Source organism: Ruditapes philippinarum, unplaced genomic scaffold, assembly GCF_026571515.1.
Source record: "Ruditapes philippinarum isolate M1 unplaced genomic scaffold, ASM2657151v2 ctg904_1_1_1_1, whole genome shotgun sequence".
Taxonomy (NCBI): Eukaryota; Metazoa; Mollusca; class Bivalvia; order Venerida; family Veneridae; genus Ruditapes; species Ruditapes philippinarum.
Window position 1 is genome coordinate 80318 of NW_026852177.1, and position 118384 is coordinate 198701.

General features: G+C 32.4%; 6 protein-coding genes across 7 annotated transcripts; 4 read left to right on the forward strand and 2 right to left on the reverse strand.

Annotated features, from left to right (window-relative positions):
* Positions 1 to 6604: 6604 nt before the first annotated feature.
* On the forward strand, positions 6605 to 7273 carry LOC132751567 (uncharacterized). The gene has a single exon (XM_060741743.1). It carries the CDS (start codon positions 6605 to 6607, stop codon positions 7271 to 7273), a length of 669 nt encoding a protein of 222 aa, XP_060597726.1.
* Positions 7274 to 9807: 2534 nt separating this feature from the next.
* On the forward strand, positions 9808 to 10317 carry LOC132751575 (ryncolin-1-like). Its single transcript, XM_060741757.1, has one exon. The coding sequence runs from the start codon at positions 9808 to 9810 to the stop codon at positions 10315 to 10317; it is 510 nt and encodes a 169-aa protein (XP_060597740.1).
* Positions 10318 to 18139: 7822 nt separating this feature from the next.
* Positions 18140 to 79317, reverse strand: LOC132751613 (uncharacterized). Of its 2 annotated transcripts, none has more exons than XM_060741801.1 (5): positions 79178 to 79317; positions 78129 to 78324; positions 77509 to 77642; positions 18803 to 18935; positions 18140 to 18424 (listed from the first exon to the last, which is right to left on the reverse strand). In XM_060741801.1, the coding sequence occupies exons 1-5, from the start codon at positions 79212 to 79214 to the stop codon at positions 18247 to 18249; spliced, it is 678 nt and encodes a 225-aa protein (XP_060597784.1). In that variant the 5' UTR covers positions 79215 to 79317; the 3' UTR covers positions 18140 to 18246. The 2 variants fall into 2 exon arrangements, with proteins under 2 accessions (XP_060597784.1, XP_060597794.1); XM_060741811.1 differs by lacking the exons at positions 18140 to 18424; positions 18803 to 18935 and adding exons at positions 75370 to 76195; positions 76576 to 76708.
* On the forward strand, positions 23813 to 70425 carry LOC132751602 (NACHT domain- and WD repeat-containing protein 1-like). The gene is made up of 34 exons (XM_060741792.1): positions 23813 to 24113; positions 26503 to 26620; positions 27270 to 27292; positions 27556 to 27681; positions 28348 to 28550; positions 28901 to 29016; positions 29664 to 29875; positions 30359 to 30484; positions 31707 to 31835; positions 35232 to 35437; positions 37098 to 37249; positions 38663 to 38768; positions 42844 to 43056; positions 43938 to 44108; positions 44655 to 44814; positions 47270 to 47422; positions 47979 to 48128; positions 48451 to 48667; positions 49022 to 49178; positions 49942 to 50110; positions 51017 to 51181; positions 52880 to 53068; positions 53525 to 53776; positions 54157 to 54263; positions 60827 to 61002; positions 61432 to 61564; positions 62006 to 62168; positions 65080 to 65192; positions 66121 to 66220; positions 66561 to 66704; positions 67164 to 67328; positions 67718 to 67893; positions 69025 to 69178; positions 69614 to 70425. The coding sequence occupies exons 1-34, from the start codon at positions 24032 to 24034 to the stop codon at positions 69730 to 69732; spliced, it is 5145 nt and encodes a 1714-aa protein (XP_060597775.1). The 5' UTR covers positions 23813 to 24031; the 3' UTR covers positions 69733 to 70425.
* A 4480-nt stretch (positions 79318 to 83797) lies between the features above and the next one.
* LOC132751546 (meiotic nuclear division protein 1 homolog) lies at positions 83798 to 94319 on the forward strand. The gene is made up of 6 exons (XM_060741728.1): positions 83798 to 83882; positions 88109 to 88174; positions 88885 to 89058; positions 89650 to 89757; positions 93027 to 93186; positions 94049 to 94319. Exons 1-6 carry the CDS (start codon positions 83880 to 83882, stop codon positions 94153 to 94155), a joined length of 618 nt encoding a protein of 205 aa, XP_060597711.1. The 5' UTR covers positions 83798 to 83879; the 3' UTR covers positions 94156 to 94319.
* A 3979-nt stretch (positions 94320 to 98298) lies between these two features.
* Positions 98299 to 101542, reverse strand: LOC132751624 (heat shock 70 kDa protein 12A-like). Its single transcript, XM_060741819.1, has 2 exons — positions 100977 to 101542; positions 98299 to 100521 (listed from the first exon to the last, which is right to left on the reverse strand). The coding sequence occupies exon 2, from the start codon at positions 100316 to 100318 to the stop codon at positions 98534 to 98536; it is 1785 nt and encodes a 594-aa protein (XP_060597802.1). The 5' UTR covers positions 100319 to 100521; positions 100977 to 101542; the 3' UTR covers positions 98299 to 98533.
* Positions 101543 to 118384: the final 16842 nt, after the last annotated feature.

Below are 118384 nucleotides of genomic sequence, written 5' to 3' on the forward strand. Positions count from 1 at the left end.
TTGTTGTACGATATAGTAGTTTTGAGGAGCGTGAATCTGTGAGAAAATCGTGCAAAAAAACTTACAAAGTACAATTCTGTTGGTATAAGTCAACATTTCCCCAAAGATATAGCAGATAAACGGAAAGCACTCGGACCGATACTAAGGAAAGCAAAAAATGACAAGAAGAAAGTTGAACTGCGGTATGATAAACTATTCATTGATGGCAATTTGTACATACCGCCACAAACGGACTAGGAAAGCGCCGAAAGTGATATACATATTTTAACGTGGAATGTCGAGGGATTAACCAAAAACAAGCGTTCAAACGACGAGTTGTCAAATATTCTCACACAATACGATATAATATGTTTATCAGAGACATGGACTTCTAAATCATCAAAGATATACTTAAAAGGATATAGTAACTTTCACTCATACAGACGTTTCCAGAATAGACGTGCAAAAAGAGCAAGCGGTGGGATTATAGTGTATATTAAAGATTTTATAAAGAAAGGTGTCAAATTAGTGAAAAACGATATAGACGGTGTAATATGGTTAAAACTTGATAAAATATTCGTTCAAACAGATACAGACTGGTATATTTTTTTGCACATATGTTGCCCCGGAAAATTCCTACCCGTACATGAACTTTAATGAAAGTGACATATTTTAGTATTTTAGAACAAGATATTACAACTTTTCAAACAGTACGGACGTACGTTACTATTAGGCGACATGAATAGTCGCGTGGGGGTAAAGTGTGATTTTATAAGGATGAGCGCTTAACGGATTTAGACATGAACAATGCTTAAACGATGTACCGCCAATTTACGACGATCAATAGATTTAAATAGTAATCGATTTGGTGATTTTTTATTGATTGAAACTTTGCAAAGCAGTGAATATGTGTATTGTTAACGGACGATCAGGTATGCCGGGCGATAAGGGCAGTTATACGTGTATGATGCACAATGGAGAAAGTGTGATTGACTTAGTGTTAACTAAATACTCAAATTTCAAGTTCTTAAAGCAATTTATGATTCATGATTACACAGAATTTTCCAACCACACATCCGTGTCATTTCGATTAAAATTAGGTACTGTCGAAGAAAGGGAAACAACTCACCGAAGAATATATTATAGGTGGAATGATGAACACAAACATGCATTTCGAAACGATATATTCAGTGAAATTGGCAATTTAAAGACTCTGCTAGATGACAATCATACGATTACTTTGTGGTTCTATTGAAATCAATTGCACTTCCAAAGAATAAATATTGAAGCCCTGAGTTTACTCGCTTTAAATTTGGATTTATTGATGTATTGTATATTCTATACAGTACTGTTTACGCAAAGTGTTCTGGGTAATAAATTACAGGTGCTTGCCATCTTCTAGGTCAAACAATGCTTGAGTGAAATAACGCTTGTAAATCTCTAGGTATTACTTTACAAGCAATAAATTGCGTGAGACACGCAATAATCTAATTTACAAATTTAGTCAATTTGTAAGAGAAAGAAAATGACAATGAGGATTCACAACACGGACTGTTTTTATGATTAATATCATAACGCCGGAATGTTATAAATCTTTTATTGATTACTGTTATTTAAAAAGATAATCACTTCCATAATGTGAAAAACCCTTGTTTCTTCAGATAAGATATTTTTACATTAATATCAGTAAAAATAGCAAAAATGTACGTGTACTAACCAATATTTGTAAAGTGGCCCTAACTTTGTAATGTCGCGAGAAAAAGAAGCTATTACATTTTTAATTATTATTTTTTTTTTTGCAAACACTTGTCCTAATAGCACATTACACGCGAATTATATATATATATATATATATATATATATATATATATATATATATATATTAAACATATTGTTAAATTAAAATACGTATAGCAAATGAAGGAGTAATTCTGAAAAAAAAGTATTATAGCTTAAAACACAAATAAACTTGAGATGTCTTGCGGTGTAGTGTTTTCTCAATTGAATGTGAAAAAATATTTAGCTGCTAACAATATGGAACGAAAATTTTAAATGGAAAGCCCATTACATAATAGCCAAAATTAAAAACTTCGACGATCGCCAATCATAGATCTAAAATAATGCAGGCTCATTTCCTTTGAGCCTGTTTGAGTCTGCTTATGTATTTTCATCTGTTCGTCTATAAAAGAAGGTTTAAAGATATACTATGCTCATCTTTGGGTAAAATATTTTTATCTTAGAAATGTATTAAAATCCATGAAATTCTGAATATGGTTACTTTGAATAAAATAATGAATAAACTATGTATGGGAAGCTGCATTCCTTATTACGGATCAAGTAAAGTTGGTCTCTTCTTAAAAAAACACTATATATTCATATTTTATAACATTTTTGATTAATCGCATTGTTAAATTGCCCTGTTGTTCGCATTGTTGTATTTTTACTTAATTGTATTGTTTCATTGTTGTATCTTCACAATACGAATAAAGATGTGCATGTTTATTACCCATATACTTTTTGAAAGATGTGCGCATGCTCTTGTACAACTATAATAAAACAATGTGAAACAAAGCGAAAATGTATCAAAGCAAGAATGGAAAAAAAGCGAGAGAAAAAGAAATTTTTGTCAATTTCTGCAATGTTCACACATTTTGTACTCTTCCCACAAAAAGTACAACATAACATAACAACAGATGTTTTGCAAAAACTTAACTCTAATATTGTATAGTTTACATTTTTGTTGGTCGTTTCCGACACAAGAATGCGAAAAGACTGCAAAAAACAAGATACAAATAAGTTGGACTTTACACATCCTGCGGATGTTTCTAAATTCAAAATTTCACAATGTTTTTGTTTAAATGTTGAATTTTGCTTAAGCCCGGTGCTGGGGGGGCGTGGGCGGTAACTTGCATTTTCCAGTACCGTCCATAAACAGGCTTAATCAAACCGAGCCTGCAACATTTTCAATTTTTGCCGTGTTGCGCTTTCTTTAGGGAATTCTGTTTTTTTCTCTATTTTCATTTTGTCGTATTTTTATCGTAAATTATAATGTTTCACCGCGGCCGGTTCTTTCCAATATCTTTATTTCTCTGATAGATCAATCTTTTATTATTTTTTTTCAATTGATACATACATGTTTAGTATCGGATCTTTTTTACAAACTTGAATATTTATTTTTCAAAACGCCCGGCAGTATCTATTTAGCTTTATTCAGAAATAAAGCAAAATGGGCGTAAGGTTAATGAACAGAATTGAAAGTAAAACAAAAACACTTGAAATACACATAAAACATATGAAGCTAAATATTTTGCATATAATGTCACTGAGTATCTGCGGAAGACAAAAAAATACTGGTATATTATTTAAATCAACGTAGAACGAATGTCTGAAATTGTTGTAACAATTCTTTTAACCGTTCATTTTAATGGTCTTACCGACTCAATATGTCTTTATTTAGCCTTTAAAATACATAACCCTTTCCTTTCCGTTTCTTTAAAATTGGAATTAATCGCGACAGGATTAATTAACAGTAACAAAATATCTGAAAAAAATCAAGTTACAGGGATTTATAATCGGATATTTTCTCCAGCTAAAATAAATGGAAAAAAAATCCAGTCGGATCTTTCAAAACAGGGCTTAAAACGGTATTTCAACGCGAAAATACATTAAAAATACATATTAAGCATATGATGAAGCATTTACATGATTTCAAACAATAAGAATATCCAATCAGAAAACATATATTATGCCGGAAAATAAATCGATGTGAACTTTAATATATCAAGGCATACGGTATTTACCCGGGCGGATTCAGCACAAATCCGCTGGGTCAAAATTTTTAAAATCAAACTTTCGGTGAGAAAACAAACTAATAGTAAAAATTGAAGTCAAATATGGTTAATAAACACTAAAGCTATCACGTGAACAAAATTATAATTGTTTAGGACACTTTAAAAGGGTAGTGAAGTTTGCCACTATCCTGGTGGTGCAAAGATTTTCCGGTGGCTGTTTTATCTGTGATACGCAGGCTTCATAACCTCTGATCCCCTTTCAAAATTCCATTTCATTTAGTTCCGCCCATTGTTTTCTCGTTTAGGGCACACGCTTTTTATTACTTGGGGACCATACGCCGCTTTTCATGGAATGGCACGGAAGTGTCACATTGAAGGTTCCATGATAACCGCCGTATGAACACATCTGCGGATGTTTCTAAATTCAAATTTTACTATTTCACGTATAAATGTTGAATTCTGCTTAAGCCGGTGCTAGGGGGCGTGGACGGTAACTTGCACTTTCCAGTACCGTCCATGAACAGGCTCAATCAAACCGAGCCTGCAACATTTTCAATTTTGCCGTGTTGGGCTTTCTTTAGGGATTCTGTATTTATCTATTTTATGATCACATCTGTGTTATTTGTGCCGTGTGGCGGCTGTAAAAAGTCTCCCCGTACATTTAATCAATAATGTTATATTTTCGATCCTTGAAGATCGTTCAGCACGACATTATTGTTATGTTGTGGTATTTTTAGTTTCAACTTTTCGGCATTTTCTATTTGGGTGGTTCCAATATTCCTACTTGAATAATGTTGAATCACCCTTAGGATATGTTGCCTGCTTTTTAAATTTGGCTTTTGACGTCTTATCTCTGATACGCAGGCTTCATAACCTCTGATCCCCTTTCAAAATTCCATTTCATTTAGTTCCGCCCATTGTTTTCTCGTTTAGGGCACACGCTTTTTATTACTTGGGGACCATACGCCGCTTTTCATGGAATGGCACGGAAGTGTCACATTGAAGGTTCAATGATAACCGCCGTATGAACACATCTGCGGATGTTTCTAAATTCAAATTTTACTATTTCACGTATAAATGTTGAATTCTGCTTAAGCCGGTGCTAGGGGGCGTGGACGGTAACTTGCACTTTCCAGTACCGTCCATGAACAGGCTCAATCAAACCGAGCCTGCAACATTTTCAATTTTGCCGTGTAGGGATTCTGTATTTATCTATTTTATAAGGCTGTACTTTTGACGTGATCGAGGCAGAAAACTCTCTTTCAATTTAATTTAATAGAACAATATAACATTTAACTGATTTTCGTAGAGTAAATGGAAACATGTGTCAGATATTATTTTCCATCGTTGGTCTTTAGGAAAATAACAACAATGTACAATAAGTCAACAAAATGTATTTATAATACATTGAACTTAAAAATAATCGAAAAAAGTACCCCCTAAAAAAACAAAAAAAAACAAAACCATAATCATTGTGCATAGCTATTCCCATAATTATTGATGTTTTTAATTGCGTTTAGTTTAATTCTATGAAGGTATTCATAACCTTACTTATCTATACTGATCTTTTGGCAGCAAATCATCAATAAGGCATAATTAGCTTCAAACGTAACAATTTATCATATTGACATCTGGAACGGTACTTTAACAACAAAGAAACTCATTCAATAACTTATTACATAGCTGTTGAATTTCAAAAGATTGGTAGAAAGATTATATGCAAATGCATAGTTTCCATTTGGTGTTAGAAAGATGCGAGCATTTGTTAGAAAGCTGCGAGCATTGAAAGGTATTTTTCTACCTTGGAAACACGGATAATTATTTGTTTTACATCAAATATGATTCTGATTTTTCTTTTAGTCATTCACTGTTTTGTAGAAATGCTTACTTTGGAAAATGCGACATCTACATTCGAGACAGAAAAAGTATCTAATATCCCTCAAGGTGTGACAACAGTACTCAAAAATGAACACACATTGATATCGTGCATTTTTCATTGTCAGGAACTTGCTCTGCCGTCGTCTAATTCATCACGTTTTTGTAGCTCTGCTGCTGCTGATGGTAATAACAACACAGACAAAAAAGGGAAGGCCGGAATAATCCATGGAAAAAGAACAACAAAGGTGTCAACGTCATATATTCAAGTAAGAATTAAAAACAATTTAATCTGAAAGATTTAATCTATCATTCAATTTTTTTCAAATTCTACAATCATAACAGAATAAAAAATAAAAAGAAACATATAACTAAATTTCACTATCAAGCTCCGTCCAAGTAAAATGATAAAATGTTTTGTGTGTGTGTGTGTTTTTTTAATTTGTATTGTATCCTGGATAATTATACATTTTGATATTTTAATGACATAATTGGTCATATTTATGATATATATATATATATGGTATTTGGTAAAATGAATCAAGTCGCAAATAAAATTCTCATACTTTACATATTTTACTGTTCAGAAATATATTATTCCTGTTTGATAATTGGGTAAGACATTGATCCTCACCGATGATGCTGATTTTGCATTCTATTTTGATTATTATTGATTACTAAAATCGAATAAAACTATTTATTTGGTATATTTGCCAAATGCAATTTAAATTCGGAAATATCCATTCGTAAAGTGATTTTGCCACACAGAATTCTTTCCTCAGAAGTTACGTTTCGTGCTAGAATTGTAATTTCAAACATTGAGCAATGGTCATGGTATTGTACCTACAACGCCAGTAGCAACGTATAATATACCGCAATATAATACCAGCACACCTTTGAATTCGAATTCACCCAATATCATTGATCCATTTACATTGATCTTGAACAGATTGGATAATATGGATATGAAACTAGGACAACTTGAAAAAATTCAGACTACCGTTAATGGATTAACGGTATCTATGTATGATATAGGTCAAAAGGTCGACGCCATGGAAAAACGGATCAGCGACCTCGAGAGTAGCCAACAGTTTGAAAGCAATACCGTAGATGAAATCAAAAGAAAGCAGGACGAGATCGTTTCCTTAAAAACCAAAGCGTCCCAAATAGAAACTCAGCGTATTGAATGTGAGGATCTCGTTAATGAGATGAAATGTGCTGACCTCAAAAATAATCTTCTATTTTTTCGGGTAAATGATGAAGAATCAGAAACAAATGAACAGTGTAAAGAAAGGATTTTGACAATAATGAAAGAAGACATGAAAATAAAAAACGCAGAAATTATCATGATGACCAAAACAGAAAGAATGGGAAGATATAAATCGGACAAGATACGCCCTATTGTTGTACGATATAGTAGTTTTGAGGAGCGTGAATCTGTGAGAAAATCGTGCAAAAATCTCACAAAGTACAATTCTGTTGGTGTAAGTCAACATTTCCCCAAAGATATAGCAGATAAACGGAAAGCACTCGGACCGATACTAAGGAAAGCAAAAAATGACAAGAAGAAAGTTGAACTGCGGTATGATAAACTATTCATTGATGGCAATTTGTACATACTGCCATAAACGGACTAGGAAAGCGCCGAAAGTGATATACATATTTTAACGTGGAATGTCGAGGGATTAACCAAAAACAAGCGTTCAAACGACGAGTTTACAAATATTCTCACACAATACGATATAATATGTTTATCAGAGACATGGACTTCTAAATCATCAAAGATAGACTTAAAAGGATATAGTAACTTTCACTCATACAGACGTTTCCAGAATAGACGTGCAAAAAGAGCAAGCGGTGGGATTACAGTGTATATTAAAGATTTTATAAAGAAAGGTGTCAAATTAGTGAAAAACGATATAGACGGTGTACTATGGTAAAAACTTGATAAAATATTCTTTCAAACAGATACAGACTGGTACATTTGTTGCACATATGTTGCCTTGGAAAATTCCCCCGTACATGACTTTTATGAAAGTGACATATTTAGTATTTTAGAACAAGATATTACAACTTTTCAACAGTACGGACGTACGTTACTATTAGGCGACATGAAAAGTCGGGTGGGGGTAAAGTGTGACTTTATCAAGGATGAGCGCTTAACGGATTTAGACATGAACAATGCCTTAAACGATGTACCGCCAATACGACGATCAATGGATTTAAATAGTAATCGATTTGGTGATTTATTGATTGAACTTTGCAAAGCAGTGAATATGTGTATTGTTAACGGACGATCAGGTATGCCGGGCGATAAGGGCAGTTATACGTGTATGATGCACAATGGAGAAAGTGTGATTGACTTAGTGTTAACTAAATACTCAAATTTCAAGTTCTTAAAGCAATTTATGATTCATGATTACACAGAATTTTCCAACCACACATCCGTGTCATTTCGATTAAAATTAGGTACTGTCGAAGAAAGGGAAACAACTCACCGAAGAATATATTATAGGTGGAATGATGAACACAAACATGCATTTCGAAACGATATATTCAGTGAAATTGGCAATTTAAAGACTCTGCTAGATGACAATGATATCAGCATAAATGATAAAGTGCAAACTTTTAGCAAAGTAATTACCGATAACGCCGATAAGTACTTTAAGAAAAATGTTAAATGTACAAATAACACATTCCTTGATAGAAGCAATGACAGGAAATATGGTTTAACGAAGAATGTATTGAAAAGCAACGTATATACAAGACAGCATTGGGACAATATCTGACACATAGAAATACGGAATCATTAAATAGACTGCATCAGCTTAAACGTGAATATAAAACATGTGTAAATCGTGCAAAAAAACATTCAATCGTGATCGGTGTCGTGAAATGAACACATTGAGAAGGAAAAGCCCCCGCGAATTCTGGAGAATGTTTAAAACTAATGAAAATAATTCTGTCAATGAGATTTCAAACGAACAATTGTGTGAGCATTTTAAAACATTAGCGCAGGACCATAATACCCCGGATGATGATATCGAAGACTTCTTACGTGATTTTGATGATCATGATGGAAACAGTACATATGAGGAACTCGATCTCCCTATTACGTCAGATGAAGTGTTAAAAGCATGTAAAACATTAAACAGAAATAAATCACCTGGAGATGATTCAATTATAAATGAATATTTGATTGAAACCTGTGATCTATTAATACAGCCATTAACTACGTTATTTAACATTATATTTGAATCGGGACAATTTCCTAAAACTTGGTCATATGGTGTTATTATACCTCTTTTAAAGAAACAACCTGGTGATGACCCAAATAATTATCGCGGGATCACACTCATTAGTTGTTTGGCAAAATTATTCACATCAGTGTTAAATGCGCGTCTTAAAAATTGGACAGATATTCACGAAACAATAACTGACGCACAATTCGGATTTAAACCTAATTATGGAACTACAGATGCGATATTTGTATTACAGTCATTAATTGACAGCTACTTAAGTCAAGGGAAACGTCTATACGCTGCTTTCATCGACTCTGTTTCTAGAAGTGCATTATGGTATAAGCTAATAAAACATGGAATCGACGGCAAACTTTTAAAGGTTTTACGATCAATGTACGCAAATGTAAAATCTTGTGTGAAACAAATAGACAAAGAATCTGACTTCTTCAGTTGTGATATAGGCGTATTTCAAGGAGAAATAACGTCAAGCATATTATTCTAGCTCTTCCTAAATGATATTGAAATGACCATACAAGAAAATACACAGTCTGGATTAACTCTTGGCCAGTTAAACATTTACCTTCTGCTCTATGCGGATGACTGCATACTATTGAGCGAAACCCCTGAAGGAATGCAATCACATCTCGATTTGCTATATAACTATTGTGTAAAATGGAGATTAACCGTCAATGTAACGAAAACAAAAATTATAGTATTCAAGAAAGGTAACGGGCATGTGAGAGATAACGAAACATGGACATATAACGGCAACGGGATAGATATCGTCGAATCTTTCAACTATCTGGGCTACGTACTTAGCAGTAACCAGCCTTGCTCTTTATCAACAAGGATATACCGAAGACGGGGTGTATGTGATCAAGCCAGCTGCAAGTTCTGCTACCACTGATGTGTGATGTGATATGACCAATGGTGGCTGGACGGTTATACCACACCAACAAGATGGATCCGTAGATTTCTATAGGAATTGGGAAGAATACAAATATGGATTCGGTAAAAGAAGCGGCGAATATTGGCTTGGGTTAGACAATATTTACTTTTTGACTAGTGACAGTGGTTCACTTCACATATATCTTGAGGCATTTGAGAATGACAATGTTGATCTAGTGTCTGCTTTTGCTGAATATTCGACGTTCAGCACTAGTGACGAAAATGATAAATACAGATTAAGGGTTGCAGGGTACAACGGCTCTTGTGGTGACTCAATGTCCTTTCATAACGATTGCAAGTTTTCAACCAAAGACAGTGATAATGACAACCATGTCACACTAAATTGTGCAGTGGAATTTAGTGGAGCTTGGTGGCACAAAGCATGCCACCGCGCAAATCTAAATGGATTATACCTGGAGGGGGGAAATACCGATTATGCTCGAGGAATTAATTGGTACGCTGGGGTTATAATTACTCTCTGAAGAAAACTGTTATGAAGATCAGAAGAAACAATTGAACAAATAATTCCTTTCATTTGAAAAAAACTGTTCTTTTACATCTGTTCATAAATATTGTTTAAAGAGACTGACATGTTATCCTTACATTTTGTTGAGTCCTTAAAGTTCATTCTATTGTCTCTGATGATATATAATGCTCTTATTGTTTAGAACAAAACGACAAACATGAAGGGATCCTTAATTGATCTGTAATGATTTGATTTAAGTTCTAAATATTGACATTAATGAAGTATTTAATGCAAACATAAGAATAAGATACACACATTTTAAATAGCAACTTTATTACATTCAGTATCTTAGCTAAATTGAAAACATGAAGAATTTCGTAACTGTTGTTACAGTTATATTATCTAAGTAATACGTTTAACGATAAAACTATATGAAAATAAACATTTCAGAAATGCTTATAATATATTAGAAATATATGGGACATTTCAAATTTATCATATTGTGAAGCGTTAGAAAATTTTGATTTTGAAAGTTATCTATATTTGTAACTTTGAAAAAGAGAGACGCTAAGGTTATCAACATTGAGTGATGTTATATTGAATAATTTGGATAACAGTAAATGTATTTCTAACCTGATGATACGACATTCAGGGTCACAATATGTATTTATTATACAAATGAGGTATCGTAGAAAGTCCGAGTATATTGTCCCTTCCCGAGAAATAATGAAGACAAGTCAATGCAGGGGCCATGGATTCATTTTTTCTCCTAGGAAGGTACAATGCGAGTATTTCTCTAGCGTAACAAAAACACCAAAACATAAATTACTTTTTTATGTCATTCTTTTATTCATTTGATCGTTATTATATGTGATTGATCAACTAGAAGTCATTATTTAAAGTAGCATGTATTGAGCTAAACAATATATATATTTGAATTATTCATTCTCTTAAACATTGTAGGCTTTCATTTATATTGTTGCTTTTCTTTCGCATATGCTTAATTTTGTGTATTGTTTATTGAATAAATACATCATATAGTATCAACTTTGTCCAATAGAATGTGGAGAGATTAGAATGAGCTTTTATAAAAGAAAATCACTCTTACGCTTATGAATAATTCAGTACAGGACAGTATAATGTTTCAAATCTTCAAGAAAACATAGAAAATGTTAATTATAAAAATGTGTGGTGGAAAATGTTAAAACAGGCAGCGTATATTGAACACTGTTTAAATAATGTAAAGGGAAAAGTGGCGTTTTATGAACGCATCTCCCACACCAACAAAAGCCAACAGCAAAAAACTTATTATTATATAAATTGTATATTTCATATAGATATTGAAATTATTCAAACCCGCAATAGTTTTAGTCCCCCCAAAAGCAGATAACAAATAGTCTAAAATTGCAGTCTCGCTTTTATTAAGTAAGTAAGTAAAGTTTATTTATGTAACATAGGCCTCCGGCCCAAAATACAACATAATACAACAAACATGAAATAGCAATGGTAAAATACAATGAGATGATCATAGATATACATGTACATAGTAAATTGTAATATAAACATTGGTAGACATCATATCAATTTTTCTTTGAAGATATATAGAGATATTAAGAGAATTTCGTAGATCAGTTGTAGAATACACTATATAATTACCTTTATAAAGTTTTATGTATGTATTTTTTAAGTACTGAATTGGCGTCTATATTTAAGTGCATGATCGAGAAAACGTGCGATAGTCTTATATAATGTCACATCTGCGTTTCTTAGAACAGATATAAATTTTTCACGTGAAGGATTTTTCACCAATATATCTGGTAGAATATTTTTACGTATAGTATTAAAGTGAATACAAATCAAGAAAATGAGATATTCATCGTCTAAGCCCGTAAAACAGAGAGGACATATCCTTTGATTAATTGGTATATTATTGAAGAATCCAGTGTTATAACCCAAGGGCAGTACACCGCCTCTTAATTTTACAATGATGTTCTATTAAGACAAGTATGTTCTATTAAGAACTAATAGGAAGGACAACATCTCTAACCTATAACGTCCCCTAGCTTCGCTTTATAGTTTTAAAGTTTTGGAACAATGATCAGAAATAAAAAAATATAAACACTCAACGAAACCTGAGATGTAAGGGGGATCTTTTCACAGATGCCAAACAGTACTTGAAATAGAGAATAACAGCTGCTTCTGTGAGTATAAAACTTCTGTAAATGTTGGTTGGATCACTGGAAAGCAATGGTTTCAAAAAAAGAAGTTTTTAAAGCTTCCTCGTCAATCATTGGTCATTAATCATGCACGTGTACATGAAACGTTTATTTAAAAATGTATCTAACAGAAAACTTCTGGAAAATTGATTTCCCTCATTATTAATGAAAACAAAACGCAAATAGTCCAAAACATCAGACTCGATTCAAGTGTCTGTTCAACACATAATTCTTCGTCATCAATTAATTTTGTAAACATGTGATGAAGGTGTTATAAGTAGAAATATGACGTCATTTATACCAGCAATAGATAGAAAAAAAACTAACCTCCTAATGAATAAAATTCATCATATTTCAAATATTTAAAAGTTAAAACACAGTATTTGTGCAATGAGATATTGAGACTCATGAAGTGAAGGAATGAATAGCATTTGTCATTGTTAAATATGATTGTTCTCTTTCGGGAAACTCCTCTGGGAAACGCTTCTTTGGCAAACATTCCTTTATCTTGTATCTTTTGAACAAAATATTAACTTTTAAAATTTTAACAAGCCAATTTACATGTCTAGTTTTCGGGAACAGGAATGCATCATAACAACTATTTTGAATGATAACATGCAATCTTGCGATATATTTGCGTGGTTGAATGCATAAGAATTTGCTCTAAATAAAAACGGGCGTATAAAATTTCAATAATCAAGAAAATAATTCCGCTTCTTTTCTTGGTGATCAAGCATTTTAGAAGTTCACTTTGGTCGCATGTTTTGCATTTAGTAGGTGTTGTGATGTTTTCTTTATGTGCTCACACTATGCTTCAAACAAATGATCAGAAAGGTTTAATTGCATGAAGTGCTTGAACAATTGTTATTTGAGCAAATTATTTCTCCAGCTATTGCTTTGACTTCAATGAATTGCATGATACACGCAATAATTTAATTTGAATGCAAATGAAATGTTTACTGATGTCATGTGCACTAGGAAGTTACGCATTGACAAATACATGCGCGCGTACGCACGCAAACACACACACACACAAAGTAAAATTTGAGTTTATTTGCCGACACACAAATTGATTAGTGACTGTTGTCATTTGATATTTGAATGCATAACCAGTTGAAAGGATAGCTGAGAATCAACTCAAATCTATGCAGATTATTTCAGTGATGAATATTAATTTAACTTGTTTATATTTTGCAATTTGTATGTCTTTCATTATATATTTTCAAATATTTTATAAATGAAAATATTGATATTATATTTCAAATAATTGATAAAAATTATTCTTTAAAATATAACTTTGTTAGTAGAACTAGTAGAACAATTAAATACAGTCAGCCAATTAGAATATATATTCATTTATACGTAGATTTTACAGCAAATTTTCTTCTTAAACAACACTTATTTCACGTTATTAATGTCAATAAGAACATTTGAACGACTAGTCGCCACGAGAATCCAATTAATTGTTTATAAAGTATTCTTAAATAAACACTGAACAGAAATCTTAACTACAAATATTCCCTTTGATAAAACGCATCAGGGTAATGTAACATCTTTTCTCGGTGCGCGGCAATATTTGATAATGTCAAAGTTATTTCAAACAAATGATGTGCCACGCTGTCTATTTTCAGAGACAAAAAGCAACTTGAAATTCTTCTAAGGAACTAAGACATGTTATCTTGCGATATTTTCGCGTGATTCCAGGCAAAACAAAATTGAGACTTTTGACGTGTATTTAAAAAGGAGCAAACCATGTGTAAAATGGAATATTAAAAAAGTCGTTTCTTATTGAATATATTTGAAATCAATTAAATTTAAATTGTTGCAACAAATTTGTAATACAATGTATTTATGTTGCGGTCAGTAGGCCGTGAAACCTAAACCATACGAAAATTGAAACTAAAAATAATTATAAAATTACATTTATTTTATATGCACTACTTTAATACTTCAGCGTTCTTTAAATGTAGTTACTAGTAATCTTTTACTATTTCTTAATGTTTCGTTTAATTCCAGATCTGAAGGAATAACACCAGTAGAATCAATCTTTGCTAAACATGTTAAAGTCTGTATTTGCTACATTTTTACCTTAAACGTTTTAAATACATGTACATGCAACATGCAATGTATGTTTTTGACAAATAAAATACCTCTGACTTTATCTTTGGTATGGATGTTGATACATCTCTCTTGTTCTTTGTAGACATTCATTAAAATGCTGTGTGAAACTGTTATTTTTTTTTTGCTAAAAGATTGTGAGCTATGATGCATTTTGTAGGACAATTGTGTCATTGATTCATACGATTACTTTGTGCTTCTATTTAAATCAATTGAACTTCCAGAGAATAAAGATATTAAAGCCCTGAGTTTACTCGTTTTAAATTTGGATTTATAAATATATTGTATATTCTATACAGTATACTGTTTACGCAAAGTGTTCTGGGTAATAAATTACAGGTGCTTGCCTCCTTCTAGGTCAAACAATACTTGAGTGAAATACCGCTTGTAAATCTCTAGGTATTACTTTACAAGCAATAAATTGCATGAGACACGCAATAATCTAATTTACAAATTTAGTCAATTTGTATGAGAAAGAAAATGAGAAAGAGGATTCACAACACGAACTGTTTTTATGATTAATATCATAACGCCGGAAAGTTATAAATCTTTTATTGATTATAGTTATTTAGAAAGATAATCTCTTCAATAATATGAAAACCTTTCCTACTTCAGATAAGGTATTTATACATTATTATCAGTAAAAATAACAAAAATGTACGAGTACTTTAAGATATTAATACCAATATTTGTAAAGGGGTCCTAACTTTGAGACAATACGTAATTACTGTCGCGAGAAAAATAAGCTGTTACATTCTTAATTATTAATTGTTAAGCAAAGATTTTTTACGAAAATCAAAAAGAATGATTGAAAGTGTTAATTATTTCAACATTTTTTTATTCCTACATTGATTTTTGAAGAAAAAAATTCGTGAATTTCATATGGGTATCTTTTGCAAACACTTGTCTTAATTGTACATTACACGCGGATATTGGATATACATGTATATTAAACATATTGTTTAATTGGAATACGTATAGCAGTAAACATTCTGAAAAAGTGTTATAGCTTAAAACGCAAATAATCAGGTGATGTCTTGCGGTGTAGTGTTTTTTAAATTGAATGTGGAAAAAAATTTTTTCTAACAAATGGAACGAATATAAAAAAAGGTAAATGAAAGCCCATTACAAAAATAGCAAAAACTAGAAACTTTGAGGATCGTCAATCATAGTCCAACATAACAAGATTTAAAACGTTGCAGGTTCATTTCCTTTGAGCCTGTTTGAGTCTGTTTATGTATTTTTATCTGTTCGCCTTTAAAAGAAGTCTGCTAATGAACCTGTTTTCATCTTTTTAACCTATAAAAGAAAGATTAATTATATAACAGGTACTCTTCTATAGAATAAGTTTACATTAAAATAATCAAACCTTAAATTATTTTACTGTGATATCTGCTGATGTTTTTGTTACAAGTGCATTACACAGTTTGGAAAAGTTCAAATACTTTAATTACATCAGGCTATATCAGTTATGTTTGGCTGTAAGCTTTACCAGCCTTGTCAATGTCATTTAATGGTCTATTTAACCATACATGGTCAGTAATACTGATAAGGTATGCTAACATTCTAGAACAATAAAAAGAGTAAAAATTCTAGAAGATCGAGAATGAACACGTAAATAAAAAGGTTATAATTGCAGACTGTGGGAGTTTCAGGGAGGAGCAACATCTTTCAAATCCACCACCAAGCACTGCATTAAGTAATTTTCATTGTTGAAGGAATTGCTCGAGTGACCAGGAAAAAATAATAAATAAGAAGAATAACTACATAAACATGTAGTGTAACAGTTCAGTTTCTTTCATTGAAATACAGGTAAGTTAAGTATCTGCTGTAAGTAAAATAATATGTGTGGTATTATTTCTACTAACAACCAGAAACTAGCTTTTTATTATTCTAATATAATGGTCTAAGAGGAATCAAGATTATTGTGAAAAAGAAGACCGAAACTAGAAAAAGGCATTGTTCAATTTAATTAAATTTTCAACAAAAAATTTTAGAGGATGATTTAAAACATTAAAAATAATTATTCTTTTTCATAAAGATCCTTAGGGTAATACTACTTTGGAAAATAATATTTTTGCTTGACTTTTTAAAGCTAAAGACATTACTTGAATATTGAACGAAGCCAATTTTTACTGTCTAAATTTCGGAGACTGAAATGCATTGGAAATTCTTTATGAGATATTCGCATGCAAACATGCGGTATGTTTGCGTGTAACTGTGCAGAAATATATTTGGGACTCTTGGCTGCTTAGTGAAAACATGCATAGCGCGAGTCATAAATATATGTATAATGTTTAACAAAATAAAAGAATTAAACTTTAAAAGTTGCCAGCATACGTAATTTTAGTATATTTTAAACATTTTCCCTAAACTAGCATTTTCTCTAGAAGTTATATTTACATACATTTAGGGAAAAACTATGATAGGGTAAGTAGCAGATACTGCGCATTCTATTTCATCACTTCAACATAATCAATCAGTATTTGATGATTGTCAGTATCTGGAAGCTTTTTTGGTAAATAAGCAAAAACCCTTCTTACAAAATTGAAAATAAGGTCTCGTAATCTTCAGTGTAGCTACTGATCAAGTTACATAGAAAATGTTATCCGGTTGGTCTGGTTCCAACAGTCACGTTTTAAACGACAAAAAGTTATTTTAGGTGTTCTTGTATATAATTTAATGTTGTAAATGATTAAGGCATTAACGAATAAAACGTAATTTAAGTGGTCTGGTGTTAACTTTATTGTTCAAAATGATCAAGGTAATAAGGAATATTGTGTATTTTAGATGGTCTCTTACGAATCTTCTACCTGATCAAAGTGATAAGGAATGTAGGGTATTTTTGTGGTCTGATATAAATTTTAATGTTGTTCCAGATACGTCGCTTTACGTCGTAGTGGCCCGGTTTTGTTATATATCCTAGTAATTTACACTACGCTACCTAAGACCACTTCAAGCACTGTAGCAGTAAAACATAATAATAATTATCATCAAATCTATATATACTTACACATTAGATTATTTTTCGAATATCGGCCATTCTTCTTCCGACACCATAGACGATGAACCAACGTAAGTACTTTTTCATATCCGATTTCAAACTGTTTAAGAAATATATTGTGTCCGTTATTTGCTTTTCTTTTCATAACGTGTTAATATATTTTAACAAAGTCAATACTATTTGTAATGTACTACCATATATTTTTTGTGAATAAGATATTGTTTAAACTTAGGTAATTAAGAGAAATAAGTACTTTAGGTGATCTAAGTATATTTTAATGTTGCTACTGATCTAGACAATTAGGAATATGAAGTATTTTAGGTGATGTGACATAAATTTTAATGATCTTACTGATCAAGGCATTAAAAATATCAATTACTTGAGTGGTGTGATTAAATTTCAAGGTTGTACTGGCTCTATCAAAAGGAATATACAGAACTTTAGATATTCTTGATTGACTTTTGTGATGTTCTGAATCAAAAGCAGGACGAGGTCTGTAATAGCTTTTTGATGATATTACGACTTTATTGTAAAACAACGAACGCTTTCATAAATGATTTGCCATTGCAAAAGAATATTACAAGGATAAGTCATAAATTGTAGTTGTCTATAATCCAACGATTTCAAGCACAGTGGAAATGGGAAGGTCTACTCCGAGTGCATGAGGTACAGAAAATGTTAGTGCTCTAAGAGTCAACAACAAAATACTGTCTTCTGATGACACGCACGTGTTCGAAGATGACCTCAATGACTGTGCGTTGCATTTAAGGAGTTGCTCAACAGTGCTGAAAATATACACATGGTATTGATGTATTCATGAAGGAAGGAATGAAAAAACGAACGATTGATCTACCAAAAAACTTAAGAAAAAACATAAAATGAAACTTTTAAAGTGTAAATTATTAATGGTGATGATCTAGCAATTATAAGATATATAAATACATTAAATTGTACAGTATTACTATGAATAGTAATATATGTTGCCATAAATAGTAATAAAATTGCCCCAAAAAAAGTTTCGTCTGATTCACTTCTAACCGTTATTGGTTTTGCTGGCGGAGTTCCACCTTCAAATTCGGCTCTGATCTTCATTGACCTCAAGATAAAAATAGATTTGTGCTTATTTAAACAATTTTTAGATATTATAGCAACAAGATATTTACCTTTCCATTTCTTTTACACCATCTACAATATCAACATCATATCCGATATTTTGAGTTTCATCCTCGCACTTCTCTGTAATATCAAAAGCTTGACTTACGCAGTTCGTGTCGTATCTAAACGATGCTGGAAGTCCTGGAAAAATAATATTAACATTCCTTTAATATTAAAATGTTGCTATAATTACTTTGGAAAATTAAATAAAGAATAAAAGATATTATGTATTAACAAGCATGCTCAATCTATATATTTGTATGATTTTATATGAAAGTCTTGTTTGAAGATTTCCAGTAAACGGATGACTGTTACTGATTTTTTTATAAGTGTTCAAAAAATAAATAAATACATAAAAAAGACTTGCAACGTAAAGAAATAAGAAGAAATTTCATTTTTTAAAAGAAAGATATCAGATCAAAAAACAAAAATATTGATATCAATAGAACAAATGGTCAAATGAACATGTAAAAATGTAAGTGTTCAAGACGCATAATCAAGGAGACTGCAGAGATTAAAATGATCACTTCAAAATAATAATCTGCTTATAATGTTTTGTCCAACCTAGAAATAAGGTTCTAAATATAACATTACAAATTACAACATTATTAGAAATGGTTATTATCTCGTCATTGCACATTTGTAAATACATTGTACTCTATTTACATGATTAACTCAAACTGGTGCACAAGTCGACGGTCGAAGCAAAAGAAATCTTAAATTTGTCAAAAGTAATCCAAATATTGCTTATCAGACTCAGCTTCACGGCAATGTCATAATTTTGAATCATATTTTAAGTGAACGATGCTATTATAAATGAGAGGTTACGTAAATTTGTAAATCTTTAAATTTATATACTTACTCTGTTGATACTCTTCGTTAAGGTGGCCATTTTTGCATGCTCCGCCTGTTTTACTAACCAACATTGATATATCAGCTCTGTTGTTACATCGCAATGCTTTGCCACTTGTACAAGAAGATGCAGCATCCAAAACACTTTAAGAAAAGAAATTGTTCAATTATGTAACTAAGGTATTGTATGATGTTCTGTCATCGAAATGTTTATACACTTATCATTCTATTTATTTATCATAACATTATATATGAAGAATGAACTTTCCTACTTCAGATTTATAATTCAATCATTTATTAAGAAATAAGTATATTTGACAGGGTATGCTTGCTCCTTTTTTCTCCTTTAAATACAAAGCTTGGCTTTGCTGATAACCTTAATGAGCTTGTAAAATGTTCAGAGAGAAAACCTTTGCAAGATCCAATTTCATGATCAATTTAACCACTTGATCAATGAAATGCAGAACAAAATTAAAACTTCTAATGATATGATGGCAATATGTATTCTGACAAACTTAATAAATATAATTGACTTTTTATATTCATTAACAACGTTATCAATAATTATAAATTTCTGCATATCAATGTGCCAAATTGAATATTCTTGAATAACGTCATAATGTAAAGAGAAAAATATTACCTGCACCAGTAATTAAGAAGTTGTATCAAGTCCTGCCTATATATGACCTCTTTGTCAAACAACATTGTATTTCGGCTGGTAGTGTTATACATAGAGAAAATAGCACAGCTGTGATAGGCTTTGTAGATATCCCTGTACGAGTCGCAGTATTTTATCGTGTTTCGACAATCAACATAGAAACTAATTAAAGATATAGCTGAAATTATTGTACAAATTCTTATAAAATTACTATCTGACACATTGATTAAATATTTCTTTGAACTTTTTTGTAACTGTTACATATTCGATATTCGAATAAGATATTCATGATGATTTTTATTCATACAAATTCATCTTGCAACTTCGTAAAAAATCTTAAAGAACAAAATGCATACAAGGTATGAAATGCAAACTAGAAAAAAAGTTCTTTTCAGATTGATATTTTTATTTGATATTGAGAAAAATCAAATGGTAACATTCTTTCTGATATTGTTCTTATTTTAATGCTTATAAAGAAATGCCCTCTCCACCCTGATAATTTAGCCACTTCTTGTAAGTAGCTAAAGAATCAAGCCAGTGAATCCATATTTGTCTTAAAATGATGAAGGATGTGTTAAAATTTTCTTGAAATGGGAACTTAACTGATATATTCTTAGCAGTAAGAAACGCGTGTTTGAAGATTATATTTACACATTTATTATATTTAATAATTAACTCAGAAAATATCAAATTAAGAACAGTAACATTTAGTAATATTTTCTTACCCGTTAAAGCAAAGACAAAAGTAGCTTTATAATCCATTCTTTTCTGGTAATACTATCAAAATGGTCGTGTTAAATTCCTGGTTCAAACTTTACTTTGTCTATAGCAGCAATTAGGATCACGTGACTATACATAAATATCAATTAACTAAATAATGCCGACATTCGATTGGAAATGTCAAGTAGGGAATTTATGAAATAATGGCATTGCTAGCGGAGCTTGAAATGAGCAATTATATTATTGTTGTCGTATTACGGAATAGTTGAATGAAATTGTATGAAATAGTTGTATGACAATATGACCACAAATACCATACAAATATAATAAATAGCAAAGAAATAAAGCATATAACATAGATTAAATACATGTTTTGATAATGAATGTATGTAGTCCTAGGCCACAAAGAAAAAAGGAAAATAATTTGTGCAGTGTTACCACCAAGTAAATGGGCAATGATTATCATAAAATCATGTCAGACAAATCATGCCTCCTCTGAAAGTCGCAAATAGCACAAACAGTAAAGGGACAAAACTCAAATGATATATTATACGTCATTAGTCAGTCAACGGTGGCCTCCCCTGACAAAATGTAGATCAGCGTAAAGGAAATCACTGTCTTTGACTGAAATATGTGGGCGCTGTTTTACTTCCCTAAAATTACAATTGATGTCAAGGGCTTAGGAAACTTAAATGGGTAGTAATACTGTTTACTGATTTACTGAAAAAAGTGGATAAAAGTCACTACATCTGGAAATTTTTCACAAGGTCTCACAAGCAAAATGGAGTAAGCTGTTTAAATAAATTAAGTTTTCATGAGTGTGCTTCCCTAAAACATTGCAAATGACAGTTCGGGAAAAGCAAGAAATCAAATAGACACAAAAGCAAATGTTCTTTTTTTTCAAAACAATACTTCGAATACTGTTTACTCCACAGGCGCCTACACACTGGTTTCGAGCTTTGTACATGAAGAAAGTATTTCAATTCTTTACAAAAACTCTACAAAAACATGGCAGATGGCATGTCCTATAGGCGTTCCTTTTTCAGATCTTTTGTCTTTCATTTTATTATCATGTGGTATTAAAGTCTCAATTCCGATTGGCTTAGGTCTATGCAGTGTACGGGTAGAACTTCGGCGACAGTAAAAACACACTGATCAAATAAAAAAGTGGACAAGAATAATCCCCTTTCAAATAAAATCATAAGTTGCATCGAAAGTCAATGGGAAATGACTGTTATAATAAAAAAGCCTTCAAGATAATTCTCCCTTGAAAATGCACACGGCTTCATATGGAAGAGGGAAATAGCTATGATAAAATCAATTTTGACTTACTTTCCCTGAAAATAGCAAAAGGCTTCATAGGGCAAAGAAACACAATCTGGTAAAATTAAATTCAGCCGACAATTTGACATTCCCTTATAACAGCAAATGTGTCATATGAAAAGGCGGAACATCTTAAAATAACATGGAGGTGATGACCACCGCTAATCAACGCAAACGGTGTTGTGGAGCAAATTGAGGTAACTATTTATAGAAAGGATTAACTTTAGTAAGATGACATAAAATGAACCAAAGAAACAACCCTTGGAATTGCAAATGGCATCTTGTAGCAAATTAATTAACTTTAAAAGAAAAAAGAGAAATGAAAGAAATCATGCAAGACTAGAATATTTTGGGATTGAAGGCAATGCGACGTTCAGAGAACGCAAACCTCACACCCTCACACAACCTGCGCAGGCTTTGTTGAAAACATTACTGATTGGAATTGTGTGTAACCTGTACTTGGTTTGTTGGGGGAGGAATGCATTTTAGGAGTCCTGTTTATAATTTTGGATAAGAATTATCAGGGTTTTTTTTTTGTTTTTTTTTTTGTTTTTTTTTTGTCATTTGGGTTATTATTATCATCTGCTTTTACTTCCGTCAATACAAAGCCTTGTTTTATCAGTTCTTATTTAGCTATCATCATGCATAAAAATACGGATAAATGTTTTATTACAAATAATTTTCTTTCCATTTCCATTTTGCCGATTTCGTTTTTAGAATAGAAAATACATAAATGGTCCTGCATAAATGTTTGTTTTTTTTTTTCAGTTATATATATTTTATGTTGAAACTCTTTTGAAAAATCTGAGATAAAATAAACTCTAGAAAATATAACGTCTGTATCATTTATATAACTTTAGATACATTAGATAATAATAATAATAATAATGATGATAATAATAATAATAATAATAATAATAATAATAATAATGATAATAATAATAATAATGATAATAATAATAATAACATAATGATGATGATGATGATGATAATCAAAGCACAGTGATATTTTACTAAGGAATAACGTTTTAATAATGTCTTATAGCAGGACGAATAATTCCTTCTTTTTCAGGAAAATTGGACGGGAATATAATATCATTGTAATGAAGACCTTTTTACGTGCATACTTGGTGCTTTGCTCTTAAAAGTAAATGCATATCAATCAAAACTTGTTGGCCCTTTTCGTCTGATCTTGATTATACAAATCGCCGAGGAAAATCGTTTAATATGTGGTGTGCAAAATAATGCGTGTGGTTGGAGGTTTGAATAAGCACATTTGAATTTAAGTATTGTATATTAATTCGATATTTTAATACTTTTTTTTTCTTAACGCTAGGCCGATTCAGATCAACTGATATCTATTTAAAGACTGACAACTACCCGTTTACCAATATTGCTATTCATCTACACGTAATTATTTACTGTTTACTATTTAAATAATGCTTTACTTTTATTGAAATGTAGTGAATGACCATGAAAGCGTTGAATCAATATTAAAATAAAATATTAAAATCGTAGGTGAAAATCAAAATTATATATTGAAAACGAGTGTACTATAGCTACTTACCGATTAAAATCAATAATGTACAGTTGTTAGTTATATAAGCTTTTGTTCATGTGTAAGAACATTCATGTATAGTGATTTAATCAAAGAGGAAATTTAAAACATTTATGTATTGAGAATATGTATAAACGATATGTGTTGACAGTGGAAAAAATAGGGTGCTCTAGCAGTCAACCGATACAGCAAGGGAATAAAACGTCAGGTATGATATTTCATTTTTTCATCATGCTTGGTTTTGAGTGATATTTGTTTTAATATAGCACGAAGGTGATTAATTACAAACATCTGGACGCCTACCGTGCTATATGTTTAACACAGAGCACTCAGAATCAAGATCTATTTCCAATCTAACACATCAAAATTATAGTTGGACTATATTTCCGGTTGTTAGATTTGTTTTCGCCTCAGAGTTTCTAAAATCAACGTTCTTTACAGGCTTTTCAAGTCAATTGAAAAAACTGTCGTTATATCTACCGTTAACTTTTCGAGAATAACAATTTTTGAAAACGTTGATCAAGTTTTCTTTGTAATTATTTTATTACTTTTTATATTTTCAAGCGAAATACAGAGTATCTATAGTGAAATATAAGTGATATTTAACTGTTTTTTTCACATTGAAATAGAGGATATTTGTTTAGTTCAATGTAAGATCGGAATCTATTTCAACGAGCTGCGCCATTCGTGAAATATAAAATTTTGGTTTTCACGAGGTGAAGTATACTACGATCTTACAAACTAGACAAATTTTCTTTTTTATTATATGGAAAGAAACGTTTTAAAGAATAAAACCCTTTTAGAACTCATAATTACATTGTAGTTCCGCAGTAATTGAAGCACCGTCTTGTGGAGTTTTACTGTAGCCCATAGTAGAAAATGAGGCTTAAATTTCATCTATAATCAAATTGCAAAATTAATACAATATTGATAATTTTGTTTTTAGTGCATTTCCACTGGATGTCATTACCATAAATGGTCACCTGATTTCTTGTGTGAACACTGTAGTGTGTTAATTGGCAAATAAATTATAGCTCTTTCATCATTATTATGTCTTTCGAAGTAATTGTATATGTATGATTTTTTAAAATGTTCTAATTTGTTAGGGGTTTTTTTTACATAAAATATCACAAACCAGGAAACTTTTGTTAAATTATTTCTGTTTTGCATTACATTTTGAACTCTTAAAATTTCTTTATTTTGGGCATTTATTTCATGCAACAATAAAAATAGTAAATTCCATTAATTTCATATTTGAAAAGCCATTTAAAAAGTTATATTTCATGTTATTATAATTTCAAATTTTTGAATTATATTTATGAATTTGCATAATACTACTACCCAGGACATTAATTGCAAACAGAAATTAAAATATGACTAAGACAAATTTTTGGGTGAAAAAGTAAAAACAAAATGATTTAAACAAAGTCAATGTAAAAACACAACATAAATATCAATAAATGTACAAAACCTCTGAATAACGGAATCCTTCGAAACCGGACTTTTTCGTCTATACCGGACCGGGTCCGGTTTCTAGAGTTTTTACAGTATATTTCTATAAACCACAGAAAAGCATGTAATAAATGGCGTTTTTTTACGATTTTTGCCCTGCATTGTGACGTCACGTAAACAACGCTTCAAACGTCTGTACAGCGTTAATGACTGAATAAAAATTGTTGGTGTTCGGATTTATTTTATGATTAGACCTTTTTCTATAATCCAAGATAGTTTTAAGAGCAAAAGTCATCAAAAAGTTGATTTTATGTATAATAATTGTTTATCTCTCAATTTTATAAAATGAAGTATAAAGAAACGCACTGCGATTAATACCGAATATGAAATAACATTTTAATAGCTGAATCCATTTTATAAAGAAGATACATGGCGTATTAAACGTTAAACCGCTTAGGTAAGAAAAATAGAAGAAAAGTCCTCATATTATACATGTAAACCAACCATCGTTTTTTAAACATAGAAGCTCAAAAAGACACAGATTGATCTAAACAAAATGTCAAGATAAGATACAATGTATTGAAGTTTATACATTTCCTACCCTATAAACTCTATATAAAGATTTAAGGTATCCAGTACGTTCATCATTTAGAAGTCAGAAAAAGCTGTTCTAAATGTTTGGATTTGTTTACGTTTTCTTTTTGAAATCTTACTAGCTAATTTTTATGCCGATAACTTAACGCAGTTTTTAAAAGAAAATTTGACTCAAGACATGAAAACTCGCGTGACCTAGCAAGCGTTTTTTATCACAACGATTTCAAGCTAATTTGGGCTAAAAATGTTGAGCGCGTCACATATAATTACGATAATATATCTTATGAGTTTTACGATGATTTCTCTATGATTCACTATTTTCATACATATGACGTGTAAAAGGTTATTTTTTGGACGAATTTATTCGAACGTATCGCTGACGACAAATAAGGGGGGGGGGGCGTGCCAGCAACTCGAACGCGCGATCTTAGGGTTCTTTTACATAGTTCTTAACCCACTGATCTTATCGTGCGGACTGGTGATATGACGTTAGATAAAGTTGACAAACATCAAATTGAAAATACATGTATAATTTAATTCAACTATTTAAGGTCCGAGAAATGCGTCGGAAAAGAAGACTGATAAATCCACTGATAAGCCACAGAAGACTGGAGCTAGTGATGTGACAACAAAAGATGGGACACAAACCAAAAGAACATTTACTGAACAGTAAGCTGTCAATTTTAAAATATTTGCTATCCGCTTTCTAAATCGACTAAAATACCGCCTGGTTATTAATAAAGTTTGGTATTTGCTTTTCAAATTGACTGGAACACCGTCTGATGTATGTTTCGTGCTCATTTTTAACTCCTTTGTTTTAAAAAGCAGACACGTTAGACAAACGATGATAGACACTATTTATGAAATACTCAATTCTTCATTAAACTCTGTGGAAACAAATATTAACTTTTCATAATTTTCATAAATCAATGCATTTGAAGCTTCTAGTGACTTTATTCCACTAGAACAGTGAGCTACCTAGCCGTGTAATAAAATGGTACCGAGCAGCGATAGAGAAACGGTCAATTGCAACTTTTCGGTCTTTTCCGTCAATTTTCGGATAAGACTTCTGACTATCAAACATTTTTTCAATCATAATATCACCCAAATTTTCATGACATTCATTCGTTACTAATTATATAAAGGTTAAACACTCTGTATTTGTTCACATCAAAGGCATTGTAGAACTTCTTTAAACCCGATTTATTTTCGAGATGATAATGAATAATCCACTACATCTTCTGGATCGGAAATAGCTCGTTTCTTGAAAGTTAGGGGTTTGAAGCCGATCTTTACATACTTTTGTTTTCATTTTCAGGCAAACAGCGGAATATCCGGAAGGTAATATATACATATATAGTTTTAACACTTTAAGTAGCAAAAGCAACGCGTTATTTTTATGAAGTTAACTTAAACAGCCGATGTTTTACGGTTTGTTCGATGCTTGATTTATTTGGTTAGGTAATTCCAGTAATTCTACTTGAATACTGTTTTATCATTTTATTTAATAAGACATGTTGCATGCCTATTTTATGATTACGTTTACTCGAGTGTACAGAATTTGTCTTAATATTCATCATGATTTAGATTTATTACTTTTTTAGAGAAGGAAGAATCAAAAGTAAGCCAAGAAGATGTTTTAAAGACAAAAGCTCTTGTTGGCTGTATTGACATGGAATGTCCGTCACAAGCGAAAATTGTCCGTATATTTACCAGCAGTACATTTACAGGTCTTTACTTTTCTGTCGCAGTATTTTTGCAAGATTTATGTTTGTTTGTCTGTTTGTTTGTTTGTTTGTTTGTTTGTTTGTTTGTTTGTTTGTTTGTATGTTTAATTGGGTTTTACGTCACACCGACACAATATACGTCATATAGCGACGTTCCAGCTTTACTGATGGGGAAAGACCTCAGATGACCATCCGTGCATTATTTCAAGCACGAACGTTTACCTGAGTAGACCCATCGACGTTTCGTAAGCTAGCTGGATAGCTTCCTCACATGAAAGAATCCAAAGTCCCTGTCGGGATTCGAACCCACAGCGGTGAGGCGCAAGTGGTTTGAAGTCAACATCCTTAACAACTCGGCCACGGACGCCCTACTCAAGATTTATGTTAAAAAGAAATGTTTTGGATTTAATTGATCATTTAGATGTAAAATTTATCTTTATTTTCAGCATTTTGTTGTAAGGCTCTTCCATTTTATAATTCAGTATTCAATAATTATAATATTTATTTCACCTCTATAATTTAAGACACATATTCGCTTCCGTACTGTAATTTTTTCTGCATAACTGACACAGTACAGAAGCCTAGATTTGCCATCTGTCAAATTAACGAAATTAACCGGGTTTTTGTGATGAAGAAAGAATTATATTTAATTTGTAAAATTTGTTATAGATACAAAACAAGAGAGAAACATGTTGATGAAGTTTGCCTACCCAAAATTAAAGGAGTATTGCCGGAAAGTAGGTTACGAGTTCCAAGTGGTAGACATGAGGTGGGGGATCCGAGACGAGGCCACTGACGATCACATGACAACGGAACTTTGTCTAAACGAGTTGAAACTATGCCAGAAACTATCAACCGGGCCAAACTTTGTTGTAAGCATTTTCGTTTTTGATGAAAATAAACAACAACAACAAAACAAAATAATAAAGCATAAATTAAATTAGAAAAAAAATGACAACAAACAAAAAACAAAAGAAACAAAAACAAACAAACAGACAACAAACAAACAAACATACAAATCCTAACAACAACAATAATAAAAACAAATATTAAAAAAAAACTCAACAAAACACATTTCATTATGTGGGAACAAATATTTGCGATTAATAACATGCAATTGCTACACGTAAATGGATAATCAATAGCCACAAGTTCTGTCCATCGTCGCTAAAATGAGTTGAACACGTCTAACTCATTCAAATATTTTTCTGCTTCTTTTCAGTCTCTTCTCTCTCACAAGTACGGATATACACCATTCAAAAGAGTGATAGAGTCTGGAGAATTTGAGAAAATATTTAACAATGTCGAAGATAAAGGAGCAAAGGATCTATTTCAAAAGTAAGTACATTTAGTAAATTGTACAACTGTTACGAGGTCAATAGTGATAGATTTACATTTTGAAAAGGCGTACGGAAGATCAGTCGCTCCAAATATTAACAGATGTCTTCAGCACAATGATGCATCTTATGTTATAAGCGTAACCTAAAAGTACATTTGATGTCTGGAATATACAAACATGCACCTGCGGGGTCAGCGGTCCATTGGTAAAGCACACACGTGTCGAATTCTGGTCTTATCCATTAGTTTTCTTGGTGAGAAATACACTAGGCATTGTTAAACCTGAGTCTGGGTGTTTCAAATATCTAAATGCATTTTTATTTGAGAGACCTTTCTTCTGCAAGGTGTGAATTAACACTTGGGAAGGCGGAATTATCCCGTTGTGCAATAATGTACATGTGGCGTCATAAATGAAATGAAATGAAAGAATTCAAAGGGGTTAGATAGATGTATTTAAGATGCCCACTAGTCATGAAAAAGCTATCAAATGAGCGTGTTTGATTGATGTAATTTGGATTAAAAACGCTCTGACTTTTCTTTAACAAGTATCATCAACCACTTGAACTGAAATATCACAACTACTGATAATTACTTACAGTACTTTATTAATATAACATTTAAATTTATCTAAACTGTTCTTTAAATAGATGGTATAGAAAGGACGATAACTCTGTACCCCCAACATATATACTGCTTTCCGTTAGCACACATATACCTGATTTTCTCAGCGAGGATAAGGAAAAGAAGAAGATAGCAAAGAATAAATGGTTGGAAGAGAGTCAAATCATGCAAGAAGCCCTTTCAGGAACAGCCAAGAAAGTCTTTGATGAGGAAACTGCCAGAAAATATCTTCAGTCTGGTAATAATAAAATTGTATCTTAATAAGAGCATTGCAGATTTCGAGTTTATCTCCGTTCTGGACGAATAAAAATAGAAAAATGTTACATCCCTCATCCCCCTAGCACCGGCTTGTTCGAAGCTTAATCGAAGCTTAATCAGTATTATAAAAAAAAACACAAGATGGTCGTGATACAATAGGGGCTGAAACATTAAATACAGAAACGTTAACAACTAGATTTCATTTCACATATTTTTAAAATATTCACCAAATATCATCAAGCGATATTCAGTTTCAAAACAATCATGTGTATACTTTATTTCCTTGTTATGAAAAGTTTTGATAAGAAAGCATTCACGGATATATTAATTTATCATTTGACCTTTACTCAGAGTTTCTTTTCAGCAGACGCATATATATATAAAAATCATATGCATGTAATGTCATTATTTATTCGTTTATGTCGAAATAAGTTCGACTAAAATAATAAATTTGTTATTGTAGTAACGGAAAAGGAGACAGAAGAGGGGCTAAAACCCAATATGGCGAAAGATCATTTTCTTTGGCTGAATAGAAATATTAAAGACATCGAGAAACAAGAAAGCAGCTACGCTCTGTCAAGATACATAGGTACAGTATACTTCTATAAAATATGTCAAGACATATAGGTACGATATCCTTCTATATAATATGCCAAGATATAAACTAAAGGTACAGTTAACGTCTTGGCAATCTGTCAATATATATGGAACAGTTTACTTCTGTGCAATCTGTCAAAATACTAGATATCTAGGTTCAGTATGCCACTGTGCAATCTATCCAAATATACACAGTATACTTCAGTGCAATCTGTCAAATTATATAGGTGCAGTATAGCTCTGTGCAACTATTCACATTTGCTTTTTCTTTCATTTACAAACTATATTAAGAGCGTCATATTTTCAGGGATGTTAACGTGTTTTGAATCGACAGCTTTACAAATAGTTCATATAATTAAATTTGAACTATGAAGCACTCTGCGTTTGTACCATTTCATCTTCCAAAAAATATTGGATCCAATTTTTTCACTTAAGCCTTGCGTTTACATTTCGAGTCCAAATCTCTATAACAATTCACATGGTTCTCATCTTGCCTAATTTTTATTACTGAATCAAGATAATCCACATTTGAAAATTAACATAGTACTCGAAGTAACTTTGCTTGTTGTGGATGATTATTCTTGTGCGAGTTATTTCTTTTGCATATAAGTATTTGAGACGATTTCTTTAAATTTTGTACCATCAAGCGCCTTTTCTAATATAATATGATATAATATAATATAAACACTGTTGAATTTGATCGTTTCCTTTATCCGATGTGTTAATTGCTTAAAATGGTGGTTTACTCCAAAAAGGTCATTTAAGTTGTTTCAATTAATACTAATTCTATTAGACTCATACATAGCTGTAAACCCTAAATTATATGAGGTATATTGTACACTGTATATGTATAAATACCTAATAGTATTCTTGTCCATCTATGCTTTAATTCTTTCTTAAAATGGGGCCATACCTCTGCTTATCTCCAATTTGCGTCACAATACTAATATATGTGCGTTAATATGTAAGTTCATATGTTCATCTTTTTTTAGAAAGTTTTATAACACTTACGTTATACGTTCAATGCAACGAGTCTTCTACTGGATAGCATGACAGCAAAACGAAAGCACGGATAAAGTCAAAACTATAATCCTGTCAATGTAACATGACATAATAAAACAATCAATCAATCAATCAATCAAACAACAGTCAGACAGTCAGCCAATCAACAATAAAACAATCAATAAATGATAGTATTTTAATCATATTTTCAGAATGTATTGGTCCAGAAGAAAAGGTTCAAAGAGCCAGGCAAATGTTGAGGGAATTGAAGGAAGATAAATTGAAGAAAAGACTAGACCCTTCAAAAATTCTTAATTACAGCGTCAACTGGAGTGCTACTGGTAATACAAAAATGAACAGTCAAAGCAAAGCTAGTTAGAATAGTCAATATAAGTCCGACTTTCGTTTTGGATATTTAATAGACCCTCATATTCGCAAAATTATCATTAGATTCTTTTTAGACATGTTAACAGAATTTTTAATTCAAGCCAGTTTGCTCAAGTGGTAAATACGAACAAGATACTTGGAACAGAGAAGACCTTTTAATTGCAAACCGATTGACCTCAAGATTTTTACAAGAAATGATCTATACTTCATTGTTTGATTCGAACCTTAGAGAAAATGCGTAAGTTGTCCATTAAAAAGAATGCGTAAGTGGTTCGTTAAAGAAAATGAAAGAAAATGCGTGAGTGGTTTCATTAAGAAAATGCGAAGGTGGTTCGAATTCTTTAAAGAAAATGAAAGAAAATGCGTAAGTGCTTCGTTTGAAAAAGCCTAAGTGGTTTACCCGTCATAAACAATTGTTGGTTGAGAAATGATATTTTCAGCGAAACATTAGACCGATATCATCCGTATTTTCAGCTGACATATATCGAAAATTGGACTTATAAAGAATACATATATTTCTTTTTCGCAAATCGGCATTAATTTCTCGTAGGGTAGACAGACATTTCTTATCTTTTCTTAGGTCTTTATTTTACAAGAGACAAATTCGTTACACTGGCCCAATATTAAATGATGACTGGGCAGTTAGTGATTGGTAGCTTGGAAATGAACAGTAATTTACACTTTGCTTGTCTAAAGTCATCAACTGTTGCCAAACTGAAATTTGTTCCGTAAAAATAATTGTTTTAACCAAATATGATCAAGTTACAATGTAATTAAGGCTCGTTAAATTGAACATAATATTTTGATTAGTTGTCATCCAAAGTAAATATCAAAACGTGATTTGCAAGTGACGTCCTACAGCTTTGATTGGATTGTAAATCCAAATTTATATCTTATTCCTTTAAGCAAAAAGTAGTTTGTATGAAAAGTGAAATAACAGCACGATTTTTTTTCATACCGTACTAATTGAATATAAATATGTCAGGTAAAATTAATTCGTCAATATTGCTAACAGTTGACGCCCACGGAAGCGTCCTGGTGCCAATTTAACATGTTCTATAAAAAAGATAATTCCTACGTAGGACTTAATAACTCCTACGTAGGACTTTATAACTCCTACGTGGGAGATAAAAAAAAACCTAATTACGAGTTTATAACTCCTACGTATGACATTGTAAGTCCTACGTAGGACTTTATTAGTCCTACGTAGGACTTTATAACTCCAACGTAGGAGATATAAAAAAAATAATTAGGAATTTTAAACCACTACGTAGGACTTTATAACTACTACGTAGGAGTTAAAAAGGCCTAATTAGGAGTTTATAACTCCTATGTAGGACTATATTATTCCTACGTAGGAGATAAAAAACCTAATTAGGAGTTTTAAAGTCCTACGTTGGAGTTATAAAGTCCTACGTATGACTTATAAAGTCCTACGTAGGAGTTAAAAATTCCTACGTAGGCGTTTTAAAGTTTTACATAGGAGTTATAAACTCCTAATTAGGTTTTTTTTCTTCTACGTAGGAGTTACAAAGTCTTACGTAGGAGTTATAAACTCCTAATTAAGCTTTTCTATCTCCTACGTAGGAGTTTTCAATTTTTATAGAACATGTTAACTTGGCACCAGGACGCTTCCGTAGACGCCTGACTTTTGACAGTTCACCAAAGTACGGTTTATTTTCTTCGTGATATCATTTGCAACAAACAGAGAATTTATCAGCGCCATTTTTATTATCATCAAGTCGTCGTTAACAGCAGCGGCGGCGACAGCGTTAGGTGCATTGTCATCTTTGTCATAATTATCATCAACATCATCATCATCGGTATAAAAGCATATATGGTGAGGGACTGTAAAGTTTATCATTAAGAAAAGGAATGCATTTTTGTCTAAAATCGGATGAGATTTTAAGATAGTCTAAATCCCGTGTATATCGTGTATATTTGCTTTTTACATATACATTATATGCCATTGGATCGGTTTTTTTTTTTTTTGTTTTTTTTTTTTTTTTTTAATGGATCATTAATGGCAAGGAAACGAAAACGAAACAATGACTATATTTCTATACCAAAATAAAATGAATTGGGTCATTTTGTATAACGTAAGGACGAACAAGAATTATCTTTTAAAACGATACTGTGCCGAAGTAAGTTTGTTTAACAAGCAAGATTATGTTACTTCTATGTTTTCAATACAAAGGAAAAGTTAGTATTGCATGATAACAATGACATGATAATTATTTCTTGTAGCTATAAAAATATGAAATAACCATTTTGTAAACATTGAAATTAAATGATAGCACTTTTGTGTTGATGATTTTTCAAAGAAAAACAACTTCTATTTAAGTTGTCCCATTTACTTGTTTTACGTTACACTTTATATATTTTATGATCAATTACAAATTAACCAAAAAGTTTTTTAGAAACAAAAACTTTCCTCGTTCCTGTACATATTATTTTAGAAATATCCTCTACATTTTATTTTATAGTGTCCAAACCATTCCTTACATTTTATCATAGCGCTATCCTTTAGATTTTATTTTAGACTGGTTAGAACTATCCTTTATCATTTATTTTTGAATGGTTAGAACTGTTTTTACATTTTATATTAGAATGACCAATGAGAATCCCCGATATCAGTTTGTAATTTTAAAATGACCAATAAAAATTATTCTTATATTCAGTCCTGTTAATATTACAGGAACGAAAAATACTTCAAAAAGCACCGAAACATAATACATATCAATTTAACAATTTCACAAGATTTTTTTGTTCGAACGTCACTGTGTCTTACCTGTAAGGGTGGCCTTGTCTTTTCACAAAACTTGTAGACTTTTGAAAAAGTTTCAGTGTTTCAACTGGTTAAGTTTTTTCTTGAAAATCTTCAAAGATTGACAATTACACTGAGAGTAGAGTTATTTATGTTCATAATATCTTATTTTAATCAAAATATTCTACCCGTGCGACCATTGCAAACCAAGATGAGTCGTCACATCCGTTCAGTCTGATCATGGTCTACTATTCCGTCATTTCCCCCCTTAAATAAAGTGGCTAGACTGAAAGATAGACAAGTCCATTTAAGTTATTTAGCGGGTATGGGTAAGGTTAAAGATGTCGTCTGCTACATTGAACTAAACCACAACGGTTATTCGAAAATCATCTTGATTTACATATATTTTATAAATTTCATACACAGATTTAATACAATGCTCAAAGGGGTTGACCCATACACCATCGGGTCAACATAGTCACATTTAAAAGTCGGGTGACTACTAGAAAGGAATTTTCCGTAAAACTCTCTAATAATTCAGTGTGCGTTGTTAGATAATTGTTTATTTTTAATATTGTTTTAGGTATTGACCCTAATTCGTCAGAAGAGCACAAAACATACTTAGAATCAATGTGTAACGACTTTGTGCATCACATGATTGGCATGGTGGAAAAGTCTGTAGCAGAGAAAGAAAAAGTCACCGATCCTCTGATAGAGGAGTGCCTTCAACACATTCGATTCTGTCAATCCAAATGCGAAGGTTTCACCGGGAGAGGAGAAACATTAAAGGTAAATTAATGATTGTGTTTTCTGCACGATTTTCACGTACAAACGATTGATATATCATAACACCTTATTAAAGCATACTTTCCACGGGGGTGGAACCCCATAAGTATCTCAAACATTAGCATCGGTAAAAAGTATATGTGAATTTCCGCTGTTCAAGATGTGAAGCATAACACCAGATGTGACTGTGAAAGAAGGTCAATCGCAGGGTAAGTTTTCAACTTTTTAAACAGTTATATAAAATTCAATCCTTTTTCTAAGAAAATCGAAATGTGATTCTACCCTCCTGACTCTCCTTAACATTACCCATTTTTGTTTGGATTTCTATGCAGTGTTCATCGAGATATTTTTTTCGTCGTGGGTTCTGGTGTGTCCAAAACATGCATTGTGTATGAAGAAAATGTCACCAAACGGACTAAAAAACAGACATTTTACGAAATCTCACTACCGACGGATGCTTAACATTCAGACAAATCCTGATTTAAACATTTATTGAGATTTTGCTAGAAACGAAGGAATTGCTGCTCAAAATTGCATTTGAGCTCCATATGTGCTGAAGAGATCCATAATTAATGTAGAAAACCATCTACAAAACTATGGACCACTTCCATATTAATATAACCATTGTAAAGGAACAATTAAGGTTTCGAAGCTTTGACTGAAAGTTCAATAGTAACATTATTGTGTTTGATCACCACAATGACAGGGCTTATTAGCTTATGCTAGCATTTAAAATACTATATGAAAATGTTGACGCCGAGCGGATAGTACTCGTATGATAAACAATTCACTAATAAAGGATATGGAACTTGAACAAGCCAAACTGAAAGTATTGAACTTTGAAAAGCTATTTTGAAAAGCTATCGTGCCATATAATATGTTTCTATAATAATGTTTACATTCATAAAAAGTATTTATCACTTTAAGATTCCACAAGTTATAAATATAGTGACGAGACTGTTATGTGGAAATATCATGGCTTGTTGCGACATCGAAGTTTTTTTCTGTACAGAATATGGGCCGAGAACATTGTTTGTAGGGAAAAACCCGAGATGTCGCCCCAGGTCATGATATTTCTACATAATAGTCGAGTTCGATATATATTATAACTGTTTTATCGCATGATAAACAGAAATGAGAATTTAATAAACATACAATTTCAATTAATATCTGGCTTCTCTTAAATTCTCCACTCGGAACCTCGGTTTCTTTTTATGTAACGTATCAATGACCTATATTGTAAACCCCACGACATTTGAGCCAATCAGAAGTATGTTGGGTATTCCTGGTTAGTTTGGATGACCAAAGACACAGAAAAACATTCCTGTAAATAAACCGATCGATGCACTGATTTAGTAACGCGTGTCTGCCAATAATTGTACTACGCGTTGAATTTATGTGATATTTTCCGTTTATTACGGACAATATCTCCCAGATTCTGGCCAAGATCACGTAATCTAGTTTATCACGTCAAAATATTTTGACTTGTTCGGAATGGTAGAGTAAATCAAGTATTTTTGTGATGTGTGTTGATCACAAACAGTAAAAGTATTGGGGGAAAAAATGAAATAAAATTTCTATATTCATGACTTAACGGCGATTCAAAGCATTTTTTGAAATTGCTAATACTTGTTTAATGAACATTGCTTTTGAATATTTACAGCAAATCAAAAGTTACGTGACAAGTTCCGGTGCAGGAGGGAACCAGCCGCTTGTGTTACATGGTACCAGTGGTACCGGAAAAACATCTATACTCGCCAAAGCTGCTGAAATGATTAGATTGTGGATGAATAAACCGACAGTAATCATTTTGAGGTAATAAGAAAGAGTAACGCTTGTCTCATGTTTAATGGGTCTTCGTCTCAACATAGGACCCGCATGCTTCTTACGAAGGGTAATGCTTTTCACGTGGTTATAAATGTGTACGTCTCAAGGCAGGACTTCTGTGACTGAAAGTTATTAAATTAACGGAGTATAGCGGTGTCCACGTAGTTTAAAGTGTATGCGTCCAAACGCTACATTTTAGTGTTTCGGTGGGTGCAATCTAAGGGCGGGAATCGCTTGCCTCGTGATGAAAAGTATCAGTCTTTCAAATGCAAAGATTTTGTGCTTAAATCTACGGAATACCGTTGGGACCATCGTAGTTATACTTTTTAATCCAGGGGGCAACAATACGACAGTGCGATAGTGCGATGACGACAATACGACAGTGCGATGTCGACAATACGATGGCGACAGTGCATAACGCGATGACGACAGTACGATAATGTGACAATGCGATAGAGCGATGGCGATAATGCAAACATGCAAAGTCAACAGTATGAAAATGCGATGACGACAATACGATAGTGCGAAAGTACAGTGCGATCGCGCTGACGCATTGTCGTCATCGCACTATCGCACTGTTGCATTTGATCTGGATTATATAGTGGTTTACATGATAGATTATGGGAAAATAATTTTACTTTCGTCAATAAATTTCTTTTTTTTTCTTCTTTTTTTCCTTTTTTTATACACTGAAAACGTGTAAATAAAATAATAAATTAATAAAAGTAACATTTTGTATTAAAAGATAGGGGAAATATTTAAAATGTATAAAAAATGTAATAAATTGTTATGTTGACATTAAAAGATGCAAAAATAATTTATTAGTACATAGAGGCTATTCATTTCTTCTGTTCGATAATGCGACAGTAAGATAACGCGATGACAAGGTGATAACGCGATGGCGACAGTACCATACCGCAATGGCGACAACGCGATAATACTATCCCACAATCTTAATGTCAACATTGCATTACCGCACTTTCGTCATCGCGTTATCACATTGTCGTCATCGCATTATCGCATTGTCGCCATCGCACTATCACACTGTCGCATTGTCGCACTGTCGCCATTGCATTATCGCCATCGCATAATCGCATTGCCGTCATCGCACTATAGTATTGTCGCCCTCTAACCAAGGTGGCTATAACGGTATTCCGTACTGCTAAGCTTTCACAGTGTTTTCCTGTGACACTAAAACTCGAATCGAAACAAGGAGGATTTGTTATCTTATCTTTCCACATTAAAGTTAAATGTTTTACAATTTAATATACATGTGCATGTATATATGTCTTCATATACATGTATTTATGTTACCCTTACTGATCATGTTATCCGTAACATATATACACGATCGTCATTGCTTCATCAAGGCTATTTGAAATATATTATCATCATTTGTAGATTTTTGGGAACTTCTCCGGACAGTTCCGATTTGATGTCGCTGCTTTATAGTATATGCTGTCAAATAAGACGCGTGTATAATCTTAGACCATTGCCAAGAACACAGGTTTGTTAAAATGTTTTTCCTTAGTCTGGTAGCTAAAAACAATATCGTAATAGTTTGTTTGGATCTTTATTTTACAAGACGACCACAATTTTGAAAGTGATGCGGTTTCTGATGTTAACCGCTTGGGAACTTATGCTAAGGATGTAATTTTAGAAATTTCGAGAACAAATATGTAAGAAATGAGAAGATCTTATTTTTAGTCAGATTGCTGGATACCATATATATATGGAATATATATCACACAAACATGTATGATCGAAATACATGGAACATACATCAGATAAGTGTAAGATAATCTCGCAAATATACCGTGTATTTGTAGTATATCACAGAAAAAGCAACAACCTTTGGGAGACAAAGGTTTTGGGTGCTGCTCAGTGGTGATACAGTATACACAGTATATAAACGATTTGAACCCCAACCGGATCTTGTGAGAAGATGTCAGTGTCAACCATTTTCTGACGCTTGACTTATTTAATATATTGGTATTTATATCGTAGAAGAGAAACTTTATTAAACGTTTAAGTTATGCAAAATATAAATGTTAGCATTAAAACTATAAAATAATCGAAACTCACGAACTGCCTTTATGTGATCAACACTGAACACGAACAAAAATCTGTCTTATTTCAAAGTTTATTTAGTTAAACATTGAATTGTGATATCGAACTACTAAAATAATCAATAACAAACGATAATTTAGTCATCTGCAAAAAATATTGCTGTATTAAGAGTTTAACCAAGGAGGTCAATTCCGTAAACTGAACGTTACTTGCTGGTGATTGTGAACCCTACTTGTGAGTTTACGAATTTTATCTGTACCCTGACTTGTGAGTATTTTAAAAGATTTAATGGAGAGAACTTTTATCATTTAACGTATTTATTTGTTTATTGACAGGCAAAATGGAAGAGTTCAATTGTTTTAATTGCCCCCTTTTTTCTCAGTTTGACAACAATAACATAAACATTATAATCATACTCCAAAGACGTAAGAATTATTCAAAAAGAATTGAAAAAAAATAAAAAAGGACTTTAAAAGCAAATGATATTACAAAAACAGTAAAAGTTTCAAGACAAGAAGGACTTGAAAAATAATCTCCAATCAAGAAATGTCAAAAAATCAAAACGCCTGTTAAAGATGTTCACACATCGACAAAAGATACGTTTTAAGTACAGATGACTAAGAGTTTAGGTTTAAACTTGGAGTCAAATTATTCCACAAATCCCACATTTAAGTTGTGTTTTCAGGGGAATGTTTGTAACACGAAAGCTACTGCCAAGACCCTCAACTACAAATGATTCATCCAAAACCATCTGAAATACATGTATATGGCAATTTATAGAAAGGAACTGGATATATATATATATATATATATATATATATATATATATATATATATATCTTTTGACTTAAGAATCACTTATAATAGCAATGATGAACTTTTCAAGTTTGTGTGAAAAGAAAACTAAACAGGTTGTCTTAGACACTGGCAAGACTGTTAACTATTTAAAAATAAGTGGAAATAAACTTGCAAGAGTGAAAACTACCTTTTACACATTTAACAACAATATGCAGGAAACTCCTTAAAATGATTTATTACGAGTGATCCTAGTCTCGCATGTAAGAAAAAGAAATTCAAGGCATTTATGAGAATATAAAACCGTGTTTCAAAAAGCATAATGAAATCAACGGTACGTGTAAAGCTTCCAACTTGTTGAAATAAGTAATCCTGTGATGATCTTTCGAGGAGGATGGATTGATATGTGACGTTATATAACGGTCACGTCAAGACTAACAACAATGCCGTTGAACTTAATAGTATAGAAACGTTTATAGTACTTATGTTATATCTTAGCTTTATATCTTTTCAAAGAAAAATGAATGGTAAATGAAGATAAGATTTGTTGTTTGATAATTCCTGTCAAGAAATAATTTTCTTTCTAATTCGTATTACCAGCTACTTCATGCGTGTATTTCCATGGACAGTGAGAACATGATGAAGGTCCATTTATGTGCAGTATTGGTTACTTATATAGAACTAAAAGATATGTCATGCTCTTGTGACACAATAACTTCATATTCTTCAAGACATAATTTGGAACATAGGACAAAAACAATAAAAAAGTGACTCGCAAGTTATGGTTAAGTGAAAACACAAGTGTACAGATCATTTAAATCGTTTTAGCAAGACGGGTACAGTTATCAGAATGTTCGCCTCTATCATTTACTGTGTTTTATCAATATTCAAAGATATCCATACAAGTGTCTGTGCGGTAAGACAAGTTTAGACAATAAAGTTAAGATTGAGATAAGAGTTATAGTGAAATAAAATATTTTTAGGCATTAATTTGCTTGTGCAATCGGCGTGTGTTGACATAAACAAAACACGAAGTGAAGAGCAAAGCGTTTTATGCGCATTTATTTAAAGAAGCTGGATATAAATGTATCTATAAGCAAAGAAAAAATATTTCTTAATATGATTCAAATTTTTACATAACCTCTCAGATTAAATGCAAACCGTCTTAAAAAGTTTATTGGTCACCCCGCCTGTTTGTACTGAACTGATGTTGACATCTTCTCACAAGATCCGCCTGGGGTACAAATCGTTTATATACTGTGGTATAGAGATTAATTTTATTTTGAGGCCTAAATTTGAAGATCTGATAATGTTATTGTGTAGTGTTTTTTGCTGTACAGAGGGTTTCTCTGCAGAGGTTGTACTATATGTCGAATATATACCAGATTTATATGTTATAATATATGATTTATTTACATGCATGCTTATTTTCATATAGGGAACATATAGTATATATGCTTAATACACAAGAAATGAAATCTCTTTAAAAAGTAAGCAGCCAAAAATTCAAAGAAAAATGTGAGATAATCACAATCATTCGTTAATTTTTTTAAGAAAAGAAAGCTTTGACCTTTTATAATGACCTTGATCTTTTATTATATTGTTGACCTTTTATTATCACAAATGCATAAATACGCTTCATCAAACATGTATTTATTGGTATTCTTGTTAAGCTGCAGTCTCACTTATATCCCGGCAGAGCTCCAGTTGACGTCCGGGGTGATCCGGGGACGACATGGATACGAGCGGGAACAGCCGGGGTACATCCGTAACTCTGCCGGCAATGTCCGGAATGATCCGGGAACATCAGGCATACGACCCGGGATAGAATAAAATACATGTATTTAATATCAATGGGGTCCTCCGGGGTGATCCAGGAAGGAAAAGCTTTGCCGGATTCATCCTTAGCCTTGCCGGGAACGACCAGTGTTTCACCGGGGACCACCGTAGCTCTGCCTGCACAAACTGGGGATGATCCGGGATATGACATAGCCGGTAGAGGTAAGGGAGAACCCCGGTGAATGCCGGCAGAGCCCCGGCTAATGCCGGCAGTGCCCCCAGTGAATGCCGGCGGAGCCCCGGAGGATTACGATGGAGCTACAATTAATCTCGGTAGAGTCCCGGGAAAGCCCGGTTCATTTCAAAAGAATCACGGCAATTTACGATGATTGCAATTGTTTCCCTTCTTCCAGTCTTGCATAAGGATTATTCAGAAAATCATCAAGCATTACTTATTTAATAGGAGAAAATAGCATCTCAAATTGTCACAAATACATGTATATTAAATGAAAATTATGTATGAACGTTGACATCATTTTCGCACGTTTCCAGTCCACCGGGGTTCTACCGGAACTTTGTCGAGATAGTCCTTGACTCTGTCGGGGCTCTGCCTGGATCGACCGGGGCTCTGCCTCGGTCAACCAGGACTCTGTCGGCGTCATCCGAGAACGACCGGGAAGCACCGGCATAAACCGTAGCTTCACCTAGGCTCTGCATGGATTGTCCAGGACGCATTATGGATGCTAGTTTGGAATAACCGTGGTGCTGCCGGGGTAAGTGTGACCGCAACAATAATTTCACCTTGGATCGTCCCGGATCATCCCAGTAACTTTGCGGGCTGGTTCCGAGCTCTGCCGGGAGTAAGTGAGACCGCAGCTAAGTACTAAACTTAATGTGTTTACATTTATATAGTTTTGAATTTGTCTTTCATGCTTTAGGACATAACTGTACAAATAAGTGACTTTGAATTGATGATGAAGGAAAGTCGTCCTAACCTACCTCTGGTGCTGATCCTGGACTCTCTTGACCAACTAGACCACGCTTACAATGCTCGACAAATGACTTGGTTGCTTCCCAAATTAGCACCCACAACGAAAGTGATTCTTTCAACATTACCGGAGCCAATTTACCAGTGTTTCCCGGCATTGCAGGTATACTATTGCCAATTTACCCAACAGTTTTGCAACGGAGGCCTCTAACTTGTTGTAAATTGTTTTATAAAAGTGTGGCTGATAAGTAATGGCATAAGGCAAATTCTCACAACTTTTGTTGCATGTTAAATGTCATGTCCGAATTCCGAAAGGGCAGATGAACATCTATTCTTTATTTAAACACGAAATAATAAACAAACAAAAAATACTTTTAAAGAAAGTACTTTACATTTTGTGCAGCGTGGAGCAACTCCGTTTATATTAATTGAAAGAAAAGAAATAAGTATATTCTACATGTTGTAAGAACTGATAGATATACATGTATTTCCAATTCATTCAGATACATCGATATGTGGAAGAGCAAAAACTCCTCTATTTAAGTCCCTCGTAGAAACAAATTTTACTTAAATAAATAGAGGATATTCCAGTTTTTTTTCTATAAATACATTATTTATTTATTTTCATCGAGTGTTATGAAAATAAATATTTCACGAGTGGCGATACCCACAAGTGAAGTATGGTTATTTTTATAACACAAGATGAAAATAAATCCTGTATTTATAGAAAAAAAACTTGAATATACTTTTTATCTTTTTTGACCTTACATTTCTTAAGACTCCTTCTTTAATTAAGAAGAAAGTAGCCTGCCAAGATAACAGTGAAAATTCGGAAAATATGCTCCACTGCAGTAAAGAAAACTAGTATTCTTTTCACAGTGAAAATACGGAAAATGAAACTACACATTTTATTTCATCAATATTTCTCAACATTTCATTTATAAGTATATAATAAAATGCAATATACACTTATTACTGTTCAATAATATAAAATGTATATACATCTGTATAGACAATAAAATAAAAAATGTTTGTCTTATACAGTCAGAAATCACCGCACCAGAAAATTTAATACACGTTCCAGTGCTTGAAACAACAGATGTGAAAAGTATTCTGGATAAGTGGCTAGAAATGCGAAATAGGAAACTGACGGACGAACAAACACAAATGATATTGAAAGGTTTTGAGAAATGTCCTACCCCTCTTTTCCTGAAAGTGAGTTACATTTTTATTGCTGTGGATGTGTGCAATTATGTGTGCAATTAAAAATTTATAACTTTTTCTTTGCGACTTTGTACATTAGGAGCGCGTGTGTTTTCATAATGTTCATAATTGCGATCAATATAAAAAGAAATGTTCCGTTTTCTAGGTACACCCACTCAACATGTTGATCTGACTCACACGACATTTTGGTGATCAAAGAGATTTTAGCAGATGTTTTTGTTACAATTTCTGTCAAATAACCAAGGATATTTTGACAGATACTTTTTAAAATCCTTATTCTAGTTTTGTTCTTATAAAACTACATTGTATTTAGACATAGGCAAACTATTTTGAATGTCGTTATATGACATTAACTTGTGAATGATAACTTTATTTATCCTCAAGTTCAACTTTTTTATTTGTTTTATTTTGAGAAACCAGAAATTTTTTAATAATATTAATTTGAACTTTGTGTGATATGACTAACATCTCAGAGATTAATTTTTAGAGAAAGAAAAATCATTTGTGATGAAATAAAAAAAAACTCTTGTTCCATAGCTATCGTTCGAAGAAAGTACAACTTGGACATCATTTTATTCGCCCGAGAAAACCGTGCTACAATCCACTGTGCGTGAAAGCATTGAACATTTGTTCGAAAAATTGGAGAAGATGCACGGGAAAATTCTTGTAACGAGAGCGCTATCTTATCTTACTTTAGGTAATTAGCATCAATCATTTTTAAATGATTCATAACGAATTTATAGTACAGCAAGCATCTTTTTTGGAGAAAAAAAAGAGATTTTTTTATAAATTGACAGCAGTCGTATATATAAAACTATATAAACGTCACCATCATCCAATGAAAAGCGACGTTACAAACGTGTAGTATTATAAAACGCAAATGACGTCAAGTCAAAATATATGCACATTCGTTTAGTGCACATGTACCCAAACATTTGAAAATAATGTATTTTTGGACCCAATACGTGAAAATATTGGACGGTCACGAGGTACAAATGCAGATTGTCGATTGGTTAGATTTATTAGATATATATTAAGAAGAAATATTAAACCTTCTAGCTAAAAGAAGTAAACCTACTCGCTCGTATGATCTAATAAGTAGAGCTTATTATTCTGAAGATTCCTAAAACATAAAACTTGTATTTAACGCCAAATCTGACATGACGGCTGTTGTGATGCGTTTACATTGATTTAATTGATTAGTATCCAAGTAAGGAGCTCCAGTCTGTAATGAAATCACGAACTTCCCACTGTCTTCAAGCGTATCGATATAGATCTAGATATTTAATCTATACCTACGGAGATTAATTTAGGTTAAATAATTATAAAAGTTAATACCAATGACAAGTAAATACATTCTTTGAGTGAATATTTTTAAACTAATTTGATATGATAGATTTCAATGGTAGGGTAATACGTCATCACGCACCTGCAAATCGGACTATTTGTTGTCGACTCGAGATAAAATATGTTTTTATGCCCCGCCATGTAATGGCCGGGACATATAGTGTTACCCTGTTCCGTCCTTCCGTCATTCCGTCATTCTGTCATTTCGTCATCATCAGTTTCCGTTCATTATCTTAGTAACGGTTGTACACATTCAACTCAAATTTGACATATGGATATGTCATGAGAAAATACAGGTCAAGTTCGAATTTGGTCATGGTTCGATGATTTTTGGCAGAGTTATGCCCCTTTTACTTTAAAATAAAATGAAATTTTCAGTTTCCGTTCATTATCTCCCCAACGGTACAACACATTCAACTCAAACTTTACATATGGATATGTCATGAAAAAATACAGGTCAAGTTTGAATTTGGTCATGGTTTGATGATTTTTGGCAGAGTTATGCCCCTTTCACTTTGAAATAATATGAAATTTTCAGTTTCCGTTCATTATCTCCCCAACGGTACAACACATTCAACTCAAATTTGACATATGGATATATCATGAGAAAATACAGGTCAAGTTTGAATTTGGTCATGGTTCGATGATTTTTGGCAGAGTTTTTCCCCTTTCACTTTGAAAATAATATGAAATTTTCAGTTTCTGTTTATTATCTCCCCAACGGTACAACACATTCAACTTAAATTTGACATATGGATATGTTTTTGGAATGCCCAGGCCAAGTTTGAATTTGGTCATGGTTCAATGATTTTTGGCAGAGTAATGCCCCTTTCACTTTGAAAATAATATGAAATTTACAGTTTCTGTTCATTATCTACCCAACAGTGTTACATATTAAACTCAAATTTTACATATGAATATGTCAAAGGAAGACGCAGGTCAAGTTTAAATTTGGTCATGGTTCGATGATTTTTGGCAGAGTTATGCCCCTTTCACTTTGAAAATAATATAGATACATCTTAGGAATAAGCAGTTTAAGTTTGAATTTGGTCATGGTTCAATGATTTTGGACAAACTTATCTTTCTTGAATGTAAGAAAAATTTTGAACTTTCAGTTTCAGCACTCATACTTTTGTGGAAATGTATGTAGCCATTATTTTGGCTACAAATATGAAATATGCTTTTTTCAAAAGGTTAAGACTGAATAATTTCAGTGCCTTGAACATTATATGAAAATGGTTTGTGTTAACATTGAAAAGTTTTAAGGGCTTTGAACTTAAAATTATAAAAATAATTTGTGCAAACAAATTTGCAACTAAATATTATAACATCTGAAATTTTGGCTGCATGCAGGGGCATCCGTGGCATGATGACACATTTCTAGTTATTCTTAGAAATCGTTAGAATATCAAACAATGATGTAGCGCACCATAGATTGCTTTTAAGTAAGTACTTGATATAATTTTTGAAAGGTTTAAAGTTTTATTGTCTGGTTTAAGCCTGAAAACGGGGTAAATTGTTTTTTGGAGTCTGAGTGGGAGCATTTAAGGAAATAAAAAAACTTTATCCCGTTTAAGGACTAAACTAGGCAGTAAAACTTGCAAAGATTTAAAAAAATATTATGAGTAGTAAAGGCAATTTTTGATGCGCTATATCACTTTTTGATATTCTAACGATTTCATAGAATAAAAACATATTTTACCTTCGAGTCAATGGGATGTTTACAAAGAAAATAAGACATTTTGCAGGTGCGCAGTGACGTAGTATCCTTCCTTAGGATTTGATTTTACATGTATTCATTTAAGCGCACAACGGAGCTTCCGAGGCTGAGCTCGAGGACATTTTGTCGTGTGATGATGACGTGCTTAATGACGTGTACATGTATTGGACACCGCCAATACGGAGATTACCTCCCTTACTAATTGTAAGAGTTAGGAATGATCTGAGTCAATATTTAGGTATGTTCTGGATCTAGTGTATGTTCTCTTTCTAATAAGTATTTTTTCGGAGGAAACCCACAAGTGACCTCTGTGAAATAATCTGGTCATAGAACGGGGCATCTGATAACAGCTTCTTAACAACCTAAAAAAATCAGATCATTGTTTTTACTCTGTTACAAAGCAAGAGGGTCAGGTAGGATTTGACCTTTATGAGATTGACGTCTGATCTTCTGAAAACTAGCTTGTTTTGTCAAATAATTTTATTTGGAAATTGCAAGCGTGATTCACACGAACACGTGGTTACCTCGCTTACTTTATAGTAATGATTTGCCAAGCAAAAAAAAGGAGCAAAAAGCATTAGAAAAAGAAATGACCATAAAAGTATCGTTGCGTGTGTTAATAGCTAATTGCTTGGTATTGAAATCAAGGTAGGGTAAAAGATGAAACTATGTTTTCAATTTAGATTATAAAACACATTGAAACAAAGAACACCATGGCATCATCTTTTATAAAATGTCATTATATAATAAGTAATGCAATTATGCAAACTGAGTAAAATTGTGTGATATTGCAGTGGAAAGAGGGGCAGATGGAACTCGAGTAATGTCCTGGTATCACCGACAGTTTACGGAAGCTGCCGAAGCACGTTATTGTTCGGATCCTGAACAAAATAAAGTAATCCATTCAAATCTGGCCGACTTCTTCAACGGAACTTGGGCTAACGGTAATAGATTTATGAACAAAATTGATGAAAGCTGGTAACAGTGCCTTTAATGGTACCTTAAATTGTAAATTTGTTATGCATCTACAATGAACTCTTTCGATATCTTAAGATTTCCAACTGAATGTTATAGAACGTAGTTTTGTTATTTTCATTTAATACTCATACATAATTTAAAAAAAACATATTCCAGTTGCATTCATTGGTTTGACGCGGTCTCACCGCCACGAGGGGTTTGAAATCTTAGTAAGATATATAGACAAAATAGAGATTAGATGCATGTGAGCTAATTAGGAACGGTTTGTCTTGTTTAATATTTTTTCAGGTATCAAAAAGCGTTTTACAACATCTAATGGGCAGACAGGTGAAGAAGATCGTCACGTGTCCGCTCAGCCACTAAAGTATGGGAAGAACTACAATATTCGAGCCCTTAGTAATTTACCTTATCACAGAATTAAAGCTGGTCATGGAAACCTTCTAGAACAGCAATGTCTTGCTAACATTCCATTTTTGTTGTCGAAAATCGAAGCCATGCCATTGACGTGAGTTTCGTATTTTACTTGCTGCAAAGTTAATTGTCACTGAATTGCATATATGTAAGTATTCTCAATTTAATATAATTCCGACCGATTTCTGTATCATCAACATAGTAACAACGTTTATATATATATATACATGTACACTTTAAAACAATTTTGGTTTTCGAATATTTTTTCAGATTTTCTATCAATTTAATATTGATACCAACGTTATCATTCTACCGGGTATTTCAACAGATCCTGCCAGGTTCTCATGTATTTTTTTCTCTCCAAATTATCAAGTTCTTTAAAATATATAACATCACTTTCATTTCTGTGTAGCGACTTTGATGTATTTGTTACGTTCATTTATTACAGAGCAACGTTGAATGATTTTGTCTCAGCGATTGAAGTATTTCCCGACAATGAACTGATCAAGATGATATATGATTCCATGTTGTTATCTCAGAAAGGTCTTGTTACTGACCCTGGACAGATTGTCCCTCAACTTCTTGGGAGATTACAGGAAAATGATGTACATGTATTTTGTTTATAATTGTCTGATCTTTTTACGTTGTTTTAATAATATGTGAGACAAATTATGCATGTCTGTAAGAAGTTTTACTTTTGCGCTTTAGGTTTATTCTTAGTTTGTCTGTAACTGACATTGCATAATAATTCAATATGTATACTCATAAAAACCGTTAATTGCATTTTTTATTCTCAAAAGTATTGGATTAGCACTACAAAATAATACGAAATATCGAGAAATTGTTTCAGGCCAAAAATGATACAGAAAGCACATAAACGTATTTCGCATTTCCGATACTTATCACCAGTCCTTAGGTAACTTTCTCAAGAAACGCAATAAGTTTTTCGAATGGATGTCGAACCAGCGAGAGTTTCCGAAGTATGTCTGTAATATACCGGTAGCGTTCCGCAATGCTTGTGACTTAAATAATCATTTTGCCAAGGACTGTAATGAAAGTGATACAGCAAGTGATATTTGCAAACGGCACATAATCCAAATAAATTACCAAAAGTCAAAATATGCAAAAATAGCTCAAACTGCGTTGGTAAATCAGTTATTCATTTAATATAACATGAAAATTATGACTTGAATTGTTAAAAGTTTCATTTTTCCTTAAAAACTTAGCTCACTTTTCTCAAACTTGATTTTTTCTTCAAATTGGTTGGCACACCTGGAGTCATGCAGCTCTAAGAAAAATGTCAATCTTTTAATCCGCCATGTCAGATGGGTAATTGGTACTGTAAGATGTTTATTATTGGTGTTACAGGTAAACAAAGGGTTCATAGCTCAATGTAGAGTATATCCGAAAACTTTCATAGAACCAGAAGAAAGAATCCTTGAGCGACCAGGTGGACAGCTTGTTCATTGTGTAGCAGCTCACAAAGCTGACATCGACATGATGGATATAACCAAAGATGGAAATTTAGTTGTGACTGGTGAGTTGATACAACCTGTAAGTGAGTTAATACAACCTGTTTGTGAGTTTATACAACTTGTTAGTAAGATAATACAACCTATAAGTGAGAAAGTATAACCTGTAAGTGAGTTAATACAACTTGCTAGTAAGATCATACAACAGGTTAGTTAATATAGCCTGTAAGTGAGTTAATACAACTTGTTAGTAAGTTAGTACAACCTGTAAGTAAGTTAATATAACCTGTAAGTGAGTTAATACAACTTGTTAGTAAGTTAAAACAACCTGTAAGTGAGCATTTAAAACATGTTTTAACATAAATTTATCAAGCAATATGTTACGGATACACTGTTTACCAATTTGCACTGAACGAAGGTCAGTGAAATTGTGAGCGAAATATCTTCAGTGTTCGTTCTATTTATTTGAGGTTGAATTGTATACATCCATCGAAATTTTTAAGAGAAAAGCATACGTGACATTGTTTGTGGAATTGTCCTTATATGTTGAAGTTGTCAGTCACTCAGAAACATATAAAGAAAATGCATAACTGGAGCAAGATCGGAACTGTATATTGTCTGGTCCATACTTGTTACTACACTATACGCTGTTCCTGTCTTGCCTTCTGTTAGCAATAAGGGGCAGATAATCCGGACTAACTGTTATCATGAAAGGATTTTCTCCCTTCAATTTTTCGAATAATATTCGTGAAGCAACGTCGCTGATCTGTCATTTTTAATAAGAGAAAGTGGGTTTTACAAAACAAAACAAACAAAAAGCAAAAACTAGCTGGTTTGTTTGCACGGGGTAATAGTAAAAGGCGTCTAGACACCATTTGGCCGCCTTTTAGGAATCCAATTCTTTCCTGTATATTTCTGTTAAAATCAGGCCGAAAACAGGTTTACTGATTATTGTTTCTAACTAATTTTAGTTTGCGCGAGAAGCCATGAAATAAGTCTGTGGGATATAAAAACAGGACAACAAAAGCGGAAAATTTTGGGAAAGAAACGCTGCATGACAGCTTTGTTTTGTTGTGGTGACAAGTTGATTGCTTGTGTAACGGATAAAACTGTTTTAGTAGAGGAAGTTGTTACTGGTTAGTATTTACATTTTCTAATTCCGATTTTCCGTTATTGTATATGTGAACACATGTATATATTTTGGTAATATTTAGCCTGATTATACCGGTAGATTGTTGTAGCAGCACTTTAACTTGGGTAAGGTGTCAATGATCCATCCATCATTGATGAAAGGAATAGGGGAATCCATAGGAATAACGCAATCTGTAGGAATAAAATCCATAGGAAAAACGGAATCTATCGGAATAACGGAATCCGTAGGAATACTGGAATCGATAGGAATAACGGAATCGATAAGACCATTGGTTTTGACAGGGATGGTGTGATCGTCAAGATAAAAGATCAACATAGGTTACAAAAGTTGATAATTTTTAGGCAACTGACATGAGTTAGATGTTACGCCGCTTTTCCGTGATGTTGTTCATTTTAATTAAGCCGGAATGCTTCCTTATTACCGTAGTTTACGTGGTGCAATAATTCACGATTTTAAACATGGCGAAGTGTGAATATCATACACTTGTGATATGTAACTGATGTCTTGCTTCTTGAACCTAAGTTTACATTTGACGATGTACATCCTTTTTGAATTTTGTTACATTTTTGAAAGGTTCCTATTAATTTGTTAAAAATAGCTGCCGATTTCTTTTTTTTTCCGCGCCGGTTTTAGCAAATTCAACCCCTATTTACACGCGCTTTAAAGAAATGAAATCTATCTAAGATGTAACTTAAAGGTTTGAAAATTAATATGTGTTGTTTTTCTATCTTTACTTTACTTTCATCTTTTGTATAAATGCATTTTAAGTTTGCATTTGCCATGGCAAAGTGTGTTCAATTTTCAATTTTGCCGTGTTGGGCTTTCTTTAGGGATTCTGTATTTATCTATTTTGCCATAGCATTTCGGTATTTTGCCATGGCAAATACTAATAACAAGATAATGTCTATTTATATTACAGAGCTTTGAGTTAAATCCTTTGCAAATCTACAGTTGCAATATAAATATAATGGTATTTATCAAAAAAAATTAAACAATTAATTTTCATATAATCTGCAAAAATAAATAGTTTAAAATGGATATTGATGTTAAATTATAGATACATGTTTAATGCATAAACACAGTGCATGTCAATCCTAATATAAAAAGATAAACATAATTATGTTTAGAGTATAATCTTTATATCAAATCTGATATTAGCATTATTTATTGCAAAACTCGTTTTTATTGCAAAACTGGTTGTGAAAAAATTTCAACAGGATTATGTCTCCGCAACGAGCTTTGCAATAAATCATTACAAAACTCGTTTTATTGCAAATCTGGTTGAAGCACCCGTTTTGGGTAAACCTTTTTTTTTTTTTTTTTTTTGAAAAATTAATACAAGTATCTGTACCGAGGGCATTTGTGTTTGACAAACACATTTATGATTTTTTTAATAAAGGAAGGTTTCCTTATGATTCATTCATTATAAAGATTCTTAAAAGCTTATAAATGACCTTTTATAAACGGCCGTTTGCAATATAACCGTTTGTATAGGGCAATGAACCCTTTAAAAATCTATATACCTTATTATATACACTGCTGTCAAATTTTAAAGAAATTTTCTTTTCTCTACAAAAGGAAGCTTGCTATATTATAAATTCGTTATAAAGATTCTTGACAGGTTATATGGTCCTATATAAACGGTTGTTATAACTAATAACATAATATGTTATTCCTTCAGGAAAGTTGTATTGTACTGCCAATATACCTGCAGACCCAACCATATGTGTTGCTGGGAAGGACAAGACTTTTCTGTTAGCATTCAAACAAACTGCATGTTTTCTATATGATCTCCAAGATAACGGGAAGCTTATCAAGCAACTGATACATCCAGAAAAAATGAAATTTGGGGGACTGAGCTTAACTGATTGTATGTGAACTTTGTTTTAAATGTTTTAATGTAAAAATTTGGAAAGGTGTTCAAGGTGGGGTATGGGCTATGCCCGTCTCCTGGATTATAAAAGAAACACCTTTGATATTTGGAATCCAATTAACTATTTCAGTGAAAGTCTTGCAAACCTAGTGAATACTAGTATCAGCAAAATGTGTCGTTTTCATGCAAAAAAATAACCACTCAGCCTATCTGTCTTCGTGGTCAATTCCTACGCATAATATGGTACCATAAGCGTAACAGATGCCTGTAATCCGATGAAAAAATGCGTTAAATGTAAAATAATAATATAAAAGAATACCAAAATGAAAAGATATTTAGAAAAAAAATGAAAACATTTCTGAAGCATAATGGGTCTTTAAAAAGACAAGATATTTGAAAAGCATCTCATTATGCATGATAAACTAAACGTTTCCTTTCTGATAAAACATACAGGTACAGAGAACTATGTCGCCGTGACCGACTTCTGTCAACGTTTTATATCCGTCCTTGACCTTAAATCCATGACCTTCATAAAAAAGTTCAAAGGTTCCGTGATTACTTATGATAAGGATGGTAAAGGAAAATGGCAGGAAGTTTTGACACTTGCAATACACCCCGATGAAACTCACCTAGCATTTATTACTTTGTTCACCAGTGAAATCATATTCGCCGATTTCCATGGAAACAAGATCAGAAATGTGCCAGGTATAGATAAAACTTTAACATAATTGTTATAGTGTTATTTGTTTTACTCTTTAGATTCAGCCGTATTGAAAAGTAACTTAGCTTATCTATATGAATACTTTTAAGTTTCAGTTTTGCATACAATGCCAAAAATCTTATTTAAGATATAAAATGGCTTAAGAGGAAAGAAAGCATAGATAATTTACATTGCTACTTATTCCGCTTGCACATGCGAGATCTGCTGCAATCAAAATGGCATCAAAAACAACTGCTGAAAATGTCCTATAAGTACAGTGAGATACTTATTTTAAAGCTATGACTATGATCAGGAGCTTCTTTAATATTTTGGCCGAAAAATATTTCGTCAATCAAAGGGCAAAAAATCTTACATATGGTTTTAGATAATGGTTATCGGATGTTTGAGACTGTAGATTTTACGCCAGATGGGAAACATTTCTTTGTACAGACATTCAATCATCTAATTTTCTTCAACACTGCCACATTAAATGTAAGTTTACTAGAATATTTAAACGTATGTACGTATGTAATCACTTCGTTTAACACTTTGCACTATCAAATTTCATTCACAATTAAATTTCACTTGATAATTATTATGATTTCGATTAGTTTCAGTATACTAGTACATTTGTATATTAAAAAAAATGGACGTTTTCTTATAAGCTTCACTATGGCAGAGATGTTACAGCACCTTACCTTGGACCACTTGCCTAGCAAGGTTTATATTCTGTCTGCAAGGTAAGTTGCTATAACATGTTAGGACTATTTGATTAGCTTACAGTGGGTCGGCAGATCTATTCACTTGGCCGTTTGCGTTGGAAATAATGCATTTGCGAAGTCTTCCTGCTATAGTAAAACTCAAGGAAATGTCGGCATATGACTTTTTACAGTGACGTGTGACTTAAACACGACTTAAAAGACGTTGAAAGTTTAACGAAGACTTCCGAAACAGTTATTATAGGAACTAATTTTCTTACTACAGTAACTAACTCACTAACTAATTAACTAATTTACTAACTTACTTCCTAACTAACTCACTAATTAACTACTCAAGAATGGTGCCCCGAAGGGCTGCATATCAAAATCGCATCGTCTATCTGTCCGTCTGTCTGTTCGTCTTCACTTATACAACATTCGAGTTCGGACTTTATTTTTGAGGCCCCAGCTTTGTTATCTCGTTTATTGTCCTCGTAATAGGTATGAAGGGGTCGAGGGCATCCCCCATCATATTGCATATATATAATTTAAACATATCAACAGACATAAACATATCAATCAAATTCATATACATTGTATCACATTGCATAATGATTATTATTATATAATCTATAAATAGCTTTGAAATGCCTTTCCCTGATTGGCTGACAAGCAACTTTTTGTAAAAAATAACAGGTCAATATCAGAGTATATTCACTGTTTTTTTTCCTAAAAATAGATTTTAAGAGTATATTCACCGGTTTTTCTTCTAAAAATATATTTTCTGGAAATCCCTAAAAGACACGAGACTTTAACGAGACGTCACGCAAAGTTTGTTGTTATTATTCTGAAATAATAATATTAATCACTTTAAAAATGTTGTGAAGCTTAGACTACAAGATCAATTTTTACAAGATTGGCATAGTACTATTGATACATCCTCTAAGTGTTTAGTGTATCGTACATATAAAAATACTCATTGTTTTGAAAAATATCTAGATGTACTTCCTTTTGACATAGGCATATATTTATGTAAATTTAGAACAATGAATCACCTATTCCCAATCGGAAAAGGCAGACATTTGGCAATTGATCATAATAATAGGGTCTGTTCCTTATGTCCGTATCAAGCTATTGGTGATGAATTTCACTACTTATTTGAATGTTCGTACTTTAATGACATAAGACGTAAATCTCTTCTTTCCAGGTTTTACACTCATCCCAATATTTTTAAACTTGACACATTAATGAATAGTTGTGATAAAAATATTCTTCTAAAATTATCTTTATTTTGTAAAAACATTATGTTAAAATTTAGATAAGTAATACTTCTCATTCTCCGTTCTCATTTGTTACAATATAAAATACATGTTGTATTGAATTCAGAACTTGAAACGAACAATATGATCTCCTTTTTGTTTATTAAGCTAGTCATAATTGTATTTTTATATTGTGATATTAGTGATTTTTGACTGTTATTTTTCTGTTTGTTTGTTGTTATAACCAGTTGCATATTATATGCCTTGGTTTAATAAAAACTGAAACTGAAACTGAAAAACGTTGAATGGGGTGTACATAAGAGTCAAATAAGTCTATTTTAGTTACCAGTTTTCATTTTTTAAAAACAATAGGGATTAGCATGCCAATGGAAAGGGCCAAATTATGGAAACAGTAGACAAGCTGAAAAATAATGATTTCCGTCGTATGCAATGGCAGATGTGATAAGCCATATAAAAGCTATTTATAAAATATATAATAAAACAGATATGTACTTTTTAGCTGTTGAATATGATGTGACATGTACTGAAAAATTAATATTGATTTTTTCAGTACATATCACATCATATTCAACAGCTAAAAAGTCCATATTTGTATAACAGTTAACACATATACATGATATTTATAAGTTAATAATTATACATTGTATTATTTATTTACATTATAAAAAGAAGAATGAACAGACGAAAATAAAATCTGAAATAAATATCTTGCATGCGTTAAAATTGTTTTCTTTTATAATAGCAGAATTATCAAATTTTGATGTAGTTACACAAAAAAAGATTTAACAATTGCCTATCTATTGATTTCTTCTTTTGTCAAATTCATTTTTTTATTAATGATACAATCACTTGAGAGGAGAAAAACATCTAATTACCTTGCTGTATAGGATTTGTGCGTCGCCATGTGTATTTTTTGACATCACTATGCAACTCTCTAAATGGGCCAACAAGTTTTTTTTTATCTTCTATAGTATCTAGTAAAACATTTCTAGCTTAAATATTATTATTTCTTGATTTATAATTATGATAATCTAATTCAGGATTTTGTACTAGATTATAGTCTCCACAAGGTATTAGAGAGTCATTCTCATTAAAGGTATCTATATCATTAAAAAATACTTTAAAAATATGGACTATCTATGTAAGGGGCATAAATATTGACTAATATAAAAATTGAAGACTCAAGCAATACCTGTATAATAATATATCATCAGTTCTTACTGAATTAATTTTAATATCTAAACTCTTTCTGAATAAAATTGCTGCACCCTTGGCATTTGATTTTCCGTGACTAAAATAGCCGAAAGCATTTACTCAGAATACATTTTCTTTTTTATATCTTTTACAAAATGGGTTTCTTGCACACAAAGTATCAGCTTCTTTAGTTTGAAAAAAGTTTAACACATCACGTCTTTTAATACTATCATTTAAACCAAGGCAATTGCAACAGAAAATGAGACTACTCATTGAATATTGATTCATTTATACATTTCCTTCTATTTATACAATTCAAGTAACAACAACATCTTACTAATATTATATAAACCAAATAAAACAATACTTCAAGCCTCAACAAGATACAAATAAAATGATATATTAGCAAAACAAAAATGAACAGCATTGCAACAAAAATAAATTTCTGTTCAATCTTTTACACAAAAAAACTGTACACACAAGTCACTAGATTTATATAGAATTGAGTGCTCTATAATTTGATATAACTGTAAATTTATTGCAAAACCTAGTGTGTTCTTAAAATAGCACTATATTTATATATAAGCTTACCTGGGTTTTCCAAAAAGTAGTATAGTAATAATTCACATGTATTTAAAAAAGAACACTAGTGCAGAATGAAAATTGAAAGGGACCATAGGAATAGTAAAATGGTCTATAAAGATAAATATCAATTCTAAGGATTCAATAACAAATCACATAATTGTTTTATGTTTATAAAAAATAAAAACACGTTCAAACAAACCAACAAATCAGAACAGGCAGAAATGTTATTATAATGTACAATGTCTATACTTAATTGCCTGTTTGATTTCATTTTATCTCCTTCCACTGTTGGAATGGGCTTTGGATGCAGCAATAACTTCATTTATAGTTTGTCATATAAGTCAAACTTAATGCGATTTTTGGTGTGTGTCATTCCATAGACTGAACCATTAAAGTACCAAGCACTTTCTATATCAGTGTGTAGTTGTAAGCGGTTGATCAAACCAGTGTTGGCTGATGTGACGTCATCTACCAGTCTATGACCAATCCTTTTCATTTCTTTCCTTTTTTATCAATCTGTACTTAACATTGTTATTAATGGTTATTATAAGCACTGGTCTTATTCCCCTTTTTCTTGTTGGGATACGATGTAGGGCAATTATTTCATTTTTAGCTACCTCTACATTCTGTGTTGCAAAGATATCACACACTTTCTTCTGGAACAGCCATTATTTTTACATTTTTTTACGTGAGTATTGTTCATTGTAGATGGGGGTTTTCAAAGCATCATTACTTCTCTTTCATTGTGTTGGTTTTGATCTTCATTTATCTTTTTTGTAAGGTTGTCTAGATTTTAGCTGGTCTGTAAATTGTTGATTTTCAAATGTTATAGAGTCAATTTGTATATTAAATTGTTTTGTTTTTTCTTGAACCTTGTTCTCAATATCTTCATGCATATTTTTTCAAGTTCATCCATAATGTTACAAACAGTTGTTTTAATCAGAGCTTCAATATCGTCCTTTTTAAGAACATGATCCAGATTCTGTTTTACTTTGCTAAGGTTCTCATTCATTTCATCTAGTTGTGTTTGAATAATGGACAAATCAAGCACACTAGTATTGCTTTCTTCACTGACATCAGAATGAGTTCCATTATTTTTAAGATTAAGAAGTGGTTCATCTGTATAAGATTTCCTTTCAATGAGTTATGTTGTTGTTGGCGATTATGCTTAGTATTACCCAATGTCTGACCTTGTCCTCTATTTGACATTGTATTATGTTTCTATTGTATTCTTTTATAAACAAAAATAATTCGGACTTTAACTTTGTCATGTAATGAGGAATTTTTTAAACAGCTTGGCACAAATGTGTACCACATCAAAACAATGTGTCGCGTCTATGGACCACGTCCCTACATCAAAGGTCAAGGTCACACTAATATTTTGAGGTTTCACACTATTTCAATTAGAGTCGAAATATTTAAAATAACTTGGCATAAATGTTTTTCACATCAAGACAATTTGAAGCGTACGGAAACCATGTCCCATTCAGGAAGGTCAAGGCAACACTAATATTTTGAAATTTCACATTAGCATGATTGTAGTTAATAGGTTAACACATGAGTGTCCGGACAGTAACCTTGTCCACCACATAAAGTCGACGTGTCGCGCCCAAGATCCATGTTCCTACCTCCAAGGTCCAGCTTAACTTTATAGTTTGAATAAACTCATTCTCTTGAGAGTACTGGATATTTGTCAAGCATTGAAAGATTTAAAAATAACTTGGGACAAATGTGTAGCTGCTTTGGCTCATGTCGGTCTGTCCGCCTTTGCGTCCCCACTTGCACAACATTCGTGTCCGGACTAAAACTTCGTCATGCATTGGGGGATTTTTAAATAGCTTGGCACAAATGTCTACCATATCTATTAATATAACCCCGTCCCTACCTCACACATACATTTTTAAGGTTCTCACTATCAACACATGATCAAACGTAATGGTTTGGTGGGTACACACATTCCTGTCCGGAGTGTAACATTGTCATGCGTCAAAGGATTTTAGAATTACTTGGTATAAATGTCTACTACATCAAGACGACGTGTTGGGTTGAAGACTTAGTTCCTAACTCAAAGGTTAAGGTCACACTTTGGGCGTCCGTGGCCGAGTGGTTAAGGTCGTTGACTTCAAACCACTTGCCCGTCACCGCCGTGGGTTCAATTCCCGACAGGGACTTTGGATTCTTTCAATTGAGGAAGCTATCCAGCTAGCTTACGGAACGTCGGTGGTTTACTCAGGTGCCCGTTCGTGCCTGAAATAATGTTCGGAAGGGCACCTAAGGTCTTCCTCCACCAGTAAAGCTGGAACGTCGCCAAATGACCTATACTGTGTCGGTGTGACGTAAAACCCAAACAAACAAACAAGGCCACACTTATAATTTGAAGGAAGTACACATTCCTGTCCGGACTGTAACTTCTGTCATTCCTTGGAGGATTTTTAAATAACTTTGCACAAGTGTCTACCACATCAAGTTAATGTGTCGCAACTAAGGCCCCTGTCACTACCTTAAAGTTCAAGGTCACACGTGGAGGTTGAAGATACATATTCATGTCCAAAATGTTACTTTTTCATGCATTTAAGGATTTTAAAATTACTTGGCAAAAAGTGAAACACATTATAGTGACTTGTTTTATTTAAGACCCATGCCATTAAGTCTAAGGTGAAGGTCACACTTTAACCTTCTGACAAGTAGAGTTTAAAGGGTCACAAATTGTTGTCTGGACTGTAACTTTACCATGTACGAAAGGATTTTTGATAACGTGGCATATATGTCTACCCCATAAAGACGATATTTAGCGCCCAAGAGCCATGTCCCTACCTCTAAGGTCACTCTTACAGTTTAAATTGAACTCATTTTTTCAAGAAGAGTTTGAACACAACACTTGTTTTCCGGACAGTAACTTTGCCATGCATTGAGGAATTTTAAAATTAACATTTACAAATATCTACCACCTCAAGACGACTTGTTATGTGTAAGACTCATATTCCTACCTCAAAGGTCAATGTCACTCTAATAGTTTGGAGGTACTTATGCTTACAAAAAGAGTTTGAAGTCCAAACTGTAACATTGATGTGCATTGAAATATTTTAAAATAACCTGGCATAAAATCTGCCACATCAAGATAAAATGTCTCATCCAAGACCCATGCCCAATTTGCTATAAATAGAACTATATAAAAAGAACAATATAAAGGAATAAGTTACCTTCATTCTCTTTTCTTTTAATAATACATTTCTGAAATGCTTAAGACCATTTAGGGTGCATTCGTCAGTTTTGCGTGACAGATCTTGTTTAACTATAGGAAATTGACGTGCTAGATCAAAGTTACGATTTGGTAGCAGCAAAAACGGTAGACATGAAAACGGTAATCACTGTTGCTAATGACAGAAATTTACGAATCTGGGACCGGACTAGAAGCAAACAATCTACTACTGACAGAGGGGACTATAATTTTTCCCAAAAGATAAAAGCGCTAAGGTAAGATAATAATATGTTCCTTTATCCTTAAAACGCTAAATATGTTAAATGAACTTGTCCAATTTCAATCTGGACAAAACCATTGATTACTTTTAGGGAGAATATCTATATATGTATTGACTAAATAAGAATCAGTGCAGACTATGATCAGAGCGTACAGATGTTCTAACAGTTCTTGGTCTACACCGGTCGAATGGGCAGTATCAGTTGTCTGTAGCAGAACAAGTTATACTTCAATTGCTTGAGTAATGAAGTTTTCAATTGTCACATTCCTCAGTTCATGTTAGTTACTTTCTATTTAGTTAACTTCCTGGTTTTGAAGTATATGAAACATGATAATAAATAATACAACATGAACGAATCGTTTCATAAAAATTTTAAATAATATTCAAGGTGGATATCTTTAATTGTTTTTGTACTGTTTTACAGAAACATTTGGTCATTGGGATCTACAAGATATATATTCGTCGACGGCAGAGCAACCAATGCTTTGTCATATGAAGATAGACTTTTTGGTGTTTATGATTGTATCACGGACCAGTTTCTTAAACTGCGAAGAATGGTTCATATTTTCATCAATATTTTATGTTTTTTTATTGATAATTAAATAAATCTGGTTGCTCTTTAAAGGCGCATGATGCCTCAGAAGAAATAATTTCACGTTGTTTTTTTTTTTTTAAAAAAAGAGCATTATGTGAATTGTATAACGCTTAAATAATGGTTCACGAGTATGGTGAAAGCATGTAACATGAAGAAAGTGGCGGTAATTGTGAAAAATTGTGACTAGCAATTTATTTCAACACCAATGGTTAACTTCATTTATTCGCATTCATGGCCATGTAACGATTTAGTTGAAATGAAGCACAGCATTGAATATATCAAGTTAGATTAGGCGGTAAAATGTATTACAAAGATCCAACCATATTTAATCATACACGTAAAACAAAACATATTCATAAACAAACAACAAAATAGAAAAATAGTTTTTTTTTCTTTATTCAAGGTGGGAAGCTATGGAGTCAGTCATATTGATGCAACAAGGGTTTTGTTATACTTGAATAGAACACTTGTGTTTGTCTTCAATTTGAATACGATGAATGTTCAGACAAAACTGCAGTTCTTCAGATGCAAACCTATGCAGCTTGTCATACCCACGCATCGGAATCGTAAGTTCTATACACTCAGTTAAATAAACCATGGGGCGTCCGTTGCCGAGTAGTTAAGTTCGATTATTTCAAACCCCTTTAATCTTCACCGCTGTAGGTTCGACATCCATCAGAGACTTGATTCTTCAATGTAAAGAAGCTATCTAACTAGCTATCAGAACGTCGGTGGTTCCATTTTGGTGCCCTTTAGTGCCTTAAATAATGCAGGAGAGGGCATTCGAGGTCTTCCTCCACGAGCAAAGATGGAAAGTCGCTAGAATAAATTGTTGGTGCGACGTAACCATGAAAAATATGATCATTGCGTCGTCAATATCGCCGTTATGAAAAAACTTCAATGCAGGTAGCCCTTTTTCAAATTATTTTAAAGTAGTCAATACGAAACTTAAAGTACTTAATAAGCATAATAATATGTAGATGTAAACATGGGGCATAATTCCGAAAGCAATATTATTAGGGGTTATACCTCTTATTACCTACGAACCCAGTAGTATAAATAGTATAAGCAAGAAACTTAAAATTCTTTTAATTCATGACAAAGGATAGTTGTAAGACATAAGGCATTATTTTAAAAGAACCATTTTTAAAGTTATGTCCTTTAATAACTCACTTTATAGATTTTTATTAATTACCGCTTAAGAAGTAATAAAGTCATCAACAGCTTGGAACTCCTGATTTTGACAAGTACAAATGTTGCCGCAACGGATCAATCCAGAAGCTCCGGGGAAAATACGCGCTCATTATAGATACCTTACCAAAAATCCCTACACACAGGTCTTATCCTATTCAGATTAAGTACTTTTGTACATTATTCCGAATGTTTTGTAAATCATTTTTGTATAAGTATACTTATCGCATGCACTGTTCATAAGAGAAGAGCCAGATATTATTTTAAAGTATGCTTTATGTGATGCCTACCTGGTAAGGAAAGTAATTCCATTGAATACAAACAAGACTTACAAGACTTGTAAATGTAATGTGACATGAAAGTAGAGCCACAGTGTTCTGTTTGTGTCACTACTGTAGCCAGTAATATAAGATGGTAAAATATCAAAACATGTACATTTTTTGTACCTATAATCCTACTCATTTTCTACAAATATCAACAACTCATCATGGTAAGAAATATAAAAAATCCATATGTATTTAAGCCAAATTGGACTTTACTTTTCAAAATGTCCTTTGCATGTTTCGCGCCATATGGTATATCATGATTTAAAAAGAAAAGCATTGATGCAAAGCATCAAAGGGCGTCCAAGCAAGAAATGCAGCAAATGACGATGAACTAGTAAACATCTGATGACTTGATAGTCTTATCAAGTTTTCAGTGGTTAATTGGAATTTACCAGAATTGTATATCATAGACAACTGAGAGGACAAAAAAACATTGTTCATCATGAACTTTTATAGGTTTGCTAGAGATTAGAATATTAAAAGTAATTTACAAAACAGTTGTCAAAATGAACAAAGTCTGTTTTTTTATTATTATAATTGTAACAAATATACAAATAGTAACAAAAGGGACTAATATAGTAATATAACATGCATTTTTTCCATGTCAAATTAAAAAAAAAATAGAAAAAAAATACTTTTAATACCTGGGATTTAAGATTTCTAATCCAAGATAAATACTGAAAGTAAAACACACACTGAAAGAAAAAAAACGGAAAGAAGGAAAAAAGGATTAAATTCAGGTATTTTTGTTTGGTTTACGCGTTATATGGTGATACATTATTTATCAGTATAATGGAAGACTGTTACCTGAATTTTAGACTGGTATGAGGAAATTCACTAACATCATGTTCGTGCGAGTCAAAAATATAAAAACTGCTTGACATTGGTGCTATATGAAGATTTATTGCTAATTGATTTATTGGAAGATCAATATGTTATATTGTTGAATTGTGTCAAAACCCCCAAACAAACCGTTACATCTCATGTTCAAACTGCAGACGAAAATTTCTGTTGTTAAAATGTCACAGTATTCGGCAAATCAACATTCCACTCAAACCACCATAAACAGATTGCCTTCAAACAAGATAGAATAAACCTCCTATAGACAAAACATCAAGCAATAAGGGTCGATTTAAATATTCACAGCAAAGATTTCAGAAGTGCAATCAAGGCCGTAAAAAGAAAGGAGCTATATACCGGAAAGAACCTACGGAAAATACCATTTCAAAATCACAATACTATGATATTACAATTAGTAAAAAAAAGTGCTTTCTTAATTTTTTTTGATGAATTTATAAAGAGTGCAATTTATTGCTGAATATTTGTGCATTTCATTTCCCGCAAAATTCTCCAAAATTCTCTTCATTATTTATTACCATAGCGCGACACGAATGACGATTTTTCGTTTAGACTAAAAGAACTTCTATACATAGACTTTCGGACATTCACAATGTGAAGGTCATCTAGCTATTTATAGCTTTAAAATACATGGACAGCAGTACTGCTTTCAAAGCGGTTGAACCGTGAAATTTGTTCCCGTTATCATTCATTAATATGACATGCTGCAAATCAACGAAGGGGAAAGCAATATATGACTTAACATGATAGAAATCCGAGCGAGTTCTTGATTCCGAATTTAAATTTAGCTGTAAATCGAAGGGATTTATTGATAAAAATCGGGCCCATGGACAAAAAAATAGAAAACACAAAAAGCTCCGCGCCTGTGGGCGCGGAGTAATGTTAGACGAGCAGCGTTATCATATAAGCAATATTTTTTAAGTAAAGCACCTTGATAAATAAGTGTTATTCACAGACGAGCGTTTATACTGTAAGCAATGCTCTAAATGTTGATTCAAGTACAAAGATGCATGACTACCAACCTATTTGTTTTATGAACGTTATAGGCGTAAAACAAAAAGGGGTTGTTAAAAATTTAAAACATGTGTGTATTTCTTTTCAGAGCTGATTTGTCTCACAAAGGCAGGCAAAAACCTTAAAGTCTATGACCTCAGTACGGGTAAGGTTGTGTGCGTCTTAAAAGCAGGACAGACTATGACTTTAAATTTCTTTGATGTAAGTAATATAACGAAGGTTATTGGAAACAATTGTATAATTTTGCAATTTGCTATATAGTTTATATTCAATCAATATTGTTGAAATTTGTGTGTAAATATTTAGTATAAATTTTTTATTAAATTTCATGGTACTTTCGAAATCATGCTTTTAAATGATTGTATTTGTTTTTATGTCTGTTTTCACGTTTGACATGTTTGTATTCAGTTGATTATGGTTAAGGCAGGATTTTTAATGACTAATGAAAAAAAACAGCAGTGTATAAATTGTTGATCGTGAAAACGTATTTTTGTTTCTCAATATAAGTTAAACAATGTATATGGAACATCCAGCACAACAAGTTAAACGAAAAAAGTTTATTACAAACAGTTAAACTGCTTCCTTATTCTTTGTGATGAAAATTAAGTTAAAGGCCCATTATGCCTCAGTAATGCAACCATTTTCATTACTCAGAAACTTATTTTTTTAGTTTTGGTATCTTGTTACAGTTTCCAAAACAAATTATTCATTTGCAACTTAGTTGATATATCTTTGCGTCTTTTGCTCTGTTGGCAATTGTTAGAATTATAGTGAATAAATATGCTAATGTAAGTCAATATACTATGTTGATTATGTTTTGCTACCTTCATGACACATAACTGCACGTTCTATGCTACTTTCATCAGTTGTTAGACAGATGATTAGCTCTAAATTTATTATTAAACATTATTAAACACATACTTGACCATTCAAATGAATTGAAAAATATGGATTTATGGGACATGATGTGTTTAAAATTTTATAAAAATATCTTCATTAAAACGTAGTACAAAATCTGTATGCAATATGGTTTGCCATATAGCCGAGACAGCTTATACTTCAATGGCATTTTGGCAACAAATGTGGTTAAAAATATTTTAAAATGGTAATATATTGATACCTCTTGCAGGTGAATAGCACAGGAACAGTTGCGTGCGCATCTTCTGATGAAGGGCCGCTAATCCTGTATGATCTTGTTGACCAAAATGTGATGTATACCATTCCTTCAAGTAAGTTTTTACTATGTTTTACACGCTATAAGTAAGTCAACCTCAGCATTTAGGTGAATTTAAAATGAATTAAAATTAATGGAAATTATTTCAAATTGATAACGAAAATCATAACCTTGGTTTATGGATTATATTTTACACGTAAGGTTTTACACAGATCAGCTTATTTTCTTACATTGCTGGTATAACTTACTCCCCTGTAAATTGACGCAGCAATTTTTATTCGCGTGATTGGCTTAAGATCATATTACATATTCTCCCTTGTATAACCCATTTGAATATTTAACATATTTAAATTTACCGATATTTTAAAGAAAACATGAACTATCTATGATTATAGAGCCCGCTTACAGCGATTTATTTGGTTTGTATAAGTGGATAAATGCTGATGGTACACGACTTATATTCAGCACGACTGGTATGTTACCTGACATGAAAGGAGGGTACAGTGTTGACCATCTGGTAGTGTGGGACATTCAAAACAGTTTGTATATTTTTTCACTTAATCAGTCGCACCAAAAAATCAAGTTTCATTAATAAGTCCGAAAGAAATTAACGTTTTTTTTTTGTTGTTTTTTTTGTTTTTGTTTTTTTTTAAGAATAATCTCAACGGAACTGTATTCATAGATCGTGTTCTTAAATTTGCACAGGTGACCAGAATTCAAATATCGGCTAAAAAATCCGAATCGCATGAAACACGTGTCAAAGAAGCGGAATCAATAAATAGCCACTTTTTTCTTCTTTGAAACCTCTTTTTGGTTACTTTTCTTTAAAAAAATTCTTTTTCAACCATTTTTTTCATCTTTGTTGCCACTTATTTCTTTTCTGCCACTTTTTCTTCTTCTTTGTAGCCTTTTTTTCCTGTCAATTTTTTCTTCCTTTTTGCCATTTTTCATTTATTTTCCCGCTAATGACCAAAGAAATTGTCCTTATTTATGTTCAGAAAAAGAGTTGTTTAGAATGTACGACAGTGTATATCAGATAAAATATATGGAACAAACTAAAATGGAGGCAACAACATCGGTGGACAGACTTTGTCAGCTTGACGATAAACGGCTGATCACATTGAATAGGGATAACATTCCTCGAGTATATCATTTGGACACAGGTAAAATGTAGATAATAAATACAATTATGATAATAATGATGATGATTTATGATGATAATAATGATTGCGGTTTAAAATGATAATAATTCTAGTAATGACAATGATGAAATAAAAATTATAATAATAATAGTGATAATCATAATAAAGATGATGATAATGATGGTGATGATGATAATAATGGTGATAATAATAATGTGATGATGATTATTATGATGATTACAATTATTATAATGATAAAGATGATGTTGAAGAAAGTAAAGACGAAGATAATGATAATGGTGGTGATGATGGTAATAATTATTTTTCTAAATCATGTTTAGCATCTTTATTTGCTTATATTTAACATGAGGTATATTTTAACATTCTTTTTTTTTTTTTTTTTTTGTTAGGAAAATTGCTGAATAGATTGGAGGGACATACTATGTCAGTCGGATTACATACTACGTCAGTCCGATTAGAAATACACGAAAAATCTCCATACATTCTCACATATGATGAAGCCTGCATTCGACTATGGGAAAAGACAACTTGTAAACAAGTTGCGACATTCTCGCCTGACCAGACAGTAAGCTTCTTACATAATTAAAAGATACTATATTTATTAAGTACATTATCAACAATATAGAATGTTAATAGATATATTTTTATTTGTAAAATTTTTTAGAGAAAAACAACACTTGTTCAGCAATAGCACATGAACATGTACACACATATTATTAATTGGCAAGATTAACCAGAGACTAAAGTCGGAACATGTACAATACATCTATTCAATACTTATGTGAAGATTAAAATATTTTCTATGGTATTTTTCCAATAATGCAAATATCTCGCCAACTAATACACAATCTTATAAAAGTGGAAAACATTTACAACAAACATTTGGATATTGCATGATTGAAAGTAGGAGAGATACAAGTATTTGAATGTACACTATATGACTTATTTTCGTATTTTTTAATTTATCCATATCACCCTAATTTACATTAATTTTGCTAGATTCGAACATCAAAACACTGTAAAACATTAAAATATCTCAAAGTTGCTGAAATTTCCGCTTTGTTGGCCATGTTCGGTTTCACTAAGTGGTTCCAAAGTGAAAGTAGGCCAAAATTCATATAACAACAAAGCTCACAATGTAAAATGATGACCTATTTGAAAGCACACTTCCAGGTCTATATTTTAAGGACTACTTTAGACAAAAATTGGACCCACGTAGTGAAAACAAACATGGCCGACAAAGCTGAATCATCCTAAGCAGCAACCACTGTAGCCTCGTTTTCGTATCAAGTTCTGAAAACAAGTGATCCCTCGGAAGCATTAATCACAACAAAATTTCAAGAGAATTGCAGACTCGGTTTGATTGAGTCTGTACATGAGGGATAATGAATACGTGCAACCTCCGTCACGCCCCCTTGCATCGGCTTGAGCGGTACTCAATTCTCAACACTTAATAGTGCTGGCATCAATGATCCCGAAGGACCAGAAGGCCTTGTATTCCGTACTTGTTTTAGCGAGTAGCATTTTTAGTGGTTACGTGACATGTCCAATGGTTACGCCACATCTCTAAATATAGAACGTCAACAGTGATTTTACTACATAATTTCACACACTTTCGGTCCCACAATGTCCAATAGGGGAAAATGTGGATCGTGTAAGAATTGTTTGTAATGAATGCTCATTTTTTCTATTACAGATAAACAATGTCCTTTGGAGTGGATGCGGACGTTTTTTCTACACGACGTCGGAAGACCCAGTCAAGATAGTAAGATGGAAAATACATAATGGATATAAAGAGATGTCAGATATCAGTTTTAATGAAGATTCACAATCTATATTCTCATCGGAAGGTAGGGAGAATATCAATGTATTCACCAGTATTCCGAGAATTATATCAATGTAATGTTTGTTTGTTGTTAGTTTTTTTTGTTTTGTTTTTGGGGGGGGGGATGTTTTGTATTGTTTTTGTTTTGGGGGCTTTGTTGTTTTTATTTGGTTTTCTTACATTAAACCAACAAAAGTCTAGGGGACCTTTTTCACGTTTTATCATCTGATCATCATATACGAACATAGGAAAAGTATAACCAGATATAAAGGAAATGATGTTTTTGTTTTTTGGCTTTAGATCTTCCATATCAAAATGTTTTGGAGACTTTTCTTTTAAAGTAGTCTAAAAATGCGTTGCAGGCTTTACAAAATGTATAAAAACAATCTATAGAATAGTATTATCACATAATTTGTGAAGGATTATAAGAGAAATAGAAAGTTATGTTGCTGTCTTTCAGCCGAATTTGAACCATTAGAGATAGATATACTGGAGGATGTCGAATTCCCTGTTGAAGAGGGAGACCCCGATGACGATGTTGAAGTACCGAGCGATGACGAAGACGATAAATGTTGTTAATTAAATGAACCAGTTCTTATTTTCACATTTCTACATCAACACAAATATGGACATATTGTCACCAAGCGATGGTATCAATGATAATGAATTATTGCAAAGTAAAATATATTTTATATTTATACAAATTGTCATCAAGCGATGTGGTCCATCTTCTTGGATAACGATAATTATCGTGACAGTGATTGAATGGCAGAAATTTATAGTTTTATATGACTTACAGAAATATGGTCAAATATCGTCATATTTGTGACGTCATTAGTCATCAATGAACAAGAAAAACATATATACATGTACCTCATTTGTGATAAAATTGTATATACTAATTGACTCCAACTTTTCAATAAATGATAAAAATTATATATGCTTATATGATTTTAACTATGTACGTTTAAAACGTCGAATTCATAAGTCTAATAAATTGTATCTTTTTTCGTTAAACACGATTGCTGAAATTAATTATTTATATTTTATACCATGCTTTTCGGTGGTTTATAGAAATATATCAGTGATATAAAACTGGTAATTTCACTGTTTGAAACAGTGAAATTACCACTTTGATAATTTCACTGTTTTGAATTTAAGCCCCTTACGTTGTTTCAGTGAAATATCAGCGTGCACAGTACTGGGTACCAACTTAATGACGTGACGTCGCAAATGACGTCACGTTGTATTATTATTTGGCGCGATTTTCATTCAGAATTAGGTTTAATGTCTTTTAAATCGTTTCTTTGCATGTAATAAAAAGAAAATTTGTTTAGTTTAGTGTAAGATTGAAATATATTTCACCTTGTGAACACCAAATATACCTTTTGGTGCTCACTCGGTGAAATACATTCCGATCTTACACTGAACTAAACAAATATCCTCTATGTAACCAAAGAAATCAATTGCGAAATTAGAAATACTATTTACGTCTTTTAACACTGCACTTGTGTGACGTCGCTTTTCATTGGATAATCGTAACGTTCATATATAAACTATACTACACGACTGCTGTAAATGTATGAAGTAATTTCAGTTTTTCCTCCAATAAAGTTATTATACTACATTATAAATGTGTTATATCAAAAAAGATGTGTGACAGGTTATATTGCCGTGTATAAGTGGTTTTTTTCCAATATAACCATCAGTTATATTTAAAAGATTACAACCGTTTATACCTGTCAGACAGCATTATAAGAAATAATTATAGGGCCGACAGCTCTCGTGAAGGGAGAAATTAACTGAAATGATAAATCATTGTATGTATCAAATACACATGATGAATGATCGTATGATATTTCTTTCTAGCAGAGATAGTAGATTTCACTGCAATGCGAGCATTTTTTCGCCAACCCCGCGCAGATATTGAGGGTAGAAAAAAAAATCTTTAAAAAAATACTTATTGATTGACAAAACGGCAGGGGAAAATGTTAATCATATTGAAAAAAAAATCAGGTCTCGGCATTTTGTCAAGGAATATGAATGGAATGAAAGCAGATAATAGTATAAAATGTAAAGAATTACAAAATTATTTTGATAAATTAATCTTAACGCTCCTTTAGACATTATTTGCATACAAGAAACAAAATTAATCAAACAACAGGTACCATTTAAATTGGAAGGCTATCAAAAGCCAGTCTATAGAACATCCGGATGGAGATGTTTGCATATATGTAAGACATGGTATTATTTTTAAAGAAAAGAAAATAGATTTCGCTAGTTACGTCGAATTTGTCGCTATAGAAGTTATAGGATAGAAAGAAAACTTTACTATCATAAATTAGTATGCACATAATTCTAAAATAAATTCATATGATTAACTTAAAAATATATGTGGAAACAACTTAAATAATACCATAATTGTAGGTGATTTTAATTTGTAACATTCATGCTGGAATCCGGAACATGACAATAGGAGGTATGTCGAGGCTGATGAAATAATAGAATTTTTAAATGACCATAATCTTAGCTATTTAAATGATGGTCAAGTAGCTAGAATAAGTAGTTGCGATGCCCATTTAGACTCCGCGATAGATCTTTCCATAGACTCATCTAATTTAAATATCTTATCAGAATTTTTAGTATTAGATGATACTTTGGGTAGTGATCATTTACCTACATTTACTCTAATAAGAACTGAAATTAGTACGGACAGTATTAAATTATTAGAGAGATGGTTAACTGAAAAAGCTACTGAGAATCAATAGACAGATTTTAGACATTAAGTAGGTAAGAATTAGATTACGAAATTAAAAATGGATATAGGAGTGAAATATTTCCATCATTCCTCGACAAACTTTACTCTATATTGGGCAAAACTATACCTAAATCTAAACAATGAGGAATGTACTCAAGCCATCAAAGAAAGAGAACGAAAAAGAAGAAATTATAAAGCGGTAAAAACACCACTTAAATATGAGCTATGGAAAATTGCGAGACAGGCGACAAAAGATATCATAAAAAAACTAAACGCGATGCGTGGGAACAATTCTGCAGTAAAATAACACATAAAACAAATTCCAAGGAACTATGGGAATTCGTACGAAAAATAAAAGAGAAAGAACAAACGTGCCTACCAGCTTTTCAAATACAATTTTACCGATCCAAAAGTAAAAGCTAACGCACTCGTGAAATTATATGAGAAAGCTAGCATCCTTAGGATTTTGTTTCGCGGAAAATAGAAGAAACGTGCCGAGCGAATTAATGACAGAAGCTGAACCTGAATTTGATTATATTATTTATAATAAAGAATTTACTTTATATGAGCTGAAAAGGGCCTTACAAAACTGCAAGTCAGGTGCTCCAGGGGAAGATAAAATTCTCTATGATATTATTAAAAACTTCCCCGATGAAACTAAATTAACTTTACTAAGTATATTTAATAAATCTTGGAAAGAAGGAACAACACCATCAAGTTGGAACGAAGCTATTATAATTCCGCTCGTTAAGCCGAGTAAATATAAAACCAGGTAGCATAATCCTCAGTAAAAAAGGGCTTGCACTACTTTAGGGCTCTGTAGAATATTAAACATAAATATTCACAGGCTGATGATATATTTGATACATCAGATAAACAAAATGCGTTTTTTTAGAATGTTTTCTTCATTTGCTATACGTTTTCTAATTAAACAATATGTTTAATATATTCAAGACAAGTGTTTGCTAAAGCTACCTTAACGAGTTTCACAAAAAAATATTATTTAAATCAATGTCAGAATATAGAATTGGTGAAATTAATAACACTTTCAATTATTCTTTTTGATTTTCGTAAAAACATTTTACTTAAAAATTATTAATTAAAAATGTAATAGCTTATTTTTCTCGCGAAAGTACAAAGTTAGGACCACTTTACAAACATTGGTATTAATATTTTAAAATGTGCTATTTTTACTGATATTAATGTATAAAAGCCTTATCTGAAGAAGGAAGGCTTTTTCATATTATAGAAGTGATTATCTTTTTAAATAACTGTAATCAATAAATCGATTGTTATCGTATATCGTATCTCGTAATATTCGAATCGAAATTTAATAAGATAGATTTCATTTCACTGTGCTGTGACAAGCAACCGAAAACGACATTTGCTCTGTCCTTTGTAAAAATGTAATTACATTTCGCCGGCGTGAATAGTATCAATACTATAGTATCAATGTTTTCTAGCTATTTATGGAAACTTTCTTTTACATTTAACAAAGTGTACAACTTTTGAAGAAATAGTGCTTTTCTACAATAAATCTTTAACCTTCAATTTTCTGAATGAAAATTTGATTTATATATAATTCAGAACTTTTTTCTATGATATTGTTTCGTTTCCTTCGATATTTTTGTATAAAGTGTAACTAAATTCCATTGCATACACGTATATTCAGACTTAAGAGACTTTTTTATTTACTGTAGTAGTATTTTTCAAACGAATTATCACCGTTGTGACTGCCAACAAAAATATTTCCCCCATAGTTAATGCTGACAAAACGATTTACCACGATAGTCACGAACCCTTCCTTTCAGAATGTGGTAAATTTCGACAGTCAAATACAATGTAGTCGTACTTTAATTGCCTATTTAACCTTACATGGTCAGTAATTCTGATAAGGTATGCTAACATTCTAGAACAATAAATAGAGTATAAATTCTGGAAGAGCGAGAATGAGCACGTAAATAAATAGGTTATAATTGCAGACTGTGGGAGTTGCAGGGAAGAGCAACATCTTTCAAGTCCACCACCAAGCACCGCATTAAGTAATTTTCATTTTTGAAGGAATGGCCTCGAGGGACCAGAAAAAAAAATAAATAAGAAGAATAACTACATAAACATGCAGCGTAACACTTCAGTTTCATTCATTGAAATATAGGCAAGTATAGAGTATCTGCTACAAGCATAATAATATGTGTGGTAATACTACTTCTAACAACCAGAAACTAGCTTTTTATTATTCTAATTTAATGGTCTAAGAGGAATCAAGATTATTGTGAAAAAGAAGACCGAAACTAGAATAACAAAACGAGAATGAAAGGCATTGTTCAATTTAATTAAATTTTCAACAAAAAATATAAAGGATGATTTAAAACATTGAAAATAATTATTCTCTTACATAAAGATCCTTAGGGTAATGCTACTTTGGAAAATATTATTTTGTTTTGACTCTTTAAAGCTAAAGACATAACTTGAATATTGAACGAAGCCAATTTTACTGCCTATTTTTCGGAGACTGAAATGCATCGGAAATTCTTTATGAGGAATTCACATGCAAACATGCGGTATGTTTGCGTGTAACAGTGCAGAAATTTATTTGGGACACTTGGCTGTGAAAACGTGCATAGCGAGAGTCATAAATATATGTGATATATGTAAAAAAAAATAAAGGAATTAAACTTTAAAAGTTACCAGCCTACGTAATTTTAGAATATTTTGAACATTGGCTAAATTTTGCTAATCAAGCATTTTCTCTAGAAATTATATTTACACATATATAAGTAGCCTTGTGAGGGAACAACTATGATACGGTCAGTAGCCGATACTGTGCTTTTCATTTCATCTCTTGAACATAATCAAACAGTATTTGACGATTGTACGCTTCGGATTAATCGTTAATTTTTTGCAATTTAAATTTCATTGTTGAGTAACGTTTGGAAACTATTACAGGACACAAAAAAAGCTTTTGATAAATAAAAAATAATAAGCATGTATAGGCATAATGGGCATTTAAGATCATATTGCGACTCTCCGGGTTCAGTTTTGGCGCAAGTATACTTAGGTACCGCTTTCCCTATATATTTCAGGTACGACCGGGCTTGATTTGTTCCTCACTGAAAATATCCCGCCGACATTCGAACACACAGCATCATTCAGATATAAAGAAAATTTTCAATATCTGGAAGCTTATTGTGATAAATATGCGCCAAAACCACTTACAAAATTGGGGAAAAACATGTGTCAGGTCTCGTAATCTTCGGTGTAGTTACTGATCAAGTCAGTTAGGAAGAAAATATTGAACGGGTGTTCTGGTTCAAATATTCACGTTCTGAACGACAAATATTAAATTTATATGTTCTTGTGTATAGTTTTATTTTGTAATTGATCACGGCAGTCACGAAATAGATGCTATCAAGGAGGTCCGGTATAAACTTTATATACAACATAATGCATACAGTAAAGAATATTTTGTATTTTAGATGGTCTCTTATAGTTTTATTTTGTAGCTGCTCAAGGCATTAACGAATAAAATGTAATTTAAGCGGTCTAGTATAATCTTTATTGTTAAAAAAGATCAAGATAATTTAGAATATTTTCTACTTGATCAAAGTGATAAGGAATGAAGGATATGTTTGTGGTCAGATATAAAATTTAATGTTGTTGCTGATCAAGGCAATAAAGAAAATTTAGTTCTTTAGGCGATCTAAGTAAATTTTAATGTTGCTATGATCTAGACAATTACAAATTTGAAACGGTTTCCTCTTATCAAAAACAAAATCTGAATTGATGATTTCAGATGAATTACTTTAGGTGATTTGAAATAAACTTTAATGATGTTACTGATCAAGACAATTAATAATATTAATTACCTCAGGTGGTGTGATATAAATGTCAAGGCTGTACCAGCTCAATTATAAGAAATAAAAAAAAAATTTAGGTGTTATTGTACATTGGTATTTACTATAATCTAAATTCAAAGCAGGACAAAGCCTGTACACAAATACAGCTTTGGATGATATTACGACCTAATTGTAAAACAACGAACGCTTTCGTAAATGATTTGCCATTTCAAAAGAATATTACAAGAATAAGTCGTAAATTGTAGTTGTCTATAATCCAACAATTTCAAGCACAGTGGAAATGGGAAGGTCTACTCCAAGTACATGAGGTACAGAAAATGTTAATGCTCTAAGAGTCAACAACAAAACACTGTCTTCTGATGACACGCACGTGTTCGAAGATGACCTCAATGAGTCTGCGTTGCATTTAAGGAGATGCTCAACAGTGCTGAAAATACAAATATATACATTGTATTGATGTATTCATGGAGGAATGAACGAAAAACGAACGATTGATCTACCAAATTTAAGAAATTAAACTTTTGTAAACTTAAGTGTAAATTGCTAAAGGTAATGATCTAACAATTATAAATAAAATATATGACTACATAAAAATGTAAAGTATTACTATGAATATTTATATATGTTACCATAAATAGTTACAAAATTGCCCAAAAAAGTTTCTTCTGATTCACTTTGAACCATTATTCATTTTTTGCGGGCGGATTTCTACCTTCAAATTCCGCTCTGATCTTTCTTAACCTCAAGATAAAATAGCTTTGGGCTTATTTAAACAAAGTTTAGATATTATAGCAACAAGCTATTTACGTTTCCATTTTTTTTACACCATCTACAATGTCAACACTATATCCGATATTTTGAGTTTCATCCTCGCACCTCTCTGTAATGTCAAAAGCTTGACTTACGCAGTTCGTGTCGTATCTAAATGATGCTGGAAGTCCTGGAAAATAATGTTTACATTCATTTGATATAAGAATATTGCTATAATTACTTTGGACGATTAAATAAAGAATAAAAAGATATTATGTATTAACAAGCATGCTCAATCTTTCTGTTTGTATGATTTAAAATGAAAGTCTTGTTTGAAGATTTCCAGTTAACGGATGCATGATACTGATTTTTATAAGTGTTCAGTAAATAAATACATAAAAAAGACAGATAGCGTAAAGAAATAAGAATAAATTCCATTTTTTAAATAAAGATATCAGATCAGAAAATAAAATTATTTATATATCAATAGACCAAACGATCACATAAACATGTACAAATGTAAGAGCTATAAGACGCATAATCAAGGAGACTGCGAGGATTACAATTATCCCTCCATAATCATAATCTGCTAATAATATTTAGTCCAACCTTGAAATAAAGTTCAAGATATAGCATCACAAATTACAATATCATTAGAAACATTTATTACCTCTTCATTGCTATATTTGTAAAAAACAGACGATCCAAAAAAACAAGAATAGAGATCAACAAGGTAAAGGCAACGTTCACAGGACGTAGCCCCCCGACACACCAAAGTAGGGCACCCAGAAGACACTCAACAAAAACCTGAATATACTATTAATATAATTAATTTGATTGAAACAAAAAATAATCTGAAATTTGTCATAAATTATCCAAATTACCAGCTAATTCACGACAATGACGTAATTTTGATGCATAATTTCAAATGCAAACATTGCTATTCCATAATAAAGGAGAGGGTATGTAAATCTTTTATATACTACTTACTCTGTTGATACTCTTCGTTAAGATGCCCATTTTTGCATGCTCCGCCTGTTTTACTAACCAACATTGATATTTCAGCTCTGTTGTTACATCTCAATGCTTTACCACTTGTACAGGAAGATGCCGCATCCAAAATACTTTGAAAATAAAACAATTGTACAAATTATGCAAATGAGGTATTGTATATTGTTCTGTCATCGAAATGTACCCTTATCATTCTAAAAGTGTTTTTATCATAACAGTCTATATGAAGAATGAACTTTCCTACTTCAGATATATAATTCAATATTTTACTAAGAAATAAGTATATTTGACAGGGTATGCTTGCCTTTTTTCCTCCTTAAAATATAAAGCTTGGCTTTTAATCCTGAGCTTGTAAAATGTTCAGAAACAAACCCTTTGCAAGATCTAATTTCATGATCAATTTAAGCACTTGATTATTAAAATGCAGAACAAAATCAAAACTTCTAATGATATGATGGCTCTATGTATTCTGACAAACTAAATAAATGTAATTGGCTTTTTAAATTCATTAACAACGTTATAAATATTTGCATATTTATATATGCTATTAAACTGGAATATTCTTAAATAACCTCATAATATAACTGGAAAAATATTACCTGCACCAGTAATTAAGAAGTTCTACAAGATCCTGTCTATATATCACCTCTTTGTCAAACAACATTGTATTTCGGCTGGAAGTGTTATACATAGAGAAAATAGCACAGCTGTGATAGGCTTTGTAGATATCCTTATACGAGTCGCAGTATTTAATCGTGTTCCGACAATCAACATAGAAGCTGATCAAAGATATAGCTGAAAATGCAATTCAAAATTTCTGGCATTTGGGTTAAATGTATCCTTGAACTATTTTGTATACTTTACCAATTTTATATTCGTACAGTTTTGTACTTAAAGATTCTGTATGTTGTAATTAAGGTTGTTACCACACTTAAGTTAAGTCTATATATGTATATAATTGTGCTTCTATAACAATTTTCAAACATCGAAGAATATGTAAAATACGTACTGGGAATATTTGTCTACATTATATGTAATCATTGAAATATATGCATTCTTTTCTTATTGAAAAAATTTGACTTAGATTTTATAGAAAATAAATTTAAACTAAATTAAACTTCCTCCCTTTAGACATGTAGACATGTAAATTCGGTACGATGCTTTTTGGAACGTATGTACAATATTGGTAAATCTTCATTTGAGAATCATATTTACGATGCAAAACTTTGAAAAATATAATTTACAGAATCTTAAAGATTTTTTTTAAATTTCAACCAAACTGATCTTGCCACTAGGAAAAATAAAATGCATGCAGAGTATGAAATGCAAACTAGAAAAATATCCTTTTCAGATTATTTTTGTATGTTGAGGGAAGTTTAATTGTAACGTTATTTCTAATATCGTTATAATTTTTAATATTTTTGTTTCCATCCTGACAATATTGCCACTTCTTGTGAGTAGCTAATTATATCAACCGATTGAGACCATATTCGTTTAAATATCATGAATGATTTGTTCAAATCTTCTTGAAATGAGTACTAAACTAACATATTCCTAACAATAAGAAACTCGTTTTACATGCACACATTTATTATATTTAATGATTAATGTAAAATTCAAATTAAGTACAGTATAGTTATTTTCTTACCTGTTAAAGTAAAGACAAAAGTAACTTTGTGATCCATTTTTTCTGGCAATACTATCAAAATGGTCGTGTAATATTCCTGCTTCAAACTTTGTTTTATCTATGGCAGCAATTAGGAACACGTGACTATATATCAATTAACTAAATGGTGCCGATTGGAAATGTCAAGTAAGGAATTAATGACATAATTTTATTGCTAGCGAAACGTGAAATAAGCAATTATACCGTTGTTATGGTATAAGGGAATAGTTGAATGAAATTTCATGAAATAGTTGTATGAAAATACCAAAATACCAGCAGAGAAATAAAGCATATAACAAACATTAAATACATGTAATTCTAAATCGACATAAATGGGCAAAATGCATCAAGTGTAACCGCCAATTAAAGGGGTAATGATGCCAGTTATGAAATTTGCAAATAGCACCAATAGTAAAGGGACAAAACTTAAGTGATAAATATTTAGTCATTAGTCCAACAGTTGCCTCCCTGACAAAATGTATATCAGCGTGAAGAGAATCACTGTCTTTAACTGAAATATGTGGGCACTGTTTTACTTCCCTGAAATTGCAATTGATGTCAAGGGCTCAGAAAAGTTAAATGGGTAGTAATACTGATTTACTGAAATAAAGTGGACAAAAGGTACTTTATCTGGAAAGAAATTGTTAAAGGTCACACAAGCAAAATGGAACTAGCTGTCCAAATAATTTAAGTTTTCAAGGGTGTTCTTCCCTAAACATTGCAACTGACAGTACAGGAAAAACAAGTATTAGTATTTCCAAAAATTCTATGAATCGCCGTTTAGCCGGGTGTTTGAAAAAAAAATGAATGATTGTCAAATAGACACAAGAGCAAATGTTTCTTCTTTTCAGAAAAAAAATACTTCGAATACTGTTTACTCCGCAGGCGCCTACACACTGGTTTCGAGCTTGGTAGATGTAGATAGTATATCAATTCTTTATATAAACCCTGCAAAAAACATAGTGGATGGCATGCCCTATAGGCGTCCCTTTTTAGTTTTTTTGTCGTTCATTTTATTATCATGTGGCATTATATTAAAGTCTCCATTCTGATTGGCTTAAGTTTATGCAGTGTACGGGTAGAACTTCGACGACAGTTAAGACAAACTGATCAAATAAAAATGTGGTCAAGAATGATCCCCTTTATAATATTAAATAAATTATAAGTCGCATCGAAAGTCAATGAGTAATAACTGTTACAATAAAAAAAATCCTAGAGAAACCTCCCTTGAAAATTCCAACGGCTTCATAGAGCAAGAAACACGATCAGGTAAAATTAAATTCAGCCAACAATTTGACCTTTCCTTATACCAGCAAGTGTGTGTCATATTAAAAAGCGGGAAATCTTAAAATAACATGGAGGCGATAACCATCCCTAATCAATGCAAACGGTGTTGTGGAGCAAATTGAGGTAACTATTAAAAGAAAGGAATAGCTCTGGTAAGATGACGTTAAGTGAACAAAATATATAATAATTAGAATTGCAAATGGCGTCTTGTAGCAAATGAAGTATTTTTAAAAGAAAAAAAAGAGAAATAAAAGAAATTATGCAAGAATAGAAATTTGGAAATATTTTAGAAGTAAAGTATTTAAAAAAAAAGCTAGCTATCATCATATTCGGTGTCGAGATCTAGACCTGTGGAATTGCCTAGCCTATTTATTTAATTCGTCCCCTTGTGGCTAAGGGGTTGCCTTTAATGTTTGAGGCATCAGACTTGCAGTGACCGTTTATCTCTGTGTGACGTAAGAGGCGACTTAATGAGAGTTAATAACTGAATTCAATGCTAAAGCAAATACAACATCTAACTATTTTATGCTAAAGCAAATACAACATCTAACTATTTTTATAGTAACAAAAGTCCATGTTAAATTTGACAATATTAGTGATTTAATATGAAAACAGTGCGATGCTTTTATGCATTTATATTTTCTATAAAATTAATGAATTAATTCACATTAACGTTAATTTCCCCTCACTAAGTTTGTAATACTAAATTTGCATAGGCCAGTGAGAGTTTTTCTTATCATTAATTCAAATGTACTATGACTAAAAAAATATATTGAAAAATAAAAACCTAAAGAAACCATGTCCTAATGAAGATGAAATATTTGTTCGGTGTCATAAAATGAAAGACACATAAGTTTGTAACAGCAAAAATATCATCCCTCGAAAATACTGTTGCCCGGGGTAATATTTTACTGTTACTCACAAACCTTTGTGTGACTTATATAATAAAGCTCCTCTTTTCGTAGAAATAGTCGAATTATTATGATCACATTTTATCGAAACTTTGAATACTTTCTTAACTTGACAAGGCGTAGTTGTCCCGAAAGCAATATCTTATTAGGAGTTGCACAACCTTTTATTTAGAATGCCTTACGTTATAGAGTGAATATTTACACAACAGGGATGAAAAAAAATCCACAATTTACTGATTACTACAGGTAGGTCATAAACTTGTTAAGTATATTTAATTTATCAAATAAGGACAATTTCCCCATTTTATGATATGTTGTCGTCTTGTCTTCCTGTCTTTAGCAAAGCAAACCATTCTGCGCGTTGTCGTGCGGCGCGTTATCGCGATGCCGCCCTGTCGCTTGGCTTATAAGCCAATCCTTCGATTTGAGACGAGCATCAATGTGACATCGCGACAACACGCCGCACGACAACGCGCCTTTTGATTTGCGTAGTTAGCGACAGGACGACAAGACGCTTTGTCGTGCTGTCGGTGTGCTGTCGGTTCTACCAAGATACGAGTAAACTCATAAGGTGTAAGGGAGATAATTGCAAATTCACAAGTCTTTCGTGATCGTACGGGTTGTCTTTCTTGTATAGTGCATTAATTAATATATAGCCCGTTATGTCACAAATTTCAGTAAGTGAGAGGTAAGGAATAATTTTCATATTGACAATTATTATTATTGTACTATTTTAAAAACAAAAGGATTTAATAGTGATTGGTTTCTTTGATATTTATTATATTAATTGATGTTTATATCATATTCTAGCCTTTGCATTGTAACAATTTGTTTGTTCGTTTTTAACGTAACGTTTCAACTCGCTTTGCGGATATCAACTAGTTCCTTTGATGAATCATAATGTACGTGACTTGTAATGATTTATTTTGACCTTTATTGAACCATTTTCTACTGAGATCCAAAAGCCTAAAACATATATATTTTACATAGATCAACTGGGGCACTTGTAACAGAAAGATCAGAAATAATTTGACTGAGAAAAGTTAAAACGCTTTTCAATTTTGGTATTTTTTTCACTTTTAAAATAATTATTCTGGAGTTACGCTCACGAGTATTTAAATAGGTCTAGACCTACATCAAATTGTACATTAATTTCGAACAGTTAATTCTAGTTTCGTCATGTCAATAAACCTCAACAGAATCCCTTTAGTATTTGAGAAAAAAGGAAGAATAAAAAAAGAAAACAACACTAAATCGACCCACATTGATCAGGTTAAAAGCACACTTGTGAAAAACCTTATCTATGGAAAATTCTGTTCATCGATTTCTGTTTCCGTATGTAATATTGTGGCTTTATAAAAGCGTTGAGGACAATTTAAAAAAGTTGTTGAACTTCAGATGATGGCATTTTACCGGAAAAGAATAATGTAATGTTTGGTACTTTGTATGGAAAATAGTCCACAATAGTCCAATGACACTTATATTAAGTCATAATATTAACAACTAACAAAGTGTATCTTCACTATTTAATTTACTAATCCAGTATGCGCTGGAGAATACAAACTACAGAGAATCATGGGACGTATATATAGACTTGCTTAATGAATTCAGAGACATAGATATGTTATCTACATGTATGTCTCTGATGAATTATATGAATTATAAGAACATAATTCTACAGTATCCATCTAAAAAAAGACGGTATATTAAGTAACTGTATCTAGATACCTGATTGACAATAACTGCAATAACTGACACATGAGTTTGTACAGAGGAACTGATAAACTAATTTGTAAATTATCGTTTTAGAAATTTAAACCTTTTAGAAATTATAAAAAAAAAATGTTTTAATTGTTAATAACATCTTCATAGCAGGAAATATTGCCCGCATCAAAGTTGGGAAAGTAGATTGATGCCTTTGTTTACAGCCTTTAGCTCGGTTGTAATGACACATGTTAACATAAATGTCCTCAGCTGCAAGGTGTTTTTGTATTTAACCATATTTATAACCCTGTCATAGTTAGCCTGATGGTGGCAACAGATTCCGACCATGCATACGTCCATTGCAGTCCAAAGTTTAGTCGGTACATCCATACTATCTGATCACGGTCTGCACTGTCTCAATCAATATAAAGGTTGGGATGAACAGAGACATTTAAATACATTTATATGTCTCTTTGACTTGAAACTGGGACTTATATACGTCATTTCAAATCCCAGTTTGAAAGATTTTATGCATATTTAATATAGACTACTGTAATCAGTGCTGCGTTGTAAATCAAATGTGACTTCATATTGTATGTTGTGCTTTGGAATTTTTGTTATATATACGTATAGTTTTATACTTAGAATGTATCCTATATCATGCCAGCAGTAATTCGAAAGTGTAGCCGGGTAATTTAGTGGTGCAAAACCTTATAACGAAACGGCATGTACGGATTTTAATATGTTCCAAAAGCGCGGGAAAATTTGATAGCTCAATAATAATGGTAAATTGCAAATACTGATATATTATATCAGTATTTATATTTTTGTTAGATATGACTGCATCTTCTGTATGAGTAGGAAGTATGATAGTCAAAAATTAGTAATAATTAATTTAGGTTCGAAGATGAAACTTATAGAAACAAAATATCGGAACTGTAGTAGTCCTCGGACAGTTGTGAATCGAAAATGCAGCATAGTAGATTGAATAATTTTGGCATCAACCTGTTCAGTCGATTTGTTAATATAGGAGTGATGTATTTGCCGAAAGAAATATATGTATTTTATTTAATTTAAGAAATTAAAAAAGGCTTTGTTCAGACTTCCAGAAACACAGGCGCTAGTCACATAATCAAATATTTTACATAACCAGTCTATATATGTTTATTATGTATATAAAGATAAAGGCCCCCAACGAAACAAAAACATCATGTGGAACAAGCAAGAACACTGCTGCAAGAAACGACCAGATCACGGTTATCTCTTTCTGGTTGCCATCTGAAAGCATCAATCCAAGTGCCAACGCTTTTTATTTCATTAAAATCCCTCAAATAGCAAAGAAATTGGGAAAAGTTTCGCAAAATGCCATTATTTTTAATTCATGTCGTTTTCGACGTCCATACCATTCATGTATACAAACACGATTTCTGGTAGATTTTTACAAAATAAACAAAAAACGGCTAGAATTTCCACCTACGTTCCATAAACAAACTCTTTTTCTATCGATCTGCCAAGTCTTAACTGTTTAAAAGCCCTCTTCATACGTAATTCATTACAGGGCTGAAAATTAGCGGTCGCCCAAGGCGACTTAATTTGTAATTGGACCACCAAAAATTTCAAAATAGTCGTCCAGTCGGCGACTAAAAAAATCGGCCGTAGATTAAATTAATATCCGCCATTAAATCAACTCACATGAAAATTCAAAGGAGCAAATTGGCTCCAAATTTATTAAATTGGCTCAAGAAAATCACGATTGGCTCAAACTTACAAAAATTATGACTTTTGGAATCTCCAGTCTATATTTAGAATTTGCTATTTTAAGAATGGAAAAGTACACATTTGGTTTTCCATTTTTAATTTCCGCTTTATCACTTCTTATCTCAAAACACAGCGACACAGTCTACTTCTTTTGGGTCATTGACTGGTTTATATTTTTAACTTCCTTTCCGAATTAAATATCGATATGAACAGTAACACAGTTTAATGCACTGGCCTCGCCGTTTGTTTACATCAGCTGATAAATATTGCCGTGAACATACCAGGCAGATTGTTGAATATGCATTGGAAAATTTGGTCTTAATATTTAATATGAAACAATAACTAGCGGCATCCCAACATTATTCAATAATATCTCTAATCAAATCAGAAGTTTGGGTATGAGTAGCGACAAATTATGTTCTGCAGTTGACTTGACCTGTTGACGGTAAGTTTGCATTCAGTAAATCTTATCATTGTTGATAAATTATTAGTTAAGAGTAATGGTTGGTTTTTTTTTTTTTCATTTTTATATTTTTGGGGGGATAGTGGGTGGGGGGTGAGTGCCAATTTTTGCCTTTACTAGGAATTTATTTGATATTGGCTTTACAGAGAATTCCTGGACCTTGATTTGGCTTAAAATCAAATTTAAGTTTTGTAACCCCTAAAGCTCTTGCAGAAGTATTCATTTATAAATGGCTTATGACTGTGAATTACTAATGAAAGATTCAGTTAAGAAGCATACAAAATGCCTTCAGGTAACTTATACTGATTCCTGTACACTTATAATGACAGTAGTACGTGTGATTTTATTCCTGAATTATCTTTAGTTAAGAATTTTCAATATTATTTTCTCCGATTTTCTTACTTTCAAACTTGTTTCTTCTGTATTATTTCAGAAAAAGATAGTCTTCAAGCCAAATCTTTGTCATTAACCAAGCAAGCTGAAGCAGCACATTGAATTGTGTTTCTGCTGTTACTGGCATGCCACTGCCTTAACCTGGCAAATGTTATAGCTACTGAGCTGGAAGCTTTTATGATTATTGATAGTAAATTACATGTATACAAATTTGATGTGTTAATGTGATAAAAATGTAGGTACCAAAATAAAAGTGGACAATATCGTTTGTTTTTCTAAATACCTCATGCTGTACCATTTTGCCTTATTTGAAAATAAAATACATGCACGCAATTTTCACTGCTAAAAAAATGGCTAAAATAATTTGCCAGTGCTAGCCCCGTTTCAGTTCATAAATTGTTGGTCCACTTAAATATTTACTAGGCCACCAAAATTTTACAGTCAGTGGCCCAGGTGGCCACCAAGCTTGAATGGTTAGTTTTTATCCCTGCATTAAAAAAATACACAAGGATCCCGCTTGTGACAGTATTTTATCGCCATGTATAGCGCATGTATATACTTTTCCGCTCTGAATATTATATAAGGATTTGATTGGTTAAGATAATTATCGGAATACTATTGACCAATCGTATAATACTATTTCTTTGCTTCATTTAACTGTCACTTCAAAATCAAAATTGCGCACTTTACTTGACCTCCGCTTCTACAACCAATTTTTTTAAATATTTGCGTACAAAGAGGGCTCTAGTTCAATTTAGACTTCGCAGATTGATAGAAAAAGAGTTTGTTTATGAAATTTATGAGGAAATTTTAGACATTTTCTATTTATTTCGTAGAAATCGACCAGAAATCGTGTTTGTATACATGAATAGATTTGACGTCGAAAACGGCATGGATTGAAAATATTGGCATTTTGTGAAACTTTTACTCATTTCTTTGCTATTTTAAGAATTTAATGAAATAAAAAGCGTTAACGCTTTGATTGATCCTTTTGAATGTCGACCAGAAAGAGATAACTGTGATCTGGTCGTTCCTTGCAGCAGTGTTCTCGTTTGTTCCACATGATGTTTTTGTTTTGTTGAGGGCCTTATATCTTTATATACATATATAGACCAGTTATGTAAAATATTTGATTATGTGACTAGCCCCTGTGTCCCGAAAGTTGAAAAGAACTGTCAGACATTCGGTCTGACAAACCATGAAAATCTGTCGGACCGAAACGAAATCTGTCAGACCAAATAGAATTGATCAAAATCAAAGAATAACTTGTGTTTGTATTTCTAAGACACTTTTTGTTTTTAATTTTTTCGCCGTAAAAATCGGCACATTCCTTACAGCGCATTTTCATCTCCTCCCTATCATACACCAACGATTCACTTTCTTGCTTCTATTTTTCATTAAATTTTGTCTCAGGTCTATTCTTTTTATCCTTTTACTGCTGTTCTGCCTGTTCCTCTGATGTAGATTTTTTATCTTTCCAAGGTTTGGCACCTTTAGCGACGCCATTTTGTATACATGCGGCTTGGATAAAAGTCGGACTGATCTGGAATAAAAACTCGTCGGACCTGATCAAAATTTATCGGACATGTCTGTCGGACCGACGTATTTCGGGAAGTCTGTTTGTTTAAACTATTTATACTACTGGAATAAATGGTCTTCAGTATGCACAGTTTGATAAGTGCAGGAGAAGCAATCACCATCAACCTTTTCAGACTGTCTCTCTCTCTCTCTATTTTATGTATATAGACTTCTCTCTCTCTATTTTATGTATAATATTGATTCATAAGAAATTCTGAGCATTGTACATGTAATGATGTATACTCCTGTAAGACTTATTGTACTCGCAGACACTTTTGTTGTGGAGCTCCAATGCAAAAATGCAATTGATTTGGATTTTAAAGACATTTTGAGCTCCACACCCCAAGTGTCTGTGATTGTACTATGAATTGACACATTTTCATCATTTCACTGATTTCTGTTGAGAAAATCTGCATCAACCTTTTCAGCAGTTTTCAGTAAGTAACATCACTTTGACGGGCAAAGTAGAGAATTGAAAATACATGTATATATGTTTTAAGTCATTTAAATGTAAAAGTAATGCTCACGTTAGACTGTTTAAATAAGATATACTGAATTTTCTTACATAACTTAATCATTAATCTGATTCTTTGGTGAAATATCCGCATCAACCTAGTCTTTGTATGTAAATTATGTATTTCAATAATGTTGTGTCGTGTTACACACATATTTTTCTAGAAGTTTTGCAATGATTGCACATGACAGTTTTTTTAGTTCACAAATTTTAGAGCATGATATTATTGATCTTGATGTTTTGCATGTTATAAAGAAGGTAGTACAGTAACTGTATCTTATTTGCTATGTTTCTTTGTACTTCAGTCTAAACGTAAAGGTCTAAGTGTTGAAGAGAAGAGGCGTAGAATGATGGAGTTCTTCTTTGAGAAGGTACGATATAATTTGACAGATTTAAGTGCATGTATATGTTGCAGAATTCTGTAATGCGGCGGTGCTAGAGGACAATAAACCTGTAGAAGTTTCGTGTATCTAATTTCTTCTCTTGTAACCTGAGAACTCCCTTTGATACTAAATGTTTAACAGTAACATTTCACTTACATTAATTAAAACCAAAACAAAAATAAACTAACAAAAATAAAAATAATAATAATAATAAGTAATTCAGGGTTGGCAAAATCTGATTTTGACCTACCTGTCCATTTTATCTGAAGCATTCTTTACTTGTCTCTATGATATTCCGGTTGTAAATTCTGGAAAAATTTCACTAGTCTGACAGTACAGCCTGCAGGACAATCCATCTAGTATTGACCATTGATTTTGCCATCCCTGCTCATTACTGCATATTGTGGGGTAAATGTTAAAACCCAAACCCAAAAATAAATAGAATTGAACAGAAATTCAAAGGGAGCATTCATCTGGATAATTTAGCGTTTGAACTCTGCTTGGGTCATGATAATGTTTCTTTTACATGTATATGACACATAACCTGCACTGGTTAGTTACAGAAAGTGAGCTTAAAGTTGTTCTAATAAGCTGAAAGTGTTCAACCCATTGAGCTTAAATGAATGTCTTAACAAACTTAACTATATAAAATTTAAAATTCTATTTTACATTGCTTATATATCTCTATCTTCTTTCAGAAAGATTTCTTCCAGCTGAAGGAGTTGGAACGACAGTGTCAGAAAGAGAAAGGGATTACGTCCATGTCAGTAAAGGAGATTCTCACTAGTCTTGTTGATGACGGTATGGTAGACACAGACAAGATTGGTACTTCTGTATACTTTTGGGCATTCCCCAGCAAAGCTAGTCAAAACGTTAGTACAAACTTTTCTGCTCCAGAATTAAATTTTTAATTTTGAAATGTTGTGGAAGTGGAGGTAAATGGTTGAAACAGAAAAACCAAATCCCTAAAGGATGCCAAAAATGGCAATACCTTAAATGTTGCAGGCTCAATTTGGTTGAGCCTGAAGTCTGAAATTTAGATTTTAGGATATTAAGAATATACTTTTTGACATACTTTGCCTTATTGTAAATGGATCTTGGTAAAAGGTTGAAGAATCATTTATATCTATGTAATGTTCATGGTTTACTTATATCTTGTTTTATAACATCAGGGACTTCGAATTCTTTCATGTCTAAAAGCTATTTAGCATGTTTACAGAATGCCAGTGATTCTACTTTGGTGCCCACTTGTGCCTAAAATAATGCACAGAGGGAAACCCAAGGCTGTATTCCACCAGTAGAGCTTGAAAGTCTCCATATGACCATTACAGAGTCAGTGTTTCTTAAAACCAATCAAGAAAAAAAGAGTTTTTTAATTTATTTATGAATGTTGTGGTTGAAATAACTGAGATATTTTTATAAATGTTTATTATATTAACATAATTATTATGTTTCATTTTTAGCGAAAAAGGAAAATAGATGACTTGGAAGCTAGACTGGCAGATGCTGAAAGTAAAAAACTTAACTTAATGGATGCAGTAGAAAAGGCTAAAGTGGGTAAAGAAGAGTCTGTAAGTAACCATGATTTAAAACAAATTGTGAAGAATGAACACTTGTCAGTATTTTATCAGTAATGCACATTTTTCAGCATATCAAACCAAAGCAAAGTGAACTTTAGCCGACTGATAATCTCTTAAGGGAGATTACTTGGTCAGTTTATGGATGTAGATTCTAGAGTAGAATGCTGAGTTTGATACTTGTTCTGCAAAGGCTTGGTTTAATACAATTTTACATAATTGTTATGCCACATCTGTTTAAAATAGTGTATCCTGGAATGTTTTAAGGTAATTAAGCATACATAATAGGTTATTAATGGTACAGGGTCTATAGTAACAATCTACAACACTTACATTGTATCCTCTAACTGGTATATGGCTGAAAGACTGTTTAAACTCTTAGCCTGCAAAAAATTCTACCCATGCAGCCAGTGCAGACCAAGATCAGCCAATATCCACTTGCCATCTTATCAAGGTCTGCTCTGTTCTCTCTTCAGTCATTAGTTAGAAATTTCCCTATAAATGATGAATGACCTTGCCCAAGTTGAAAGATTGACCTTTTTTTTTTAATATTTAGAGTGGAAAGGGTTAGGCAGAACAAATATGATGAGTGCACCTTTTTATTCCCCCGCCATGTAATGGCCGGGGCATATTATTAAGTGTTACCCTGTTCCGTCATTCCGTCCTTCCGTCATTCTGTCATTCCGTCATCATCAGTTTCCGTTCATTATCTAAAGAACGGTTGCACACATTCAACTCAAATTTGACATATGGATATGTCATGAGAAAATACAGGTCAAGTTCGAATTTGGTCATGGTTCAATGATTTTTGGCAGGGTTATGCCCCTTTTACTTTGAAAATAATATGAAATTTCAGTTTCCGTTCATTATCTCCCCAACGGTACAATGCATTCAACTCAAACTTTACATATGGATATGTCATGAGAAAATACAGGTCAAGTTTGAATTTGGTCATGGTTCGATGATTTTTGGCAGAGTTATGCCCCTTTTACTTTGAAAATAATATGAAATTATCAGTTTCCGTTTATTATCTCCCCAACGGTACAACACATTCAACTCAAACTTGACATATGGATATGTCATGAGAAAATACAGGTCAAGTTCGAATTTGGTCATGGTTCGATGATTTTTGGCATAGTTATGCCCCTTTTACTTGGAAAATAATATGAAATTTTCAGTTTCCTTCATTATCTCCCTAACAGTATTACACATTCAACTCAAACTTGACATATGGATATGTCATGAGAAAATACAGGTCAAGTTTGAATTTGGTCATGGTTCGCTTATTTTTGGCATAGTTATGCCCCTTTTACTTTGAAAATAATATGAAATTTTCAGTTTCCGTTCATTATCTCCCCAAAGGTACAACACATTCAACTCAAACTTGACATATGGATATGTCATGAGAAAATACAGGTCAAGTTTGAATTTGGTCATGGTTCGATGATTTTTGGCAGAGTTATGCCCCTTTTACTTTAAAAAACAATATGAAATTTTCAGTTTCCGTTCATTATCTCCCCAAAGGTACAACACATTCAACTCAAACTTGACATATGGATATGTCATGAGAAAATACAGGTCAAGTTCAAATTTGGTCATGGTTCAATGATTTTTGGCAGAGTTATGCCCCTTTCACTTTGAAAGTAATATGAAATTTTCAGTTTCCGTTCATTATCTCCCCAAAGGTACAACACATTCAACTTAAATTTGACATATGGATGCGTCAAAGGAATGCGCAGGTCAAGTTCAAATTTAGTCATGGTTTAATGATTTTTGGCAGAGTTATGCCCCTTTCACTTTGAAAGTAATATGAAATTTTCAGTTTCCGTTTATTATCTCCCCAATGGTACAACACATTCATCTCAAATTTGACATATGGATATGTTTTTGGAATGCCCAGGCCAAGTTCAAATTTGGCCATGGTTCAATGATTTTTGGCAGAGTAATGCCCCTTTCACTTTGAAAATAATATGAAATTTACAGTTTCTGTTCATTATCTACCCAACAGTGTTACATATTCAACTTTAATTTGACATATGGATATGTCAAAAGAAAGGGCAGGTCAAGTTGGAATTTGGTCATGGTTTGATGATTTTTTGGCAGAGTTTATGTCCCTTTCACTTTGAAAATAATATAGATACATCTTAGGAATAAGCAGTTTAAGTTTGAATTTGGTCGTGGTTCATTGATTTTAGACAAACTTATCTTTCCTAAATGTTGGAAAAATTTTGAACTTTCAGTTTCAGCACTCGTACTTTTAGCCATTATTTTGGCTACAAATATGCAATATGCTATTTTTAAAAGGTTAAGACTGAATAATTTCAGTGCCTTGAACATTTTTGAAAATAGTTTGTGTTAACATTGAAAAGTTTTAAGGGTTTGAACTTAAAATGAAAAAAATAATTAATGCACCATCTGAAATGACACATTTCTAGTCTTATACAGGGTTAAACTTTTAGCAAAATCTTGTAACAAGAATATCGTTTCATAGCACTTACTTGTTCTGATATACATATAACGAAAAGAGATGAAGAGAAAACTTCTCGTAAACTAATGCATGAGTCCTCACCATGTCTGGTATCCCTCACCATGTCAGGTATCATAGATGTAACAGATATTCTTGTTCTTAAATACATGCATACTCTATTTATATTTCTTTGCCAGGATTTTTACCTAATATAGCAGAGGTCTATAAAAGGCCAGAATAATTTTTTTCTTTCTTTCATGCAGATTTCCAAAACATTTAAACCTACATCAGCTGTTTACTTTCCAGTCAGCAATTTTAGTGAAAATTATTCCCAATATCAAGAGAATAAGACCTTTTCCAAATTAAGAGAGAAAAAAAAACTGTTAACAAACACTGTTTGTTTTTAGGATAATAGATGTTGATATCTCTCTTTGCTTGTAGCATTATAGGTGTTGTTATCTTTCTTGTAGGATAAAAGGTGTTGTTATCTCTGTTTACTTGTAGCATTATAGGTGTTGTTATCTTTCGTAGCTTCAATGTTAATAGGTGTTGTTATCTGCCTTTGCTTGTAGGTTTATATGTGTTGTTATCTGTCTTTACTTGTAGGTTTATCTGTCTTTACTTGTAGGTTTATCTGTCTTTACTTGTAGGTTTATATGTGTTGTTATCTGTCTTTACTTGTAGGTTTATCTGTCTTTACTTGTAGGTTTATATGTGTTGTTATCTGTCTTTACTTGTAGGTTTATCTGTCTTTACATGTAGGTTTATAGGTGTTGTTATCTATCTTTGATTGTAGGATGATAGAGATGAGATTTTGTCAAGACTGAGTGAGATGCAAGGGGAGAAAACTCGGATGGAAGCAGAACTTGAGAGATACCGTGAGTGTGACCCTGACGTCATTGAAGAGCTCAAACAAGAGACAAAAATAGCCAAAGAGGCTGGTAATCGATGGACAGGTAATAAGTCCTTTACATTTAATGTCATTTTGACTTTGACTTTAAACTGACTTCAAAATATTTGGGTCATCTACTGAGCATGGTTAATGTTTGAACCACATTGCATAATCCACTGCCTATTCATTCTCAACATTGCATAATCCACTGCTTATTCATTCTCATCATTGCATAATCACTGCCTATTCATTCTCAATGTTTTAATCTGAGCAGGGATTTTACATTCAATGCCAGAAGATGATTCCCATTTGTTTTGGGGTATTTAGCTCAAGGTCACAGTGACAAATATTTCAAGATTTGTTTTCTAAGGTTTCTGTGAAAACTAGAGTGTAATTAACAAATTAATTCAACCAGAATTTGATTCCGATGATTTGAATAATCATGAAATATTCTTAAGAATTTCAAAATAATTTCAAATGTCATATTTAAATACCGGTACTACCAAATTTTTTTACATTGATTTCTCTTGTTGATACATTACACTTAAGAAAATTTCTAAAGGTTAAATTACAAAATAGTAAATTCATTGCATTTCTAGTACTAGCCACCAAAGTGGATCACTGACGGTGTCATTCTTATGAATGATTAACCATGATGATCTTAGTTTTATTAAATGACTGGTTTGACAGAAAGGAAAGATAGGTGGAAAAGGGTTATACTTTTTAAAATTCCTAAGAAATCTTCAAAGTAACCAAGTCCTTGATTGGGTGAATATTCAAGCACTTGAGTACTAAAATTGGTACATAGTGCCATCCATACTTAAAACATAACAAATAACAACTTGGTGTATTATGTGATTATATAATTATCTTCAGTTGCCTTGTGCTATTTTAAATAAAATATGTCTCTTTGTTCGTATTTTCAGACAATATATTCTCAACAAAGTCATGGATAAAGAAAAAGTTTTGTTTTGAAGAGTCCGTAATAAACAAACAGTTTGAAATACCAGAAGATTTAGATTACCTGGAATGACATTTTATATTTCTTACATTGTTTATTTTATTTGTTCATGTTATGTTCATGTAAAAAAATGTTCATGAAATCACTTTATTTTACAATAAATTTGTTACATTTCTTAAAACTTTACAAAGATTGTAATTTGATTTTTGTTATAATCTTGAAAAACCTTTACTTAGATCTAAGAGACTGTTAAGGCTCATTATGCTGCAAAATCATATAAATTTCCCCTTAATATCGAGTTTAAAGTTTCAATAATGATTGCCCATTACCTGAAGGCAGTAGCACTGAATGTGAAATATCTGATTATAAAAGAAGCAAAATGTACACAAAGTAGTATTTTGACTTCAATACAAAATTCTAAATCACTATAACTGTACTTATTGCCAAAAAGTAACAGAAACAATAAATGGTTCAGGTAATTGGCAAAGGAGACTAAAACAAGGCACAAACAATAAAAAACTTTCAAGAAATTGAAAAAGAACAACTAAGCTTTTTCTTGTAATGCATCATGGGCTTTTAAAACTCTAGAAAGTTTAAATGTTGTTGATAAGGAAGATTAAACTTCTCAGATTAAAACCACACTGTAAAAACATACCATCATATGACCACACAATCAGTTAACTTATTTTGCCTATTTTATACTAAAGGTAGGGCTTCTCCTACTTCTTTTACATACGCATTTGTTTTTTTCCTATAACATTTTATAAAGGAGGATATACGTGTATATGTATACAGTGTACATGTATGTATCCTTACCTAGCGTTCATAAGAGCTTATAGACCATAAATAAAATGACAGTAGAAAAACTAAGCACTTGTGAGAAATTATAAGTTGAACTAGAGATATTAAATTCGTAGTGTTTAAATGCATTTCAAATTATGGTTCATTTTTATGCTGCATATAGTTGCTGCTTTGTCTGTCCGCTATTCTTGTACAGGACATAACTTTGAAACAACAAGAAGTATCAACATGAAACTTTCTAGGTAGATAGATCTTATTGAGTAGATGTGCAGTGTACATGAACCGTTACTCTGCCTTGCCTAATTTTGGATTTATTGCCCTTTGTTTATTTTTAGCTCCCCTGTCACAAAGTGACAGGGTGAGCTTTTGTGATCGCTTTTCATCCGGTGTCCGTCCGTCCGTCTGTCATCCGTAAACTTTTACTTTAAATGACATCTCCTCATAAACCACTAAGCCAATTTCATCCAAACTTCACAGGAATGTTCCTTTGGTGGTCACCTTTAAAAATAAAAACTTAAAATATCTTCTTTTAAAAACCCAATGAGGTAGAACTTAGATACTTGGCATGAAACATCTTCAGTGTCTATCAAGTTTGTTCAAATAAGAGCCCTGGGGTCAAAATTGGCCCCGCCCCGGGGGTCATTGATTTTCGCTTTATGCATATAGTTAAAACTTAAAAAATCTTCTTTTAAAAAACCCAAAGAGCTAAGATATTTAGCATGAAACATCTTCTATTGGGTGTCTACCAAGTTTGTTCAAATAAAAGCCCTTGGGTCAAAATTGGCCCCGCCCCAGTGCGTCATTGATTTTCCCTATTTGCATATACATCTGTAGTAAAAACTTAAAAAAAATCTTCTTTTAAAGAACCCAAAGAGCTAAGACACTTTTCTGTGTCTTAAACCTGCTGGGGGAGCATCACCCCGTTCAAACAGCTCTTGTTGTTTTTAGCTCGTCTTTTTTTTGGAAAAAAAGGTAGAAGTACTGTTATAGTTGTGGCGGCGTTTCCTTCGCCGTCTGCAAATTTGTACCTGGATCATAACTTTTTTATTTCTTGGTGTATTGTCTTCATACTTGGGCACAACAACCCTTGGGACAAGACCCTATATATAGCTGATGATCATAAGAAGAGAAACCGGTTTGCAAATAATCAAATAAGTTAACTCATGGACTGTGTTTTTTGTTTTATTTATATGTTACTTTTTTCCGGCACTTGTTTTCATTTTTGTGTCGCCTCTACGGAGTAGTGGCGACATATAGGGATCGCTTCTCCGTCGTCTGTCTGTCCGTCACAAAACTTGTCCGGACTACTTCTCTTAAACTACTGGTGCAATTTCATCCAAACTTTACAGGAATAATCAGTACCAAGTCTAGTTGTGCATATTGTCAGCATTTTCCGGTTGAATAATTTTTGTCAGAGTTATGGCCCTTTAATAATTTTTATTTTTAAAGTTTGTCCGGACTACTTCTCTTATACCACTAATGCAATTTCAATCAAACTTAACAGGATTGATCTGTAGCTCAAGTCCTTGCGCATATTGCACGGGTTTTCCGGTTGAACAATTTTTGGCTGAGTTATGGCCCTTTGATAAAAAAGGTGTTTTTTTCTGTGTGTTGCCAGATACACAAAAGCTTGTCCGGACTACTCCTCATAAACTACTGGTGCAATTTCATCCAAACTTTACAGGAATGATAAGTACCAAGTCTATTGTGCATATTGTCAGAATTTTTCGGTTCAATGATTTTTGTCAGAGTTATGGCCCTTTAATAATTTTTATTTTTAAAGTTTGTCCGGACTACTTCTCTTATACCACTAATGCAATTTCAATGAAACTTTACAGGATTAATCTGTAGCTAAAGTCCTTGCGCATATTGCACGGGTTTTCCGGTTGAATGATTTTTGGCCGAATTATGGCCCTGTGATACAAACGTGTTTTTTTCTGTGTGTTTACAGGAATGATCAGTACCAAGTCTAGTTGTGCACTGTCCGTCTGTCACAAAACTTGTCCCAACATGAAATTGGCCATCATGAGGCGACACATGTGATCACTGATCGCTCTTGTTTGTATATATATATATATATAAAAATGAGTATATTTATATATACAAAGTAAATAGACAAAACTAATGTGACAAGACAGACCGATTAAATTTATAAAAAGGAAACATTAAGATTTGTTCAAACATTTTAGAAAAAGTAAAAAGTCGAGCGTTGCCCCAGCCCGGCGGTGGCTCTTGTTATTACCGGTATATGGCTTTATTATCCCCCGCCGAAAATTTTCGGCGGAGGATATAGAAATAGTCTCCGTCCGTTCGACATTTTTGTCCGGAGCATATCTCTAAAAGTATTTGAGTTATCAACTTGAAACTTCATAGGTGGATAGACCTCATTGAGGAGGAGTGCAGTGCACAAGAATGATAACTCTACCTTGCATGATTTTTGAGTTATTGCCCTTTGTTATTTTTCAAAATTGATTTTTGTCCAGAGCATAACTCCAAAAGCCTATGAGATATTAACATGAAACTTCATAGGTGCATAGATCTCACTCAGGAGGTGTGCAGTGCACAAGAATGATAACTCTACCTTTCATAATTTTTGAGTTATTGCCCTTTGTTATTTTTCATACCTAATTTTTCACCTGAGTGGAGCATAACTCAAAAAGTGTTTGAGATATCAACATGAAATGTCATAGGTGGATAGATCTTATTGAGGAGGAATGTTGTGCGCAAGAATGATAACTCTTCCCTATACAATTTTTGAGTTATTGCCCTTTGTGTTTTTTTCATGCTATTTTGTCCAGAGCTTATCTCAAAAAGTATTTGAGGTATCAACTTGAAACTTCAAAGGTGGATGGATCTCATTGAGGAGGAGTGCAGTGCTTAAGAATGATAACTCTATCCTGCATTGTTTTTGAGTTATTGCCCTTTGTTATTTTTCAAAATGAATTTTTGTCCAGAGCATAACTCAAAAAGCCTTTGAGATATCAAAATGAAACTTCATAGGTGCATAGATCTCACTCAGGAGGTGTGCACTGCACAAGAATGATAACTCTACCTTTTATAATTTTTGAGTTATTGCCCCTTTGTTTTTTTTCATACTAAATTTTTCAATTCAATTTTTTTCTCAAAAAGTATTTGAGGTATCAACTTGAAACTTCATAGGTGGATAGATTTTACTGAGGAGGGATGCAGCACACAAGAATAATACCCTAACCTGCATTATTTTTCAGTAATTGCCCTTTGTTATTTTCAGCCATCAGTATTCACATAGGTTTCAAATCTGTAATCACTATAGCCATCAGTTTTCATTACCAAAAGACCTCTTAAAATGGAATTATTCCACTCTACTACATATACATTCTTCCAATGAGCAAACACATTCGGCGGGGGATGGCCATGTTGACATGGCTCTTGTTAAACTTGTGCCGCAGTTTATGTGATAAAACACTGTACTTTTGAGAATAAAATAAATATATTTTGCAGTATCCATTTAAACATCACTATCTTGTTATGTTAAAATGGCCATTTGAAAGATGTTTTAGTTACTTCATCACTTCTACTTTGTCCTGTAAGGAATGACCATTTTAAGAAATTAAAGTAAAAGACAACAATTGTTTATTAATCTCTATCTTTAGTTCCCTACTGTTTGTAATTACAGAAAATCCATGTGCGCTTCATATTCCTGTCCTGTATTAAGATTAAGAAACTTCACAGTGAACTCAGTCTCACCAACAATAAGGTATTGATCATAGTCCCACATATCAGGCCATCCATCTGATGGTGGTATAAGTATTACTGTTCCTACTAAGCTACAGCCCTCCTCCTTTATACAGTAATGAGGATCTTCTCTGGTAGATCTATATAGATTTACTTCCGCTTTACATTTTTTTCCTGCTGTTGTGATTCTATAACGCCCTTCAAATATAAATGTCTGTCCATACTCCACTATCTGACCTTTTGTTATCATCTTCTCAAAAATTTTGCCACAATAAATGACCCCATGATAATTAATCCTAAGTCGCTCTGGATGTATTCCCGCTCTAAATGGTTTTCTAATTACAAATCCATAAGTGTACCTGGACCTACGTTGAATGATGTTTTTAGGTTTCCAGCCCATCATCACTGCCCCATTTAACACAGCAAGTCTAGCATCATCTACAAGGATAACTCTCATGTTAAAGAACTGTGTTTGAATTCTCTCCATTACATAGGGAGATTCACTGTATCCTCCAACTAAAATGATTGTTTTTATTTCATTTTCATCACATTGTTTTAGTACTTCAACCAACTTGCTAATGATTTTTTCAACTGATGGCTTGAATAATTCTTCCAGGATCTCTCTGTTGAATGTAAGTTTAGCGTCACTAGAATTATACTTGAGTTTTCTTGCATATTTTGACTTTTTAACTATATAATTCAAGTTCTTTTTTTCCCCTCTTATTACATGCACAAGAGCATTTTCCATTTTCAATTGTATTGTATTCATTTGTGATTTAAATTCTTTTTTCTTCAATCTAAACTCATTAACAAGGCTTACATATGCTGATGGGTAGGTAGTTGAGAATTTACCCCAAACCTTTTTTCCTATTAAAGTTTTCATCAAGTTAATAAAACAATCATCAACTTCACTGCCACCAGAGGCTTCTCCTGTTGCCCGGTATATTTCTTGTATTTTGCCACCATCTATTATTTTATGAGCACATATGTCCGATGTTCCACCACCTAAATCAGCAAGTATGTACATAAACCCACTCGGCAATTCTTCTGTCATTATTCGTGGTGCACAGTATAAAGCTGCTGCCTCAGGCTCAAGAACAAGTCGAAGATTTGTTTCTGGAATTCCTGCTTTTGTTGAAGCTTCTCTCATAAACTGACGTGCCGAGTCAGATGATATTGCTGGTATTGTTATCATCCATTGAATGTCAGTTTCTTTCAGTCCAAGTATTGATTGACAAACTATCGTTGATGCTTCATCTTTTAGATGTTTTATAGCTATTGAAAAAACTGTCATTGCTCCAAGTGGTTTACCAGAAATATCTTTAATTACCATTTCTCTTTTAATTTTACTTTCTTGATATATTTTCATTTTAAAGTTTTCAAAGTAGTAAAATTGTGATCTGTCACATTCAAAAAGCTCATGAAAATCAGTCTGTGCTTTGTATCCAAATGAATGGAATGTTTTGTCTGGTTTTAATAACAATATTGTAGGTACTCTATCTTCCTGCAGCATTCCTCCATGTTCTGCTGACTTTATGTTGTCTTCATTTCCCTTAAAGGAATATGCAAACCCGGAATGAACTGTTCCAAAATCTATGGCTACTACAACAAGAGGCTTGTCCACTTTATCCTCTTGTTGAAACCCCTGAGATTCCTTTTGTCTGCTTTCAGTACTCTGTTCAGTTGCTTGTCTAACTGTTGGTTGTATGTTTGCTCCCATACTTGTTACAGTTTTTTTGTTACCAGCTTATCTTAACTTACTTTCCAGTTGTTTTTTGTATCTGGGTTTATTTTGAAACTCTGTCTTGATGTTTTTTCTCTTGCTTACAGTGTTTTGTTGAATTATTGTTAGTTGAAGGACTATGCTCATGACTGTTGTAGCAATGTTAAAGTGTTCAATTGAGATCTCAGTAGTGAATTAATCTTAAATAGAAAAGGGAAAAAATGTCATCTTTTCTTATTGTATTATACTGTGATAATGACATTTTTATTGCCAAATGATTAAATTTTTGTACCATTTGATGTAGGTTTAGACCAATAATATTTTCAGATTATTCCCTCATTTACCTAAATTAATATTTGTATTTTAAGAGTTACAAACATGCTAATTATCACACACACTAAAAACAACATTTTAATACATGTAATTTAATTCTTAGCATATTTCTCTATTATCCTTTGCAAATGTTTCAAGTGCTCCACTTGATATATGCAGGAATTTCAAATTTTATATTTTAGGGATTTAGACCACATTGGAGCTCCTTTAAAGATAGGTCAAAAGTAAAGAATAATTGATTAGAAAATGCTGATTTATTATGATTGATTTTAACATTTCAAAAAGATTTAGAAAAAAAGTTTTTTAATTAATATTCACTTACCATTATTTCCTGCTATCATATTTCACCAAAATGTTACAACTTTAATTTAGACTTGTGCCATGCATATACATGTTGACTTTATTTCATCCACTGGTTCAGCTTAAAGATTAATTTGAAAAGTACTTATAATGTAGATAGGAATTCTATAGCTCTAATCTCATTTGGACATTTATATATTTTTCTTCAATAGCATACTGTTAGCATAAACAGAATTAGTTGTATCAGAAATGATTTTAGCAAACAAAATCATTGATATAATTCACGAATTTGATAACCTAGCTAAACATCGACTTCCATTTCTTTCTGTACATAGCTCTGGGGAATTCACCTAAATGGCTTGTATTAGTGACAAGTATGTTTTTTGCCTTTGTCGGGTTAAAATGAAATAAAACAATTTTTTTATTTGGTAAAAATGATTAAATATCATTGTAAAAATAATTCCATGCAAAAAAAATATATGTTAATACATTGTACATAAGTTTATTTAGAAAATAGCTCTTTTCATTATGGCAGGTGTCACTATGACTTTTAAAAATTTATGTATTATTTTCATTGTAAACAGTCTAATTTTTGTAAAATTTGAGATACATAGCAAAAGGAACGTTGTTCTGTTATTTAGTTTAAACATATTTTATTCATCAATTTTTACAAGCATGTAACATTTTTGCATCACAATATATATGGATTGGAAAACAAGCATAACACTTATATTAATTCCTTTCCATGATGGAGTTTCGTCTTTGTTATTTCACTTTATATGATCAGTGCATGTTTTTAAGTTCAAAATTGATCTAAATTAATAATTTTCGGAAGGTTTTACTTGATTTTTTGTTTATTCATTTTCCCTTTTAATAAAAAAAAAAGAGAGAAGAAAATGAAAATAATAATAACAATAATAAAAAAAAGAGAAAAAGTTGTGTCACACAGTTTGTCATGGAAATACGATGTTTAAAACGCTGAGTCGGGAATTATGAATCGAAACGCTTTGATGCTTCAATGAAGCTCTGGAAAAGTGTGAACAGATTCTGATTTATGTCCATACTTAGGCGATCATTGCCGAAAAGAAGATTATTATGGGTTGGGGCACAGGGTATGTCGTCAAAGAATTGCTGACGTATGATATGGTACTTAGGACAACTGAGCAGAAAGTGGGAAACAGTTTCTATAGCACCACATGTACACAAAGGAGACGAGATTAAGTTTTTCCTATGTAATTCGAAATTAAGAGAGCTGCATCCAAGTCTGAGACGTGTATGGTTTACTTGGTTTTTCCTGCTGCCAAAATTATACAGGTGTTTTTTCTTATTAGACGACATATTTCTGTAGTTGAGTTTGTGTTTGAAAGCACTTACTGTGGATGCATTTCTAATATTTCCAGGTAAAGAATTCCACTGGCGAATAGTATACGGAAGAAAAGAAGTAGCATATGATTGGGAGTTGCAGTGTATTAATGGGATATCGGTGTTAGAGCGAAGAGTGTAAGGTTGATTAAAATGTTCTGGTATCAGACCAGAGAGATAATCAGGAGCGAGACCATTTTTCATTTTATACATAAGTACGAGACGATGTTTTCTTCTCCTTTCTGCGAGTGTATCCCAACTGAGGTCACTAATTAATTTGTTGATGTTGCAAAACTTAGTAGCTCCTGTGACGATTCTTGCTGCTTCATGCTGAACTGATTCAATATCATTTTTTAGTTCATTACTACAGTTATCCCACATCACGTCGGCATACTCAAGCAAAGGTCTAATAAAGGCTACATATAATTTCTTCAATCCCGCTCTAGAAATAAGAAATTTCAGACTTCGAAGAATACCAATTCTCTGCCAAGCTTTATTAACATTTGATGTTATATGTGATGTCCATTTACCATTTTCAGAAAAGATGACACCAAGGTGCTTGTGTTCTTTAACACTAGAAATGTTCACATTATCAAATACTAGACAAGGGTGTTGGGGTTTGTTTCGTTTTCTTGAGAAAAGGACATGTTCTGTTTTTGAGGGATTAAATGAGACAAGCCAAGTTTTAGACCACACAGAAATTTTTGAAAGATCGCAATTCAATATTGCAGCAGAAGAGTTGGGATCTTCGACAATGATATAGAGACTAGTGTCGTCAGCAAAAAGTCGAATGTTTGCTTCAATATCAGTGACTATGTCATTAATGTATATTAGAAACAGGAGAGGGCCTAAGATGGACCCCTGAGGTACTCCAGCATTGATATTTAAAAGTATTGAAGAAGTATTTGATATGATGACTCTTTGTTTTCTGTCAGCAAGATAAGATGAGAGCCACTGAAGAAGAGAACCTTGTATGCCTAAAGAAGAAAGTTTATAGAGGAGTCCTTGGTGCCAAACCCTGTCGAAAGCTTTTGATATATCACAAAATACTGCGCGAACTTCTTTTCCTTCATCTAGGGCTTTGCTGATGTCATTGTAAAGAAAGGTTAGCTGATTTATGGTTGAATCCCCTTTAATGAATCCTGATTGAAATGGTGTTAATAGTTTATTTGAAATGACATGGTTATACAAGTATTTATGGATGCATCTTTCCATAACTTTTCCGAGACAACTTAAAAGAGATATAGGTCTGTAGTTACATGTTTTAGAAGGATCGGACTTTTTATAAATAGGACAAACATTGGCAAGTTTCCAGGAAGAGGGAAATACAGATTTTAAAAGAAGTTTGTTGAAAAACCTTGCAAGTGGTGAAGCTAGTTCATCCTTACCTTCCTTAATGAGCCTTGGGCTAATTAAGTCCGGACCAGATGCTTTAGCTGAGTCCATAGAGTTGATAGAGTCCTTAACGTCTTGAGCAGTGACTGTTACACCAGAAATGAGGACGTTTGTTCTGTTATTTCATAGTGAACTCAGTCACACCAACAGTATGGTTTAGATCAGAATCCCACATATCTTGCCATCCATCTGACGGTAGTATAATTGTTCTCCTTCCTAACAAGGAGTCAATCCTCCTCCTATACAGCAATGAGAATGCTCTAGGGTAGAATTATATATGGGGGATGATCCAAAATAAGATAGGCTTACTTTTGCTGTTGCTTAAACAAAGTTGGTTAAAATTTAGTAAATCATATACAATGTATTGTCAATAAGTCAGAACAATAGAAAGGTATCATTTGGATATCAAGATATTCTTATATAATATTTCTTTGCAAAAAAATGCTATTCAAGGTCTAAGTGATTTAATAGATGAAAAGTATTTTGTTATAGAACACTTTTATTATCTGCTATATAAATATATGTTAATTCAAACCATGTACTTCATGCATGCCAATAATATTCATATATAATTATGTCTCGAATTTTTTTTTAGGAAACATATTGTTTTTGCCTTTGCTGTCTGTCTGTCCCCCTGGTTGTCACTTCGTCCGTCTGTCTGCAATAAGCTTGTCCAGCTTTCACAGGTCAAACTACTGATGGGATTTCAACGCCACTTTACAGAATTGATCCGTACACTTCCTAGTTGTGCACTTTGCCTGCACATTCTGCTTCGCTGTGTAAAATGGCCCCAGAGCAAAAAAAAAATAGAAAAATCTTGTCTGGCTTTCAAAGGTAAAACTGCTGGTGGAATTTCAATGGAACTTCTCAGGAGTGATCAGAACCATCCCTAGTTTTGCATATTGCCAGCACGTTCCGCTTCCCGCCAGAAAAAAAAATTAGAAAAATCTTGTCTGGCTTTCATAGGTCAAACTGCTGGTGAGATTACAACCAAACTTCACAGGAGTGATCAGATAATGACATCTAGGGAAAGACAGGGATTATGATTTCAATCCCAGCTGTACTGTACTGTAATTCTGAAGAGCCTTTTAGATTAGTTTTTGGACCAAAATTCTGCAACACCACCCTCCTCCCTGGTCTTTATTATTAACCAGTCTGTAATTTGCCCTCACCTTTTGTCTAATTTTACCACTCAAATTTTTGTCCTCTTGCCAGACACTAGCCATGGCTGACTAAGAGTTTGTGTGTATATATTTTCTTTCTTGAAGATACAATAAAATGTTCTGTACTTATTTAGGGCAATCTCATTCTCTAGGGAGGAAAGTTTTCGAAGAAAAAATAATTTCCTCTTCTTTTCATTAACCAGATTTATATGCCTTGTTTCTGGGTATATAACTGATATATCACAATGAAGTACATGTATTTAAGAAAACAATAACTCTGTCTTGGGCATATCTACTCTACTGTTAATCCTTAATTGTATTGTTCTTTACTTCCATTAACACATTACAAAGAATAAATATAACACTGTACTTGTGAGAACAAAATAAATATTTTGCAGTTTCCATTTAAACATCACTATCGGCTCATGTTAAAATGGGCATTTAAGAGATCATTTAGTTACTTCATCACTTCTACATGTATTTTTTTCCTGTGAAAGATATGACCATTTTAAGAAATGAAAGTAATAAATAGAGGATATTCAAGTTTTTTCTATAAATACATGATTTATTTTCATCGAGTGGTATGAAAATAAATATTTCATGAGTGGCGGTAGCCACGAGTGAAATATGGTAATTTTCATGCCACAAGATGAAAATAAATCATGTATTTATAGAAAAAACTTGAATTTTCTGTTTATTATATACATTTTTCTCTTTTTTGACATTACAATTTGAAAAACTTTCCCTTAAATTTTGTGCACTGGCAGAATTTAAAAGAAAGTAGTCTGGCAAGACACCAGTGAAAATACGGAAAATATGTTTCACTGCAGTGAAAAATAAATTTTTACAGTGAAAATACGGAAAATGAAAATACGCATTTTATTTCATCAATATTTCTCAATATTTCATTTATAAGTATGTAATAAACAATTGTTTATCAATCTCTATCTTTAGGTCCCTACTGTTTGTAATAACAGAAAATCCATTTGTGCTTCATACTCTTGTCCTGTATTAAGATCAAAATACTTCACAGTGAACTCAGTTTCACCAACAATACAGTCCTCCTCCTTTGTACAGAAATGAGGATCTTCACGGGTAGATCTATATAGATGTACATGTCTCTCTTTACATTTTTCTTCTACTGTAGTGGCTGTTTGATACCCTTCAGATATAAATGTCTGTCCATACTCCACTAGCTGACACCGCCTCCGTGGTCGAGGGGTTAGAGTCGATGACTTCTAATCCAGTTACCTCTCTGGCGTGGGTTCGATCCCCGGGAGAAAGCTTTGGTAGTTTAGCGCGGAGGAAGGTAGTCTAGTACTGGTGTAACTCTCCAGGAACGATGGTTAGGAAACTACCCGCCTATATGACTGAAATACTGTTGAAAAAGGCGTAAAATGAAACAAACAAACAAACAAACAAATCCACTAGCTGACCTTTTTCTGTTATCTTGTGAAATCTCCAGTCACAAAAAATGTCCCCATCATGATTAATCCTAAGTTCTTCTGGATCTATTCCCTCTCTGAATGGTTTTCTAACATGAAATCCGTAAGTGTACCTGGACCTACGTTGTATGATGTTTTTAGGTTTCTAGCCCATCATCACTGCCCCATTTAACACAGCAAGTCTAGCATCATCTACAAGGATAACGCTCATGTTACTGAATGTTGACTGAATTCTCTCCCTAACATAGGGAGATTCACTGTACCCTCCAACTAAAATGATTGTTTCAATTTCATTTTTATCACATTGGTCTAGTACTTCAGCCAACTTGCTAATGATTTTTTCAACTGATGGCTTGAATAATTCTGCCAGCATCTCTGTGTAGATTGTAATTCTAGCTTCAATAGAATGATACTCAAGTTTTCTGGCATATTTTGACTTATTTACTTTATCACTCAAGTTCTCCTTGTTTTTTCTTTTATTACATGCACAAGAGCATTTTCCATTTCAGTTGTATTGTATTCATTTGTGATTTAAACTCTTTCTTCTTGAATCGAAACTCATTAACAAGGATTACATACGCTGATGGGTAGGAAAATGAGAAATTACTCCAAACCTTTTTTTCCTATTAAAGTTTCCATCAAGTTAATAAAACAGTCATCAACATCGCTGCCACCAGAGGCTTCTCCTGTAGTTCGGTATATTTCTTGTATTTTGACACCATCTATTATTTTATGAGCGCATATGTCTGTTGTCCCTCCACCTACATCAGCAAGTACGTACATAAACCTAAACGGTATTGCTTCTGTCATTATTCGTGGTGTACAGTATAAAGCTGCTGCTTCAGGCTCAAGAACAAGTCGAAGATGTGTCTCCAGAATTCCTGCTTTTGTTGAAGCTTCTCTCATAAACTGACGTGCTGATTCAGACGAAATTGCTGGAATTGTTATCATCCATTGAATGTTAGTTTCTTTCAGTCCAAGTATTGATTGACAAACTATCATTGATGCTTCATCTTTAAGATATTTTATTGGTATTGAAAAAACTGTCATAGCTTTAAGTTGTTTACGAGAAATATCTTTAATTACCATTTCTCTTTCAATTTTACTTTCATGATATATTTTCATTTTAAAGTTTTCAAAATAGTAAAATTTGGATCTGTCACATTCAAAAAGCTCAGTCTGTCACGAGTTGCCTGAACTGGGATTTGAACTCCGGAACTCTCACTTCTAAAGCGAGCATGTAAACGATCACGGAGAGTTATAAGATAACAGCCTGAAGAATACCATATTATTCTTTATTAGAGTTTGTAACCCTTATTAATTTCGATATATTTTTTCACGGTAAACCTGTTGTTTAACACTGAAGTAAATAATCATGGAGCTGAATATAAGCATGTTTATTTATAAGAATAACACAATATTTGAAATCTTCGACCAATCGGGACGAAAATTTATGGGCCAGTCATTTGACAATCTTTACGCAGTGATCTCCCCTTAATTTTTTGGGGGTTAGTATTTTAATTTCTTCTGTCTGCTACAAATAATTATGAAGTTCATTTGTAGGATCTATGTATTACATTTTTTAAGTGCCATTTATTAGCTCGATTTTTTTTTAAAGTAGAGGTATTGGTATAGTCGCGGCGGCGTTGCCGTCCACAAACTTGTACCTGGATCATAACTTTTTTTATTTCGTGGTGTATTGTCTTTATACTTTGCCACAACAACTCTTGGGACAAGACCTTTCAGTAGACCACACTAACCTTGACCTTCATCCATAAATGACCTTGACCTTCAAGGTCAAAAGTCCAAATTTTGCTTGTTCTTGCTATTATTGGCTGTGACTATGTTATCCTTCAAACTTGAACATAATAATCTTCAAGGATATCCCTTAAAAATAACCAGACAGACCTTGACCTTCACTCATAAATGACCTTGACTTTGAAGGTCAAATTATTGAAATTTTCATTTTTGGCTATTATTGGCTGTAACTTTGTTATTTTTGAATGGATTGTCTTCAAACTTAAACATAATAATCTTCAAGGATAACCCTTAAAAATAACCAGACAGACCTTGACCTTCACTCGTTAATGACCTTAACTTTGCAGGTCAAATTATTGAAATTTTCATTGTTTTGGCTGTAACTGGCTGTAACTTTGCTATTATTGAAGGGATCAACTTCATATTATAACAGAACATTCTTAAAGACAAGACCTTGTTGTTTATCAAGCCCAAATTGACTTGGGCTTTTTATGACCTTGACCTTGAAGGTTAAATAACTGAATTTTCTCAGATTTGTGCATTGATGACCATATATATTTGTTAATGTGTGTGTATATGCGTGTTTCTATTTATAGAATTGCGTGTTTCTATTTATAGAATTGCGTGTTTCTGTTTATAGAATTGCATGTTTCTATATATATATATATATATGAGTATATTTATATATACAAACATATAGACAAAACTAATGTGACAGGTCAGACCGATTAAATTTATAAAAAGGAAACGTTAAGATTTTTTCAAACATTTCTCTGTTTGCTTTTAGAAAAAGTAAAAGTCGAGCGTTGCCCCCGCCCGGCGGTGGCTCTTGTTTAGTGACATTATGCCCATCCAAATGTAAATTACGAGTGTTCAGATAAAAATCAATAAAGCTTAACATTTTGTCATTGGAAATAATTATAAATAAATTCTGTAATTTATCAGTAGCATTCACTTAAAGGCACTCCACTGAGGTCTCAAAGCCTAAAAACATAAAATTTGAATTTCTTAAATAATCTAGCTTTGGGCATTCAAACAGAAAGATATGCTTAAGATAATTTAGAACTATATTTAATAATAAATTGAAAATCGTATTTGGTGCTATTCATATTCAGATCAAGGTCACAAGAGGTTGATTTTGGCTTTCTCAAAACAAATTGAGATAGGTCAATTGATATACCTGTTAAACAATAAATTATCCAAAAGAATTGACTAGTTACCCAAGATTGTTTACATTATTAAAGGACTACAGTGATCAAAAAATTCCTCAATGATTTTGGTATAAATCCTGTTTATAAGGAGGGCAGCAGTCGCCAAGAAAATTTTGGACCTGTGAGAGGCTAAAAATGACCCAAGGTTGATCATAAGCTAACGTGTAACCAACGCTGAAAAGCCTTTGACTCTATCTCAATCCATTGAGAAGTTGCAGCACTTGAGTTCAATTTTGATGGAAAAAATCAACGCAAAATGGCAATTTTGAGATGTCCCCTCGTTGCCTTGGTAACAGGAAATTTAAGACTGAGCATGTTGTTACAAAGGCAATGGTCCAGTCAACATTTGTGCCAAGTTTGATTAGTATTGAATCAGTTTTTATAGTTTTATAGCAATTTAACAGGAGACCATTCAATGAAAACAACCATTATTCGCAAAATGCTCATGCGGTAATGGATAACGTGCTAAAATATACCAAGGGCCTCCGTGAACCAAAATTTCAACTTTTGTCCTTCACACTTCTGTCAAACAGCATCAGCCCATTTTGATCCTTTTCTCTAGCATTTGCATCCTTCTATACACAGGTGAGCAAGAAAGCCAATATACTGATGTAGTACATTGTAGGTATCTTCTGGTGGTATGGCTCTGCCTAAAGACATGTATTAGATTAATATCTGGTATGTTTACATATAAATGCATACCCAACTCGATTGCTATGAGACATACTCCGACAGATGTGTGCAGGAATCAATTCTTTGGCCAAGTGCTCTTCAGTCATTGATTTGGTTTAACATTGCACCTATACAATAGAAGTTACATGAGGACTAATGATACAGGAATACCTCAGGTGCCCCTCCTTGCATTATTTCAGGAATGAGCAGGGGCCTGGATGGAACCAAAGACGTTTCATAAGCTAGCTAGTTTCCTCACATGAAAGAATCCGAAGTCCCCTACGGGATTTTAACCTACAGCGGAAAGGGGCAAGTGGTTTAAGTCAACAACCTTTACCACTCAGTCACAAACATCCTCCATTGGTTTATGTTTGTACACTGGAGGGTGTTGGTTCGAATTTCTTGCCATTGCACTGTGTTGCCATTTCAAATGTAAACAAGAGCACCGCTAGGCGGAGCATTAATTATGCCCAAAAGTGTTTTTTAGTGGTTTTTTTAGTAAGGATGAAGCATTTGTAAGACATGGGAATTAAATAAAGTATTACCTCCTTCAAGTAGCAATCCAATAAAGTTTGAATATTGTGGGCCAAATGGAACTTAAGTTATGCTCCAAAAGCTGTTTTTAGTTTTAAGGTAATAGTGAACATGTGACCCCAAAATCAATAGGGGTCTTCTACCCAGTATGGACAATCATCCTATGAAGTTTGAGCACTGTGGGCCAAAAGGAACTTATGTTTCTGAAACTGTTTTCAGTTTTAAAGTAATAGTGACATTGACCTTTTAACCCCAAAATCAATAGAGGTCTTCTACCCAATATGGACAATCATCCTATGAAGTTTGAATATTGTGGGCCAAATGGAACTAAAGTTATGCTCCGGAAACCAAATTGCTAACGGAAGGACGGGCACCAGGGGGTATAACATTATATGCCCGAAATTTTTACGGGCATATAAAAACACAGGTTTGGTTTTCTTTTGCAATCCTTTAAACTGTTAAAACTGATGCATCCTGTATGGGCAAATTTGCTCATGAACAAGGAAAGAGAAGAAAAACAACAATATTTCACATTCATGTATGTTTTATTTAACTCATAGTCATTGTAGAAAAGCCTCTTACAAAATGTATCAATTCTTATTCAGCCTTCTTAAACCCAATGTGATAAATATAATGTGATAAAAATAATGCAACATATTGTAATTCATTGAAAGAAGGGGAAAAAAATAATTATGATCTCGTATCTTCAGACAACATTGATCTAACAAAAATAATACCCTGGAATAAAAAACTGTGATAATTAAGTAAAAGAAAATTGTTACACATGTGAAGTAGGATACTTACTGTAATTAACACTCTTTTGGAATCATTTGTAAGATTTTTTTTCCATTACTTAAACCATCGATTTCATGTGATTTTTGACATGTTTCATCAATATTAAAACTTATTTGATAAAAAAATTATACTTTTAGTAAACGACGATATAATTATGATCAACCTTCCCAAAGGAATCGATCAATTTACCAAAGATTTCAGTTCAGAAGTACACATTTAATGCTTACATATATAATTTTATTTATTTATTTTTGCCTAAATTTATTTGCGTAACATTCTTACATTCATCAGCGTGATAGGTTGCTTTTTCTGTATAAATGTGATCACAGATTTATCATCACTTAATACTTTAAAACTCTGCCTTAGCCATTTGTGATATATTTTTGATGAATCAGGCTTCTTTTTATTCTATCTTTCCAGTTCAAAATAAAAAAAAGCTGCAAAAAAATGAAATGGCAGTAAAAGTTACTGAGACTTCAGGTATAGAATTCAAACAAGTCATGACAAAACATCTATCACCTGATATTCATGAGGAAACTATGTTTATTTTGAAATGAAATATGGATTATATCTCACTCCAATGAGTTATAATTTTAAGTATTCTAGTAAGTTTAGTGTACAAGTTGGATACAAAAAAAAAATTCATTGTGAAGCAAGATTTTATTTCTTATTCGTGAAAAGAAAACAATTTTTATTTTACAAACATTAAGGTTTCACGAGCGATGGACAATGATTGATATAAATGATATATCTCTGATTCAATTCCTGTATTTCATCCAAGGGCATAAAAAAGAATTGTTCATATTGATACTTTAAGACAATTATATCAAAATCAGTATTTTTACACCACAAACAAGGAAACAAAATATTACATGTGATCTGCGCCAAGACAAAACCAACATAATGGGTTTGCGACCAGCATGGATCCAGACCAGCCTGCGCATCCGCGCAGTCTGATCAGGATCCATGCTGTTCGCTATCAGTTTCTTTACATATTATAGGGTCTGTAAGCGAACAGCATGGATCCTGATCAGACTGCGCGGATGCGCAGGCTGGTCTGGATCCATGCTGGTCGCAAACCCATTATGTTGGTTTTGTCGTGACACGGCTCATATCAATTTACCACTGTAATCCAACCAACATGTGATAGTGGAAAATATGGATTCTTCGTTCGACATGAACAACATTTCTTCAGAAGCTTTCTACGTACAGACTACTCAATTTTTTTTCAATTACTAAATGGGGATAACTATGAATGTGTTAAAATGCGGTATAAACTTCAATATACCACATTATAAACAACAGGACGTCAATATATGACAATATTAACTCGGCTCGCAAAATCATGGATCAATGCAGAACTGTCCTAACTCAGTTGCTCAAGTAAACTACACGACTATAGTTTCTTTCGCGCAATTAAACCATGGAATATTATTCAAAATAAATACGAGCCAACTCGTTTTCACAAATAAACCTCTTCCAATTTTTCTTCGTAACTCTCAATTCACACAAGTGTTCTTCATCATGATTAATAAATGATATTCATTAACAGATAAATTATGCCCATTTTTTTTTTCCTTCAAAAATCAATTTGAGCTTTTTTTCTCTCCATTTTTCTCATCTCCCAAAAAAATACATAAAAACGAACTAAATTATATTTCAAATATTAAACACAAGAAAAAGAAACAAGAACAAAATATAAAATGACAAATTACGCGTAACCTACAAAATAGCATCTATACAAAATCTAAAAAAAAAAAAAAAAAAAAGGAAAAGAAAGAAAACTAACAAGAGGAACGTTGTTATATTAAAGTGATAAATAACTTATATTAACATTAATGCAAGTTTATCAGTGGCGATATCATATAATATTTTCATACATTTGAGTAAAATATATCTTAAAATGAAATTTTATTTTTATTAATTTCGACTGCAAGGTTACCAGTCAAGCAACGTCTTGCAACTGTGACTGTATCAATTAACACCAAAAATACCAATTTTATGTTCAACATAGTACATAATGATAATGATGATAAGCACATAATTATCATAATACATACATGTAAGTATATGATAACATTAATTAAACATACTGTGCCTTTAAACATACTTTGTTCGGAAAGCTTTTAATTTACAAGATTTTCTGTTTCCCCCCTTTGCAAATATTCGAAACAATTGCTTATAACACCTGATCATTTTAATAATAGTTTTATATTTTAGCTATCATGAATAAACTCTGCATTTCAAACAAAATTGTTTATACAGATTACTTTAATTTCAAAATACAAGTAACTATTGATCTTCCAAATTAAGTACCGTAAACCTTTTGGGTCTTAAATACCCTCAAATTAACAAAGAAAGGTTATATAATAACTCTACACAATAAATATTATTCAATTAATATTACACCTGCACAAAAAACAATAAGCTTTCAATGAGGAGGTAACTCTATTGTAGAGGTAACAAACTTCGGAATTGTTGTGACAAAATGAACGTAAATCATGTTTTGTTTTTTTTGACGAAAAAACAAGGTTTAATCATAACATGTCTATGTTATGATGATGTCACATTATCTTAAATGATGAGGTCACACTAGCACTTTCCATCCGAAACAATGAGGTGAGACTGGCAAACGTTTATTTTTACTAATGAAATATTTTTGTTTGGCCTTTAAATAAATGGGAGACGGTTTGTATCCTGGACACAATTCATATTTCTAACTAATAAAGAACCAAGTTTATGAAACAAAAAAAATCTGAATTAACAGGCAGTAGTTCTATAACAAAAAACTTCAAAGTAAAAAAAAACAACTTAACTTTCAGTAAGAAACAAAAAAATTTTACATCAAATTCTGAAATGCTATATAACCAACAAAAGGGGAACAACTCTGAACAGATTAAATCTGCTATAAAGGGAGGTAACCTGTTACAAGTCAACTACAGCATAAGAACAGTGTCTTGCTGAAAATTTATTGCTCTGGGGAAATTGATTTGCTTTAAATTCAACTTTAAAACACTGGTTGTAAATACTGATTATTATTATCAGCATACAGAGAGCTGTTTTCTCTACTGAAAAGACAACAACTTAGGTAGAAAAAAAAACAGTTGCAGTAAAATATTGTTGCTTTAAAGCAGCAAACCCCCCAAATTTGTGTCAAATATTAAGAAAAATTTAGAAAAGTGAATTTAATCGTCAAAATAGTCAAGTGATAGAAAAAAATAAAGTGTTTTGACCCAATCTTGGGTATTAAAAATTTCCCCAAAAAATGACTATAAATGATTAAAAATATCTTAAAATAGCCCTTACTCAGCAATAGGGTAATTTTGGTTATATTATGTTTAAAACATAATAAGCACTGCATAAATTGCAAGTTAGCTTCCATTCCCTAACCAATAACCCTGCTTGACTTGTGTAATAGAATTTCCCGGTTTTGTAATTGGAAAATCCATTCAAAGTTTTAAGTAATTACGGAATCAAAATACTTAAAGTTGAGAGAGCCTAGAATGGTGTGCAGGCTGGCCTGGCTCTATACTGGTGGGAAAGGCCAATCGTCTTTAGGTCCAGCAGGAAAGGGTTAAACTCTCTATCTAATTCAGGGTATTTTCTCCTTAACATCGCAGACAGATTCAAGGCTTTATTCCTAATTCAAAACAGCGGGTTTTTTTTATCTCATTTAACAAAGAAAAAAAAATTGAGGAAAAATTTAACTGTTTGGACTTGCTCTTAACTGCAGTGACTATATAATTGTTCAGGTTTCTCTCATAGTAACTGATCTTAAAACTTTCTCAAAATGCCGAACAATTTTCCCCAATTTCAGCCAGGAACTTCTTCCAAAATAGTTTGAAAAAAGCCCTGGTTTTGTCAAGCTCGACTTTTTTATTCATCTGAAGGTGTGCTGCTTTAAAAACATTTATTTTGCTTTTTAAATCTTAAAACTATATCACTTTACTTTTTTATTAACTTAATTTCAACTCGTACAAAAAAAAGAATAAAAGCTTAAAAACCCAAAACGTATTTAATAACCCACAATAATTGCCTGTATGGCAACATATTTCATTAATAATGTTTTAGATATATAAACAAATTTTTTTTTTACAAAATAACAAACTATTCATCCAATAACACGCATATAACATCACTAGCACACATAACGCATTACATTCATACATTGAAAAACAATAATAATAATAATCTAACATAAACAATTTAACAAACTAGCATACATGTACAACATCATAAAATGTCAAATTATTGAGTCATATTAATGATCAATTTAACACAAAAAGCCACCAGACTGGAAAAAAAAAAGAAGTTTAAATGTCCTATTCCTGAACAATGTTAACATTTTGGTTCGGAACAAGTGACAATTACAGTTGCCAGCGACCATGCTTAAACATTTGAAACAAACACCTGCAACACTAATTATAAATGAGCACCTTTTAGTTTATGATAAATATTGTGCGATTGACTTGAACACTGTGTGTTCTGGAAAAAATAACTGTGTTCCGGTTTAAACACCAAACTTGCTGAATTAATGTAATGGACTTGCCTAACATTGATTTTGGGAAAGTCTATTATTACTTTCAGGGGTTTTAATATAAAAATCAAGCAGCTAATAGTATAAAGTTTTTTCGGGCTAGAGAAATATAAAATTCGGCCAGACTATATACTGGTAGCAAAGACCCATTGTTTTTTCAGCATCACCATATTGCAGTAATGTGTTATGTCCTTCTAAATTTAATAGGATTTAACCAGTTACTGCACTAAGGTGATGTATGACTGCTAGCACCTTAATCTGCTGAATTTTCTTAAATGATCTTGCCCCCACCACCCAACAGTGGCCACCCCTGTCCCCCTCTCCCAAACTTCCATTGTGTTGGAACTGTCTATTATCAATTTTTAGGGATTCTAAGATTAAAACTTTAGTCAGCCTTAAAAAAAGACTTTTAGTAAGCAATTTGACAGTAGATTTTACCTGGAGATGTCTCAATGAAGCAAATGATGTTCACTTACGCCACAGATATAAGACAACGATAGGACGAAACCAATTGTTTTTGCATCTTGTTTTCATACATTCCTTTTGTTTTTTGGTATTACCCTGACTGCTGGCTGAGAGAAGATAATACCTCTGATAATTTAATCAATCTTTCTAAACATACCAAAGTTAATGTATTTGTTTATTAAGAACCTACAGAACAATACATTTATACACTATTGTTCCCTGTGGTTAACCCCCCCCCCCCCCCCCCTCAAGAGAATAACTTTTTTTTCTTTTTCTCTTTCCTTTGAACTTAAGAATTTTTCCAATTATAGAATGTGGAAATATAAATAAATGTGTCCTTGGAACAAGACCTTGACTTGTATCTGACAGCCATAAACATTTTAATTTTCAGTCTTGAGAAGAAGAAGAAAAGACTATTTAAAAACTACTAAGGCATTAGACTCGGCAACTTGAGAAGATCAAAATCTCATAAAATCTCATTGAATATGAGATTTTATTTATCATTTTTCCACAGAGTCATGGTGTTTGATTTACTGAGCCAGAATAATGATGTAATTTCTATGTTGAAATAAAAAATCTTCCTTCTATAAATAAATGCTCAACACATTTCAAACGTTAATCAATCCTGAACTTAATCAAATGTGCCCTAGTTGTGTTCAATATTTACAGGTATTAATTTTAAATATAGTTTTGTTATATCTATTTGCCATAGTTGTGTACCATCTTTTTAGCCATAGTTGTTTTGGGTTTTGATTATCATTATTGTATGTTTGTTTGAGTTTTACATCACATTGACACAGTATAGGTCATTGGCGACATTCCAGCTTTACTGGTGGAGGAAGACCTTCCGTGCATTATTTCAGGTACCAACAGACACCTGAGTAGAACCACGGACGTTCCGTAAGCTAGCTGGATAGCTTCCTCACATGAAAGAATCCAAAGTCCCTGTCGAGATTCTAACCCACAGCAGTGAGGGTGATTATCATTAATTTTAGCCTTAGTTTAGTTTAAGCATGTGAATAGCATTTAGTCTTGGTTTTAGCAGTTTAATACTTTGTTTATTTGGTTTGTTTATTTTTAGCATGTGAGTATAATTTAGCCTTAGTTAAGTTTGAGCGTACTATTTATTCTACCAATCATTTCTCCCTTGAATTCCAGCTTTTTAGCAAAAAAAGCCACACCTGCCCTAGAAAAATCTAAAACTTAATTGTACAGATAATTTCATATTCTGTAACTATTGCTTCCCCCACTTTCAAATATTCATTAAATTTACAAACCAATTTATGCCAACATGACAAATAGCATTTACAAATGAAATTTAATCTGCGTGGCATTAGAGAATCAAAATATCTGGGGAGGAACAGTCTCTGGTTACAAGCTACTGGAATTTGTTTCTGCAGCAAACTTATAATTTTTAAATTTGTAATGCCAATCACCTAAAACGGCATTATAATAGCAATAACTCTTTTTTAAAAATTCAAGGACTTTTTACTATAGTGTTAGCTTGTGAGCAAGGCATAAAAAATCTAGGAAATTCTATCTAAGTTTTCAGAGATGCAAGTAACATTCTTATTTAAAGAATTCCACACAACAATGTCTTTACCTAATTGATGCCAAGGTGCCACAGTGAATGTTGATCATGTCAAGTTAATAGTCACTTCAGGTAATAAATACCTATTACTTTGGACAGAGGACATAAATACCTATTACTATGGACAGAAGACAAGTGTCTAATTCAAGGACAGGAAATCAAATATCATTCCATAATGTTGGAAAAGAAACTCCTATATCTTTATCTTAGTTTGTAAAAACTTTCAGCCATAGTTGTTAAATATCTTGACAGTCAAGGATGTATCTTTTAGCCATAGTTCAGCCACTGTAGTATTACATTCACCCATAGTTACTTTATATTATGTTAAGCCTTAATTGAACTTTCATCTTTTAGCTATAGCTGTGTAATATTATCTTTTCAGCCAAAGTTGTGTAGTATTTCTTAGCCATACTTTGAATTAAGAAATTTAAATTTTTTGGCCAAAGTTTTGAGATATTTGTTAGCCGTAGTTGTGTTATAGCCATAGCTGAGTTACATCTGT

Coding starts and splice junctions, on each gene's coding strand:
- LOC132751624 (XM_060741819.1), bottom strand. CDS start 100,318: ATGGGAGCAAACATACAACCAACAGTTAGACAAGCAACTGAACAGAGT.
- LOC132751575 (XM_060741757.1), top strand. CDS start 9,808: ATGACCAATGGTGGCTGGACGGTTATACCACACCAACAAGATGGATCC.
- LOC132751567 (XM_060741743.1), top strand. CDS start 6,605: ATGGATATGAAACTAGGACAACTTGAAAAAATTCAGACTACCGTTAAT.
- LOC132751613 (XM_060741801.1), bottom strand. CDS start 79,214: ATGGATCACAAAGTTACTTTTGTCTTTACTTTAACAG. Junction 77,643..78,128: donor CTTCTTAATTACTGGTGCAG/GTAATATTTTTC, acceptor TTATTTTCAAAG/TATTTTGGATGCGGCATCTT. Junction 18,936..77,508: donor TAACGAAGAGTATCAACAGA/GTAAGTAGTATA, acceptor TTATTTTTCCAG/GACTTCCAGCATCGTTTAGA.
- LOC132751602 (XM_060741792.1), top strand. CDS start 24,032: ATGTATAAACGATATGTGTTGACAGTGGAAAAAATAGGGTGCTCTAGC. Junction 30,485..31,706: donor CGCTCTGTCAAGATACATAG/GTACAGTATACT, acceptor TCATATTTTCAG/AATGTATTGGTCCAGAAGAA. Junction 44,815..47,269: donor GCTATCTTATCTTACTTTAG/GTAATTAGCATC, acceptor TATTCATTTAAG/CGCACAACGGAGCTTCCGAG.
- LOC132751546 (XM_060741728.1), top strand. Junction 89,059..89,649: donor CCAGCAAAGCTAGTCAAAAC/GTTAGTACAAAC, acceptor TTTCATTTTTAG/CGAAAAAGGAAAATAGATGA. Junction 93,187..94,048: donor GGCTGGTAATCGATGGACAG/GTAATAAGTCCT, acceptor TCGTATTTTCAG/ACAATATATTCTCAACAAAG.